The sequence below is a fragment of the Cricetulus griseus genome, chromosome 2 (assembly GCF_003668045.3).
Source record: "Cricetulus griseus strain 17A/GY chromosome 2, alternate assembly CriGri-PICRH-1.0, whole genome shotgun sequence".
Lineage (NCBI taxonomy): Eukaryota > Metazoa > Chordata > Mammalia > Rodentia > Cricetidae > Cricetulus > Cricetulus griseus.
Genome location: NC_048595.1, coordinates 20,023,500 through 20,142,780, shown reverse-complemented (window position 1 = coordinate 20,142,780; position 119,281 = coordinate 20,023,500). Strand labels below are relative to the sequence as shown.

Here is a 119,281-nt window from a genome sequence, read left to right as displayed (position 1 = left end):
CCTGCCTGGGCCTAGTGCCTCTATTTTGTAGAACAAAGTGAGAACTAGGTAGGCTGGAGTTGTCTGAAGTCGGGGAGTGAAGTGACACGTGACAGTGGCCTCTCAGAACTAGCTCCCAATTCCAGGACCCAAGCTCCAACTGGATACCTGTCCTTTAGGGTGAGCTGAAGCCTATGACTCACACTCCCCACCCGACTTTCGGTCCGGCCTGGGACAAGGCGTGAAGGGACATAACTATTTGCAACTCGAGGGGTGTCCACAGAAAGTTCATAGGCTCGGCCCGTTCCTTCCACCAAAAATACTGACTTTTCGGACTCCGATAAAAAGAAACTATCTTTCAACACAAGTTGGACGAGGTCTTGCACTTTCTTAGCTAATATTTTTCTACTCGAACTTGGGCGTCGATTTACCATCATTTCTACCTCCACTCCACTTGGTTTGCCCTAGCCTCTGTTTACTCCGATTGCGGAAGTCCTTCGGGTGGAGCTCCCGGGACACTATCTTTCAATACGTCTTTTGCGTACTTATTTAATTGGCATTGGATCCGGACCAATGGCATAGCTGGAAGCCCGGGGCGGGTGGGGCGGGGAGCCAATCAGAACGGTTGGCGGGGTGTGGCTGCGTCCCGGGGCGGGGAAACACGTAATGGCGGAGTCGGGCCGGTGGAGTGCGGCTGGGGGTGTAGCGCGCTGAGGTGGGCTCCGGCTGTGTGGCGGCGCGCGAGGCGGTGGGCTGGGGCGCACTCCGCGGGGACACGGGCCGGCCGGCCAGCCCTTCATGCCGCTGAGGGCGACTGCTCGAGGTCAGGTGAGCAACAAGTCCCCGCTGGGCGCGTCCGGCTGGGAGGCGCGAGCGCCGGCCGGGCGGCCCCTCAGGGTCCCGGGGCGGGGGCTGGGGGGGCACCGGTGCCCGCTCCGGCTGCCGCTGCCACGGTCCCCGTGCTGTCAGTGCTGTGGCGACACCTCGGGGGGGGGGGCGGCCCAGAGTGCCCTTCGGAGACTTGGGAGGGCCGGCGAAAAGTGACGACCTGTGGCCCTGTCACCAACTCGCCGGGTGCTCTTGAGCAAGTCACTTCCGTCTTTGGGCCTCAGTTTACCACTTGTAAAGAGACTTCGCAGAGGTACGTGAATTGGGTCTCAGCAGTTTCCCGAGGGCTTGGGCAAGTTCTTCTCCAGGCTGAGCCTCAGTTTCCATATTTGGACCACGAAGGGATTGAGGTATCTTTGAGGTCCCTGGCCCGCTAAGCTGGGGAGTGGGTAGAGCACTCTGTGTGTGTGCGCGCGCACGTGTGCACAGAATGAGCCGCAGAGAGAGGATCCTTGGCTGACGGGACCACTTGTGCCAAAGCATGGGTGCCACCCAGATCGTGACGGGCCAGGTTCCTTTGGTCCTTTGAGATGAGGAAGTTTTATACACAGTCGTTCATAGATTCAGAGATGACGAGGACGCCCTTGGAGCCTTTGGGGCTACTATTGTCATTTAAACCAAGCGCGGAAGAGGAAAAAAGCCAAAAAAAAAAAAAAAAAAGAAAAAAAAAGTTTATGGTTGTTCTACTATGCGTCAAACCTTCGGAATACATTCTTGTTAAGATTTTTTCTGTTGTCCTTAGGAGTTTACAGGTGAGGAAGCCAAGTTTCAGAGAAGTTAAGTAACTTGTTCAGGGCCATACAGTAATGCGTGGCAACGTGAGGGTGTTTCCTCTGGGAAGCACCGGGGGGCAGGGGTAAGTCACTGCTGGCTTAAAAGGGAAGTTTGCTTTGTCAGAAGTGGAGGAGGGCTGTAGCCCAGAGATTTGATTTCACTTCTGCTGTGGGGACAGGCGAGGTCTTGAGCTCAGGGTTATTAATTATAAGTCCATCCCCTTTTTTCACTCTGTGACTTAGAAAGATCCATTTCCAACTGTTAAATGTCACTTCGAAGTGTGTCAGAACAGCAGAGAATTCAGTTTGAGTTCATGCAGGGGTCCTGGAGCAGAAAAGTTCAGCTTTTGGTGTACAGACTTCTGGTTCAGGCTGGTACCATTCCAGTGTCTTGTCTCTCCTCTGTAGGAAGGCTATATTGTATTGGGAGGAAGAAACTACCCATCTGTTCGTTTAAATTTCTTTGGGTTCCTCAGGGTTAAAGTTTCAGTAGCCTACCTGTGTTTAAGCGCAGCATTTCTTTCTTTGTACTTCCCTTATCTTTCAGGTGAATGAAGACAGTGGACTTTGGGTAGGAGGAGGCTGGGTACCATAGCCCTTAAGCTTTATAACCCTCAGGAGGCTTGGGTTAATCAAAATAGTAGTTCAGCTGTGAGTATTGTTCTCATCTGTCAATGGTAGGGAGGAAGAGGAAGTTGCCGAGAAAGAGGGCGTTTCTTAGCTGTGGAGCCACTATGTATTTTCTTTGTTTGAAATTCTAAAAGCAGAAAAGCAGCAGCTAAAGGAGGAAGGAAGGGGAGAACTTCTAAATTCTGCTTCCTGTCAGAGAGTTTTGAGGACTGTCCTGGGCTGTGTGGGAGACACTGCTTGCCCAGGAAAAGGCAATTGGCTGGACTTTGAGGATGATATTCTAGATTCTGGAATCTAGAATGAAATAACTTTTAAGTCCTAAATCCTCTCAGGTAAATGTTTGAAGAACATTTTAGTGAGTTCTCATTGTTGATTCATTGTTCCCACCATACTTTCCAGTCTCTGGCCAAATTTTAACCAAGATTTAACTCTGGGTTTTTTTGGCATGATCTGACTCTGCTATTAGAGGACGAAGAGCCACCATCACTTGAAAAATATGTGTTTGGACATTTGTTTATATCTGTTGTTATTTTCTTCCCTCCCCCGCCCCAGACAGGGTTTCTCTGTGGCTTTGGAGGCTGGTCTGAAACTCACAGAGATCTGCCTGCCTCTGCCTCCCGTGTGCTGGGACTAAAGGCGTGCACCACCACATCCCGGCTATTATTTTCTTTTTAATGTTATTTATTTTTCTGTCCTTGAACTGGTATCTTTTTGTGTCTGACTCTCAAATGTTGAGATTACAGACATTGGGCACTACCATTGGATTTTGACATTTAAATTGTTTTATTATTATTTTTTAATGGCTATGAATCACCATATGGGTGTTAGTAACTTGGGTCCCCCGAAAGAGTAACAAGTGCTCTTAACTGCTGAGCAATCTCTTCATCCCCTTAGCACCCCACCTTCTTTTAAATTACCTGCATGTGTGTGAGTATGTGTAACTCCAGTTCCAAAGGATCCAATTCCCACTTGTGATCTCAGACAGCAGGCATGCTCATGGTGCACATGCATACATGTAAGCAAAATACTCGTACAGTAAACACTGTATAGTGGAGTTGATTCTGAGTGTTATGTGGAAAACTTTTTCTTTTCTGTGACATAAAACTTTTTTTTTTTTTCAAGACAGGGTTTCTCTGTATTGCTTTGGAGTCTGTCCTGTAGACCAGGCTGACCTCGAACTCACAGAGGTCTGCCTGTCTCTGCCTCCTGAGTGCTGTGATTAAAGGTGTGAGCCACCAATGCCTGGCTTGACATAAAACTTTTACTTTAGTTAAAATCTGTCTGATGTGCATTTTCTCTTAGGTACCAGAATATATCTTTTAGTACTCTCTCTGTACTAGCTTTTAGATGCTAAAATGACCCTCTCTCCCTTGTCTTTATTTGTGGTGCTGATGATGGAACTCCATTGTGTCTGCTAAGCAGGTGTGATTTACCGCTGAGCTACATCGCCAGCCCTTTCTGTCCCCCCTTTTATAAATAATAATTTATAGGTTCTTTGCTCTCTTTGTTTTCTATAGCTATTGAGAGAAATAGTACCTTTTTCTGAACACCCGAGAGAAAGATGATTTGTGCTAGCAGGATTTTAGAGCTGGTTTGTTTTTTGTTTTTTTGTTTTTTTTTTTTTTCTTCTTCAGGGTTGTGCTTAGTGTAATATGGGGTAATCATTAGTAGATGGAATTTGGGTCAATTTTTCCTTTTCTTTTTTTCCTGGTGCTTTCAGACAAGGTCTATTTTCCATAAGCTTGCCTGGAACTAGCTGTGCAGCTGAGGATGGCCTTGAACTCTTGATCCCTGTACCTTCACCTCCCAAGTGCTGGGTCCCGAGGTTTGTGCCACTGTACTCAGTTTTTGTGGTGCTGGGGATTGAACCTAGGATTTCAGTGGATGCTAGGCAAGCACTCTTTCAATTAAACTACATCCTCAGTCATACTGTATGTATCCTAAGCTTTTCTGAGCTACCCCTACTATAGAATGAAGTTCATTGTTTGTCAATGAAGGATTTCTTCTCTTTATAAGAACCCCCACGACAACATAGATTTTAAGAATCTTGTCCTTTAGAAGACACTGTGTTTGAAGACTTCAGTTCACTATTTGAATGGCTCCATAGTGTCTGATAATAATAGCACTTTCACTGGGATGTAGGGAGTGTAGAATGGTGGATTGCAGGTTGCAAGTAGTGGGATTGGACCAGGGAATAGAAGTGATTCTCATCTAGACCACCCTTTCGTAGTGCTGACACTATGGAAAAGTAAGTGCAAAATAGTGAACTAGCACGCTACATTCTACCATAAGCTTGTGACTCTGAGTACATTCTCTAAGTCAGTCAGGAGTAGTGGCAGATACTTTTAATCTCAGTACTCTGGAGGCAGAGGCAGGTAGGTCACTGAGTTCAAGGCTAGTGAGTTCCAGGACAGCTAGAGTGACATAGTGAGACCCTGTCTCAAAAAAATACAAAACAAAACAAAAATCAAGTCGGGTAACCATGTCTTATATTTCTTTTGTGTTTGTAATTCCTAAAGACCAGAACTTGAAACTGGTCATATCAGGATTCTCCATGAAAAATGTGCTTGTTAAGTAGCATAGGAGTTCTGCTGTCAATACATAACCAGGTTAAGAATTGTTTTTTTTTGTTGTTGTTGTTGTTGTTTTGGTTTTTGGTTTTGGAGACAGGGTTTCTCTGTGGCTTTGGAGGCTGTCCTGGAACTAGCTCTTGTAGATCAGGCTGGTCTCGAACTCACAGAGATCCACCTGCCTCTGCCTCCCGAGTGCTGGGATTAAAGGTGTGCACCACCATGGCTGGCAAACTGAAAGTTATGTTTGTTCCTTGAGTATCAGTCTTACTAGGGTTGAGTGGGGTGACAACTGATAGTTTTGGAATAGGTAGAAATGCATAATTTTTTGGGATTTGAGTAAGGGAAACAGACTCCTGGGTACTAGTGATGCCAAAAGAGGGCATAGAAAGTTGTAGTTTGAGGGGCTGGAGAGATGGCTCAGTTGTTAAGAGCAAGTACTGTTCTTTCAGAGGAACTGAGTTCAACTCCTAATACCCACACCAGGTGACTTACAGCCAATTCCAGGGGAATCTGACACCTCTGGTCTCTGGGCACCTGCTCTCTTGTGCAGATAGACACACATAAACATAGTTTTATAAAACAAAATAAAAAATAAAAGAAAGCTGTAGTTTGAATGGGTCTCCAGCATGACATGAGAAACAATTGATGCTCCATTGCTTTTTGTTGGATGGCTCCTTTTTTTGGGAAGAGTATGTATAGGCTGTGAAATAAAATGCTTTTTGCTTACCCTTTAGACCAGATCTAAGACCTCATCTTCTTCTTTGGGAAAGGCTCATTGACTTACCCCCCCCCCCCTTTGTTGAAACACTAATCAGGGAGTCAAAACCAAGTCAGACAACAAAAATTACAGACAACTAAGGAACACTGAGAGCAAGAGAAATAGTTTTCCCAAGGGAGGCAGGGAGAGCACACCAATTGGTTATCCAATACCAAGTGGTCAACTCTAAAAGAAACATACAGAGACAAATAACATTTAGACAGAGCAGGTTGTATTTTTTTTTCTTTTCTTTTTTTTTTTCTTTTTCGAGACAGGGTTTCTCTGTGTAGCTTTGGAGCCTATCCTGGCACTCGCTCTGGAGACCAGGCTGGCCTCAAACTGACAGAGATCCGCCTGCCTCTGCCTCCCGAGTGCTGGGATTAAAGGCGGCAGGCTGTATTTTTATATTTAGGAATACACACACACACACACACACACACACACACACAAAGACAATGGAGAAAAGGGAACAAAGTAGGGGTGGTGGGTACATTGGAGAATTTAGAGAGAAGAAAGGAAGGGGAAATGATGTAATTATATTATAATCTCAAAAATTATTAAAAATCCCACACCAAGTCAGACAAGTTATAAAGTTGCTTTCCCTGACTGTGTGCTGCTCCTTCTGCTTCTCCTCCTCCTCTTTTTTTTTTTTCTTCCTGAGATAGGGTTTCTCTGTAGCCTTGGCTGTCCTGAAACTGAATCTTGGAGATTCAGCTGCCTCTGCCTACCAAGTTCTGTGATTAAAGGCGAGCACCACCATGCCTGGTTTACTGTGTGCTGCTGCTGCTGCTCCTCCTCCTCCTTCTTTTAAATACATTTTTATTTAAATTAGAAACAGTCTTATTTTACATATCAGTTACTGTGTGCTTCTTAAGAACAGGACTTAATGCTGTTCTTTCTAATGGAGATTTAACCCAGGCTTTCATATGTGCTAGGCAAATGCCATACTACTAACTTATATTCCCAGCCTCTTCCCCCACTCCCCCCCTTTGAGACAGGGTCTTACTCTGAAGCTCTGTCTAAATGTCCTGGAACTCACTATGTAAACCAGGCAGGCCTCAAACAAGATTCACCTCCCTCTGCCTCTGCCTCTGCCTCCCAAATGTTGGGACTTAAAGGCATGTGCTACCACACTTGGCATTCCCAGCCCTTTTTTTTGGGGGGGGGGCTCATTTTTGTATATCAGTGTACAACATATCATATAGGCTTAATAAATGCTAACACTGCCTGTGTTTTATTCTGTTCTTAGAGTTTTATTTTGAGCTAAGATCTCATTCTATAGCCCAGGCCAGTCTTGAATTCTTGATCCTCCTGCCTGAGCCCCTTGACGTCCTGAACCACCATGTCTGTCTGTCTTTTCTAGGTTCATTTGTGTTGATTCTCTTAATTACATTTCATAGTCAGATTAGAATTTTAAATAGCTTCCGGTTTGCTACCCATTAGGTGCCAATAGCTTTCTCCCCCAATGTGATACCCAGAAATATCTCTAAACATTGTTACATGGACAGCGGAGCCAGATTACCCCAGTCAAAAACCACTGAGTTAGCAGGGGTAACTCAGTGAAAGGAAGTGCGTGCAGATGTTCTGAGGTGGGTGTTTGGCTTCTGTTCCTTCTTTCTGGTTATAGGTCTCCTGTCTTTGGATGAGAAAAGAAATTGAGGGAAATCAGGAAGTGACAACTTTAAAATAGACACATTATCTTTATTCTGTTCAGATTTTATTTTATCAAGTTAAAATCTATTGGAGCAGTACAGATAGCTGAATTATTTATGCATATCTATGTAAATTCAATTTCTTATCACTGATTAAGACTAGATGGAGTAAAGAGCTAGTAGACTATTACTTTCATGAATGAAAGACTCACAGAAAAGCTTTAGGCCTAAGGATCAACCTTCATTGGTTTTTTGAAGAAGTTGCTACAACCTGTTAGGATTCTTCTAATGGAAGTTTGAGCTTTATGGCTAAGATGTATCTTTGTTGTCCCTGCTTAGATACTTCATAACTAAAAAACAGACATAGGGCCTTCCAGGGGAGAAGCTCTTGCTACCCGGCCTGAAGACCTGATGCAGCCTCTGAATGAAAATGTTTCATTTCTGTTTCACCAAGGAAATAACCCTGACAGAAAGTGATTTAGGGGAGAAAGGGCTTAAATTTTGCTCACAATTCCAGGTCATAATTCATTGAGGCAGGAATTTGAAGCAGCTAGTCACATACACAGCCAAGAGCAGAGAGAGAATGAATGCATGCATGCTTCTATTGCTTAGCTCATAGTCTCTACTTTCTTTACAGTGTGCAGGTCTGAGTCGTTACACATTAATGAATGCACTCAGAACAATCCCTCACAATGTGCCTACAGGCCATCCTAATCTAGATAGTCTTTCTTTGAGATTTTCTTCTGAGACCATTCTACACTGTGTTAAATTGACAATTAAAACTAAACATCACAGGGGCCCACATGGTGGGAGAGAATTAATTCCTGCAAGTTGTCCTCTGACTTCCATACACACAAAATAAATACATGTAATTAGCTCTGTCTGTCCTGGAACTCTCTCTGTAGATCAGGCTGGCCTCAAACTCACAGAGATCTGCCTGCCTTTGCCTCCCAATTGCTGGGACTAAAGGTGAATTCCAGGGGTTATGAAGAGAAACCCTGTTAGGGGGTCGGGGGAGAGTGCTCATTGCTCTTCCAGAGGACAGGGTACCCCAGTTTAATTCTCAGGTGTCTTTGGGTATTTGCACATACATGCACATACATACATGTGAATAAAAATTAAAAATTTTAATGAAAAAACTTGCAAAATTGAGTAACAACAGCAAATGACACACACACAACACATACACATACCCTGCTGTTTTAAGTATGTTTATGATTTTGTGTTGAGCTGCTTCCATGTTTATCCTGGGGCTATAGATAGGACTCCTTGCTCTATAGTAGTATAACATTAGCGTCACTCACATCCTTAGTCACCATTAATGTAAAGTTGAATGAATGTTTTTTTTTTTTTTCCTGTTTCATTTGAAGTTATGAATGGTACTCTAGAGAATTCAAATGTATAGTCATGAATAGTATCTCAGAATAGTTACCATTTATGCAAATGAAACACACTTCTTAACTTAGAAACCAAACAGAATTGAATTAGAAAAGAGAAGAATAGAAACAAGGATTGTACAGAGGGAATGCTGTTCGGATACAGACGTATCTTAGAACAAATCTGCTTTTCATCATGATTTCTAGATACCTAAAAATAAACAGTTTGAGATTGATGGCCAAGGCTATGAAGCTTTACTTATGATATTTATTTTTGAGCTCTGGTTTTCCTTCTCTGTTAAAATATAGGAAAATCTGAAGTGTATTCTCTTAGTTGTAAGATTAATTCCAGTCGAATAAAATTAAGTTTCTTATTTTAGGATATTGATGCCTTTTTTCAGAGAGAGTTATGGTTCATTTTAGTTTCAATTTGAGTGTATGCACACCTGTTTATTACATACATATATCTCGTATAACTTAAACTAATTTAAACTCAGTAGTTGACACAATTGAATAACAAGAGCAATTCTTTTGCTCTGCAGTATTTAGAATTATCCCCTCTCCCCATGATACCTTTGTTCTAGCAAGTATCAAAACCCTTTCTCAAAACAGATTTTTTTCTTCTTCTCCCTCATCTTGTGGTACTGGGATTGACCTAGAACCTCATTCATGCTAGGTAAAAGCTTCATTTCTGAACTACATCCTCATCTCTCTTTTTGGTTTTTCATTTTGAGACAGAGACTCACCGAGTATCCTAGGCTGGCCTTGAATTTACTCTGTAACCCAGCTGGGCCTTGAACGTGCAGTTCCCCTGTCTCAGCTTTCCAGGGAGTTAGGATTAAGGCCTATTCCATCAGGCCTGGCTTCAAAACAGATCTTGAGAAATTGTTTGACTGTGTAGAATATTCCCTTCCACTTACATTGGAAACTGTAGATTCCTAAAATCAAAATTGGATTTTTATTAGAGGACCAACTTTGCCCCTTTCTAGCTCAGGTTCACTGAGCTCCTACTTTGATATATTCTGTTATGTTCAGTCCCCAGCATTTGAGATAAATTATGTTAGTAGCTATCTTTTATATTTTATAAATAAAGTACATTGGTTCAGAGATAAACCTTTTTTTTGGGGGGGGGGAGTGTTGGTTTTGAGACAGGGTTTCTCTTGTGTAAAAGTCCTATCTATCCTAGAACTAACTCTGTAGACCTGGTTGGCCTTGAAGTCATAGATCTGCCTGCCTCTGAGTGCTGGAACTAAAGGTGTGAGCCACCACCACCTGGACTTAGAGATTAACTTTTTGGTGTTTTTCTTTTCTTTTCTTCTTCTTCTTTTTCTTTTTTAATTTTTGTTTCATGTGCATTGGTGTTTTGCCTGCATGTATAACTGTGTGAGGGTGTTGGATCTTCTGGAACTGGAGTTACAGACAGGTGTGAGCAGCCACATGGGTTCTGGGAATTGAACCTGGGTCCTCTGAAAGAGCAGCCAGGGCTCCTAACCATGGAACCATCTTTCCAGGCACAAGATACATTTAAAAAAATCACTCTATGCCGGGCGGTGGTGGCACACTCCTTTAATCCCAGCACTCGAGAGGCAGAGGCAGGTGGATCTCTGTGAATTCGAGACCAGCCTGGTCTATAAAGAGCTAGTTCCAGGACAGCCTCCAAAGCCACAGAGAAACCCTATCTCGGAAGAAACAAAACAAAACAAAACACCACTCTACTCATGAATAGTAAACTTCAGGCTGAAATGCCCCCCCCCCCCTTTTTTTTCTTTGCGATTGTATCTTGTGTAACCAGGCTGGTTTAGAACTCACTATGTAGCTGAGTGCTGTCCTGGAGCTTGTTCTGTAGCTGAGGGTCTCCAACTCAACAGAGATCCATCTGCTTCTGCCTCCCTAGTGATGGGATCAAAGGTGTGCACCACTGCCACCTGGTATTTGAAACAGTTTTATGCAGCCTAGTCTGATCTATACTTAAGTGTAACAAAAGATGTCCTTGAATTCTTGATCCTCTAGCCTCACCTCTATCTGCGAAAGTGCTAGGATTGTAGGTGTATGTCATACCCTAAGACTACCCACCTTATTTTTATGTATCTACTACTCAACATTTGCCATTGGTAGGAGGGAGTGTTGCTATATGATTAAGAATTTAAATTCTGAAGCCAGACATGGTGCATGGTGGTTCGCATCTTTAATCCTAATATACAAACAAGTGGATCTCTGAGTTAGAGGCCAGCTTGATCTTCAGAGTAAATTCTAAGTCAGCTACAGAGTGAGGTTCTGTCTTAAAAAAAAAAAAAAAAAAAAAAAAAGAGCAAAACAATATAGATATTGACCCAAGTGTGGTAGGGTATGCCTATAACCATAACCCTGGGACGCAGGTAGGAGGATTGCTATGTGTATCAGGCCAGCCTGGGCTGTAGAATGAGATCTCCAGAGCCCCCCAAAATGTCCACTTAGATTCATATGTAATTTTCTCTGTCAGGAGCCTTGGGCAAGTGATGCGGCCTCTCTTAGCCTGTTTTCTCATCTGTAAACTACAAAGTATATTTCAGAGAAATATTGGGAGGATTAAATGATGCTACTCTTTAGTCCAGTGCTTAGTAACTATTAACAGTTCTTTCCATAAATTAAGGAATGGCATACTTTGCCAGGTACATCATCTGTCTAGTCCAGGATTATACTTTTTTTTTTCTTATTTTTGGTTTTTCAAGACAGAGTTTCTCTGTGTAGCCCCGGAACTTGATCTATACACCAAGCTGGCCTTGAACTCAGAGATCCACTTGCTTCTGTCTTCCAAGGGCTGGGATCAAAGGCCGGTGCCATCACCACCACCACACTTTGCACCCTGGGTTTTTTGTTTGTTTGTTTAACCATACAAAAAGTATAGTTAGCCAGTTTCACTCAATCTAGACTATCCTAGTTTTGCTGGTAACATTCAGAGTGCTGTAGTCAGGAATTCACTGACTGTACCTTCTTTCTCCATCAGGCCTGATAAGGGTGTTGATCTTGGCTGCTTCAATGACATTTTGTTTCTTTAGAGCCTTCTTGGTCTGGTGCTTGTGGACCTTGACATCCTTGTGTTACTCTCTTCTGTCTGTCCTGTAGAAGACTGTATGGTTGGAGTGGACTTGGTGGTGTAAGTTGTCAAGCTTTTTCTCCTGAGTTTGCTTTTCTGCAGCTATTTGGAGCCACATGCCTTGGGTTGCTGGAAGTAGGTGGTATCCAACTCTTAAATGTGGGTGTGGTATTCAGTGCCTTTCAATAATACCTTCCTTGCATTTTTTTCTTTGCCTTGGCTTTGACTTGTGGGTGAGGGTTGGGGTGGCAGAAGCTTCTTTTCTTTCCTTTGGCACTATTTTGTTGAGAAGGAAGATGTCTGCTTAAAGCTTGCTCTAGGACTTTGTAGGAAGGCATGAAAATGCTAATTTCAAAAATTAAGGCTTTGTTGCCTAAAATTTATAATTTCTCTTGGAATTTCTTCTGGAAATGTTACCTATGGATTTATGCCACTTTTGAGTTGAATTTTTATTACATTCTATATTCCCTACTTCACCAGTGAATTTGATTATTTTAAATTCTGAATTGGGAAGTAAACAATTGGGTCTAATAAAAACAATAGCTACTAACTAAATACTGAAACATTATATTAGAATTTTTCTATTCTCACAGCAGTCCTTTAGATTATCATAGATAAGGGTCAAAAGCCAGGCTTTTAGTTGGGTGTGGTGGCTCAAACCTTTAATCCTAGCACTGGAGGCCAGCCTAGTCTACATAGTGAGTTCTTGGCCAGCCAAAGCTAAGAAAAAGACCCTGTCTCAAAAGATAAAAAAAGGCACTTGGGGGTGGAGACAGAACCATGAGACCAGGAGTTCTAGGCCATCCTTGGCTACATAGTGAGTTCAAGGCTAGTTTTGACTGTGTGGATAGCATCCTGCTTCATACACATAGAAAGAGAGGGAGAGAGGGAGAAAAGGAAAGAAGAGTTTAAAAAAATTGGTTGCCTTATGGTTATATGGCCAAGCCTACTAAGAACAGAATTTGGAAATTCTGGATTACCAAGCATGATGGTGCATTCCGCCCCCCTCTCCCCCAGACGAGGTTTCTCTGTATTGTTTTGGAGCCTGTCCTGGAACTCGCTCTGTAGACAGGCTGGCTTCAAACTCACAAAGATCTACCTGCCTCTGCCTCCCAAGTGCTGTGATTAAAGGCGTGCGCCATCAACACCGGTATTGGTGGTACATTCTTGTATCCTGCTTATTCCAGTACTTAAGAAGTCTGAAGCCACAGGATTGTAAATGCAAGGAAAGGCTGAGCTACATAGCAAGACTTTACCTCAAAAACCTATTGGGTTTTGGGTTTAAATAGCAATGGTAACAAAGTAAAAACATTGTTTCTTGACTTCTGTTTTGTAACTTTTAAGATTTGATATAGAGGTGGGCAGTGTTGATGCATGCCTTAAATCCCAGCGCTTGGGAGGTCGTGGGAGGATCCTGAGAGTCTTAGGGCTTGAGGCCAGCCTGGATTACAGAGGGAGTTCCAGCACAGCAAGACTACACTGAAGAAACGCTCTCTCTCTCAAAAAAAAAAAAAAATTATCTATAAGTTACTGAATCTACTGTTTGGAATCTACAGGACCAGAGAGAAATATGAAAGTCCAAGGTTGGATGTGTCTGAAATTATGGGAAATAGCCTCCATGTAGATAAAAATAAGGTAATGTAGTAATGGGAAAAATAGTCTAAAGTGTAATTATCAGAAGATGAGCTCTGAAGTTAGCTGGTGAACATAGGAGGAGGTTTCAAAGTCGCCGGTCTCTACCCTGAATGCAGCTACAAAAAGCCAGCAAAATGCTGGATGTTACTATGGAAGCCTAGGAAATACAGGACACATTATTCTTCCTGTACAAACCACAGTGTGTCAGTACCTAGAATAGAATGTGCAGTTGTGGTTGCCACACAGAAAAGGTAAAATAGACACAGTCTAGAAAGATAACTGAAAATAACAAAGGTCAGAGCACCTCTGTAGAAAGGCAGATTTAAAAAAAAATACAGACACATCTGCAAGCAACTTTAATGTGAAGTAAAGTGGTAAAATGGAAGATATTTCTACATCAAATCTTTTTTTAATGGTTTATTTGTTTTTATTTTATATGCATTGGTGTTTTGTTTGCATGTATGTCTGTGTGAGGGTGTCAGATTCCCCAGAACTGGAGTTGCAGACAGTTGTGAGCTGCCATGTGAGTGCTGGGAATTAAACTCCGGTCCTCTGGAAGAGCAGCCAGTGCTCTTAACTCCCACCACCCCCCCTTTTTTTTTTTTCTTTCAAGACAGGGTGTGTAGCCCTGGCTGTCCTAGAACTTGCTCTATAGACCAGGCTGGCCTCAAACTCAATAGAGATATGCCTGCCTTTTCGTCCCAAGAGTTCTGGGATTAAAGTTTACAAGTGCTGCCATGCTTGTTCTTCTATGGTCAAGGACTGAATGTAGGGCCTAACACTTGACTTTCTTTTTTTAACCCTTAATTTATTTATTTAATTTTTTTTATGTGTGTTGACATCTTTGCCCGCATGTATGTCTGTACAAGGTTGCCAGATCACAGACAGTTGTGAGCTCCCATTGGGTGCTGGGAATTGAACCCGGGTCCTCTGGAAGAGTAGCTGGTGCTCTTAACCACTGAGCCATCTCTCCAGCCCCTCCTTTTTTTTGTTTTGTTTTGTTTTGGTTTTTCGAGACAGGGTTTCTCTTCTATTGTTTTGGAGGCTGTCCTCGAACTCACTCTGGAGACCAGGCTGGCCTCCAACTCACAGAGATCCGCCTGCCTCTGCCTCCTGAGTGCTGTGATTAAAGACATGCTCCACCAACGCCCGGCCCCCGCCTTTTTAAAAAGATTTATTTATGTGTATGTATGTGTGTCTGGATGACTATGTGTTCTGTATGTGTTCAAGTGCTGAGGAGGCCATAGGAGGGTGTTGGATACATACACTGGAACTGGAGTTAGCAGAGGTTGTGAGCTGTCTTCTGTCAGCGCTGGGGACCAAGTCCTGGCCTGCTAGAAGAGTAATTAATATATACTCTTAACCATTGAGCCATTTCTCCAGCCCCTAATTTTTTGTTTTTGAGTTTGCCTACTAGCCTGGCTCTTGCCATGTAGACCAGGCTGGCTTAGACTTGTAGTGATCCTCCTATGTCTGCCTCCCAAGTGTGAGAATTACAGACATATACCAGCACCCCTAGCCTAGGGGTGTGTGTGTGTGTGTGTGTGTGTGTGTGTGTTGGGTGGTGGTGTTGAGGTAGGGTCTCATGTAGCCCAGGTTGGTCTTGAACTTGCTGTGTTACTGACTTGCCAGCCTTGAATTCTTGATCATCCTGCTTCTACCCCCAAACACTAAATTTGTAAGCCCAGGCCTGACTTTAGGTAATAGCATGTATGTGTGATATATGCATGTGTGTGTGTATACCTTTAGATGTATGTGGAGGCCAGAAGTTGATGTCAAATGTCTTTTCAGGGGCTGGAGAGATGGCTTGGCAGTTAAGAGCACTGGCTGCTCTTCCAGAGGATCTGGGTTCAATTCCCAGTACCCACATGGCAGCTCACAACTGTCTGTAATTCCAGTTCCAGGGAATCTGACATCTTCACACCAATGCACATAAATGAAAGTTAAATAATTTTTAAAAAAATTATTTTCAGTCATCTCAACTTTTTTTTTTTTTTTTCTCCCCTGAGATAGAGTTTCTCTGTGTAGCCCTGGCTGTCCTGTAATTAGCTTTGTAGACTAGGCTGGTCCCGAACTCACAGAGATCCAACTGCCTCTGTTGACAGATTGCTGGGATCAAAGGCGTGCACCACCACCACCTGGCTTCACCTCTAGTTTTGAGATAGGGCTGGGGTTATAGATATCTTCTCCCACACCCAGCATTTATGTGGGGGCTGGTGATCTGAATTCAGGTCCTCATTCTTGCACAGTAAGCACTTTACTCAATAAGCCATCTCTCCAAGCCCTTTTTTTCCTTTTTTAATGTTAATTATATTAGGTCAGTCTCAATACCTTGGGGACCATTTGTTTACACATCTTTAGAGAAGTCACTGTATCAAAACTCATTTCTAACAGATGGAGGCAGATGCAGAGCTCCACAACTAACCATTAGGCCGAGCTCCCAGCGTACAGTTGAAGTGATGGAGAATAGATAAAATGAACAAAGGAGTCAAAGACCATGGGGTAAACCCACAGAATCAGCTGACCCGAACTAGTGAGAGGTCACTGACTCTGGACTGACAACTGGGGTACCTGCATAGGAATACAGGTGACAGTGGTGTGGCTTGGGCAGTATAAGAGGCCAGTGGCACTGGGACCAAGACCTATCTCTAATGTATAAACTGACTTTCCCATTCTCTATGGAGAGACACTCTAATCAGCCTAGGCACAGGGAAGGGACTTGGTCCTGCCTCAACTAGGTGATGGGACAGGCTTAGTTGACTTCCTAGGGGAGGCCTTACCCTCTCTGAGGAGTGGATGGGAAGTGGGGTGGGGAGAAGCAGGACAAGAGGAGGGAACCATGGGGAACTGGGATTGGAATGCAATAAATAGACAAACAAACAAAAAACACCAAAAAAAAAAAGCCCTCTCATTTTTTATTTTCTGATTAAAAAAAAATCTATTTGCTATTTTCAGTACATAAGAGTTTGATTCTTAGTACTGCAACAACAAAAATAAAAAATCTTCCCAAATGAAAACAAACAAACAAAAAAACCCATCTTACTTTGCTGAGGTATGGCTCTGTAGTAGTAGAATGCTTTCCTGGCATGCCTGACATCATGGGTTAGATCTGCTGGAACTAAAAAGCAAACAACCATCCCATTTCTCTGTCTCAGTGTCTCGGTGTACATTGATTGATTCGATTGATTGATGCTTGTGGCAGCATGCATGTGGAGGTTAGGATAACTCTTGGGAGTCATTTCTCTCTCTCTGCCATGTGGCTTCCACGTCTTGGACCAATGAGTAGCTAGCTCTTCAAATTGAGCCTCTGGGGGAAGGGTGGCCCAGCCCCTGGGCTGGAGAATTCAGGGTAGAGGACAGGGTTTGCCAGTCATACCCTGTGACAGGTGGGACTGAGGGATGCTGGGAGAACCTAGAGGCCAGGTCCAATTTGATATGTTAAATAGGTACCTCAGCCATTTGTCTCAGTTCGAAACTTTACACAAGTTTGATGTTGGTGGCACACGCCTTTAGTCCCAGTACTCTGGAGGCAGAGGCAGGCAGATCTCTGTGAGTTCCAAGCCAGCCTGGTCTACGAGAAACCGTGTCTCAAAAAATATAACAGGGCTGGAGAGATGGCTCAGAGGTTAAGAGCACTGACTGCTCTTCCAGAGGTCCTGAGTTCAATTCCCAGCAACCACATTGTGGCTCACAACCATCCCTTATGAGATCTGGTGCCCTCTTCTGGTGTGCAGATATACATGGAAGCAGAATGTTGTATACATAATAAATAAAATCTTTAAAAAAAAAAACCAAAAAATTTAAATACTCATTGATTGATTGATTGATTGATTACTTTATTTTGTGTGTGTGTGTGTGTGTGTGTGTGTGTGTGTGCATGATATACATATAGAGATCAGAAGACGACTTGTAGGAGTTAGGCTTTTCCTTTTACCATTTTGATCCTGGGGATGGGTGTGGCAGCAAGTGTCTTTGCCTAATGACCCAATTCTCTAGTTCCCAGACTGGTTCACTTTAAAATTTTTTATTTAAGCCTGTTGGTGGTGGCACATGACTTTAATCCCAGCACTTAGGAGGCAGAGACAGATAGATCTCTGTGAGCTCAAGGCCAGCCTGGTCTACAGAGCTAGTACCAGGACAGGCTCCAAAACAGAGAAACCCTGTCTCAAAAAAAAAAAAAAATTAAATTTATTTCTATTTTATATTTATGGGCATTTTGCTTACATGTATGTTTGTGCAACAGTAGGTATACCCGGTGCCTGCCTGCAGAGGTCAGAAGAGTCCTTGGGATCCCCTGGAAGTGGAGGTACATACAGATGATTGTTAACTATCATGTGGGTGCTGGAAATTGAACCCAAGTCCTCTGGAAGAGCAACAAATATTCTTAGCTGCTGAGTGTCTCTCCAGCCCGTGGCTCACTTTTTTTTTTTTTTTTGGTTTTTTGAGACAGGGTTTCTCTGTGTAGCTTTGGCACTTGCTCTGTAGACCAGGCTGGCCTCGAATTCACAGAGATCCGCCTGCCTCTGCCTCCCGAGTGCTGGGATTAAAGGCGTGTGCCACCAACGCCCGGCCCATGACTCACTTTTATGAGCAAGAAAGAAGGGGGCTGGAAAGATGCCTCAGCTGTAAGAGCACTAGTTGCTTTAGCAGAGGACCTATTTTTGTTTCCCAGTACCACATGGTGGATAAAATGTCTTCTTTTGACCTCCTCAGGCCACAGGTACACCCATGGTATACATGAATACATACATGAAAAACACTCATACAATAAAATAAATCTAAAACAGTTTATTTATTTATTTATATATATATTTTTTCAAGACAGTGTTTCTCTGCATAGCCTGGCTGTCCTGGAACTCACTCTGTAGACCAGGCTGGCCTTGAGCTCACAGAGATAATCTGACTGTCTAACCACTGTCTAGCAAAACACTTCTTTAAAAAAAAAAAAAAAAAAAAAAAAGCAAGAGAAAATACTATTAGTAATCCTACTGGAACCATTGATATTAACCAAGATGAATGAATAACTTAAGAGGATACTTTTTGGCAAAGTTCAGTTTTAATGTATTTGACAAGACATGGTAGTTTTTAATTGTAATTGAATTTTGTTTGCCATAGCTTCTTACTAATACAGTACAGATGCTTTTGTTTTTCTCCTGCCAATAGAAGTCAGGCCTTTACCTGATACAATTCATATTTTCTTTTCTCGATTTTGTTAATTCGTTTGCTGCCTACCAGACCACTTGGGAAATATTCTTTGTCAAACTCTATTTCCTCCAGGTCTGAAAAATACCAGCAGGAATTTTTGTAACACTTGTCCTGTTTTTTAAAATATTGGCATTTAAAACAATAAATCCCCAAACATCTTTATTAACATGATTTCTACAAAGAATGGAGCTGGGGAAGCCGTCTGTATTACTAGATTGTTAGAGAATTAGTACTGTTGTTAACTTCTCATAGATATTTGGAAATAGCCTTATTGTATAGTCCTGAGGCTGTGTTATTGTTTGTTAAAAAGGATTATACCAGTCTGAAATCTGGGATATGAGTGCTGTCTCATTGATCTGTCAGCCTAGTAGTGTCCATCGCTATCCTTGTAATCATAGTTATTTGTAATAGTACTCTGATAAAGTACTATTAAAATTAGATGTTGACTCTCACTCAGAGAGGAGTAACTTGGTCAATCACTAAACAAGCTTTCAACATTACTCCAGTACAAAGTACACTGAATTAATATTGTTTTAGGTGTATGAGTGTGTTTCCTTGCATGTATGTATGTGCATATGGTACCAGAGGAAGCCACAAGAGGATATCTGATTCCCTCAACCTGTTGTTACAGATGAACCCAGGTCCTCTGCAAGGGAAATAAATACATACTATTAACTGCTGAGCCATCTCTCCAACCTGTTTTTGTTTTTTTAAAGAAAAGGTCTTATCACCCAGAGACCTGGCTGGCCTGGAACTTTATATGTAGAAGAAGAGGCTTGTCCTCGAACAAGAAATCTGCCTGGCATTGCTTCCAGGATTGGGATTAAGTCCTTGTGTCACCATGATTGGTTTCTGTATTTTGAGCCGGGGTCTCGGCTGGCTTCTAAGTCTAAATGTAGTTGAGGGTGTCCTTGAGCTCTCCTGCCTCCTTTATACGAAGCATATGCACCTGTAACTGTGAGTGTTCTCTCTCAGTTCTTCAAAATCCTGACCCACCACAGATTAACATTTCTAAATTTGCCCTTTTGTTGGGTTCAATAGGGCTTAGATTTGGTCATGTGATTTTCTGATACAGTTGAGAGAGACCAGTTTTTTGGCTAATTTTTGGGAGGCAGCTGTTGCTACATTGTTGCAGTTCATGACTTCCCAGGTTTTCAGAGGTGCTTGCATTTTGTAAAACGTAAGTCATTTATTGAAAAAGAATTGGTCCCCCCCCCCTCCAGCCCCCACAGGGTTTCTCTGTGGCTTTGGAGGCTGTCCTGGAACTTGATCTGTGGACCAGGCTGGTCTCAACTCACAGAGATCCTCCTGCCTCTGCCTCCAGTGCTGGGACTAAAGGCACTGACCGGCAAGAATTGGGAATTTTAAGCCTCATTAGTTACTAAGGAGGTACAGATTAAAAATATTGTAATATTGGTCAATCATTGGCAAAGAATAAAAACAAAAATTGTCATCAAAAAAGTGGGCATGGTAGCATATCCCTGTAATCCCAGTACTCAGGCAGTCAACCCAGGAGGATTGAAAATTCAAAATCACCCTCAGGTATATAGTGAATTCAAGGCCAACTTTGACTATTTATGATTCTGTCTGAAAAAAAAGAAAGGAAGGAAGGAAGGAAGGAAAAGCTGGCAAAGAATCTAGAACCTTACAAACAGGAGTGTGCTGGTTAGATATGTAGCTGAGTGTTAGGACACCTGCTTAGTGTGTGCAGCACACTGGGTTTGCATATGGCATTCCATTCTTGAGTGTCTACTTTAAGGAACTCTCTTTTTTTTTTTTAAACTTATTTCGTGTGTGTGTTTATGAGTGTGGGTATGAGCATGCCACAGTGTGTGTTTGGAGGTCTGAGGATAGCTCTTAGGAATAGGTTTTCTTCTGTCATATGGGTACTGGAGATTGAATGCAGTTCATCAGGCTAGGCAGCAGGTGTCTTTACTTACTGAGCCATCTTGCCAGCCTTGCCTTAAAGAATTCTTTTATTAGCCAGGTGGGGGCAGGTGGATCTCTGTAAGTTCGAGGCCAGCCTGGTCTAGAGAGTGAGTTCCAGGACAGCTAGGGCTGTTAGAAAGAGAAACTCTGTCTCAAAAAAAAAAAAAAAAATTCTTATATTATGCAAGTATACTAGGACATATTTACAAAAGTGTCCATAGCAACACTCTATTGGTAGTAAACTAAGAAAAATAATAAAAATTGGGAAAAAAAACTGCATTATTTTGAGGTTGGCTAAGTAAATCATCGTATGTTCATATAGTGGGATACTATTTACCAGTAGAAACAAATTATAAATTATAGCAGTATTATCTAAAGAAAAATGACAGAATGAAAAAGTTACCAAGAATGTACTCATTTAGGATTAGGGCTGTGGCTCAGCAGGCAGGACACTGGATTTGATTCCCACTACTACACAAACTGAGTGTCATAGTGCGTACCAGAAATCCCTGCACGCAGGAGGATCCGAAGTTCAAGGTCATCCTTGACTTCACAGAGAGTTAGAGGCCAGTCTGTGACCCTGTGGAAAAGAAAAGAAAAAGGGAAAACACACACACACACACACACACACACACACACACACACGCACGCACGCACGCACGCACGCACACACACACACACACACACACACACACACGACACACACACACACACACACACACACACACACGACACACGCACCTTGGTGTGCAGAGGTCAGACGACAGCTTGGAGGATCATTTCTCTCCTTCCACTGTGGATTGAACTCAGGTCATCATGTTGGCAGTTAGTGTATTTTACCCACTGAAACATCTCACTGTCCCCTGTCGCTTTTTTATTTTTGTTGTTTTTGAGACAGAGTTTCATTGTACAGCTCTGGCATGGAATTATTTATAGTTGCCTTAAACTCAAAGAGATCTGCCTACCTATTCCTTCTGTGTGCTGGGATTATAGGTATATGCCATCAGGCCCATATTTTCTTTGTTTGTTTGTTTATTTTGTTTTTGAGACAGGGTCTCTCTGTATATCCCAGGTTGTCCTGGAACTCTGTAGACTAGACTGGTCTAAAACTCAGACACCTTCCTGCCTCTGCCTCCAATGCATTGGAATTAAAGGTGTGTACCATCATGATGGTTTCTGGCCCCTTTTAAAACGTTTATATTAATAAATAATTGCAAATCATTAAAATGAGCGGAATTTGCCAGGCAGTATTGGTGAACACCTTTAATTTCAGCATTTGGGAGACAGAGGCAGGACCAGGCAGTTTTCTGTGAGTTTGAGGCCAGCCTAGTCTACATACAGAGTGAGTTCTGGGACAGCCAAGGATAGATAAAGCTACACAGAAAAACCCTGTCTCTAAAAAAAGGAAAGAAAGAGCCATGACATTTGACAATAGTCAATATTCTCTCTGCTTCTGCATTCATACATAAGCAGGTTTTTCAGAATATAAAAATTGATGCCTGGGGCTGGTGATGTAGTTCAGTTGGTAGAGCACTTGCCTAGGTTACATAAATACCTGGGTTTGAATCCCAGCACTGGGTAAAAAAATGGGCATAGTGGCACTGGCCTGCAATTCAGTATGTGGGTAGACAGAGTCAAGAGGATTAGAAATTCAGGTTCTCTTCCACTATGCCACTACACTAAGAGTTTGAGGCCAGCCTGGCAGTGTGAGAACATATCTCAAGAAACCACCACCACAACAAAAAACCTAAAAAGCAAAAAAAAAAAAAAAAAAAAGAAAGAAAGAAAAGAAAACAACCCACCACCAACAAAAACACCTAAAAGTTACTACTCAGGGCAGTGTGATTTAAATGTTACAGGAAGACACTTATCAGTGGCAGAAGCTGGCGTCTACTAACCATGGAGCACTTTGGTCATCTTATGCTGTAGTTTTCCTGTTAGGTTTCGTAGATCCTATCGGTCAATTAGAAGTGCTTCTGCCTCAGTCTTTCACCCCTTCATGTAGTACATCCTCCACACTGCTGCCAAAGAGCTTTCTAAATGCAAATCTGATCATGTCTTTCCCTGCTCTCAATTTTAAATGGCTCCCAGTGGCCTTCAGTATACTCTAAGTGCTATAGCCTTGCATGGAAGGTCCCCAAGTCTCCGTTTCCGTCTGCCTTATTAGGCTCATCTCTCATTACTTCTGGTACTTCAGCCCCACCAGCGGTTTGCTGTTCCCAGAACATTGCTTCTGCACTTGGTGCTCTGTCCACCTGAAATTCTCATAGCTAAACTTACATCCCAATAATCTCAGAATTCTAGAGGTTGAGGTGGAAGGTTGAGGAGTTTGAGGTTTATGCTGAGTTTGATGGCACACACCTTTAATCCCAGCATTTGAGGCAGAGGCAGGTGATCTCTGAGTTCGAGGTCAGCTTAGTCTACATATTGAGTTCCAGGACAGGCAGAGCTACATAACAGTCCCTGACTCAAAAACAAACAAACAAACAAACAAACAAACAAAAACAGATAAACGAGAGCGGGGGAAGAGAGAATATAAATATGAAGAATATGAGACTTGTACCAGGCATGATAGTTTGGTAATTGTAACCCTTAGAGTCAGAATCAGGTAGCTCTCTTTTGTACACAGTGAGTCAGGACAGTTGGATACACAGTTGTAAGCTGTTGGGTTTGATCCCTAGAACCACATAAATGGGACCTGTCAACCTGGATGTGAAGGTAGAAAGATTTAAGAGTTCAAGGCCATCCTTGGCTACATAACAAATTCTAGGCCAGCCCTTGGGTTACAGGAGGTTCTTTTCCAACAACATAAATCCCCACAAACAACTGAAACAAATGCTAGGTGTGATGGCACACCCTTTTGTCCCAGCATTTGGGAGGCAGAGGCAGGCAGATCTCAGTGAGTTTGAGGCCAGCCTGATCTACAGAGGGAGTTCCAGGACAGGCTCCAAAACCACATAGAAACTCTGTCTCGAAAAATAGAGAGAGAGGAGAGGGAGAGTTAGAGTGAGAGGGTGTAGTTCAGGGGTAGAGTACTTGCTATGAGCTCACAAGGCCTCTTAGGTTGAATCTCTAGTTATAAGAAAAAGAGAGACCCAGAAGGGCAAGAGAGGCAGAGGACATGAGTGTCTTTGGCAAGGCCTGTGGAGATGCTTCACTTAAGTCCCTAGGCGTTGGTGGGAATCATGAGGGAGGTGGTCAGACTTAAGCACAGGTGTGGAGAACATGGTGCAATGGATAGGCAGGGGAAGGTCTGTATGAGGCAGGAGCAAGACATGAGGCCTGAGCCATGGGGAGCAGCTGTGTTGTGAGTGATCTTTTCTGCTTTCCCAGATAAAGGTGGTGTTAAATTAATAAGTTCTCTCCCCCTGTTAGGTCTCACTACCCAGGCTGTCTGGAACTTGCTGCGTAGATCAGACTAGCCTTGCACTTGGCAAGTGGTGGGATAAAAGGCATAAGACATTTCAGCTAGACTATTGTCTCTTTAGTAACTGAGTTTTATGATGTTTTATTTCCTTGATTTGCTTATTTTATAATTAATATATTTGGAGCACTCTTATTCTTTAGGTTATTCCCTATGAGGACTGTGTCAGATCCTCCTTTCAGGCATTGTAAAATGGATGACGCATAGCTTTTAGGGCTTGGGAAGACTTAAATGACCTTCAAAGGCTGGTGTCAGGCCCCCATGTCAGTGTCACAGCAATTCATGCATGCATGGAGAGTGAAAAAGGGAACTTAATTATGGAGGAGGGGAATTGTAACCCTCTTGAATGGGTAGTTGAAAGTCCTGGGTCCGCCCCTTAGCCTCCAAAAAGGACTTTCTTACATTTTCTGCCAAGAGGTCATAGGGAGAGCCCACATAAATACCACCCTCCCTTAGGGATGTGCAGGCCAGTCTTATTTTACTTCTACAAGTGCAGAATAGGTTCACCAAATAGTATTCTGACCTCCATTGAACAGAATTTGGCATCTTATTGTCCAGCACAGAATCAATTCCTTTAAAGTATAGAACATGGCAATTTTAGGTCAGCAGGCATTTAAAGACACCTTTTTAACTTCCAAGAGCTGCCTAATAAGATATATTTTGAACAGAAATACCACTGTTATCAAGATGAAACTTGAGTCATTGAAGTTTTGAATGGGGCTTAGTTTTAGCTGCTGATGTACCTTTTATCTGTGAAATTACTTTTAGTAGTCTTTTTTTTTTTTCTTCTCTCACCATGTGGGGGTCAGATTACCAGGTTTGGTGACAAGCTATCTTTACCTACTGTCCTATCTCTCCAGCCCTCGAACTTTTTAAAATAGGGTCTCATATAGCTCAGGTTAGCCTCAAAGTCCTGATCACCCCACCTCGGCTTTCTGAGTGCATGGAGTACAGATGTGTTCAAACTTGTTAATTTCTTTTTTGTGTGTTTTTCTCTGTTCTAATTGATGTTCTTTGAAAATATTGGAACCCACTTTCAAAGCAGTTAATAGGAACTTAGCTATACAATATATTTACTGTTGCTTAACAGAAAACAGTAAAAACCGAAGAACCAGATGGCTGCTCAGAGAAAATGTGATAATGGCAAACTCGAGGGGCTAGCGTCCAGAGAATAAGAAGAGTGAGTTCCTGGGAGTAGTCCCAGAAAGCTGATTGGTGAGTTCAGAGTAGAAATCAGGAAACAGAAAGTACAGAGCACCCTGCCATTACATTCTGATCACAGAGTTTGTATTGGATTATCTTTTCAAGTCAAATTTTTGTGATCATTGGAATGCTACAGAATTTATCTTTTGGCTTTTTGTCCCACTTAAGCATTGGAATTTTACACAGGCCTTTTAACATAATTCATGGCAGAGAGGAAATACCAGTTGCGTTTGGGCAGGTAGGATATGATTAGACCTATCTGAGGGATTGTTCTATTCCTTGCAAAAACTGCAACAAAACCCAGTGAAGTATAGCGTTAAACACATACACATGCATTTTAAAAGAGAGACATCATTTTATATTTTTCCAAAGTCAAAGGTTAATTTAAAATATTAATGCTGAAAAGATTAGTTTAAGATACTAAATCTACTAGGCAAGAATACATACTGTGATTACTTCCTCTTTACAATTAAAGTAATTGGATTATATTTAATGAGCTATTTACATTTAATAATTTAAAAAGAATCTTTTCAGTATGTACTATAGGAGATCAGGGAAAACTCATTTCTGATATTAGTGTCTTGAGTTGGGCTAAAATAACTCGATTTTTAGAAAAATTGCAAGAATATTATTTTAAAATATGTAGTTTAAGAATTACCCATAGGAATATGTTTTGATTCATTGTTTTTTTTTTTCTAAAAAAAAACAAAACAATGAGAGATTAGATGCTTTTTAGAAAATGTCCCTGGTGCAAAGATCTGACAGGCTGAGCAGTGAACAGAGACAGAAGCCTAAAGTGACTCTCGGGGACCTGTAGATAAAAGTAACCAGCAGAAGTGACAGAACCCCAAATGCCTAGCTATCTGAAAACAAGAGATTATTATTTTTTATTTTTTTTGAAAAGCAGTACATCTGAACGTGTCATCTGAGGCTGCCACTTTAAATGAGCCAGTGTTTATGTTGTTTAACGTGAAAGATGTGAAGCCCCTGAGCAGCTGGTTAAAATTGGGTGCAGAGAGGGAAAAAGCAGTGTGCTATTCTCATTAACACCACTTTCCTTCTAGGATAAATATGTCAGGAAGCTTTCCTGTGCTAGCATGCAGTCTGACTTTTAAGGGAGAACACACTAGTTTGGGGCTTGGGGCATTGTATTCTGCAATGAGAAACTTGAGCATATTTGTCTAGCTGTTTGTTATATATATTTTGTGAGGAGTTAGCAGTGTGTTAGGGGAAGGACATGGACCTGGGTTTCTTTTCGTTTTTTTATATTTTGGTTTTTCAAGACAAGGTTTCTTTGTGTAGCCCTGGCTGTCCTAGAACTCAATCTGTAGACCAGGCTGCCCCAAACCCAGAAATGGGCCTGCCCCTGCCTCCCAAGTGCTAGGATTAAAGGTGTGTGCCCCCACCACTTGGTGGACCTGGGATTTTTTTTTTTTTTTCTTTCTGTTTTTGTTTTAAGCTCCATATACTCCTGCCTGCAGCTCTCCATTCTGGGATTATAGGCACAAACCATGTGGCTGGCTCTGGACTGGGTATAGTGGTCAGTCCTTCAATGCTAGCACTGGGGGTGGAGGGTAGAGCTGGGCAAATCTGTGAGTTCCAGGCCAGCCAGGACTGCATAGTGAGATCATGTCCAAAACCAAAATGATAAAAAAAAAAAAAACCCCAAAAAAACCTAAAAACCTGTTTTTCCTGGGAGACATGAGTGGCAAATGGGAATAGGCACAGTGATACATATGTATGATTATGTCTTAATGAAGTCTCTTGGCTTGTATACTAAAACTCTTCATCGTAAGAACAAACAGAAAAAGAACCCCAGGTCCACCAGGCAGTGGATGGTGCAGGCCTTTAATCTCAGCATTTGGGAGGCAGAAACAGGCAGATCTTGAAGTTTGAGGCTAGACTGACTAGTCTCCAGAGCAAGTTCCAGGATAGCAAGGGCCACACAGAGAAACCCTGTCTTGAAAAACCAAAAACAATTCAATTAAATTTTTTGTATGATTTTAAATTATAAAACTACTCAGAATTTTAGTTTTCTTATCTATAAGATCTGAAAACTATTTTCCTTGCAGAATTGTTTTTGAGAGTTTGAGATATTCAAGGAAATGTGAACCAGGGTGGTGTTTCATATCTGTCCAAAAAGCAAAAGCAAAAGGATGTATATAAATACATGGCACATTTTATAGATTTAACAAATTTTTATTGATTAAACACTGTATAATGGGCATGTATTCCCTGTAATCCCAGGAGCTAGTGGCTGAGTCAGGAAGATTGTTATGAGTTCATAGCTAGCCTGGGCTATAAAGCAAAACCCCTTTCTTAAACAAACAAAGACAACCAAAAAACCAAAACCCAAGCCTAATAGAAACAAACACTTTAGAGTGTAAACATTCTGAGAACCTACCTTCTGCTGGGTTTAGTGTGAATAACTACCTGTAAGCCCAGTACTAAATATGCTGAGGCTTTTGGGTCATGGGCTCCAGGTCAGACTGGACTAAATAGAGAGACTTTGTCTAAAAATGGAGGGGAGATTCCATTCTTGCCTCTAGTTAGCTGTTAAGTTTAGGATGTTTTGTTTTTCATTTGCAGTATTCAAAATTACAATGCACAGATATATATGCATGAGTATATTACACTCCTAAATTCTCTTTAACAGTACCTCTTTATGATTGGAGTATTTCAGAACTAGAGTAGAAGTCATTCTTGGTTTAAGCAGGAAGCACAGGTCTGTGCTGAGAAAAGGGAAATAAAGATGAACCCTGATTATTCTGTAGTGCTTCAGATGTGTTTTCTGTGCGGTGGAGCAGGGTGAGAGATCTGAAGCAAAATAAGGTTTGTTTTCTTTGTTTTTAAAGATTTATTTGTTTATTTTGCATATATATGTTCTGGCTGCATGCATGCCTGCGTGCCAGAAGAGGGCACCAGATCTCATTACAGATGGTTGTGAGCCACCATGTGGTTGCTGGGAATTGAACTCAGGTCCTCTGGAAGAGCAGCCAGTGCTCTTAACCTCTGAGCCATCTCTCCAGACCCCTCCCCACCTTTTAAACGGGGTTTTGTTGTACTAAAGAGACAGTGACTGCAGTTTAAGGGAAGTTAGGGTAATTGGGAGCCATTCTCAAAAACTCTTAGAACAATCTTTTTTGTTTCTTTATGTTTTTCAAGACAGGGTTGGCTAGAACTAGATCTGTAGATCAGACTGGGCTCAAACCCAGAGATCCGGCTACCTCTGCCTCTCAAGTGCTGGGATTAAAGGAGTGCACCACCACTGCCCAGCTAGAATAATCTTTGTAGGGTTCACTTGAGACTTTGCTGACCACATATGGTTATGTAAGGTCAGTTGGTAAAATAGTGACCAGGAAGCTATGAACTAAATTGTTCCCAGACATTGAGGAATTCTATTAGCCAGTGTACAGTCTAAGTGACCTACTTGGGGGCATGAAGTAGAGCTCCAAGAAGGGTTATATCTTGGCATTGTGGGTAAAATGTCTTGAGAAACTACTCTAGTCCTATCCTAACCAAGTTTAAAGACAGTCTTCAGAATAAAAACTTAGTTGACTAACAGGGTAAAGGCCAACAATCTGAAAAGGGAGACTGCCATGTTGGGTTTTGGCATTGAAAAATCACAATGTCCAGTATCCAACCAACGTTATACAGGGGCTGAAGCTATGGCTCTGTGGTTAAGAGCCACTGGCTATTCCTCCAGAGATTCCAGGTTCAATGCCCGGGACCCACATGATGACTCCAGCCACCTGTAACTCCAGCTCCAGGATATCTGACACCCTCTTTTGGCCTCCTTGGGCACCAGACACACAAATGTGATGCGCAGACACACATTGCAAGCACTCAAAATTAAAAAAAAAGTATACAAAATAAGCAAATATGCTTTAAAAAGAAGTTGTGATGTGCAATTGTGGAAAATGGGACAAAATGTAGGTTCTTATGTTAAACAAATCAATTCAGAAAGACATCATATTTTCTCTCATGTAGAATCTAGATTTAAATGTGTGTGTGTGTGTGTGTGTGTGTGTGTGTGTGTGTGTGTGTGTGTGTGTGTGTAGCATAGTTCAATTGGTAGAGAGTTTGCCTAGCATACATGAGAGCCCTAGTTTCAATTCTTAGCCCTAAACATTATAAGCATTCTTAAACTATTCAAGTTTAGTGTCAGCCTGGGATCAGTGAGACAAAAAATAAGTTAAATTAAAAAAAATGAATGAGATGTCAAAATACAAGGAGACCAGAAGATGGGGGAAAAGGGAAGGATTATGGCACATGATAGATATTCATGAATATATTATAAAGAAACCCATTCTTTTATAAAATGGATACATGCCACTTAAAAATCATATGACATTCAAGAAGATACCATCTATAACTAGAAGAAGTAAAAAAAAAAAAAAAATCAGCTAGTAGAGCTGTGTGTGGTGGCATATAACTTTTAATCCCAGTCTGGGCTACAGAGTGAGTTCCAGAACATCCAGGGCTACACAGAGAAACCCTGTCTCAAAATAAGAAAGAAATAGACTTAGACAGAGATGGTTTAGGATGATGACACATGACTGAAATCCCAGCTACACAGGAAGCTGAGACAGTAGGATGGGAAGTCCAGAGCCTACCTAGGTTTCAGAGTAAATCCAAGGCCAGTCTGAGCAACTCAGTAAGACCGTTTCAGAATAAAAAGTAAGCTGAGCAGATGGTACACACCTTTAAGTCCAGCACTTAAGGGAGGCAGAGACTGGCATATTTCTATGAGTTTGAGGCCAGGCTTGGCTACATAGGGAATTTTCTAGGACAGTCAGGGCTACTAAACAAGACCCTGTGTCAAAACAAACAAAAATCAAAATAAAAGCTAACAAGAAAGCTAGATACATAATTCAGCGGTAGTACTCTTGCCTAGTGTGTAAATGCTCCTAGGGCCAGTCCTCAGTACCACCAAAAGAAAAAAAAAAACAGGAAAAATGTTAAATTAGCGAATAACAAACAATGTTAAGACAGCTACTATTAATCCCAACACTTGGGAGGTATAGGCAGGAAGATGAAGAGTTTAAAGTCGTCTATAGTTACAATAGGGACTCTGCTTCCTGATTATGAGGATCAAAGGCGCACACCTGTCTGGCACAGGCACACTCAAGTATTTATAGTCATTTTGTAAGATACATGTGTACTTGTGTGCATGTAGAGACCAAGGACAACCTCAAGGATGCTGCCCTTCTCCTTTAAGACATGATCTCTCTTTGCTTGGAGCTCACCAAGCTAGACCGGCTGGCCAGTTAGCCTCAGGGATCCTCCTGTGTCCACCTTCCTTTCACTGGGATTGCACTGGGATATCACTGGGATGCAGGCTTCTCTGTCATACCTGGCTTATAAGTGAGTGCTGGGAACTGAGCTCTCTCCCCAGCCCAGCCCTGGATCATGTGTTGTATATCTCTATTTTATTTTTCCTCACAATAATCTTAGAGAATACTAATTTATCACGTTAGGAAACAGACTAAGAGGTTAGGCCAACTTGCCGTTTTAGCCAAAGCTAAAATGTGGTAGTGGAGTGAACCCTCCCCCATCTGTCTCTTAAGGTTCATGTTCTTGCAGCTTTGCTCCAGTGCTTATTGGTTACTCCTAGTAAACGGAGGGCAGAAAGGTATTTATTCTTTTCCTCTGCTCAGGATATTTTCCTTATAACTCTTATGTTTCGAGTGGTGACTAGACCTTATGAGGGAAAGTAGATGTGCAGCTGCCCTTTGCTGACTCTCAGTCAGTTGCTGGCAGCTTAGCTGTTTGTGACAGATGAGTATGTGACAATTTTTCAGGAATGAATTCTTGTTGCTGGCAGAATAGAATCATTGATACGGACTTGCATGGCAGTTTGCTCCATAATTCTGCTCCCTGTTGCTCAGCTGTAGCTGAGATTGCTAGGTCTCTCCCCTCTCTCCTGGTGTACAGTCACATCTTGAGATTGCCACATCTGCTTGCTCCATGACCACACGGTGTGTTTGTGTATTGCCCTGAGCTGTCAGCAAAACATTTTGCTGAATTTCCTTTTTTGTTGTTGCGCTGCAACCTTCTTTTCTGTGGCCTTTCTCAGTTGTGTAAAGTCAGTTACTTTTTTGGCTGTTCATTTCCAGAGAGGGAGCAGTTACTGCATAGAGAAGCTGGAAATACGAAGTGAGACAGATTAAAATGAGTGGCTAGACAGCTGGTAAGATGAAATGAGACTCGGTGCCTGATGGGCAGCTCAGCTCTGATTGTCTCCTTCCCTCTGTTCTTACACGCCTCTACATCTGAGCCTCCAGTGGGCAGAAGGGCCTTGTCTGTTGGGAGTTTGGCCCCATACCATACACATTGCTACTTCATGAGCCAAGGCAGAAAGGTTATATTTTAGAGCCATCCTATCTACCCCTGAAGAAGGGGACGTGAAATGGAGTAAGAGTCCTGTAAAAACACCAGTTGTGAGCTGGAGATGTAACGAGGTTGGTTGCTTAATATGCACAAGACCCTGGGTTTGATCCCCAGCACCGCATAAACCAGACATGGTGGCACATGCTTGTAATCCTGGAATTTGGAGGTGGAGGCAAGAAGATTAGAAATTCAAGGTTGTCTTCAGTCCTGTCTCCCCAGTGATGAGATCACAAGAGCTTCTCTCCCCACCTAGCTTTTTATGTGGCTGTGGGGAACTCAGATCCTTATGCTCAAACTTCATAACTAAGCTGTCTCCCAGTGCATCACACGCGTGGGGTGTGTTTTGCTCGCTCACATTCACCTCTCTGTACCCTTTCTTACTCCCCCCCCCCCCCCCCGCTTGAATTGATTGCCTTCCTATTTCTAATTAGTCCTCCTTCTACTTCAATGTCTTACTTAAAAAACAAAAAACAAAAAACAAAAAACAAAAAAAAAAAAACTGAGGCATGATGTTGAATCCCTTTAACCCCAGCACACAGAAGGAAGAGACAGGAGGATCTCTGTGAGTTTGAGGCCAGCCTGGTCTACATAGTGAGCTACAGGCCAGCCAGGACTATGTAGAGAGAAACCCTATCTCAAAGAAAAAAAAAATTACATTTATTTATCTTGGGTGAGTGAGTGGGTGGGAGCTTGTGTGTGCCCTGGCACACGTGTGGAAGTGTCTGAGGGTTTAGCCTCCATCCAGCTCAGATAGTAAATGTGCAAGTTCAATTCCAGTTGCTATGAATTCAAGACAGTACTTGACAGGTTATTCCTGGAACTCAGTGTTCTATACCACTTGCTGCTTCCTCTGGAAGCCTTCTTTCTTTTTTCCATTTTTTGAAAATGTATTTCTTTGGGACAGGGTTTCTCTGTGTAACAGCTCTGGCTATCCTAGAACTCGGGAGGCAGAGGCAGGTGGATCTTTGTGAGTTCAAGGCCAGCCTTGTCTACAGAGTGAGTTCTAGGACAGTCAAGGCTACACAAAGAAACCATGTCTTAGAAACCAAAAATGAATGAATGAATGATGAGAGAAATAAATCTTTTCCCCCCAGAGCTGAGAATACAAGTCTCCATTCCATATAGCATCTCTTGAGCATTTTTATTTATTTTTTTTCCTAGTGTATATTACAGCTAAACTAAGCAGAAAAACTAAAATTTTATTTCTAATTTCCAGTTGTCATTAGAGTAAGAACTGGGATCCAGGTTTCTAACTCACAATTTAAATGCTTTATCTTTTGGGAGACCAGGTGGATCATACTCTCCTAAAAATAAAGCCTAATTTTGGTCACTTACGGAGAAAATTTCTAGAAGAAATTAATTTTGAGGAAGGTGATCCCCCAATTTTAGTTTTAAGAACAAGGCTGTGACTAAAGCTCGACGAGTAAGTAATAAAGGTAAATATGAGAGGTGGAGTCACCCCCCCCAAGCATTAATAGGAAGTTTTGGAATTACCAAAGATGATCTTCGATGGATTTACAGTGTGCTCAGGAATATGATACTGAAATTTAGAAGGAAGCTTCTTAACATTGACCAAATATAAGCCAGAGGCCATTCCTTTATCAAGTTGGAAATTTCTCTTGCTTGGTTTTCATGGTTGTGTTTTCTCTGTCCACTTCAGGGCATTTCTGTCCTGCCATCTCTATTGGACATTGTTTTAGTGACCTAACCTGATTTGTCAGTAATGTCTTGTGTTTGGAAAGAGTGGTTATATTTGTCAGTTCAGCCCCACCCTGTGTTTCACCAGGAAGTGGGTGTGTGCTTAAGCCTTTGAGGAAGCTTTCTTCCTTGTCCTTGCTGCATGGTAGTGAGGACTGCTGTATTCAACAGTTGTGCTTTTAAGGGGTGTGTGTGTGTGTGTGTGTGTGTGTGTGTGTGTGTGTGTGTGTGTGTGCTCGCATGCGCACATATATGTGTGCAGTTACAAGCAGTTGGAATCACCTTATGGGGGTGCTGGGAATCAAATTTGGGTCTTTTGGAAGAGCAGCAAATGCTCCTAACCACTAAGCCATGTCTCCAGCCCACTGTCTGTACTGTATGTTTTATTGTACCAGCTTGGACTATGGTAAGACTGTTGTCTTCCAGCTTAATTCAGATGGTTATTTGACTTTTCAATGAACATTAGTTTTTGGAGGGGAAGGTGTTGAAGTGGGTATTGAGACAGGGTCTCGGTGGTCAAGGATGACCTTGAATTCTTACCTCCACCTTCTGAGTGCTGAGAGTACAGGCCTGTGCCCACACTAAGCTAATAAAACATATTAAATCTGATTGAAAATATTTAAACATTTTAAACAAATTTGCCTTTTGCAAGAGGAAACTACAAAATAAACTTTCAAAGCATTGTTAACTGTAGACAGTGGGAAAAGTGGAAATGAAAGCAGAAGTCTCAGTGGCCTCCACACGACATCCCCACATGTCCTGTCCCACTGCTGATCAGTGCTAAGGACTGTTTCAAAGAGGAACTTTCTTGAGAAGCATTTCCTTTTGATGGTTATGGTTGTGGCTTGTGGATACTTGCCTTTTGGATGTGACCTTAGAAGTCTGTAGGTGCTATCAGGGACCTTTGGCTTTCAGTGCAGCATTATTTGTTTGTTTATCATAGCAGCTCAAAATGACCGTTGTTGCCATATATCGTTTGTCCTGGTAATTAACAGGAGTTGAGAGTATGGAATACAGACTATTGCTTCCTCTTCCTCTTACATGAACATTCATTCTTCCACCCTTAACCTCTGCATCTCCCCACAACTACCCAACGGTGTCGATAGCAGAATTGTGGAAGTTCAGAAGGCAGAGCTAGACTTTTCCTGACCAAATGTGGTATGTAAATATTCCCAGGTAATCTCTGCTGGACACTTGAAGGTCTCATCATTTGAAGGAGATCTGGAAGATCCTCTCATCCAGCTTCACTTTCAAAATATAAATCTCGTCATGGTGTCAATGTCCAGGCGGCTTGATACACTACCAACCCAGGGAGGGATGCATGTGTGAGATTTTTTTTATTTGTGTTTGGACATATCTCCCTAGGCTGAAACTTGCTGGGGGTAAATATGGGGATAACTTCTGGATCTGTTCTGTATATCTGGAACTGGTCCAGAGCTACCTTTTCTTTTGGACTTCTTCAGAAATTGTATTACTCTCTCAGATTGTTTTGAGACCCTCCTAGAGTATAAATAACTTAACCCCAGTATTTTCTTCTAGAATATTCTTTGGGCCAATTGTATATCTCATAGGTCCTGGTAACTGGCAATCTAACTGTTTTTACTTGTGTTTAGAACACAAGTGGATGTTGACCAGGTAAGGTGGTTGTAACAGCTTAGAAGCAAATCCAGAAATTCTAGAAGTCAGATAGATACCTGTGGGGAGCAGGAATTGGTGAGACGGGGTCTTGCTATATAGCTCTGGCTCTGTACTATATAGCTAGTACTACTCATTTTGTTGCCCAGGCTGGCCATGAGCTCTCAGTGGTCCTTGCTGTCTCAGTCTGCCCTGGAAACAGGCAAGTCTGACCTTGAAACTTTCTCAAAGATCATTTAGCTAAATTAGTTCCTTTATTTTGTATTTGAAGAGGAGTCCGAAGCCTACAGAATCACAATTTTTTTTGGTGGTGGTGATGGTGGTGATTAAACCTAGGCCCTTAGGTACAAGCCAGGCAAGTGCTTTACCACTGAGCTATATCTCAAGCCCACATCTTTGAGCAGGGGACGGCAGCTAAAACAGTGCTGGTGCTAGCTATGGGGTAGGAGGGAGCCTACAGCTTGGGAAGGGTCATGAATGAGGCTGTGAAGGAGTAAGAGGACACCTGCCTAGCCAGCCTGATCAGCCAGATCACCCTGGCAACCAGTGGGGGAGACAGACAGACGTCTCAGCCAGACCCCCCTTACAGCCTGCATCCTGGATTTAGATGCATTGGGCCTTAGGTATATTCTTTTTTTTTAACTGAAAAAATTGATGTGTATGGGGGTTTTGCCTGAATGTATGCCTGTGCACCCCATGCATGCCAGGTGCCTTTAGAGGACAGAAGAGAGTACCAGATCCCTTGGAACTGGAATTGCAGATGGTTAGGAGCCACCATGTGGGTGCTGGGAATTCAAGTCAAGTTCTCTGGAAGAGCAGCTAGTGTGCTCTTAACTGCTGAACCATCTCTCCAGCCCCTAAGTTTTTATTTTTAATTATGTAGACGTGTAGGTGACTATGTTCGTATGTGTATGTGTATGTGTGCATACAGATGCCCACAAAGTCTAGAAAAGGGCGTTAGATCTCCTGGATCTGGAGTTGCAGGTGGTTGTGAGCTGCCTGATGTGGATGCTGGGAGCAATTCAAATCCCCTGAAAGAGCAGTGCATGCTGTCAACCTCTGAGCCATCTCCAGCCTAGCCTTGTACATATTATCCCAAGCCCCTCCCAGTTCCTTCTCATAGTCTAGGAATTCCTCCCTCAGCATGCCTGACAGCTGGTGATCCGAAGGCTGGGAAGATCATAATTTTTATCTAAAGAGAACCCACTCTGCTATAGAGCAGCTGTAGTTATAAAGAACTGGATAAATTGAAATTTACTTCTCTGTAACTTTTATATTTTTGACAGTTCTAATTCATTTTCTTTGTAACAGCTCTTAAGATAAGACTGTCTCAAACCCCCAGATTAGCAAACATTGTTATATAATTTCCCTAATCAAAAGTAATAATGACTGAAGGGCTAGAGAGAGGGCTCAGTGGGTAAGAGCTCTTGCTGTGCGGACATAAGTTCCAAGTTCAAATCTCCAGCACCCATGTATAAAAGCTAGGCTTTAGTCATGCATGCCTGTAATCGCAGCAATGTGGGGTGGAAACAGGATCCCCGTGTACTTACTGGCCAGTCAGTCAGTCTAGTCACAACTTTAGGTTCAGTGAAACACTGTCTCCAGGGAACAAGTAATAGGGAAGGGTACCTGATGCCCTCCTTTAGCATCTGTGTGTATACCTGCACACTCACTCATGCATCGCACAAACACCTCCCCAGTAAAGAAAAATTAATACACGACTGGAAAAAACATTGACTGAAAAAGACATTTGCTGATTTCATAAACACGGGGCATTTCACTCGTTTCCTGTATTTAGAACTGTAACTTTTTTTTTTTTTGTAATGATGTTGGGATTCAAACCCAGGGTCTAGTGTACGCTAGCCAAGTGTTCCACCTCCCAGCCCTCACATCATTTTCTTGACGAAGAACTACTTTTTTGGTTCTCCTTCCTTTGTTTATATTTCTCTAGCCCTAGCATGTAAGGTTTTAATGACACCTTTTACTAAAGGAGCATACATAGTATCACGGTTACTATAACTGTCCCGCAGAGCATGGAAGAGCAACAGGTAGGGCTAATAGGCTAGGACTCACTCTGGTTTCTCAGTCCCTAAGTGCTAGCTGGGATCTGATGGGTCTCTGAGTCTGCTCTCTCCTGAATCTGTGAAGTTTCTCAGTTTATCTTCTACCTCCAGCTTCTGCCCCATGTAACCTTTGTCCTTGTATTAGAATGATCTGTCTAAAATGCAGATTAGAACGTCTGTTTCAGTGGTTCTTCAACATCCAGTGTTTTCCCCATTTCCCGGTGAAGTAGTCCTCCTGATGGTGGAGGAGCCTTCTTAACTAGAGTTCATGAGAGCAAAAGCCTGATGCCGTTGGGTACCTGTGTGTGTGCAATACTAACTTCTCCCGGGGCATCTACAGTGGCACTCCTTATGTACAGTCTTGAGGAAAATTGAGAAAACAGTCACTCTAATCATTTCCTTTGTTCTGTGGTTCAGATGGGGGAGCACAGTTGGGAAAGACGGGAGGAGAGAGTGTTGTATTTCAGGAGGTCTGAGAGTATAGCTAGGGGCAACTTCAGGGGAAAACCCATCAAATTCATTGAAGTCTAGGGTTTCATCTTTAAATTTTTTATGTGAATGCTGCATTCAACTATGTAATATGTCCATGGTTTAAAGTGTTTTTAAATATTTATCAATGAATAGAACTCATTCAGTGGGAAGATTTGCCTAGGATCTGTGGAACTACAAATAACTATCCCCTTGCTTTAAGCTCTGTAGAGGGAATTTTAGATATATTTTTCAGTGTCTATAGGAAAATTGTTGAAGATCACAATTATGAGATATCAGAGTCAGGAGACCAACCCATGTATGTCCTAACTCCAAGACCCATTATTTTCTAAAGGCTCTGTTTACCATTTCTAAGTTTATCGTCATTCAAAATGTAGGATTTTTTTTCTTTTATCAAATTACTAGTGTGGTTCAGGTTATGCATAATTTCACACTTCTTGTATAGAAGATAACCAATCCTTGAGTATCTAAAAGAAAAATGAGCAGTTGGTACAGGTCATTCCATATAGCAGAGAATCTTGTCTCTTTTTGATGTCTTTGAAAAATGCACCCTCCCACCAGATGTGTTTTACCTGCATGTGTGTCCGTGCACTATGTGAATACCATGCCTTCAAAGGCCAGAAGAGAGAGTCAGATCCCCTGGAACTAGAGTTACAGATGGTTGTGTGGGTGCCGGGATTAGAACCCATGTCCTCTGGAAGAGCAGCCAGTGCTCTTAACTGCTGGGTCTTATTGCCAGCACACACACACACACACACACACAAAATGTATTTTGTTTGTTTTGTTTGTTTTGAAACAGTCTTTCTATGTAACCTTGCCTGTCCTGGAACTTGTTTATAGATCAGGCAGGCCCCCAACTCAGAGGCCTTGCCTCCGAAGTGCTGAGATTAAAGGCATGGGCCACCAAACCCAGGCAAAAGACCCATCTTTTTAAAAGAAATAGCAGATCTGCTCTTCTGATGTTTTGTCTTGATGGATATTGGCATTATTTTTCTCTCACTCTGACTTTTTTATATTTATTTGTTTGTTTATTTTTTTTTTGGATTTTTCAAGACAGGGCTTCTCTGTATATCCCTGGTTGTCTTTAGATTCAGAGATCTGCTTCCCGAGTGCTGGGACTAAAGGTAAGCACCACCACCGCTCAGCTTTGTCTTTTTTATTTTTAAGGATTTATTTTACAGTCAGGTGTTGGTGGTGCATGCTTTTAATCCCATCACTGGGGGCGGGGGGGGGGGGCGGGGGGGGGGGCAGAGGCAGGTGAATGTCTGTGAGTTCGAGGCCAGCATGGTCTACAGAGTGAGTGCCAGGATAGGCTCCAAAGTTACACAGAGAAACCCTGTCTCAAAAAACAATAAATAGATGGCTAGATAGAAGATTTATTTTATATGTATAACTTTTTACTCTGTGTGTCTATGTATTGTGCTGTATTGTACTGCACACATGTGTGAAGGTGTCAGAGAACAACTTGATTATGTGTGTGTTTTGCCTGCATACATCTCGATGTACTTTCTGAATGTCTGGTACCCGTGGAGGTCAGAAGAAGGCATCAGATCCCCTGAAACTGGAGTTACAGATGTGAGCCATTATATAGGTGTTGAGAACCAAAACCAGGTTCTCTGCAAAAGCACTGTTTGTTGTGTAGCCCTGGCTGTCTTGGAACTATCTCTGTAGACCAAGCTGGCCTTGAACTCACAGAGATTCACCTGCCTCTTCCTCCTGAGTGCTGGGATTAAAGGTGTATGCCATCACTGCATAAATGCGGTTAGCCACAGTACCACCATCTCTCCAGCCTCCAAAGCTGGTTCTTTGCAGCATGTGGATACTGGGGACTGGATTTTTAGGTTATCATGTTTGGCAGCAACATGTTTACTCACTAAGCCATCTCACTGGCCCAGCATTCTTCTACTTTTTAACCTCCTTTGTCCTTTCCTGTTCTAGATTTTTTTTTTACCATGATCTAGATTCACTAACCACCATGTGTTATTAAGTGTAAGTGTGCATCTTTGTATCTGATACCATTTGCTTTTAGTAAAAGACAAAAAGAGTTAAACTGGAAAGTCTGGAGTTCAGGTTAAAAACCTGTTAGGTCAAAGGAGGATCTTAATAGAGACATGGAATGGAAGTCATTTCCTAAGACAGTGGACAAGTATTCAGGAAACACCTCTGCACCCCAAAGATAGGCACAGCTGCCACACAGTGACCGTTAGGGAGGTTCAAAGTTAGAAGCAAACAGCTGGTTCTTTTAGTTCCTAGGCCGTTGCTGTTGGTGACAGGAAATCTTGTCCCCCAGGCTGCTGGCTTCCTGTTTTATTTTTACTTGCAGCAGATCAGAGTGTCCATAACAAGGAGCAGTCTGTTCCACAGGGTCCCACTGCCTCTCTGTGTGTTTGTTAGTTTGGGGGCTTTGTTTTGTTTTGGTGAAACAATATGTTGGTTTGCTTTTAAGCTTTGCAGTGTGATTAGCTTGCCCTAAGCATTTTGTATTCGCAAGCAACTGTCTGATGATGAACTGGTGTTTTAGGATTTGATGTGAGTAAACCTGATTCTTCCTCTTCTTCTTTCTCCTTCTTCTCCTCTTCTTCTTCTTCTTCTTCTTCTTAGGAATTTATAGTGAGGAGTTTCTGTAGTTATCTCTGTGCGTTTTCATTTGACATGAATTTGCCATTTCCCATAGCACAAAAGCTGTTAAGACATTTTAGATTTCTTTATACTTTCCTAAGATATGAAAACAAGACCTGTCCACCTTGACTTGACTACTCCAATCATAACCACTTTCTTGAGAGCAACACCTTCTCCTAAATTAGTAACGTAGGAATTTGGTAATCTAAATCTAAAATGATAGCTCTATGTGAGTCTGAAGTGCTGGCATGGTGGGTGAAATTCCTGGGGAAAGGCTCAGCCCCTAGGATGAGAAACAGTAATGGGAAGGTTTCTGCATCTCTTCCACGCCCACACACTACAGGTCTTGGTGCAGGTGTTTAGAAATCAGTAGAGGAGCATTGGGTGGAAGAGAGGGCCAGGGAGTCTGAAAACACAGTTGGCTCAGCATCCCCTTTGACATATTGAATGTGTGAATTTTTCCTTGATTTCCCTTCATCCTGTCAATTTACAGACTATTTTTTGGTGGTATTACTAGATCCTGGCCACTAGTGTTTAGCTGTGCATTATTAACAGTCATCATCCAGGAAGACCTAGAGAAGTTGTGTACAGAGGCTTGTCCGTGGGATCACTGTTGGCAGCTGGTTTCATTGTGGAGATTATCAGATGAAGACAAGGCTGCCTTTTTTTTTTTTTTTTTAATTTTTCCTTGAAAAAAGGAACTCATTTAGTTCAGTATGGCCTTGGACTCTGTTTAGCTTAGAATGCCTGTGAACTTTTCATACTTATGTCACCCAAATGCTGGGGTTACAGGTGTACACAACCATGTCCAGTTTATGCCATGTTGGGGTGAGAGGGTTCAAGTCTAGGGAATGCTAGGAAAGTACCATACCAGCTAGATTTCATCCCTAGCTACAAAGGGATGTTTTTGAACCTTGTAACTGGTGGCCTGAATCTGATCTGTATTGATTATGGATACCCCAAGGATAAGATCTGTATTATCTGCGCTGTGCCTGCTATTTTCTGACCATGCCTCCTTACCTGGAGTGCTCTTATTTGTTAGAACAGTAATTGCTACTAAAGGTTTTCACTGACTCCATGACGTCACCAGTTCAGAATTTAGCAAGATTCTTTAGTAAACCTTGAAAAGAAGGTGAGCTTAAACTAGAAGGTAGGGGGATAAAGTGGTTTTTTGTTTTTTGTTGTTTTTAGTTTGGGGGGTTCTTTTCTTTTCTTTCTTTCTTTTTCTTATTTTATTTTATTTTATTTTTTTTTGATTTTTTGAGACAGGGTTTCTCTGTGTAGCTTTGGAGGCTGTCCTGGAACTAGCTTTTGTAGGCCAGGCTGGTTTTGAACTCACAGAGATCCACCTGCCTCTGACTCCCAAGTGCTGGGATTAAAGGTGTGCATCACCACTGCCCGGTTTAGGAGTAAAGATTTAAAAACAAAACAAAACAAAAAACTGTTTCAGATCAGAGCAATACCAAAAAGGACAAGAAGAATCATGTAGCCCAGTGTGCCTGGAATCTGTGGTTGAACACTGCTTTCCTGTTATTTCTTTTTTAGGTTGTTTTTCATCATTGAGAGCATTGCCTGAAGCAGGTCCACCATGCCGTTAGTAACCAGGAACATCGAGCCAAGGCACCTGTGCCGTCAGACGTTGCCTAGCGATACAAGCGAGCTGGAATGCAGGACCAACATCACCCTGGCAAATGTCATCCGACAGCTGGGCAGCCTGAGTGAGTGCCTTGGAGAGCCTGTGCTTTGCCCTCAGGGGTCGTTGGTGCTCTTTATTTAGTTTCCCTCTCCTCCCTGTTCCTATTTCTCCTCCATCTGCCTTCCCTAGGTAATGTGAAAATATATCCCCTGCTCTTCCTCAAAGGAGGCTCTGTTTTTGGTTCATCTTCTTCCACTCTACCCTCTCTTCATCTACTGCCACCCTCAGGTTCCAGCTTCCCTTCCACCTGCTTCAAAAAGAATCTGAAGGAAGGGCTGCAGCAAAAACTGCAGATGCAGTGACAGAGCAGAATTCTGTGTGTAAAATGGGAGGTTCAGAGAAGTGTCTTGGGTCAAGGAATGCTCCTGTAATTAAACGATCTGTTCCATGTAGCCTGACTTTGTTGAAGCCTCACGTGTGCCAATAGTCTATCTACCCACCACCCCACCGTGATCTTCCCAAAGGGAAGTAAAGCAAGCATGCACTCATAGAGATTCTGGCTGACGTGTCTACCCTGGTACACATTTAATTGTGCTGCAAGCCCCCAGGTCCAAGTTCAGGGTACAAATTACTTCTGCAGTCTCTGGAGTATTAGGAGTTTTGCAAGCTGTGTGAACACATAGTGACACCAATGGTAGCTGAAGCCATTCTTCTCTAGAGGAAGACAGGAGTTAGCCCAGTCTCTTTTGGAGTTGAGGGAAATCCAGATAGATATATAATTCTTTAATTGGCTAAATTAATGAGCCTGCCTTGGGTGGGGTATTTGCATGTGGCTTGGATTCCATTCTGAATCAAGCTGACGTTTGCTTGAAGCTGAGGTATACGGGAAAGGCAGATGCTTGGACTAGCTCTGCATTTGTCTAGTGCTGCCCCAGCTCCCATAAGCACCTCTGCCGAAATGCCACTTTAGTGATCTTCCTTAGCAAAGACATTTCATGTGAATTATTTCCAACACTCACGGCTCTTAGTGAAGGCAGAGAAATATCAGGAAGCCTGTATTCCCCTAGATAGTGATAGGCCCTGCCTTTAAAGTAGGAACCAGAGGAGACAGAGCTCTGTGACCAGATGATATGTGGAGTCTGAGACTCAGAGCCTGTCTCAGTTGATCCAGGGCTTAGTGACCCCAGGATGGGGCATCATGGAGACTGAACCCGATGCCAACAGCAGCAGGGCAGCTGACAGTGAAGTACATGAAAGCTGCAGAGCTGCCCTGTTTCTGCCTCATCGCCCTGAGAAGGCCAAATGTGTAGAAGTCAGCCATACACTGCTTCCTTCTCCATAGGAAAAAGAGCACCCAGCTGCTGCTGCTGCTCACTCAGCAGGAGTCCTGCCCCCTCTTGGATGTTTTTCCAGCATTGATGGAGGCTGTTGTGGTCTTTCCCACTTGTGATCAAACCACTCCTATCTTGAAGCTGATCTGAGGGGCAGGGGCAGCTTTTACCTAAGGAAACAGTAGTACATCACATTAGGGCACTAACTGACCCTTTATTCATCCAGTGAATGTGGATTGAATATATTTTATATGCTGGATGCTGTGAATACAGAAACAAGAGGAAATGGCCCTTGACTTCCAGGAGCTCATAATCTACCAAAAGAGATAGGAAGAATAAGTTTTGAGGGAACAGTAGAGAGAGGGTGAGAGGGGAACTCATATTTGTTGCCAGTTTTCAATGAGATATTGATATAATTTCATTTAATATCTTCAGATACTTCTATAAGACTAGGAAGTTGTATTCCCATTTTTCAGATGATCCTAAAGAAAAGCCAGTGAAACTCAAGGCACTCTTTTATTACTTATTTTTGTATTTACTTACCCTAAGCCTCAAACTCAGACTTATGCATGCTAAGCACATGCTCTACCACAGAGTTACATCCCCAGCCCCTAAAGTGAATATTTAAACTTACCTAAGAGTTATTTGCTTTGTCACTAATTCTATCCTTACCAATAGTGTCCTGGTTTGATTCTAAATTTTTTTTTGGTTTTTCAAGACAGTGTTTCTCTGTATTGCTTTGGAGTCTGTCCTGTAGATCAGGCAGGCCTCAAACTCATAGAGAACCACCTGCCTCTGCCTCCTGAATGCCTCCTGGGATTAAAGACGTGCGCCACCAACGCCCACCCTCCAAAATATTTTTAATTAAGTTGAATCAATTAACTAACTTATTTTTTTGAGACTGGCTTCAGATTTGTGACCTGCCTGCCTCAGCTCCCATGTGCTAACATTACAGCCTCAATGTGAAGTCTCAGGTGAACTACAGCCCAAGCCTCCTTTCCTTCTGTGTCTGCTTAGATCTGTCCTCAGTGTGTCCCCATGTAGCTCTAGCTGTCTTGGAACTCACTGGGTAGCCCAGGCTGGCCTTGAGCTTCCCGAAGGCGGCAGCACCATTTCTGGCTCTAGTTTGGGATTTGTTTGTTACTGAGGCAGGGTTTCTTGTACTTTAGGCTGTCCCTTATCAAGATGTGTAGCCAAGGATACCCTTGTACTCCAGATCCTTCTACCTTCACCTCCTAAATGCCAAGACTACAAGCATACCACTGTGTCTAGCCTAGCCTGGGAATTTTTAAAAAGTTGTCATTAATTTATAAGCAAATTTCTTCCTGCTCATCTTCAGCCTCCTCCTCTTCCCCTCCTACTACCACCAAGCTGTATCCATACAAGCTCTTTTATTTTTATCTTAATTTATCTGATTTTTTTCAAGGCAGGGTTTCTCTGTGTAACTTTCTTTGTAGACCAGGCTGGCCTTGAACTCACAGCGATCCACCTGCCTCTGCCTCCCAAGTGCTGGAATTAAAGGCGTGCGCCACCACTGTACCTTTTTTATTTTGAGACAGGATCTTGCTAAATTGCCCAAACTGAACTTTACCTTCTTCTCCTAAATAACTTGGATTATAGGTGTGTGCCACTGTCCCACCTTAATAAATATTTGAAAAGTACATTTTGTTTTAAATCTCCTTTTGCTCCTTACTATGGAATAATGTAAATTCTTTGGCCTGGTGTAAACGTCTCTTCAAGTCCCATCTTCCTTTCCACTATTCTGTATTCATCTTCTCCCATTTTACAATACTCAAATAAAAGTTCCTTTAAAGTAGAGAAGGAAGGACAAGTGAGATGACTCTATAGGAAAGGTGGTTGCTGTCAAGCCCAGCAGCCCAAGTCTAGCCCCTGGAGCCCTCATGGTAGGATTATTGAACATGCTTATTACATACCTGTATTATTGCATACCTCATAATACAAATGATCTGTGTTTCTTTTACTAAATTACACTTTTGGGGGGGGGTTTCGAGACCGGGTTTCTCCATGTAGCTTTGGAGCCTATCCTGGCAAGCTTCCTCTGTAGACCAGGCTGGCCTGGAACTCACAGAGACCCGCCTGCCTCTGCCTCCTGAGTGCTGGGATTAAAGGTGTGTGCCACCAACACCCGGCCCTAAGTTACATTTTACTAACAAAATGTCTTTTGTTTATTCTTTTACAATTTCATATATATAAACAGTGTATCTTGATCATATCAACCATGCCCCAGATTCTCCCTCTCATACTCCCAGGAACTCCCAACATATCCCACAGACCAAGCTGGCCTCAGACTCATAGGTATTCCCCTGTCTTTACCTCCCAGAGGCTTGGATTAGAGGCATTCGCCACCATGCCCAGCCCCAGCCAGCCCTGTTGATCAGTATTGTGTGTGACTAGGAAATTGTGCTGTATTGGAGTTTCCAGCACTGAGTAGAAGGGTGTCACTGCCTTTAGAGCACTCTGACCCTCACTCAGGTTTCAACAAGAGCAGATGTACCTTCTGAAAAATGAGCCTGACCATTTATGCTTCCACATAACATTTCACCTGAAGAATTTTGCTAAGAGGCAGTTGGGGAAACCACCTGAAAACCATTCTGAAATTTTCGGCAAAACATGGTGTTTGTTAATGAATAGCCTGATGGATACTGGGTCTGTCTAGGTAATATCTGGATAAGTGAAATTCACCTTTGGTTACTTAACTTTATTTAATTTTATTTTATGTGTATCATCGGTATTTTGCCTGTGTTTATATGGTGTGTTTATGTGTGTGCAGTGCCAATAGAGGCCAGCAGAGGACATCAGATCCTTTGGAACTGGAACTACAGAAGGTTGTTATCATCCATGTGGGTGATGGGGATTAAAGCAGGGTTTTCTAGAAGAGCAACCAGGGCTTTAATCACTGATCATCTCTCCAGCCCTTATATATTTACATAGAGGCAGCCTAATGTAGCTCTGGCTGGCCTCAAACTCACCATATAGCCCAAGGATGATCTTGAAATTTCCAATCCTCCCATCTTCACCTCCCATTTGAAGGAATGCCAGCATATACCATTATGATGCAGTGTTGGAAATCAAACTCAGGGCTCTGCATTCGAGACAAGCACTCTTCCAACAGAACTAAGTCTCTGGCTCTGACTTGATCTTATCTAAGTATAACACTTCCGTTTCCAGAAATGATGTAGTTTTTCTTTACAATTGAATAATAGAAATCATCAAATTGGGGCTGGAGAAATGGCTCAGAGGTTAAGAGCACTGACTGCTCTTCCAGGGGTCCTTGAGTTCAATTCCCAGCAACCACATGGTGGCTCACAATCATCTATAATGAGATCTGGTGCCCTCTTCTGGCATTCAGGCATACATGCAGACGGAACACTGTATACATAATAAATAAATCTTTAAAAAAGAAAGGAAGAAAGAAAGAAAGGAAGGAAGGAAGGAAGAAAAGAAACCATCAAATCATTGAATTCATTGAATTCAAATCATTGGAATTCTAGTTAAAAGTTCCTCTAAGGAGACCTGGAGAAATGGCTCAGTGTCAAGAGCACTGACTATTCTTCTAGAGGACCCAGGTTCAATTCCCAGCACCCACATCGGAACTAACAACTGTCTGTAACTCCAAGATCTGACACCCTCACACAGACACATGCAGGCAGAACACAAGTGATTATGACAGTCAGTTTAAGCCCAAGTCTTCCATTGTCCTTTACTGCTGGTGATGTCATACAGCTGGTGAGGAAGCTGTTCTTTGAGATCATTCTGAATTTGGGTGGAGGGTTCCCCTCAGCCTAGAACTTAGGGTTTTTTTGTTGTTGTTTTGTTTTTTTCCAAGACAGGGTCTCTCTACAGAGTCCTGGCTGTCCTGGAACTAGTACTGCAAACCAGGCTGGCCTCCAACTCACAGACATTCACCTGCCTCTGCCTCCCGGGTGCTGGGATTAAAGGTGTGTGCCACTACCACCTGGTGAATTTAGGATATTTAATAGTTGTACTTTGGTTTGGTTTTGTGACAAGGTATTGCTGTTTCCTGGGCTTCACTAGAACTCATGGGCTCTTACCACCTCAGCCTTGCAGCCTCCTGAGTGGCTCAGGGAGGACTCCATGGCTGGTTTAGATAGGTCAACTCTTTTTTTTTTTTTTTAATAATCTTTTGTTTTTTAAGAATTATTTATTTATTTATTATGTATACAGTGTTCTGCCTGCATGTATCCCTGCAGTCCAGAAGAGGGCACAAGACTACATTACAGATGGTTGTGAGCCACCATGTGGTTGCTGGGAATTGAACTCAGGACCTCTGGAAAAATGGGCCTGAGCCATCTCTCGAGCCCAATAGGTGAACTCTTAAAAATTGTCTCTGTGGCTGAGCAATATAAGAAAGAAGTTCATTGTAACAGTTTATTTAATTTTTCTAGTAATTTGGTGAGGAGGATGCAGTCACAGTCCCCAGTTTACAGGTGAGACCAAATTTGAGAGATTGTGTCTTCCTGAAGCATACACAGGGCTGGAGAAATGGCGTGGCTGTTAGGAGTATTTGTTACATCCAGATCTGCTGGTGCATTCCTTTAATCCCAGTGCCCCCAAAGCAGATGGGTCTTTGTGAGTTTGAGGCCAGCCAAGGATACATAGTGAGACCCTATTTCAAAAAAAGCAAAAGAGTAAACAAAATAATACTTGCAGTCCCCCCCTCCAGACAGGATTTATCTGTGAAGCTGTGCTGGAACTTGCTCTATAGACTAGGCTGTGCACCCACGTAGTGGCTCACAACCTCCTGTAGCTCCGGTTCCAAGGGATCTGGCACCCTGACCTGGCTTCTGTGGGCACCCACACGCACGTGGACGTGCTAACATGCAGAGGCGCATACACAGGAATGAAGATAAATATTAAAGAAGTGCTCTGCCATGACAGAAATAGCCGAGGCATAGGCCCAGTATGGTGGTGTGTACCAGTAATCTCGGCACTGAGGAAGAAAAGGATGAGATCTTGGCAAGTTTGAGGCCAGTCTGGTCTACTAACTTAATTTGAAACCAGCCAGGGGACCACAGTGCCACTGTCTAAAGATAAAAATCTGAGACATAACAATCCAGGACTCCTGACTGAGGCCCACTACTCTTTCCATTTCCCATAGCGTGATTCTGAATCTGCCCAGGGCCTGACCTGATGTTACAGTAGGAAAGCCTTCAACCTGCCTACCTTATTCACTCTTTAAAAATGGGAGTGGTGGTGGCGCACTCCTTTAATCTGAGCACTCAAGAGGTAGAGGCAGGCAGATCTCTGTGAGTTCCAGACTAGCCTGGTCTACAGAGCGAGTACCAGGATAGGCTCCAGAGCTACACAGAGAAACCCTGTCGCAAACAATAAATAAATAAATAAATATTTTTAAAAAAGAAATTACATAGTAGAATTTCAAACCAAGATAGTCTGTCTCTATGGGGCCTGAATTTATCCTTTTCCGACACAGAGAGGCAGAGCTTCTAATGGTGGAAAGGCCACTTTATGTTCTCTAACTCAGGCTTTCAAAGTTCTGGTCTACGCAGCAAGTTCTGGGCCAGCCAGGGCTACATAGTGAGACCCTGTCTCGAAGAGAGAAAAAACAAAGTTATCAATTTTGTATATTGAGGTCCTTTTAGAGATTTTATCTGATGCCAAACTGTTACCATCCCCCTCTACTAAGGAACAGAAAATATGAGCGTGTTTTTTTCTTTTCTGCCAGAGCAGTTGAATTTTTGCTTTTGTTTTGTTTTGAGACAGGGTCTCACTATGTAGCCCCATCTAGCCTTGAACTAACAGCAATCCTCCTTGGCCTCTCAAGCACTCAGATTACAGGTATAATAAGCCACTATTGATGTGTATTTTTAAGGATGGTCTATTTACCATGCATAATGTTGTATACCTCTTTGCTTTTTTTTTTCCAAATGCAATTTTCATACTTGGTGGAGCAGGAACACTGCCACACCAAAAACAGAGATCAAATAGGATCATCTTCATGTAGAGCAGAAATGCAGCTTGTTGGCCATTTTGAGTCCTTTGAGCTCAGGAATTCTCCTTCCTTGTTCTGTATGGGACCATGTAGTATGCAGGGTTAAAAACTCTTTATTGACTTAAATTTACCACTAGTTAGTTCACAGTACACTTGTTCTCTGGGTTCCACTGAAAAGATTAGCTGTAGTTCACCTTGAGGGTGTGGTTTTGGCCTTTCAGACTGGGTTAGCCTAATTCCCCTTCAAAGAAGGGGAAGCTTTTTTAAAAAAAATGAGAACTTACTTTACATAGGTCTCAAAATATCTTTAGGTTGGGCAGTCACTTGCATGTGCCTTTGCTTTGTGAGTAAAGGTCTGGGATGATAATTTATCCATTCCTACCTCTATCCATCCCTGGTGAGAAAGAAAGTACCTTGTGGCTCAGAATAATGATGCGGAGGTAGTGCCAAATTGCTGCTTCTCTGGCTGCAAATTCTCCTTGCATTCAGGGTTGAAAGTACAAAACTCTTTTCTTGTTTTAAAAAGCAAGACATTGTGGGAAAAGACCAGTGGTATGTTGTTTTTTAGGGAGGTCTTGAACGCTTCAGCTTTTCACTGGTTCCCTGGGGTGTAGATTTGAAGGATTGTAACCTAGAGCAAAGACTTTGAAAGTTGTGGGTTAGAGGACGTAAGGTGACCTTTGCACCCTTAGAAGCAGCTCTGCATCTGTGTGGGGTGCGGATAAGTTCAGGCTCCTTAGAGATACCCTCATCTTGGTTTTCAGTGGACTTTTGAAATTCTACTGAGGAAGTAATTTCTTATCTAGTGTATTAATCATGGATGTCTGGTAGCTTCTCTTACTCTCAGTCTGCTCTCCACAGCCATTTTATAAGGCACTTTACAGAATAGCAGGTGCTAAGAGCCATGGACAAATGTTTGCATATACTGTCTGCTCTTCCAGGACTAATTTGTTGACATTACACCTTTTGATTTTGTTCAACCTGCTTTGAATTTCGTGTTTGTTCAGAATTTGTCAAGAAGGTTCTATTAGTATGGACTATATACACACAGACTGCCCAGGCTATGTCGAATAGCTTTCTCCAAGGGCATGCATGTGTGTGTGTGTGTGTTTGGTGGACGATACACTCTTTAGTCACTGGGTTTGTGTTTCTGTCATTCCTATGCACTAGTGACTTGGTCTCTTTGCTCTTTCTAGGCAAATATGCAGAGGACATTTTCGGAGAGATTTGTACTCAGGCAAGTGCCTTTGCCTCCCGGGTAAACTCCCTTGCCGAGCGGGTTGACCGAGTACAAGTTAAAGTTACTCAGCTGGATCCCAAGGAAGAAGAAGGTAAAGGGGCTGAGCCAGAGCTGCAGGCTTTACTGAGCAGTTTCTGAGAATTCTGCCCCAGTTTGTTAAAAAGCAAGGGGAGAAACCAGAGAGACTGGTGCAGTTATTCTTTGAAGCGATGTAAACCTAGGTGGTGTAAAGAAACCTTTTTAGTTCTGCCACACCCCCACAGTCCCTTTCTCCCACTCCTCAGCTCCCTTGTTCTCAAATCTTTCCCTCAATACTGTTTTGCTACCATAAAAGTACGTGGAAGATTCATTTCACCTAAAGCGAGGCCTGTGAGATCTGGCCACATAGTGAACCTTTGTGTTGCTTCATTCTGTTCAGTCATGAAATGGCTGGGCTGCTGACAGCCTGTGGGGCTTCCCCAGAGGGGGAGGGAAAAAAAAAAAAAACCTGCCTGCAGATGGCCGAAGCCAAGAAACACAGCAGCTGAGGCCTCACCAACTAATGTGACTCAGGGTTTGCTCAAATAGCCTGTCGTCCATTTTCTAACGCCTTCCATCTTCTCTTAGTGTCACTACAAGGAATCAACACTCGAAAGGCCTTCAGAAGCTCTACCATCCAAGACCAGAAGCTTTTTGACAGAAATTCTCTCCCAGTACCTGTCTTAGAAACCTATAACAGCTGTGACGCTCCCCCTCCACTCAACAATCTAAGTCCTTACAGGTAACAGCTCTCCCTTGGGGGGGGGTGTATGGGGGTGTGTGATTAAAAACACTACATTGTCTATAGTATCTAAACTATATTGAGTTTACTGTCTACCCCAGAGGTACCTATGGCAACAAAGACAGTTCATTCTTGTTTGGAATCTGAAAGAGACCATCTGCATCTACTATATATTGAGTTTGCTGTAACATAGCATCCTGCAGAGTTTACTTTGGTGAAAGCAAGTCCATCTGGATTCCATCCAAGGAATTTAGTTAATACAGAAGCAAAAGGACTTGTTAGCAGGCAGTCCTGCAGCATGGATTCCCAAGGGCTGCATTCTAGCAGGGCTTCCACTTACTGGGAAAACTCTAGATTCCCAGATGTTTGGGCAAGTTAGTGGGACCAGTGTTAGATGGCTGCTCTAGACTCAGAGGGGGCCTTCCAGAGCATGGGGAGTAATTGGCATCCTTCCATGTGAGTGTCAGTCACTTCATTTTGAGCACCCTTTGGATATTTTCTTCTGCAAGGACCTTTCTCGCTGTAGTTAGACATGGAAAAGGAAGATAACCTTACAGACGACTTAGAGTCCTCCCCTCTGGTGGTTTGGTAATGTTGTCATCATGCACAGACAAACTGAACAGAAGTAGAAAGTGATTATTTATTTTGCTTGTATCTATAAATAACTTTGGAACAGGTAAAAAGTCATTACAAGAAGCTGGAGGTGGATGCTGTCTATCAGATGGGTACACTACCAAGCAGTGCCTCTGTGTGTGTGCCCTGTAAATGCAAAGACACTGGCCTATTAGCCTCAGATAGGAACTTGGAATCTTTTCACACAGATAGAGAAGAGGCTCAGAGTATCTGCCCTTTGTTACTAGTGTTTGAAGTCATGCTTGCCCCTGTGGCTGTCATGCGTTAGTCTGATTGAGTTTGGATAGAGCTGTATGACAGAAAGGGCAGGCATACCTCATAATACTGAAAGGGATAAGATACAGCATTTATGGGCTGGAGAGATGGCTCAGAGGTTAAGAGCACCGACTGCTCTTCCAGAGGTCCTGAGTTCAATTCCCAGCAACCACATGGTGGCTCACAACCATCCGTTATGAGATCTGGTGCCCTCTTCTGGTGTGCAGATATACATGGAAGCAGAATGTTGTATACATAATAAATAAATAAAATCTTAAAAAAAAAAAAAAAAAGATACAGCATTTATATGGTGGGACAGGATAAGCAAATAATATTGAGATATTTCACCTTTCTAGAAATGTTATTTTATATTTTAGACACAAAATACCAGAACTAGTATCTCCTCTCAGTTATCTAGACTTGGCCTAAGTGGTATCTCTAACTCAGAGCAAGATTTAGTTAATATAGAAATTATTAGTGTCAGAGCCTGGAGAGATATTTCAGCAATTAAGAAACACTTGCTGCTCTTGCAGAAGACCCAAGTTCAGTTTCCAGCACTCACAACTGCCTGTAACTTTAGCTTCAGGGATCTGACACACCCTTCTGGCTTTTGTGGGCACCTACACACATGTGCATGCATACACAGAGACACATATATACACAAATGAAAATAAATGTAAGACTTTCTTTTCTTTCTTTCTTTTTTTTTTTTTTTTTTTTTTTTTGGTTTTTCGAGACAGGGTTTCTCTGTGTAGCTTTGGAGTCTGTCCTGGCACTGGCTCTGGAGACCAGGCTGGCCTTGAACTCACAGAGATCTGCCTGCCTCTGCCTCCCGAGTGCTGGGATTAAAGGCCTGCGCCAGCAACGCCCGGCTAATCTAAGGCATTTTTAAAAGAAAATATTAGTGTTTGATTTAGAAGTATATTCTGTGTGTTTTGAAAGACAAGTAGAATTTCTTTTCAGAATTAGGATTTGTTTGCATTTATTTATTTATTTTTGAGAGGTAGCTTCTCTCCATATAGTTCTGGCTGTCCTGGAACTTGTTATGTACACCAGGCTGGCCTCAGACTCGGCCTTTTACTTTTTTTTTTTTTTTTTTTAAACATGTATGGTTCCCTTTGTGACAGGTCCTCTGTACATAGTCTAGACTGGACTTGAACTGATGCTTCTCTCCCTGCCTCCCGAGTGCCAGGGTTATAGACATGCATCACCAGTCCTGGCTTGCAGTTTTGTTGTTGGTATTTTTTGTTTGTTTGTTTGTTTTGTTTTTTTGAAGACTCTGTGTAGCCCTGGCTGTCCTGAACTCACTCTGTAGTCCAGGCTGGCTTCAAATTCAGAGATCCACCTGCCTCTACCTCCCTATAGACCTTGTGGTTTTAAAAGAGTTGGTCATTGTGTTCAATGGGTCCCCTTGGATTGGTATTGGACACTGAGCTGTTCCAAAAGGGAGCAAGAAGTAGCGGTGTGCTTGGTTCCTTATCTGAGTATAGAAGAGCAGCTGTACACAGAAACACACGAGTACACAGGTTTCAGATAGGAGGGAAAGACCTCAGTGCTTCCTGCTGAGTCCTGGGGAACAGGCAGGAAGGGGAACCAGTGGTGGAAATCTCCTTAGAGGTGCACAGTATCCAGATCTCTTTAGGGAGCTGTCTGTGACCCTGCAGATGATTAGAAACAATCAGAATTCCTGCTGATCTAGCCTGTTCTTGCCCTGACCATGCAAATTCCTGTAGGGGAATTGAAGGTATGGCAGAGGTTTGTTTGGGGCCATTATGGGAGAGGAAATATGCGATCGATTTGAATGACTTCCTGAATCCTTAGTGTAAAAACTGCTAACTGGTTGGTGTTTGGAATATTGGATTTGGTTGGGAGCTCATCTGTCTACTGACAGCTACTTGTCTTCATTTCTATCCCAGGGATGATGGAAAAGAGGCACTCAAATTCTACACCAACCCTTCATACTTCTTTGATCTTTGGAAGGAGAAGATGCTGCAGGACACGAAGGATATCATGAAAGAGAAGAGAAAGCACAGGGTGAGGGGAAGGGGCCTCTGTTCTACACATCAGTAGGCACGATTGTGGAGTGGGGATAAAAAGGAAGCCAGTCTTATGTGAAGTAATTCCAAGTGGCTGCTTGCTTGGATGCCAGGTAAAATTCTTTAAAAAAAAAAAAAAAAAAAAAAGAATGTGTCCATACCAAATACCACCAAGATGAGAAAGTAAAAATCACACCAAAAATGTGCTTGTTCCCCTGGCACTATTAACAATTGAGTATATTTGAGCTGAGTTTTAGAAATTGACTTTTCTATTCACCATTTATTTTTCTTGCAATTTGCACCTGACTCTGCTGGACACTCTGCTAGCCTGGTCCCATCCCTGCCGGTTTTGCAGCTCATTTCTCAGAGACAAGCACCAGGTTCTGCAATATTTGGTTTACAACAGAAGGTTAACCCCTTCACTACTGGGTGGGTGGGGCCAGGGGCTGCCTGGTTTGTAGAGATGCCTCTCTCTTTAGGCTCCTGGTGCTGTGTGACCTGCCAGCTTTGACCTCACAATCCCATTAGCATGGCTGTCAGCAGGCCCAAGAGAGTGCCACAGGCTAGTGCAGCTGCATGAGCTGGAAAATCCTTCATTGGTTTTTGTTTTATTTTGTTTTTTAACTGTTTCCTTTATCTGCCCCAGATCTCTAGAGCTGCCAGTCCTCATCCCCTGACTGACCTTTGTGGCACAGCAAATAACAAATAAGTGTTTACTAACTTCCTAACAATTAAAATGCTTAAAGATGTGAAACAGTTACCCAGAAAGGTAGCTGAGGCTCCTTCTTGCTAGAGGTGCTTGTGTGTGAGACTGAGCAAATGCTTTGCCCGGGAGGTGGTTTGAATTGAATGGCCTCTAGGTCACCGCAAACCTGGTAGTTCTGTAAATTCTGCTGTTATCATGTGTTGTCTAGGCAAATCATCTCATGAGTGTGTGTCCATGAAGAATTTTAATGAAGCACTTGGGAAAATGTTTTACAAAGGCTTTTCTGTTCCCTTTCATTATAGAAAGAAAAGAAAGATAATCCGAATAGAGGGAATGTAAACCCACGTAAAATCAAGACGCGTAAGGAAGAGTGGGAGAAAATGAAGATGGGGCAAGAATTCGTAGAGTCCAAAGAAAAGCTGGGGCCTTCTGGGTAGGTGACGTTTTATAGCATTCTTTGAAGGGGTTGGAACCTCAGGACAATAGGCTCTGGAGTGATACCTTCCACACCCTCTGAAATCTAGCTGTAGGGTTTATTTAGGTCAATACAACTGTTAGTCCACTACAGTTTAAGTGCATCCATCTGGTGATTAAAAATTTTAAATAAGTCAAGAGACTCAGTAGCAGTTTCAGTGAGATGACTGGAGTGGTCTGGAAGGGAAGGCGCATGGCTTCCAGTGCTGTTCCTCTGCCAGAATTCAGTATACCTAAGGTCTCAGAGGAAAGACGGAAAGAGCAAGGAAAATGGTCTTGGGAGGCCTTTGCCTCCCAAGTGCACAAGAAGGTTGTACTGAAGGGCTGAGCCAGGGAGGAGGGGAGGGTGGGCAGCACGCAAGCCTTGTACTTTACCAGAACAAATTTTCAGCCAGTCTTTGTCAGTCTTGGGAGAGAGGTTAGTTAGCCAAAGGGACTGAATGCAGACCTCAGAGTAAGTGTGGGAAAGGCTGCTGGACCACTGTGGAGGCTGTATATCTCTGTGGGAGTGGGGGATGTCATCTTGACCCATTTCCCAGGACCAAATCACACTGGAGGTTAAAGGGGGAGAATGGATTTAAAGCTTGGTTTGATGCTTATCCTGATGTCTGACCCCTGTGACATTCAAAGCCAAGTCACCATGACTGCTTGGCATGAGTGTCACCCTGGCTTTTCCTCTAAAGTCATTGCATTCTGGCTGTCAAAGAACCATGCCAGCCCATACTGGGTGTTGACGAGTGATAAAAGGAAAGAGTTGAGTTGTTCTTACTTTTAGGAATAACTCTACCATGAAAATCTTGACTTTTAAAAATCTTGACACTTGTGACACTTGTTCTTCCTGGATTCAGAGGCTTGTTTTATAAGCATGATGAAGACAGAGAGAGGAGAAAATGACCCTTCTACAGAGAAACCGGTACTAAGGGTGCCTTCACTGATCTCACTACCCAGTAAGGGGCCATTTTGTTCCACAGACCCATCCCATTCTGATAGGCACACGGCATAGGATTAGTGACTCTGAGGCCATAATGCCAGCTGTCAAAAATGTATGTCTCTCAACCTGGTCAGCAGAGCTAGTTCCAAGACAGCCAAGGATATACAAAGAAATGCATGTCTTATTTTGAACTTGGGTAGTGAAGATGAGGAGTGGTACCCTGCCCCTCATTTTCCTATTTTCCAGGAGGTTTAGAATTGGCTGTGTAGCTGGTCTATAGGAGCATGCTTCTGGGTGAAGCTGTCAAAGAGATGTGCCAGGTTTTGGGGGTTTCTCACAGGAGCGCATCATCTGACTTGATTACTTGCCTACAACTCTGTGCCTGGGACCTGCTTGATGAGCTCTGGAGAACCCCGCAGTGGTATAAAGAGGAAGAGAAGGCAGAGCAGGCCAGCTTTGCTAGCTGGTGCCCAGTGTACTTATGCTAATATGTAGACTTACTGCTTGGTGTGTTGATGCTTGTATGAAGTTTTGATGTTCATCCAGAGTCAATTCTCCCAGGGCCCAGTTCTCAGAGGAATGGGTTTTCATGCAACTAGCTCTAGCACCCTGCTTTAAGCAGCTGCTGTGATAGAGGACATGGCAGAGAAGCCACACTTACTACCACATGGAAGCCTACATTCATCTTTGGCTTGATTTTGCAATCAAATGCATCCTTAGCCTTTGAACACTCCAGGGATTTGCCTACCTCAAAATCAGGCTGTATGCTAGTCACATGTTTGCAACTAACCTGTGGGAATTGGCTTCATTCTTTGCTGTAAGGTTTTGGTATTCAGGTTTAGTTGCACCTAATATTTGGGAGAGCATTTAAAAGAACTGCTGGGTTTGATTTTAAACAGACAGGCAGGCACACACTCGAGTGCACACACAAACACACATACACACACAGTCTCACTGTGTGACCCTGACTAGCATGGAACTTGGTATGTATACCACATAGTCATGGAGATCACCTGTCTTTGAAGGCACCTGCTACCATACCTAGCCTAAAGTATAATTTTGGTGTAATGTGGGGAATCTCCTTGTTTTGTATTGATGTGGTATCTTTTAGTAAGAAAAGAGAGAGCCATTCAAGCTCTGTGTGTTTCTACATGTTTTGGATGCTTTGGATGAAAATGGACTCTCTAAATGACCACTTTGGGTATGTTATCAGATTCTCATCCGCTTTGGTGTACCAGAATGGCAGCATTGGCTCTGTTGAGAACGTGGATGCAGGCAGCTACCCACCACCACCACAGTCAGACTCCACCTCCTCACCTTCTCCTTCCTTCTCTGAAGACAACTTGCCTCCCCCACCAGCAGAATTCAGGTAAATGGCAGAACCTCTCCATCCATCCTGGGTAGTAAAGCACTCAAGAACAAAGTAAGAGTTCAAAATCTAGATCAGGACCACTAAAATGACTTCAGGCAAGAGTGTGTAGATAACAGGAATAACATCTATCTTGTGTTGGCAGTGTTGTTACTCCCGTGTTACAGGTGAGTGATCTATTGAGCACACAAAGGTCAGTGAACTGACCTAAGGTGAGCATCAGCTTTCATGAACTAGTAGATGGCCATCTCCTGCTGCTCAGCTCACTTCTCTGTCCCGTTTATCCCTCAGAAAGCATGAGCTGAGTGTAGTGATTGACACAAGTAATCCCAGCGAAGTTTAAGGCTAGCCTGGACTACATGCACGTTCTAGGCCATCAGCACTACATAGCAGCGGGGAGGGGAAACAAGACTTCCAATCTGTCCCTTTAGATGTTTTTTTGTTGTTGTCTTTGGCTGATGTGTACAAAGGCTTGTCCATGATGGCTGGATATCCCTATTGGCTGGATATGTTGAAGGACTCAGGTGGAGACCTAAAGTAGTGCTGTCCTCTTCCTCTCTCCCATTCTCAGCCCTTCAAATCACTACATCCAAATCTTCTCCTCCAAATCACAATTTTTTTGTTGTTGTAGTTTTGGTTTTTAGAGACAGGGTTTCTCTGTGTAGCCTTGGCTGTTCTGGTACTCCTTCCTTCTATAGACTAGGCTGACCTCAAACTCACAGAGATCTGACTGCCTCAGCCTCCCGAGTGCTGGGATTAAAGGCACAAGCCACCACCACCCGGCCCCAAATCGATTCTTGCTGATGCCCTGTCAAGATGTAGCTGAGTTTTGAAGGTCTGTGGAAATTTCCCAGATGGGTGTTTCTTTATTTTTGGTTTTGGTTTTTAAGACAGGTTTTCTGTATGTGTCCCTAGCTCTCCTGGGACTCTCTGTGTAGACCAAGCTAGCCCCAAACTCAAATAGATCCTCCTGCCTCTGTCTCTGGATGCTGGTATTAAAGGCGTGCACCAGCATTCCTGGTAGGGTGCTTTTCTAAGCAGTAGCTCTTAGTGCAGGGCAGGTGAAAGTTACAGGAAGAAAACCTTTGTCTTCGAAGTGGTGTGAGACCTTGAAGTTGCAGCCTCTTAGAGATCTGATCTGTGAAGTGAGCTTTCATCCTCTTTCAAACTTGAGCCAGAGTTATCTGGGAGCTGAGTAAGGTGGCGCATGCCTTTAATCCCAGCACTCAGGAGGCAGAGGCAGGCAGATCTCTGTGAGTTCAAGGCCAGCCAGAGATACATAGTGAGATCCTGTCTCAAATAAAGCCAGTCATGGTGACTCAGGCCATAATTTTAGCAGGTGGTTGGCCAAGACAGGAGATTGTCATGTGTTCTAGGCCAGCCTAGACTACTTAAGCTCCTGTTTCCTTTTGGCCAACTCCAAGTAGATTTTTGCCCCCACCAAATCCAATGATTATTCAGAGCCTAAGAAACAGAACCCACTAGACAGATAGGGCTTGAATTTTTTTGTTTATTTGTTTGGGGTTTTTTGTTGTTGTGTTGTTGTTGTTGTTGTTGTTGTTGTTGTTGTTTTTGTTCTTGTAGACAAGGTTTCTCACTCTGCAGACCGGGCTGGCCTCGAACTCAGGGATACTCTGCCTCCCAAGTGCTTGGATTAAAGATGTGCACTCCCACCACCTGGCTTTGAATTTTTGTTCTAGCTCTTCTCTGTATGTATTTAGATCTAGCTCTAGGCTTAAAATGACAGCTACCCATGGGCCACTCTCTCCAAGAGGGTTCAGGAAGGAGCTGTCTCCTGGAAAGCTAAGGTTAAAGGGACCTAAGAGATGTCTCTGCAGCCTTGCCTGCCAGAGCAACCCTCAGATATTTTCTTCATTTTCTGGCTGGACCCCTCCTGTGCTGGGAAGTTCTTTCCCCACAGTGCTGCTCATTTCCATCTGTCGGAGCCACAGTGAAATGAGAATCAACTAAGAAGGGCCTGAGCTTATAGATAAGCCTGCCTCTGGGCAAGTTGGCATTATGAAAATGATGGTGACTCTAGTCTCCTTGGCCTTTTAGCTACCCTGCAGACAACCAAAGAGGATCTGTCTTGGCTGGACCCAAAAGAACCAGTGTGGTCAGCCCAAGCCATCCGCCTCCAGCTCCTCCTCTGGGCTCTCCACCAGGCCCCAAACCTGGCTTTGCCCCACCGCCTGCCCCCCCACCTCCACCTCCAATGGGCATGCCGCCTCCACTACCACCTGTAGGATTTGGGTCTCCTGGGACCCCTCCCCCACCATCACCTCCATCTTTTCCACCTCACCCTGATTTTGCTGCCCCTCCCCCACCTCCCCCACCGCCAGCAACTGACTACCCAATGCCTCCACCTCCCTTGTCCCAACCATCTGGAGGTGCTCCTCCCCCTCCCCCACCTCCTCCCCCTCCAGGGCCCCCGCCTCTCCCCTTCAGTAGTGCTGATGCCCAGCCTGCTGCACCACTGCCACCTCCTTCTGATGCCACCAAGCCCAAGTCCTCGTTGCCGGCTGTGAGTGATGCACGTAGTGACCTGCTTTCTGCCATCCGCCAAGGTAAGCCCCAGTGGGGTTGAGGACACGCACCCTTTCTGAAGCTGGGATGGATCTTCACCCTTTCTGGGGAACAGCTTTCCTGGATAACTGAGAGATTAGGACCTCAGAAGTAGGGGTGGGGCTTCCCTAAGGATACTGAGATTGAGAGTTCTTTGTACATTTGTTAAACGAGAATTATTTTTAGGCTGGGATCTTGAAATTCCCTGAAATGAGCATGTTGTGTATGTTTACATATATACTTTTTCTTGGGGAAAGATCCCCAGAAGAAATTGAATCACTGTCCCAGTGGCAACTTTTCAGCCGGACTTGTTGCAACTGTCTTCTCTACTCTCCCATCTCCCCTTCCCCTCTCTCCCAGCCATCAACTCCCCCTCCTCTACCAACTCACTCTCTGTCTGTCTGTCTGTCTGTCTGTCTGTCTGTCTGTCTCTGTCTCTGTCTCTGTCTCTGTCTCTCTCTCATTGGTCCCAAGGGTTTGGTGTAGTTTGTCCTGTTGGTGACCTTCTGAGCCCTACAGTAGCTATGGACTTTGAGCAGTCTGAGCGATTGCCTGACGAGGTGTGGTGGTAGTCCACCTCCAGAAGCCTGGTGAGAAAAGGGCCACAGAGATGCCCATAACACAGGGATGTGGATTCCATAAGATCTGACTTTCCTTCCTTCTGCAAGAGTCCTTTCTGTCCTTTACAACCCTGTCCTCGTCATCAGCTATTACTCATACTCATTCTTGAGGACTCCTAGGCTAAGGCTGTGCTTCTCAACTCTGCTCCCTCTCCCATCAGGGTTTCAGCTTCGAAGGGTTGAAGAGCAACGGGAGCAAGAGAAGCGTGATGTAGTGGGCAATGATGTGGCCACCATCCTGTCACGTCGAATTGCTGTTGAGTACAGCGACTCCGAAGATGATTCCTCTGAATTTGATGAGGACGACTGGTCGGATTAACTTCTGCCTGCTGCCCACATTCCTTTTCCTGTCCTTCCCACAGACCTTCCTTGATACCAACTGTAACAGTCTCATGGGGGGAAGAAAGGGAGGACAGGTGATTGCAAGGGCCAAAGCCTTCATGGAGCAACCAAAGATCTAGCCACGTCTTCCTCCAAATTACCTTGTACTTCTCTCCCTTTCCCTGGCTGTGGACTCTTGAGAGTCCATAGCTGAGCTGATCCCTCTTCCCCTCAAGTGACTGTTAACTATTGAAAGGAAGGAAAAACCAACCCTACAGCAGACCCCTTTGGTTGGGTTTCAACTGGAGATAGTGCCTTCCCCTAATAATCCTTTTAACACATGGCCTTCCTCAAAACCCTTGCTTCAGCTACTTCAAATAATGCTATCTGTCTCCTGACCTTAAAGCAATGGGCATGGCATGTGTGGACAAAACTGGCCCTTTTTCTATACCCTGAGAGTATAGGGTAGGCCAAGTGCCCTGGCAACCAGATTGCCACACCTCTGATCCACACTCGCCCTCTGCAGCAGGAAAGGCTGCTTCTGTTCAGCCCTGTCTGGATGTCTTTGTTCCAGAAGGCATTAGGCCCCTAAAGAATGTCTCACTCCTTTGCCTAGAAGTGATGCAGGGGCTGTTGCCTCCCTCCCATGCTCCCTCTTTGTGAGTGTGGTGTTCAGGTGTCCTTTGTATGTCCCTCCCTCACTCCATGTGCCTTTAGACTGCACAGCCCAGATTTAACCTCTGATATTCATGACCAAACTAGCCCTGACATACAGGGACCTGGGCCTCTGTTAACTTGTCAGGAGCAAAACTTGAAGGCGTGGCACGGCAGGACTGGAAGAGAATGGAATACCTTGGGTCCTGCACTTTCAGGATGCTAAGGCCAAGATGAGAAGTGACTCTCTCAAGGTCACACAGATAGTGATAGAGCAAGAGCCCAGGCTTCCTGTTTCCAAGTCACCTGTGTTTCCTGGGACCAAATAATGAGCACCTGCTGGAGTCTGGGCAAAGCAGCCCTGGCTCTGTTCTACCCCAGACCTCCCGAATGCAGGGGTCTCATTTGGAGGGCTAGCATTCTGCCAGCCCTGCTAGTACAGCTTTGACACTCACAGCCTGTCTTGTAACCGTTTATTTCCCCTTTCTATCTCCAGCCAGTCGTGTGGCATGGGAGCTGTGCTGGGGAACCAGAGTAGAGAGGAGGACTGAGGCAGCCAGCCTTGGCAGGTGCAGTTTTCAGTTCACTGCAGCTCCCTCCCCCTTTTGTTCCCCCAGTTTAAGCATAGGTTCTGCCAGCTGTAGAAACTTCAGTCCCTCAGGCTGGCAGCCGCAGCAGGTACCTGCCTGGGGGGGCCTGGCAGCCATGAAGAAGGCTGAAAGGCAGGAGAACATGGGGTCTTCTTCCTGGATCCCTGAGTCACTGAGCATGGTGATGTAGACCCCTTTACCCTCCCTTCCCAGAACTAGTACACAGGTGCTATTATTCAGGAAAAAAAACTGGTCAGCTCTGGCCAACAGCAAGGTTTCTTCTCTCTGTCCAACTATTGTGTGGCCTCTTGTGCTGAAATCGGCTTCTCTGGCTTCAGAGCCTGAAACAAAGAGAAACAGGATCTGTCTCTACCCAGCACAGCACATGGTTGTAGTAATTGCCAAAGCCCTCATAAAGCCTCCGGCTTGAGGAGAATGCAGTCATGGGCACTGCTGCCGCACTGGCTCAGCACCTCCCCTCTGCCTCCTTTCTTGAACTGGAGGTAGTGAGCTCGCAGGTGCCAGCAGGCCCTCCTGCTGTGGCTACTCCAGAGTGCACTGCTGTCCCGTCCCCTCCCCCACCCCATGTCTGGCACAGGGCTTGGCACTCCATGCTGTGCCTGTTTCCCACCCTGTGTCTTAGAAGCCGAAGGTGCTTTCATCAGAACCTTAAAATGGCTGTTGACCCCGACTGCAGCCCGGCAGGGGCTGGAGAAGCAGGGGAGGGCAGTGGTCCTTCCAAATAGAAGTCCTGGGGCCTGGCCAGGACAGGGTTTGTGCCTAATGTTTTTGACTAAATTACTCCCCTCCTCCTGCTCTCTGAGAAAGGGGAGCCAGAGCCACTCACTGTGGATCAGTTCCGACCTTGAAGGGGCGGTATTGGCCTGGCTTCTGGGATGGACAGAGTCCACCAGGAAAGACTGGGGGCGGGAGGAGATGGGGAGGGGCCCTGTCTGTGGAAGGTAGGATTAGATCATTAGCTCAGTGACCTCCTAGGGTTTCGGTGTGCTGTGTTCTCATCCTACAGCTGGTTTGGTAATGATCTGCAAGTCCCGGAGAGCAACAGCACAGCTCTGCCTGACGCTCTCATTAAAATCCATGCAGCCAAGCTCTGCACTGCTTTGTAGCAGCCGGCCTTGTGGAGCCTCCTCAGCTTGGGGGGCTGGGGACCCAGTTAGCTGAGAGGTCCTCTATGCTCTATTTAGACGTATGTGTACAGAAAAATTAAAACATGCTTCTTTAAACCCAGAGCCCTTTAAAATAAGAAAGGACCCAGTGCAGATAGGTGTGTTTATAGAATCCTGTAATTGTAGAATACAAAGTTTAGTGATTATTTAAACTGGGCTAAGGCTGGTAAGAGTATAAAGCAGTGTCCCATAAGGACTCTTAAGTGCAGAAGCCAAGGAGCCACCTCCCTTCCTGGTCTGCCTGGCCCAGGGGGCCTGCCCCCATTCCTGTGGCCCAGGGGCCCAGCTTGCAGTCGGTAGTGTCAGAAGTGACTTGTGGCTTTGCCTTGGTCGTGAGATGATTTCATTCCAAGGGTGGGGGTAGGGGGGGATCCCTTGGAGGCTCAAAGCAGCTGGCCCAAGCTCCAGCTCTCCTCCAGTGGAAGCTCGAGCGCCCTCAGAAACGACCCTGGCCAATGTCACGGCAGAGCTGAGGCAGTGTTGTCAGGGCTAATGTGAAATCTCTTCCCGTGGCGCCGATCCTCCGACTCCACAGCGCCAGCTTGGACAGATTGAGGTCTCTGTGGCTTTGGTGACCCTGCTTAAGCATTCCCACCGTGTCCCTGCTCTGCACTAGGGCTGCCGCTGCTGCAGCCCCTTACTTGACCTCAGGGCCTGGGGAGGGAGGCAGTGTACCAGGGCCAGGAGCTCCGATTCAGGAGATATGTCAGCCTTCTTGGGGGGCATCAAGCTTTGAACTTGGCTGGTGCCCATCCGACCTGGGACCAGGTGTTGCAGAGAGAAGCATCTCCTGCGCTTCCTGCCACATGGGCTTTAATAGTGAAGGCCGGGAGCAATTCTGTTACCGTATTAACTTTATTCAGTTAATTCATTTGAGAAACTAACCAAGTTTTACTTTCTGCCTAGAATATTGTACACATAGGAGAGACAGCTATCATGTTCCCAAAGTGCCTTGTTTTCTCTGATATAAATATATTTATAAGGACATATTCCAGTAGGTTCTTGGGTGTGTTTCCCACATCAAGATTTTGTGAGCTAATATATAGTGGGGTTACTGTCTAAAAATAGACCCCTTTCTCCTAAAGGTTGGGAAGGGGCATCTGAGTAGTGAAATGAAGCCACCCTCACAGTGACCCTTTTTTCTGCCCCTTCCATTCCAGTAAAAACACCCACAGGCTGGGTGGTATTGTCTACTCTCCTTTAATCCCAGCCCCTGGGAAGCCGAGGCAGGCGGGTCTGTGAGTTCGAGGCCAGCCTGGCCTACAAAGCAAGTTCCAGGACAGCCAGGACAGGGAAACCCTGTCTCCTTACATATAAAAATAACACACACACACCGTTTTTGTTTTTTTGTTTTTTTTTTTTTTTTTTTTTGAGAGTGTTTGAAGTAGACCAGGCTGGCCTTGAACTTGTGATATAGTTGAAACTCCTGATCCCCCTGCCTTAGCCTCCTGAGTGCAGGAATTATAGGCATTTTGCACCTGGCTAGGACAACCGCCCCCCCAAAAAAATTTTTTTTTTTTTAAGTTTCAAGACTGGTTTATTTGCTTCTCTGTCGGGCTCATTGTATGTACCATATTTGTACTCCAGTGACCTGAAGATTCCATGTAACTTGTATGTATACACATGAATAGGTTAAATGCCAACATTTTCAATAATTTGATAAAGTCTTTATAGCCACTCAGTCACCTCTGGTACATGTTTGTGTGTTTTGTGGAAGGAGGGGTCAGAAGACGCAGCCCTGAGGGCCGCAGGTGGGTGAGGGAGCTCCGGAGCTCCACCAGGGGTCCGGTGAGGGTGGGGGTTCCAAGAGCAGGAAGCTTCTAGCTGGTTCGTAGGCACAGGGCCCTTGTGAGGACAGCCCTGGAGCTGGCTGCCCACAGCTCCTTGCACCAGGCAGGAGAGGTGCACACTGAATGCTGATGCTGCCTCCCAACATCTGGCGGGCATCTTGTCTGCCTCTCAGACCCAAGCAACTTACCTTAAATAGAACGGTTTACAAAGGAATCCGATAAAAAGGTTTAGGCTGTTCCACGCCCTCTCTTGCTTGCCTGAGGAAGAATGAGGGGGCTGGGTTTGCGTTCTGACCTCCCCAAATGACCTGCCCAGGAAGCAAGGGTTGTTTGGAGCACAGCTGCTGTACGTTACTGTCCCTGGGGGCAATTTGTGAGCAGATACCCAGTTCCCCGGGCCCAGCAGACACAGTGGGGTGGCCCCGGGGAGATTGGAGGGACCAGGATCTGAGGCACAGTGGGTCACCACGCCTGCTGTTCGCGGAGAGTCACCCACGGGCGTCCCGGGAGAGGGGGCAGAAGTTTTGAGTTGTCAGCAAGTGCTGCGCCAGGCGCTCTGAGCTCATCGCTGGAGGTGGGGTGCCGGAGAGGGGGCGCGGAGCCCCTCGCTCCCCTCCCGTGCGGCCTGTGTTTAGTCAGCACTTGGCTGCTGGAGCTGGTGACTGACAGGCAGCCAGCCGCCTGCCCTGGCAGAAGACAAAATGGTGTCGGAGCCGCCCTTGGAGGGACGGGAGGGAAGGAGTGTTCTGGGAAGCTGAAGGCCCTCGCCTGGATGCCGGCTCCGCGGCTGCCACTTGGAAGCCTTGACCCTGTGCGGATCGTCCCACCTCCTGGAATTATTCATCTTAGGGAAAATGGGCATTTACTGGGCGCCCACCACCTGCTATAGGCAGCATATGCTTAGTTTTGAAGGCATGAGCCCCCCATTTGACAAGAGGTGAAGCAGCGAGTTGCCTACACCCTGCCCGCGGTGCCATTTATTTACCCCGGGGAGTGCCGGTGTCTAAGGTCTCAGCTCTTATCGGCCTCACCCACTCCTCCCATGCTCAGTTTTACAGGTGCAATAGCAGGTGAGGGTTATTTTTGCTCTTTGAAGTCAAGCAAGCTTGACTGAGGGCGCAGCTGTCTTCGACCTTTGGAGGGGAAGTAGCCTGTGCCCTTGGCTACTGAGAACAACGAGGGTTCCCCTCGGTGTGGGTTCCACGTGGGCGGACCCTGCCCTGTTCACACGTGCACATGTTCATTCACACACATTTTCCGTGAGCTAGCACACAGTCCGGGCCCAGGAATACATGTACACGTTGTGTGCAGAGCTCTGCTCTTGTGCAAAACAAGGACACAAGTCAGCACACAGCTACAGGAGCTGGCATAATTGCAGGCACATCTCACAGCCCTCCAGAGCCTCGGTGCTGGCTGGCTGCCTCGGCCAGTAGCTCACTGCCCCCTCCTGGCCACCTTTTCACCCGGGCAACCTGGCACCATTTCCTGAAGTTCTGCTCAGGGTGACTGGCAACCTGTTCCCACCTAGACTGTGGGTCAAGAGCAATTTCTGCCCACCCATCCCCCAAGGCCTGGGGGGACACCAGAGGAGGCTCTTGAAGCTTAAGGACACAAACAGCCTGAATATCCTGAGGAACCAAAAGTAGAATTGCAGTCCTGTGCAACAGGAGGGCAGATACCCTCCCAGGCAGGCACCCCGCCCTGCCCTAGGGAACTGCACACATGCTCTCACAGGCGGTGCAGAGGTGCAGCTTCCTTGCTGACCATGCAGAGCTCCTCCAGCTCAAAGCTCTGTTTTCTGTCTGGGCCTGCACTTCCTCTACTCAGCAAGGAGTTGAACCTGATACTGGGCTCAGCGGCTCCTCTATGGTGTTTCTCCGGCTCTGCAAACAGTAACATTCCCAGATGTGTGCCTGAGGAGAGCACATCCGTAAAGGATTCAGGCGAGCCGACTCTTCCGGACAGACCTGACAGGACTGCCCACATAAAGTCTTTGATTCCTAGTGTGCAGATGTGGAAAGGCACAGAAAGGTGTAGCAACTTGCGCAGAGTCACACAGCAAACTGGCATCAGATGTTGGGATGGAAACCTTGCCAATGCTTCAGAGAACACAGCACCTTGTGAGCTTGGGCCCAGAGCTAAGGAGACTGGAGCCGAGGGGTCAAGTGGGAAAACACTGGCAGGTCCCTATGGCTCTCTGAAGACTTAGGGGAAGCCCAGAGGAAGTTCTGCACTTGGGCATCCAGCAGGGAGGTTGGGAACATGCAACTTGGAATGTGTGGGTTCCACTGTTTGCTACTGCATGGCGTCAACCCCTGGCTTCCGTTTATGCAGAGGCAGGAAACAAGCATAGGGAACCAGCCTCTCCCTAGCTCATGGCTGCTTGCTTTGTGCCTACAGGCTTGGAATATAGTGTTCACACTCCCCTGAGTTAGTTTATACATGCCAATAAGTAGTGCATATAAATTTACACACACATTACACATGACAGTGTTGAGTTGTGTTTATGGGGCTAGTTATTTATTTGTGTTGAGGCAGGGTTTTCAGGTTCACTCTGAGGCCCGGGCTGGCCTCAAACTCATTGGGGAATCTTTCTGCCTCAGCTTCCTGAGTGTTAAAATTCTAGGTATGAGCCACTGTTGCACAATGCCTGGCACCTTTTTTTTTTTTTTTTTTTTTTACTGGGGATTGAACCCAGGGCCTTGCTGTAGCCTCAGGCCCTGTGTATTGAGTTTGCATATACAAGTGCCTGTGGGCTGGAAGGGTGGCTCAGCAGGAAAGAACATTTGCTGCTCTTACAAAGAGGACCAGATTCCTAGCACCCAGGAATTTGTGAGTTTGGGCAGCTCACACTCACCTGTAATTCCAGCTGCAGGGAGTCTTTGGGCACCTGCACTCTAGTAAGTGCTTGCCCAGAGGGCACCCATCTGTGAGTTCAATCCCTAGAACCATTTCAAACAAGGTTTGGTGATACACGCCTGAGATTCCAGCCCTTGGTAAATGGAGGCAAGAGAATCATAGGTTCCATGTCATCCTTGGCTGCATAGTGAGTTCAAGGCCAACTTGGGCTACCTGAAACCCTGTCTAAAATAAAATAGATCCTTAATAAGTGATTTCTGCCTGTCTGTTAGGTAGCTTTGTGCACAGGTAAGATAATGCTTGGGTTTGTGCTCAGTAGGTGCACTGAATACACTTGAGCATATATGCAAGTGTTCACCTCACCTGCCTTGATGTGTAGAGCTGGGTGGAACATGCCTACATACACTTGCCAGTGGGCTCTGTGTGTGTGTGTGTGTGTGTGTGTGTGTGTGTGTGTGTGTGTGTGTGTGCAGGAATAGCTTTGTGGATGACAAAGGAGAGTCCATGTAAAATACATATACCCTTGTAAATACTCACCCCCCCCCAGCCCTGGTATATAGGGTGCCGTGATGGGCTGCAGCCAGATTCCTGGCTCTTAGCTCCCTCCCCACAGCGTGCACACAATTCCCTGGACCTATCCTGCTCAGCCAATTTGCAGCCTTGCTCTCAGCTCCCAAGAAGGCCCTGCAGCAAAGTCAAGGGGCTGGTGGCCAATTAGTGAGGGGGTTAATCAAGGATCTGGGGACCCCTAGGGGGGTGGGAAGCTGAAGGCAGCCATGGGGTTGACAGGAGCAGGAGCTGCCTGTCATAAGGCCGGGGGAGGGGAAGAAGAGGAAGGGGAGGCCTGTAGGTGCCGCAGAACCAGAGGTGGGACCATGGGTTCCTGACTGCTGAGCACTAACAGCAGGGAGCTGTGTGAAGTAGCATGCAGAAGCATTCAAGACCTTGAATGTGGTCCCGCCTGCACTTGTGTTTACATAACTGTGAATGCTATCTGTATACACTTGTGTGGCTTTTTATATGTGTATTTATAACTGCAGTGGTGTACAATTGGGTTTGCTTATACAAACATATCTAGAGCTACATATATGCATGTACATACAAGGTTAAGTCTGTGGACACATGTGTGAAAGAATATGTACATGCTGAGGGTTGGTGGTGCACACCTTTAGTCCCCAGCACCAGGAGGCAGAGACAGGTGGATCCCTGTGAGTTCAAGGCCAGCCTGGTCTACCAAGCGAGTTTCAGGACAGGCTCCAAAATAATACAGAGAAGCCCTGTCTTGAAAAACAAAACAAAAAAAGAATATATACATTTGGTAGGTGTTCCAGCATGTATCCATGTACATAAAGCTCATGTATAAAATGATGTATGCAGATCAAATGTGCCTGCTCGGGTGTGCAGATGCATCCAGGGATGCATGCATGCATGCATGCTTGCATGTATCTCTGAACAGTAAAGTGCCTGATCACAAGTGTGGGCGTGTGTGTGTGTGTGTGTGTGTGTGTGTGTGTGTGTCTGTGTGTGTCTGTGTCTGTCTGTCTGTCTGTCTATCTGTGTCTGTGTCTGTGTGTCTGTGTGTGTGTGTGTGTGTGTGTGTGTCTGTGTCTGTGTCTGTGTCTGTGTCTGTGTCTGTGTCTGTGTCTGTGTCTGTGTCTGTGTATGCAGAGATCCTGGCATGGAAAGAGCTGGGGGATGGTGGGCTCCAGGCTGCAGAAGGGAATCTGACAGACGAGCCTTGCTGCAGCCCCCGGCCCTGGGAGCCTGTTTCCAGCCTGCGGAAGCTGTGAGCCCGTGAACTCATCTTATATTAATAGCTGCTGTCTCTTCACTTATTGCAGGGAGAGACGGTCATGGCCCCTGCAGGGTGCAGCACTCAGGGCTGCCCCACCTCCCACAAGGACCAGGGCTCAGTCCAGCAAGAAGAGAGCCCCTGACTCCTCCTTCAGTTCAGGGAGCCCACTGCCCAGCACCCTCTCCTGGCTTGTATGGTGGTAGACTCAGGCATGGGGGTAGGAAAGGTGGTCAAGACAGAGTGGCTGGGAGGTTTACTACCCCTCCCCAGACACACAGGCTGAGCAGTGCAGGGCTGAGAGAGACAGGAGGCTCAATATATGAAGGGGGAGACTCAGCTCCGCTCTCAAGGGCTCTTAGAGGCCCTCTGCCTAAGGGGAGGCTCAGCTTGCTGAGTTCCTGGTCTGACCTTGTCTTCAGGAGCCTCTAGCTCTGAGGAGACAAAGAAATCTCTGATGAGCTTTCTCATTTGAGGGAACATGTCCCTTCTTTCATGGACCCTCAATTGGAGACTGGATATAGTGCTGCCTTCAGGAGCCCAAATCTGACTTTTACCTTTCTGCACATTGTGGCTCAGGGGAGGAGGAGGGTTTGTTGTATAAACCTTCTTCTAAGCCCAGCAATACTCAGCAAGGGGTTCCCTGGAGAAGAATTGCTAGGCTTCGGGGGGACTGACCTGTCTCTGCAAAAGATTAAAAAAAAAAAATCACAGAAAAGAAGACCCTGCTAGCCCAGACACACACAGGCTCCAAATGCCTCAGAGCACTGCACACTGCCCAGACAGCAAGAACCTCGGCTGAGGTCCAACACAGACGCTTAGACACAGCATGGCAGTTGGTAGGCTCCTGTGTGGACCCCAGAGCAGGAAGCTGGAATGAGGATGAAAGGATCCAGCCACACCCAGTTAGAATAGGAAACTACTTGGGTCGGGGCTCCCTAGGGATGCTCAGGAGTACGCAAGGAAGGGCCCGCTTCCCCACCGTGCCTCTTCAGAGGGTGAGTTATAACCTAGATACCCAAGCTTCACCACAGTATGGGCACAGGCCTTCCTGCCCTACTTTCCTGGCCAGGTTCATTTGACCTGTTCCCAAACTTACTCCCTAAACCAGTGGGAAAAAAAACTGACAGATTTGGAGGCAAATATGACCTGGGTTCAAATCCCAGCTCAACTGACAATAAATGTGACCATTCTGGGAGGCCATCCTTTTCTTTTTTAAAAATTGTTTGAGAGAGTTTCATATAGCTCAGGCTGGCCTCAAACTCCCCTTGTAGCTTCGATGACTTGGTGGTCCCCTCTGAGCTCCATTACTGTTACAGGTGTGTGCCACCACACCATTTAGTGTGATGACAGATAAGCATGAGGTAAGAAAGCTGGCAGAGGCAGCTTAGCGAGGAAGCATATTGCCCCTCTCCAGACACACACAGGCATGAACACACACACTGGGGATCGAACCCAGGGCTTCTTTGTGCATGCTGGGCAAGCACTCTACCAACTGAAATGTATCCAAGTCTCCAGGAAAGCCTTTCTTCTGTCCACTTTCATCTTACAATTACTCATCTATTCTCTATCTCTCCCTATTTTATTTTTATTTGAGGATGTGATAATTAACACTGCAGGGTTTTTTTTGTAACTGTTACTTTATATTTTAAAATATTTTATATTATTTGTATTTGTATGGATGTGTATCTGTGTATGGGTGTGTGTGTATATGAGTGCAGGTGTCTATGGAGGCCGGAGGAGGGCATTGGATCCTAGGGAGCTCGTTATAGGCACTTGAGAGCTGCCCATCGTGGGTCCTGAGAACTCAGTTCCTTTTGTTTGTTGGTTGAGGCAGTCCTGGGATTAAAGGTGTGCACGGCCATGCCCAGGTAGCTCAGTTCCTTTGTAAGAGCAGCATGTGTGCTTAGATGCTTAGATCATCCCTTCAGCCCTAACTGTAATTACTGAAAACCTTTTCTGTTATTGCTATTTCCCCTACTGGTCATTAAGCTATCTGCAGTGACTAGTGATGGCCCATTACTCTCAGAGTTTCTGTAGCCCAGGGAAGCCTTGAACTTGCAATCCTCCGGCCTCAGTAACAGGGATTACATAGCACTTTGGGATTTACACATATGTGCCACCAGGCTCAATTTACTCTTTTTGAGGGGTGGGGGTTGTTTTGTTTTTTCAAGACAGGGTTTCTCTGTGTTACTGCTCAGGCTGTCCTGGAACTCGCTCTGTAGACCAGGCTGGCCTTGAAACTCAGATGTCCTCCTGCCTCTGCCTCCTGAGTGCTGGGACTAAAAGTTTGCACCCACACCCAGCTTGGGGCCTGTTTTTTTATCTGTGTGATGGAGAAATGTAGAGTGGTGCCGAAATGCTCTGGCAGCTCCTTCTGGCTTTGGCCAACAGTACAGCCTGCCAGACTGAACTAGTCAAAGCGTCCTTGTTTATGTATTTAGTTTTTTTGAAATAGGGCCTTATGTAGCTGGCCTCAAACTTGTTATGAGCTGAGGATGGCATTAACTCCTGATTTGCCTGCCCTCTCTCCCCAGGTGTTGGGATTGCAGACATGTACTGCCACACTTGGCTGCTGTTTGTTTGTTTTTCCATTTTATGTGAATGGGTGCTTTGTCTGCACGTGTATCTGGGCCTCGTGCCTGTGGAGGCCGGTAGAGGGAGCCATGTTCCCTGGAACTGGAGTTACAGATGATTGAAAGCCACTGTGTGGGTGTTGGGAATTGAACCCAGGCCCTCTGTAGAAGTCGCTAATGCTCTTAGCCACTGAGCTGTCTCTCTAGCCTTCCCTTTATTTGTGTGTGTGTTGTTAGGGATTAAATCCAGAATCTTTTAATCCAGAGCCTTGACTGCACTGTACCCCTGAGCTATAGCTCCAGCCCTTAGTGTTTTAAGACAGGGTCTCACTACACAACTCAAGCTGGTGTTGAACTCAGTGTGTAGCTGAGGCTAGCCTAGTATTCACAATCCTCCGGCCTCTGCATCTCCAACACAGAGATTATAGGTATGTGCCACACCAGCCCCGAGCTTCCCCTTAAACTGCCTCTGCCCTTGTGGTGAGCACAGGTCTTCCTCCCTTCCAAGTTCAAGTCTCCAGTTGCACACACTGTTACATGGAAAAGCTTTACCAGCTCCACAGTGACCAGACCCCATGTGATCACCTCCCAAATGTGGGCTACTGGCCCCTAAAGATATAAGGCAAGGTCCAGAACGTTCTAAGCCCCATGGTCAGAAGAAAAGAAAAAAAAAAAAAAGGAAATAAGAAGTCATTGCCCAGGGGACTGAACACAGATTTGGGAAACAGATGTTCCAGGTTTGAATATTGGTCTTATATTTCCTAGCTATGTGACCTCAGCCTCAGTATTCTCATGAAGGTCAAATGGAAAGAGTATTATCTGTGCCGGGATGTTGGTTAGGCATAGGCACAGTGCCTAGCTGGAAGGAAACACTGTTGGAAGGAAGCCACTACTGTGAAGAGAACTTGCATGCTAGAAACATGTTCTTCATGCCTGAGCCCTGAACTAGCTACTGTGGACAGACTCTGGGTATCCTCAATCTAAGAGGAGTCTAATATCCTGGTCCCTGAGGCTCGAAAGTTGGTATCCAGCGTCTGGTCCGAGGGGCACTGATATCTTGCAGTGTCAGCCACACTCTACTCTGGGTCGCCAGTTTCCCAGATTCCTTAGGGAGTCCTGCTATCCTGGCTCAATGCCACACCATGCATATGCACAAACAAATATTAATCAAAAAATCGTTTTTTATTGAGTAGGGTTTTGGGGACTGGACAGGAATGCACTAGGGACCGTACCCCTATTGGCAGAGGGGTGGGGTATTGGCTCTTGTCCCGCCTCCTCTAGGGCACCTCAGGGTAAGGCCTGGCCCCCAGGCCATGGCTGTGGCGCTGAAATCCAGGCTGGAGAAGGGGGGGGGGGGTGCATTTTACAGTCCCGACTACCTCGCCGGTTGCAATTCCCCCAAATGGCCACCAGAGGGAAGCCGGGCCTCAGCGCAGAGGAATTCTCGGTTATTCAGGTGATGGCTTCTTAAAAAAATAAAAAAACCAGAGGCTGGTGTGTTCCTCCTGCAAACCCGAGCAATGCGGGCCTGGGGAGGAGGCTCTGGTTTCTATGATCTCTCTGATAAAAAATAAGCAAAAATAACAAAATACATTGTTTTTCTTTCTCCATCCCCACTCCGGGAACTGAGGTCAGAAATGGGGACAAGGGGGCTGGGGACAGACACCCTGGTACAGACTAGATTTCAAAGTGTGGGTCTCTTTTTTTTTCCCTTATCACCCTTAAGTAAATTTATAAATAAATACATAATAAATAAATAAATATACTTTCTTTGTATGTTCATATATAGAGTGAGAAATCTTTTCTGTAGGCAACTAAGTGATTAACCTCTCTGTACTCTGGACTTTCAAAATTCAAAACTAAAGTGACATGGTCAAGGTCAAGTTTCAGGGAAGGAAGATCAAGGACTTGGACTGGTGCTGTAAAATTCCCAGCATTCTGGAATTGCAAACCACTTGGAACCACCATCTGGAACATTCTAGAACCATGCAGCCAGCTGGGCTGGGCCCCTGAAAGAATCTTGAACAAGATCCTAAAACACCCAATGTCTTAGAACTCCAGAACCAGCTGGGTCTTAAGGGTGTGGAGCTGGGGGTTTGGAACTAAGCCCTGGTGGGCCTAACATTCTGAAATTCTGTAGTAGTCAAAGCCACACAACCACCAGGATGAAACTAGACATCACTAGGGGACCGGGACCGGAACGGGATCTTGGAAGTCGAGCAGCAGCAGCAAATGGCCCACAGCACCTTCTGCACGTCTTGGTTGCGGAAGGCGTAGATGACTGGGTTGATCATGGAGTTGTAGGTGGCAGGGAGCAGGGTGAGATAGGTGTAGAGATATGGAGAGTTGGCATCTCCCAGGAGGCAGTAGACAGTGAAGGGCAACCAGCAGGCAGCAAAGGCGCCAAGCACCACGGCCAATGTGGCGATGCCCTTGCGGGTGGCCACGTAGTGAGAGGCAGGCAGCAGGTGTCGTTGGAGGGCAATCTGCTGGGCATGGCGGCAGACAATGCGGCAGATCTGGGCATAGAGCTGCAGCATGATGCCAAACACCATGAAGAAGGCTACGGCCAGGACCACCAGATGGTTCTTGGAGAGGGGATATACCACACCACAGGTGGTCAGGCCATCCCGGCAGTTCCAGGCCAGCACAGGAACCAGCCCCAGACCCAGGGCCCCCACCCACACCAAGGCCAGCATCAGATAGGTCCGCGTTACTGTTGTCTCTGAGTAATAGGTGAGGGCGTTGTACAGGGAAAGGTAGCGGTCAACAGTGATGGCCAGCAGGCTGCCAATGCTGGCAGTAAAGGCCATTGCTAGCACACCAACCAGCACCAGGCTCATCTCTTGTGAGCCAATGCAGAAGACAGCCGCAAAGTACAGGACCAGGCCCAGGCCCGCCAGCAGGTCTGCTATGGCCAAGCTACCCACCAGCAGGAACATGGGGGCACGGAAGGCAGGAGTGCCCACGATGATGGCCACCACCAGTGCGTTCTCGCAGGACACCAGGGTGCCTGAGATGCACAACACCACATCCCAGGCCTTGGGAGAGGGCAGCAGTGTAGCTGGGCCTGTGGGTTCCTCTCCTGGGTCCACACCGCTCACATTGACGCTGCCTGAGCCAGCTGAGAGCCAGGCCATGGAGCTGCCTGTACCCCACAACATGGTACCTGTAGAAGAAAGGCCCTATGAGATACTGGCAGGCCCGTATTCTGACAGGAGGCCCTTGGGGGAGAGATACCTCTCAGGATAACAGGTAGGGCACCAATGCCCTGTCCCCCAATTCATGTCCTGAGGCTCTTGCCCCATGTTTTGTCCTCTGATACCTCCAGGCCTCTAAACAGGGGCCTCTTTTCCTGCCCATCTCTTCCCTGTGTCTCTTCACTCTCCTTTCCTTTCCTATTAGTCTTAAAGACCTCTTTGCCACGTGTGGTCAGAGAAGTGGATTAAGCTTACCATAAGTGAGTGGGGAACCACAGGATTCAAGGTGAGCCTTAAAAGGGCTCATGACTAGGGGAGGGAAACATGTCAAGAAGGAGGGCAGTCAGCTCCCTCCCATCAGAGAGGATGACTCGGTTCCTGAAGCTCCCAGACCCCTCACGATTCTCAGCACTGCGAGCCTCAGGCTCCGCCCCCGGGCAAAGCCGGTGCAGCTTTTTGCCAGCCCCCAATCGACATTCCTAGGGTAACACCTGGGAACTCATTTCCCCTGTACTCGCTTCCGGAATTCTGTCTCCGGACAGACCCCCTTTCTCCACCTAACCTCTGGGTCTCCGTAGCAGACACCCCCTGGTGGAAGCCTGGATTCCTGAGTCAGACCCCTCCTTCTGCTGGGACACCTGGGTCTTGGGCCTGACTCCGCCTCCTGCCTCGGATAACTGAATCCCTAAATAAGACACCTCCCGCTGCTCGGACGCCCAAGTGCCCGCCCCAGATGCCTCCTGCTCTTTCAACCTCAGATAACTGCTGGTCCCTCCAGGGCCTCGGGTCCCGCAGGAATGCTCGCCCTTTGCCGGGTCACCCCATCACACCGCTCGAGCATCCTGACGCTTGGGGAGCCGCGTGCTGATGCAGAATCTGCTCGTCCAGACTCCCAGCTACGACCTCCGGACCCCGAGCAGCGGCCCGCAGCCTTCCGCCGGCCCAGCGCCCCTGCACCCTACGTGTCCTCCCAGACCCTGGGTGGCCGCGGCAGGGCCCACTACTCACCGCTCAGGACCGGGCGCGGCCGGGCCGCGGGGAGCCTCCACTCAGGTCCTGGCAGAGCAAGGTGTGCGCGGACCCCAAGAAGCCCCCGCGGCCGCGGGAGACGCGGCGTGAGTCACCCCGCCCCGCCCCGCCCCCGGCCACCGGTTTGGTGACGTCAGAAGCCCAGTGGGCCAATGGGCGCGGCGCGCTGGAGCGCAGCGCGCGATGCGCGGCATAGTAATGAGGCCTCGCGCCGCCCGCTCCCCCATTCATAAAAAGTGACCGTGGCCGCGGCCCCGCCCCCTCCGGAGTCGGCCCGAGCTGTCCTTGACGCGGCGCCCTCTGCGGGTCGGGGGCTTTGGGGGCGCTAGTGGGAGAGCCTCAGAAAAGACTCAGGGAGGCCACAGAGGATGTAGGAAGAGGACAAGGGACCGGGATAGTCCGCGGGGGTGACGAGCACCCTCGGGTGTCAGAAATGAGCTGACACAAGACAGGTGATGGGGCTGAATGGGCGTCCCCGGTGAGGATGACAGGCTCTGCTTCTGATAGGGCCCTGGGGTGACAGTGACAGGAGCACGAGGGAGTAGGGAGGTGGGTGGCTGTGACGATGGGAGCGTGGTGGCAGGATCTTGGAGGACGGTGGCTGTGGGACGTTGACGGTGGGGGAAGGGGTAGGGCTCCTAGGGCAGCTAGAGCCCTGTCAGAGTGACTGCAGCATGATGAAGCTCGGGGACCCCAGGGTCTCAGAGGTGGTGACAAGGCTTTGGAGATGAGTATTCTGGTGAAGGAACTTGAGGTCACTGTGACCCTGTCAAGTGATAAAGGATGAAGGCGACAAAGCTAAGTGAGGACTGTGGGGTCCCGGGATGCAGATCAAATGACTTGTGGTGGGCCCCAGAGTGAGGGAACAGGGTGGGAGGTCTGACTGGACAGTGACCCAGCAGGTAAGTTGCTGCCAGGACAGGTCCCGTGATGCTGGGGTTGGGATAAGGAGCTGGGTGACGTCACTTATGTGGGTCCAATAGCGTCCTCGCAGCACGGGAGGGTGTGCCTGGCTAGATTTCAAAACCTGAATTATTTATTCAAGGATCTGGAAAGCCAGCGCAGGGAGGTTGAGGAGGTGGGGGGGGGTCACTTCCCCGAAGCAGCGGGAGATAGGGAGCCGGGAAGAACTTGGAAACAGAAGGACAGGGCAGCTCCATGCTCAGAGCAGCCTCACAGAGCTCCCAGCCTAGGTACCCCAGGGGTGGGGCAGGGGGAAAACTTCTTCCCCAACTATGCCTGCCCCATGCCTAGGGAAACGCCCCATCAGTGACTCTTGTGACCCCAGTACCAGTCCTGCCCCCTCTCTCTTTGATCCTCTCTGGAACACTCAAGACTGGAAGAGGGTGATAGGAGTCAGATTAGGGTATGAGGCTGAGGAAAGGAAGGCCAAGAGGCAGGCAATAACATCACACCCTTACAGAACCAGGGCTGAAGAGAAAGGCACATTTTGGGTCAAATGTGGTGAGTTCAGCTGGTAGGAATAGACAGACCAGCTTCGAACCCTAATCCCTCCATTTCCTAGCTGTGTGACTGAGAAGTGAGTCTCTCAGGCTCTCTGAGCCCATGTTTTTTCACTTCTAAACTAGTGACATTAGTGCCTACTAGGGACTGTTAGGAGGCCCTGGGCCCATTATCAACACAAGCTATGTATTGGCTGTCAGTGGCGTATTTGGCCAGTGGAGGACACCAGGGAAGCATAGATGGGCAATAAGAAAATGGAAACTGTTAAAAAATTAATTAATTTTTTAAAAAAAGGAAGAAAGAAAATGAAGAGTGGTGACAGGAAGCTCTGCCTTTGAGGGACCAACTAGACTCTCCTGTTGCAGGCTCTTTGCATGGCCTGTTCCTTCATAAAACCCTTTGCTTCCTCCAGAAGCTTTTTAGCTTCCCAAACAGGCTTCCTGACCCCTGTCACAGATAGCCAGCTAAACCTGTCACTGCCCCTTCCCTCCTCTGTTTGTTAGGCTTTAGGGTATTCAGGACTGTTAAAACAAAATACTCAGAGTCAGGCAAGGTGGTGCACACCTTTGATCCCAGCACTTGGAAGGCAGAGGCTGGTGGATCTCTGTGAGTTCAAGGCCAACCTGGTCTACAGATCGAGTTCTAGCATAGCCAAGGCTACACAGAGAAACTCTGTCTGGAAAAAAGCCAAAAACAAACAAACACCCACTCATATATAGATAAAATAATATCTAAAAAAGTTACAAAGAATGGGGTGGGGTTAGGTTGGGGGTGAGGGAGGAGGGATGAGGGTGAGGGGAGGGAGAAGGGACTTACATGTGAAACAAGCTTGTTCCCTAACTTGAACTAATGAATAATAAAAAAAAAAAAGTTACAAAGAAACAGAGATGGGCTGGAGGTTAAGAGCACTGACTGCTCTTCCAGAGGTCCTGAGTTCAATTCCCAGCAACCACATGGTGGCTCACAACCATCCTTTATGAGATCTGGTGCCCTCTTCTGGTGTGCAGATATACATGGAAGCAGAATATTGTATACATAATAAATAAAATCTTTAAAAAAATAAAAGAAAAAGAAACAGAGACAAGGGGAGAGTGATAGTCCTGGTGGGGTTGTGTCCAGAGAGAAGAGAGAACCCCAAGATTTGGATATCCATTTCTCCCCATTTTGAGCCAAGTCCCCAACAGAGCTCTGGTCTCAGAAGGGGGCAGGAACAAGGTGCTAGGGCAGCATCGGGATGAGAGTGGCATGTGAGCGATGCCTGCCCTTCTGAACAGCTGTTTCCAAGTTCACTGATGCGCTGGTGAGAACGAGTTACCAGGTACGGGGCACACACCCATAATCTCAGCACCTGGGAGGCAAAGGATCAAGAGTTTGAGGCCATTCTGAGCTACAAAGCCAGTCTGGACTACTTGATACCCCAAAACAAAATAAAAACAAACTTTTCTATCACTGCAGGTCAAGTCTTCAAAGATGCTCCTGTTGTCACTCCAACACTGGCTTTTGACTTCTCATTCTGTCCATTTGTCCCTACAGCTATTTTCTTTCTTTTTTAATAAACATTTTAAAAAATTTTAACTTTTATTTCATGCACATTGGTGTTTTGCTTGCATGTATGTCTGTGTGAGGCTGTCAGATCCTTTGGAACTGGAATTATAGACAATTGTGAGCTGCCATGTGGGTGCTGGGAATTGATCCCACATCCTCTGGAAGAGCAGCCAGTGCTTTTTTTTTTTCTTTTAAGATTTTATTATGTATACAACATTCTGCTTCCATGTATATTCTAACACCAGAAGAGGGCACCAGATCTCATAAAGGATGGTTGTGAACCACCATGTGGTTGCTGGGAATTGAACTCAGGATCTCTGGAAGAGCAGCCAGTGTGCTTAACCCCTGAGCCATCTCTCCAGCCCCAGATGGTTGGTTGTGTGTATGTGTGTGTGCACATGTGTTTCTAGTTGAGTGTATGAGTAGGTAATCAAAGAGACCAGCAGATAGTATCACCTCCCGGGATACTATCTGATACTATCTGAGCGGGAGTCAGGTGGCTGTGAGCTGCCCAGAGTGGGCGGTGGGTCCCATAGAAGAACAGCCAGTGCTTATTTACAATGGCTGAGCGGTTTCTCCAGGGCTTCTCTCCCGCATCCCCATCCAATCCGTGCCCCCACCCCCCACCCCGACCCCAGCTGTTTTCTTGAGATCTTCGGTTCATACAGGCCATATCCCGAATCTGTGTTTGAATTAATCTTTCTTTATAGAATAATCATGACCTTCACCCACGCAAGCTGTGTCCCCCCCCACTGTCCCCAAAATCCCACTACCAAAATCGGTTCTGAAATCTGAATATGAAGATGACATACTGTGTGGTCTTGGACATTTGGGCTAGTTTTCTTCAAATTTCTGTCTTAGTGACAGTTATCCCAGGGTGAAGACATTAACGACCTTTTGTTTCTGCTGAAGAAGGCAGATGGTCATGAAGTTCCTCATTTGCATGTCACTGTGTACTTTATGGTGAAAGCTGCCTTTCTGGCTGCCAGGGAGGGAGAGTGTGAGGGTATTTCTAACTTGAGAACACTTGGAGACTCAAAGATTGAGTGATGCAATTGATTTCCACATGTGTGCTCTCTCAGGCACCAAAGTGTGTGTGTGGAGAGAGAGAGAGAGAGAGAGAGAGAGAGAGAGAGAGAGAGAGAGAGAGAGAGAACAGTGTGTCTCATTCTGGAGAGGCAGCATGTGTGTGTGTGTGTACATGCTCATGCAAGTGTGCACATGGGTGTTCCTGTGTGTGTGTTGGTGTGTGTGTGTGTGTGTGTGTGTGTGTGTGTGTGTGTGTGATCCTGTAGGGCAGACTGGCCTCAGACTTGTGGAAATCCTCCTTAGGTGGAGTTACTGCTGAGCCAGCATACCCAGCTGAGGTCTCTCTTAAGTGCTCTCTCATCTCTGAGACCTCTCCAGGAGCCTGAGACCTCTCCAGGGGAAGGGCCTTCTTCTTCTTCTTTTTTTTAAAGATTTTATTTATTATGTATACAACATTCTGTTTCCATATATCTGCACACCAGAAGAGGGCACCAGATCTCATTACAGATGGTTGTGAGCCACCATGTGGTTGCTGGGAATTGAACTCAGGACCTCTGGAAGAGCAGTCGGTGCTCTTAACCTCTGAGCCGTCTCTCCAGGGGAAGGGCAGCCCTTCTTGCTCCTATGTCCCTACTTCTTCCCCACCACCAACTCATGTGCCCATGTTTCCAACCAACAACCCTAAAAAGTTAAGGGACAGATCCTATATTTCATAGAAACGAATAAACTCACCCAAAATCGCAATGTGAATGGTAGAACTGGGCTGTGAAGCCGTTACCAAGCCCAGGGTGCTTCCCACTCACCCTCTCAAAAAGGGGCTGAGTGAAGTCATCTCACTGACAAACCTGCAGTTCCTCAGGTGGCCACCAGATGGCTATGAGCTTTCCTGTCCAGGTGAAACTGTTCTGTTTTATTCTATTTTGTTTTTTTTGAGACAAGGTCTCAAACAGCTAAGGCTGACCTCAGACTTGAACTTTTAATCTTCCTTCTTCACTTCCAGAGTTCTGGTATTACAGGCAGGCACCGCAATACATGGTTTTATGTGGTGCAGGGGACCAAACCCAGGCTGCTTACATGGTAAACACTCCACTATGTGAGCTAACACCTGCAGACCCCAGGTAAAACTTTCCTTACTTCTGTCTTCTCTACCAGCCTGGGAAGCTTTGACTTAAATCCAAAGAGAGGGACATGTGTGTCTGCCCATGTATGTATGAGAAGCACATACAGTCAGTCAGTCTCCATTCTGATTTTGTCCAAAATTCAGAGACTGGACAGTTAGCGTGTGTGCACTCGAGCACGCGCGCGCGAGCGCGCGCGCGCGCGCGCACACACACACACACACACACACACACACACACACACACACACACACAGAGTCTGGTACCCTCTGAGGCATTAAGAGGGTGTCAGATCCTTTGGAACTGGAGCTATTGAAGGCTGTGAGCTGTATGTGTTAGGAATTGAACCCGGGTCCTCTGACAAAGCAACACATGCACTTAACTTCTGAATCATCTCTCCAGCCCCTTTTCGACCAATTTCCATTAACAGTGCTCTGGTCTGGAGTGGGGTGGGGGACAGAGCAATTCCCAGGCCACACTCCTGCGGTTTCCACCTTCATTTACAGTGCGTATCTGCTATTTGCCACGCACAGTGAACAAAGACCATTGCCTTCTCCCAAGAATTCCTATCTTAACAGAGAGAACCGTGTGCAAAGAGAGGCCGAAAATGCTATCAAGTACGTGAGGATTCCTTGAGGATCTCACAGCACAGTGGGCGGGGCACACAGGCACACAAACAATGGGACAGGAGGGCTTCTAAGCACCAGCTTCCTCCTGTGTGCAGGGGGTTCACCCGGGAAGAGGAAAGCCGGAGCTCTGTCATTGTGGAGCATGTAGACCAGGAGACAAATGGGCTGTTAATTATGCATTGGATACGCGCTCCAAAGCAAAGCAGGTGCTGGCACGTAGAATAATTAGGAGAGGTCTTTCCAGTAGAGAGGTTAGGAAATGAGTCACTTGAAGAGGGAACAGATGAGGTTGACTTTCCACAACGGGGCACAGCAAGTGGCCAGTCCCCCAAGAGGGGAAGAGTATGAGGACCAGAGAGGAAGCTGGATGAACAGAGGAGCCAAGTGAGTACAGGGCTGAGCCCAGAAGGCATCAGGAGAGACTCCAGTGGGTGATGGAGAGCCATGAGCTGGAAGGTGCTGGTGGGCTTGAGAGGGCTGTAGGACCATTCTCAGTGGTGGCTTATTCAGCTAGACAGATGGAACCAACAGCAGAGAGCTGGGATAAAGGCAAGAAGAATGTGTTGCTGTCAAGGAATGGAAACCTGATGGGGAAAGCTTGAGACAAGCAAGATACACCAAGTCAGGAGTTCAAGGGTTCCCTATGGAGGACAAGTCATGCTGACAAGTGGCTAAGAGAGATGTGGACATGTGTGTGAGGGCCAGCTCAGGGAGGAACCATACGGCAGGGCCCAGGAGACATGGAGTCTAAGGATTTCAACTGGGGGCAGGGTGGGGTAAAGCAGTGGTGAGATCCAGATGGGTGACTGGAGACAGCAAGAAGGGCAGAGAACATAGGGCTCTCCTGTGTGGAGGACAAGACACAGAGGTCTAATGACACTCAGGTGGAGGTGCACAGGAAAAGGGATACCCTCCCCCCAGGAGGCCCCGCAGAGTTGTAAATTCTCTCCAGAAGCTATCAACTGAAGATGACACGGCTCAGGCCATGGGGTATTAGCTGAGTTCCTCTGGTTAGAATATATTTTACATCTTGTTGGTAAGAAAGGCTTATCGGGCCGGGTGTTGGTGGCACACGCCTTTAATCCCAGCACTCGGGAGGCAGAGGCAGGTGGATCTCTGTGAGTTCGAGGCCAGCCTGGTCTCCAGAGCGAGTGCCAGGATAGGCTCCAAAGCTACACAGAGAAACTGTCTCGAAAACAAAACAAAAAAACAAAACAAAACAAAAAACAAACAACAAAAAAAGGCTTACCGGGGCTGGAGAGATGGCTAGTGGTTTAGAGCTGTGGTTGTCCTTCCTGAGGAGGACCGAGGTTTGATCCCCAGCACCCTCATGGACGCCCACAACCTTTTATTAAGTCTTTTTGTTGTTTTGTTTTGAGCAGCGTCTCTCTATGTGACCCTGGCTGTCCTGGAACTCAAGCTATAGACCAGGCTGGCCTCAAATTCCCAGAGCTCCACTTGTCTCTTCCTTCCAAGTGCTGGTATTAAAGGTGTGACCACCTGGCCTGGTTAACCTTTTATAGCTCTAGTTCCACCTGCCTCTGCCTCTCAAGTGCTGGGATTAAGGAGTGCACCACAACAGCTGAGCATCTGTATTCCTTTCTCTTGTTTTTTTGTTGTTGTTTTGTTTTGTTTTTCGAGATAGGGTTTCTCTGTGTGGCTTTGGAGCCTGTCCTGAACTCCCTCTGTAGACAAAGCTGGCTTCCAACTCAAGAGATCTGCCTGCCTCTGCCTCCCAAGTGCTGGGGAATTAAATTCGTGTACCACCATCGCTCGGCTGCCCTCCGTGACCCGGCGGAGCCCCACCCCTTTTGTCCAGCCCCGCCCCAAATCGCCGAACACAACCAGGCTTGCTTCTGGTCCCCTCTTCTCTGGCTGGTCCTCTCTGACTCTGCTGGCAGAGCCAAGCTCTCCCTGGTCCCTCCTACGGGTCACACTCACTAGCCACGCCCCGCTCTGACCACGCCCCCGTTGCCCAGGTCTCACTCTGGCAAGCTCGGCGGGCGAGCGGAGTCAAGAAAGGACGCGCCACACCAGCTGTCCCGGCCCCCGCGCCCATGGCCGCACCCGGACCCCGCGCCTTGCGTGCTGCTCTCTGCGGCGGTTGTTGTTGCCTCCTCCTGTGTGCCCAGCTGGTTTTAGCTGGTAACGCTGGGCAGGATCTGATTAGGGGGCAAGGCAGGGGCAGGTGGGACATGCACTTCGCTTTAGCTTCCTGTTCCTGCACGTATATAGGCTTGGAGGAGGGAACTTTTTCAAAAGAGTCTGCAGGGCTCCAGGAGTCTGTTAAGACCACAGCGCCTATTTATAGGTTCTGGGAGACTTAGGTGGATGTTTGGAGGTGACTCCAAATGCTCCTGGGAACTTCGGGAGGAAGTAAAGGAAGTTCTGGGGGTAGAGAGGGGATAAGGCTAGGGACGCTGCAGGCCTAGAGGGGTGGGAGCCGCTGTAGTGGGGGAGGTGCTGCAGCTTGGTGTCTGGCACTCTGCTGTTTCCTTTCCATTCCCGCCCCCTCTCCCAGGTAAAGGAGCGCGAGGCTTTGGGAGGGGAGCCTTGATCCGCCTGAACATCTGGCCTACTGCCCAAGGGGCCTGCAAACACCTAGCACACTGTGAACGCTGTGTGGACAGGGCCCACAATCTCTCCATCTGCGTCTGGCAACAATGTGGGCTAGAGGAGCCAGGTTTGTAGTTGGGCCCTCCCAGAGTCTGTCCTCCAGTCTATACCACCCCCCAGCCTTCTCCTCAGACTTCTTCCCTGCTCCTTCTCCCACCAGGACACTGTGTGGCCCAAGCTGAGGTGCTCAAGGAGGGTTGCTCTCTCTACAACCGTTCAGAGTCATGCCCAGGTAAGGGAGATCACTCTAAGCCATCATGAAGGGAGGGGAGTGAGATGTCCCCAGCCACAGCCTGTTTCCAGGAGGTACTAACTTCTCTCAGGGAGTGGACTGCACCCACGATCAGCTGGGTCCTTGTCCACGAACAGTTGTGCCTTGCCTTGGCTGGTGTCCTAGCCTGTAAATTGGTTCAGATGTGTCCAGGAGCTGGGGGAGCCAGCACTGTGTGAAGTAAGGCACGGCAAGGTCTTTGGAATGGAGGGGGGGTCTTCCTGAAGCAAGTGACATCAGACAGAGATGAGCATGGGATGGGGGCTGCGTGACTAGGCGTGAGTGGGGTAGGGGTGGGTGCTCCGTGCGGGAGGTGGGTCCAGCTACTGACCCAGGCTAGGGTTCCTGACAGGAGAGAGCTGTTTCATCTTGGATTTCTGTCTCCTCAGCTTTCCACCACCATCCCACCCATGAACCAGAGATGAGCACAACAGGTAGGGTCCTCCCCCGGGAACGGCGGTGGGACAGTGGCAGGAGAGAAAGGCAGCCTGGGCACAGGCCCTGGCATGCTCTGTGACCTCAGTCCTCTGAGTTCTCCACACCTGTAGGATGGGTTGGACAGACCCTTGCCTCACAGTGCCACGGGGATTTATGAGGCTGTGGAGGCCCACTCCACTGTCTGATGCATCAGCATCCACGGCAGTCAGGAAATGGCAGCTGTGTCACGGGTTCTGGGAACTCAGGGGGACCCCTCCAGATCTGTGCTCGGAGCTGAGGAGGTGTGGCCCCAGTTGCTAAGAGATGCCCTGGTGACCACCTGCTGCAAGCTGAGGGCCCCAAAGTTGGTTCCCAGCAAAGCAGGAGAGGAACCCCATCTGCCTCTAGGTCCCCACTCCCGCTCTGAGGCCTAGAGGTCACTAAACTTAGCCAGGATGGCTGAAGAGGCTCTTGGTTAATTAAAGCCAGAAACTGATCTTAAAGAATAAATTATTGATGGCTCGGCTCCCTCGACTTGAGCCCCAGATCTGTGGTGCCCAGCTCAGTTCTTCCCTTTCTATCCTCTTCCCCGGTGTCCTCTGCAGTTCCCTGCTGCAGCCATAGCAGAGCTGTCCTTCCCACTTTGTGTCCTTAGACTCTGCACTGTCCATGTCCTCTGGGAAGGAGACCCTGTTCCCAGTTTGGCCCCTTGTACAGTGTCCCAGAATGATCTTCCACTTAGTGTTTTCCTGCCCTGGGCACCTGGCCCAGGGCCTGAAATCAAATCCCTGGCTGGAATTGACAGGTAATGTGGTCCAGCTGGTTGCTAGCAAAGCCTGGACTAGTAACTCAGTGCTAAGGCCTTCCTTGCAAAGGGGGAAGGGCAGAGGAGGGGGTCAGGGGAACCTGGGAGGAGACAGGCCAGGTCTGCCCCATTGTTTAGCTTCACTTGCCCCCTCTGTAGGGTGCTGGTCCTGGGCCTCCACCTCTCCTCTGTTCCTTCCTCTCTTGGTGGGGACTCTAGGCTAGGAGTCCTGAAGGACTGTGTGCCATTTTATCTGTGCTCCAAGCCTGGTGCCCTTAGTTGAAAGGAGGTCTGGTGGCTGAGTTCCAGGCCCATCCTTCCTCTATTGGGCTAGAGAGGGACAGGAAGGGTACAGGGGCACTTGGTCACTGTTAGTTCCATGTGACCAGGAGGCCTGGAGAGGGTGTGTGTGACATAAAGCTATGGAGCAACTCAGGAACAGGGCTGGACAAGGTCCACCCTCCCCAGCCTCAACTATCCCTTTCACTAGCTTGCAGGGTTTGAAGAGCCTGAGATAGACTGACAGCCCCCCCCCCCCCGTGTCTGTGTGTGTGTGTGTGTGTGTGTGTGTGTGTGTGTGTGTGTGTGTGTGTAACCCAAAGCCTCACTAGACAAGCTAGGCAAGGGACCCACCACTGAGGTGCACCCCAATCCATCAACTGGACTTCAGAGCCTGGTAGTAAGGGCCCCTTCTTGGGGCCTGAAGGAAGCCTCAAGGTGTTAGCTGTGGGATCTAGATCCATGGTGGCCTGTTGTAACCTCTACCCTGCCTCACCCTACAGGAAGTCCCCCAGTCCCTGAAACCCACAGCTCAGGCTTTGATGGAGCCAGCTTCATCGGGGGCATTGTGCTGGTGCTGAGCCTGCAAGCAACTGCCTTCTTTGTGATGCGTTTCCTCAAGGCCAAGGACAGCACTTACCAGACATTGTGAGTACATGACCAGCAGCAGCAAGGTCCAGCTGTCTTCCCTACTCCCTCCTGCCTGGCAACGTGGCAATGTTTCTCTATGGGGTGGTCCTAAAGACGACGACTGCCCTCCCAGCATCCCCCATGGGGTACAATACCCCTTCTTTCTCTAGTTGAGGTTACCCCTGCCAGATGTTGGGTGGGACCTGGACTCAGCCTTCAGAGTTCAGCATCTGAGGGTCCAGCTGAGTCTTTGTGTCTTTGTCTCCTCATGCTGCCAGCAGGGAAGAGAACCAGTAGGTGACAGCCCCAGGCCAGTTCTCAGCCCACTGCAGCCATGGGCAGCTGCCGGGGCCGTGTGTACAGTGTGGTTTTCTCTGAGGAAGGGCTGGGCGAGGTTTCTGTGTGTTGTGGGGCCAGTTGTGCAGCCTGCATTAAAGTGTTTCTTCTCCCAGCTGTGCCTGCTCTCTGGGAAGTGGGGTGGGGGTGGGGTCCTCACCCCTGAGTGTTCTCTCTGTCTGGCCTCCACAGAATCTGACCCCAGTGGTCCTGACTCCACCTTGAAAGGACAGAGGACTCAGAGGCCACCCTCTTGATTGCCTTACAGGCAAGCACTGGGGGTGGGATATACTTTGGCCACCAGTTTTTGATCCCTGTAGGCACAGGGCACTGAGCAGGCTTAGCGCTGATGGCTGACATTCTTTCCTGTCCTGGGACTGGCACCTGTAGTTGGGAGCATCCTACAACCACATCATGACTCATGCAGTCAGCTGGGTGCCCAGCCTGGCGCTTGGTGTCTGCTGCTGCTTCTCACCAGCCCAGGCTGGGGTCCACCCCCAAATAAAGGACCTGCTTCCACCCATGATTCCTGGCCATGTCTTAGGCTGTATGTGATTGGGGTGGGGTGAGGGAGGGATTTCTGTCTTAGTACTGTTGTCTCCCTTTAAGATGTTTTCAAACTGTGGGAGGGCAACAAGATGGCCCAGTGGGTAAAGGGGCTATGTAATCCTAACAGCCTGAGTTCCGTCCCTGGAGCCCACATAATAGAAGCAGAGAACTGACCTTCACAAGTACTGTGCCATGTGCCTGCCCCCCAAATAGATATTAAAAATATTTAAATTAAGCTGGGCGTTGGTGGCGCATGCCTTTAATCCCAGCACTCGGGTGGCAGAGGCAGGCAGATCTCTGTGAGTTCAAGGCCAGCCTGGTCTCCAGAGCGAGTGCCAGGATAGGCTCCAAAGCTACACAGAGAAAAGAAACCCTGTCTCGGAAAACCAAAAAAAAAAAAAAAAAAACAAAAAACAAAAAACCCCCCACAAACTCAAAGTCATCACAACAACAAAGAACTGCATCTGGGATAGCTTTTCTCAGGTTAATTTTATTTTTATACGTGTGTGTTCGTGGTGTGTGTGTGTGTGTGTGTATGTGTGTCTAGTGTAACTATGTGTGGTGTTTATGTAGCAGAGTATCTGTGTGCTGTGTGTGTATCGTAACTTTGTATGTATGTGTGTGTGTGTAGCATATGTGTGTGTGGTGTGTGTGTTGCATATGTGTGTTTGGTTGTGTGTTGTATAACTGTGTGTGGTGTGTGTGTAGTGTATCTGTGGTGTGTGTGTGTGTTGTGTAACTGTGTGTGGTGTGTGTGTATAGCGTATGTGCTGTGTGTGTTGCATATGTGTGTTTGGTTGTGTGTTGTATAACTGTGTGTGGTGTGTGTGTGTGTGGTATAACTGTGTGTTGTGTAGCGTATGTGGTGTGTGTGTAGTGTGTCTGTGTAGTCCATGTGAGCACACAGAGCATTCACCCTTGTGTGAGTTCAGAAGCCAGGGAAGGAGGTTGGTGTCTCCCTTTGTTGTTTTCCCTCTTACTGCTATGAGGCAGGGTGTCTCACTGAACTGGAAGTTTGACATTTTGGCTAGCTGGTCAGACCAACAGCCGGAACCTACCTATCTCTGTCTGCATGCCCCTGCCCTAGTGCTGGGCTAACCCAGCCATTCCTGCTTTCTTACATGGGTGCTGGGGTTCAAATTCAGGAGTTCATATTTACACACTGAGTACCTCCCCAGCCCTCTGTGGTTTCTCTGACCCTCTTCTAGAAAGAGTATGGACACCAGTCAGGAAAGTGCTCATTCATGACGACACCGCTGGAGAGGCTAGGCTGGGTTTGGAGTCTCAGCTTTCTGACTCTAGGGTGAACAGAACACCAGGATTCCTTTCTGGAAGCTTCTGCTACTCTCTCAGTCCCTAAAATTAAGCGTCTGCCCCAAAGCCAGGGGTGGGGTGGGGGTGGCGACCAGCGAGACTCTTAGAACTCTCTGGCAAAGACTGACAGTCCTGGTACTGTTCTTGCTGCCAGGCCTGTATTTGGGACTGACTTAGAACATTCTGTCCCAGCTGTGCTAGGAGCTTGCAAGCTCAGCTAGTGCTGTCATGGCTCCGGCCTCAGTTCCTGATCTGTAAAGTGGGGTGACACCTTGGTTGAATGTGGAAAGGCTCAGAGTAGACGGATATGACCCATTCCTCTCCAGAACACCCAATACCCTTCAGGAATGCAGCCTGCAGTCTTTATCCTGCCCACCCACCCCCCATGCTCCCTCGGGGGAGTCTCTGACTGCAGCTAAAGAGCCTCATCTCTCCAAGCTGCCATGATGACACATTTGAATGCCCTGGCTGGTGTTCTAAGGTCACCCACAAGGCTGAAGACCCTTTTCTGGTCTCTAACTGTGGTAATGAAGCATGGCTACCTTGGCAAATTTGAAATCACTGATGATCACAGAGCTGGGAACAGTGCTGCCAATCATACAGGTAGGGTAAGCAAGGAGGAGGTGTGAGTCCCAGACTTGATACAACTTGTAGATAACGGGAAGAATGGTCTGCTTCCATCCATCATCCTTCCCGTTCCATTGTACCCACAACTTCAGCTGTTGCCATGGACCATGGAGAAGCAAGACGGGAAACACACAGTGAGGATAATCCCAAACAACACACCCTGGTGGGCAGTAGGGCTGGGTGGTGTTGTCTGCATCTGTAATACAGGCTGAAGATCAGGAGTTCAACTCCAGCCAGGGCTACATGAGACCTTGTCTCATGCATAGGTAAAAATAATAGTAGTAGTAAGTAAATAGGGACCAGTAAGATGGATTAGAAGGTAACAGCCTGGAGCTGGAGAGATGGCTCAGCGGTTAAGAGCACTGACTGTTCTTCCAGAGGTCCTGAGTTCAATTCCCGGCACCCACATGGTGGCTCACAACCACCTTGAATGAGATCTGGTGCCCTCTGCTGGCATGCAGGCAGAAGACTGTATACATAATAAATAAATAATAAAAATCATTAAAAAAAAACAAAAAAAGAAGGTAACAGCCTGAGTTCAATTCCTACACGGCTACCCTCTGACTTCCACAAATGTCGCATGGCACACACACACCCAAATAAAGAAATGTAAAAATAAAGCCAGGTGTGTTGCATATCTGTAATCAGTTCTCAGGAGGCTGGGGAAGAAGATACTGAGAGTTTAAGGCCAGCCCAAGTTACAGAGTGATACTGTCTCAAAAACAATAGTGAACAAGGAGGTTTGAACAAAAAAAGTTCCCTAGAGCTGGGTGGTGGTGGTGCACGTCTGTCTTTAATCTTAGCACTCAGGAGGCAGAGGCAGGAGAATCTCTGTGAGTTTGAGACCAACCTGATCTACAAAGCAAGTTCCAGGACAGGCTCCAAAGTTACAGAGAAACCCTGTCTCAAAAAAAAAAAAAAAAAAAAAAAAGGTCCCCCTAGGCTCATATACTTGAAAGCTTGGTCTGTTGTTGGAACTGTTTGGAGGTGTGGCCTTGTTGGAGGAGGCGAGTCACTGGGAGTGGGCTTTGAGGTTGCAAAATCCCAAGCCATTCTCAGTTAACTCCTGCTGTCTGTCTCCTGCCAGAGGCTCAGATATGAGCTCTCGGCTGCTGCTGCAGCACACCTGTGTGCTTGCTGCCATACACCCTGCTATGGTGATCATGGGTTCTGCAGCCAGGAACCCCCAAATTAAATGTTTTATAAGTTTCCCTGGTCACGGTATTTATCACAGCAATTGAAAAGGAAGACCAAGAGTGACAACCACTCCTTCCCTTGGCCCCTCCCTGGACATAACTGCAGTTACCAGTGTATTTTAGACAGTTCTCTGTGAATTTACAACCTATGTACACATGTTTAGCTTTTTTATAGCACAAAGTGGGTCCATGCTGTTCTGTAGTCATTGCTTCCTTTCAGATTGGATGCATCCTGTGGCTTGTCCAGATGGTCATAATTTATTTGCCTGGATCCCATCAATGACTGCTGGCGTCATTTCCATATTGACTCATAAGTAGCCAGGTACAGGCCGGTGTGCAAAACCTGGCCTGCTGTAGGAAGGCTTGGACAAGACTAGAGGTGGGTTATTAGAATCTCAGGGCATCCTTCTCAGGGATTCTTCCATCCCATTGGCAAAGAGCCTCAGCCTTTCCTGACACCTCAGCCATCCCAACTCCACCCACGCTGGGCCTGCCATAGGACAGGTCCTCAGAGGATTTGCTGAGTGAGTGACCTCATTCCCTCCCTTAGCCCCCAAAGCTTCATGCTCTTCTTCAGCTCCATCCTTACCTCTCACAGCTGGCCCAGGCCCACTGCCTCTAGGCACCTGATCACTGATTTGCCTACACTAACAGCTGTTTCCAAGGCTCCAGGGGATTAAAAATGCGTCAAGCAGTCACTTCCCTAAGGGTGATTCTTTCTCTGGATGGGTGTGTGTGGGGGGGTATTGTTGCACAGGGACTGGCTGGAAGCTCTGTGGCTTTGGGGCCTGTAAGGGTGGTACAACAAAATCATGGCTCATCTCTGAGCTTTGTGGTTTTTGTTTTGTTTTGTTTTTGAGACAGGGTTTCTCTATGTAGCTATGGCTGGCATTGGCCTGGAACTCACTTGGTAAACCAGGCTGGCTTCAAATTCACAGAGGTCTGCCAGCCTCTGCCTCACTGGTGCTGCCAATAAAGGCTTACACCAGCGTGCCTGATCTGAGCCTCTCTTTATTTCTCTCCTGTTCATGTATATGTACACACGAGTGTGTTTGTAAATGCTGGGATTAAACCCTAGGACTCATGAATGCCAAGCTTTTCCTCTATAATAAATCATATCCCTGCCCATTTGTCCAGGGTTTACTAAGTGCCCTCTTTGTGGCAGGATCAGTGATGAGGAGTATGAGAGTCTGGGGGATGAGTAAGTCAGCAAAGTGCTGTGCTGTGTGACCGTGAAGACTGAAGTTTAGATCCTCTGCTTCCACATAAAAGGCAAGCATGCCCTGGCCCTGGTATAGTGCACACACCTTTACTTCCAGCACTCAGGAGGCATAGGTGGGCAAATCTCTGTGAGTTCAAGGCCAGCCTGGTCTACAGAGAGAGAGTTCCAGGATAGCCGGGGCTGCATAGTAGAGACCCTGTCTCAAATAAATTAATAAACAAGATGAGTAAAAATATTTTTAAAGATTTATGTATTTATTTTTATGTCCATGAGTGTCCTATCTGCATGTGAAACTTTGGGAGGGCGCCAGATCTCATTACAGATGGTTGGGAGCCACCATGTGGTTGCTGCGATTGGACCCAGGACCTCTGGAAGTGCAAGCAGCCCTTTTGACCTCAGAGCCAACCCCTGTAAAGGATTTTTTAGGTAAGGTAGAAAGTGACTGAGGAAGACATTCAACACTGACCTCTAGCCTCCACATTCATGAGTGAACACCGTCCCACCCCCAGGTGACTAAGAGTGACACAGGTATAACAGGTAACCCATGCATGGTGGCAATGCCACTATTAATATTGTTGACAAGGGCCAGGTGGTGGAGACAGCAACAGGACTGGACCATCACAGAGAGGCAGAGCTGGACAGGTAGAGAATAAAGGAGAAAATTTGAGCTAGGAAATGTGAATGAGTTTAACAACTGGAGGAAAATCCACAGGAATCAGTGAGAAGATCTGGAGAGATGGCTGCTGAGCCCTGGATGTGAGCATAGACAGGGAGAGGCAATGCCAATCCTCTGGGGCCTGGAGGGAGGGAACCCTGCTAGCTCCAGTCTGGGTGGGGAACCCTGGGGGCAATAGGAAGAAGTCTTTGAGTTACCACCCTCGTAGCCTGCGCCTTATAAGCTGGTACCCTCCCACTGATGGCGTCAACAACAAGGACCTACTGTTCTTGCTCTCCTGTTTGAAGGGCTGCCTGCCTGAGGACCTGAGGTCACCCCAGCTGCTCAGGTGCCCTTCACATCAGCCCCCCCCCCCCCAGTTCATTCTCTCCTCATTCCAAGAAGGGCAAGAGTTTGATAATCTGGACTTTCATGCAAATGTATGTAAATAGGGCATAAATACTTCAAATCCTTATTCTCTCAGGAAGCAGATACCCTGACATCTAGAGTCTGGGAGGTGGAAGGAATTGCAGAGGAGTCTGGAGGAGACATGTTTACCCTGTACCCACTGCAGAACCCAGGAAATCTTGGGAGAAGGGAACTCCAGGTACCGAAGGTAAGGGATGTTAAGGACTTGTCAGGGAAGGTCCTTGGTGTAACCTGTGGCTGGGGTGGTGGTTTGAGTAAGAGGGCCCCCATAGGCTCATATATTTAAATGCTTAGTCATCAGGAAGTGGCACTATTTGAGAAGGATTAGGAGGTGTGGTCTTGTTGGAAGAAGTGTGCCACTGGTGGCAGGCTTTAAGGTTTCAAAAGTCCATGCCAGCCAGGCTCAGTCTTTCTCTGTCTGTCTGTCTGTCTGTCTGTCTGTCTGTCTGTCTCTCTACTTGCAGATCAGGAAATAACTTTCAACTACTTCTTCAGCACCATGCCTGTCTGTGTGCCACCATCCTCTCCACTATGGTGATAATGGACTAAACGTCTGAAATTGTAAGCCAGGCCCTCGTTAAATGCTTTCCCGATAAGAGTTGCCATGGTCATGATGTCTCCTCACAACAGTAGGTCATGACTAAGACACTGAGGTACAGCAGTTGCTGTCTGTATTGAGCAGCCACAACAGAGAAGCAGGAACCTCCTCTGTGCCAGGTTCCAAATTGGTGTGTGCCCAGTATCCTGGTGTGTGCCAGGCAGATCACACTGTCCATGTTTTACTGCGGAGGACAGTGAAGTTCAGAGAGGACCATTTCTTGTCCCTAGTTGGAGACCCAGAAAAGGGCAACGATTTGATTGGGGCACCAAATCCTGTTTCTTTTTCCTTTGTTTTTTTGAGACAGGGTTTCTCTGTGGCTTTGGAGGCTGTCCTGGAACTAGCTCTTGTAGACCAGGCTGGTCTTGAACTCACATTCTTTTTTTTTTTTCTTTAATTTTTTTTGTCCTGACCATGGGGCATAGTACATCTGCTTCTGGGATTTTGGGGCCACCTGGACCACCAGTCAGGGTGCATCCCAAGGGGGAGCCTGGGGATTGTGAGGATACCCCCTAACTTCACTTTGTTCACAGACTAGGGCTGGGCCCTCTCTTATTCTTAGGGCTGCAAGTGTCCTGGGAGGGGTGAGGGTTGGAAGGAATGGTGAGGATTTGGAGTAGGGCTGGGTCTGCCCCACTGTGGGCTCACAGAGTCTCAGGGTGCTCAGACCTCGGAGTGGACACCTGGTTCTTTTTCTCTGGGCAGGACTTCAGCAAGCCTGCTCCAGTGCCAGGAGGTGAAGAAGCCTTCATAGGAGCAAGAAACTTGGCATCAGGTATTGGGAAGGCTCCGGGCATGGCAGAGCCTCTCCTCAAAGTTCTTCATAGCACCCCTCTTCAGTAGTTCCCAGGATTGGAGGGGGCTGCTGGGTCCCTTACTTGTTCCAGAATCTGGCTGAAGTTGTTCGGGAAGTAGCTTGGGGCCTTTCTCAATCTACCTCCCTTTTTCCAGGACTCAAGAGCTGCCAGGAACTACTGAGTTCCAGTGTCATCTTGAGTGGTTGCTACCATTTGTGTCTACCAGAGGGCAGAGCTCTCCCAGTCTTCTGAGAGTGGACACATCGGGGAGCAGTAGCTGGTTGGAAAGAAAAACAAGAACACAGAAAAATAAATAAAAGAAAAAAAGGACATAGGCAAAGCCCAGTGGTCACTTCTCTCCCTATCTCCCTAGGGGGAGCCAAAGTCCATTAAAGCAAGGCATGTCTCACATGGACAGGTGCTTGCCCAGCTCCTGCAGGGCCTGAAGACTGTGAAGGCTTCATGGAGGAGGTGTCATTTAGAAGGACCTTAAAGGCTCTGTGGAAGTTCTGTAGGCACATGAGGTGCAGGACTTTGCAGGTAGAAACAAGACAAGCTCAGGGAAGCTGCAGAATGGAAGGGTTAAGGAATTACGGGAGTAAGTGGATGGCGGTGGGGGGGTGGTGCTGTTCAACACAGCAGACAAACATGTGCCCAGGACCTTTGCAAAGGCCAGTTCATAGAAGACATTGCATTGCTGATATGGAGGGCAAGGGGGGAGTCATGTAAGAATTTTAGGTCAGGCCAGACTTAGTTTTAGAAAAATAAGTCAGGGCCCAGTGGCAGTGGCGCACACCTTTAATCCCAGCACTCAGGAGGCAGCGGCAGGTGGATCTCTGTGAGTTCAAACTTAGCTTGGTCTATAAAGTGAGTACTAGGATAGCCAGGGCTGCATAAAGAAAGCCTGTCTCAAAGAAAGAGAGAAAGAAAGGAAGGAAGAAAGGAAGAAAGAGGAAGGGAGAAAGAAAAAGGAAGGAAGAAGGAAGGAAGGAGGGAGGGAGGAAGAGGAAGGAGGAAGGAAGGTCAGATGTAGGTAGGTAGTGCATGCCTGTAATCCTAACACTTGGGGTATCTGGAGTTAGAGGCCCATGGTGGGTACAGTGAGACGCTGTCTCAATAACAGGCATCCTGGGGCTGGAGAGATGACTCCATGGTTAAAAGAGAGCACCCACCATACAGAGGACCCACACTGGGCATCAGCCTGTAACTCCAGCTCCAGGGCATCTGACATGCTCTTCTGGATTCCTTGGGCACCTGCACTCACACGTATACATATGCTGCACATACTGTCTCTCCCCTAAGCACATTACAACCGAACTCACACTTACACAGATACCACACACACACACACACACACACACACACACACACACGCTTTCTCTCGGCATACACATAAATTTTCAATCTAAAGACAAAACAAAAAGCCAGGCTGTGCCATAGAAGACACAATGGACAAGGCAGAAGACAGTGGAAAGTGGCAGCAATGGAACTGGACACAGTATCCCACAGGTATTTTAGAGGAAAAGTCTAAGGGCTGCAGAGCTGAGTGGCTTGGGGGAGAAAGAAACAGCAAAGGAGAAGGCCAGGAATCCAGCTTAGGCGTCAGTGGTGACATCTATGCTTTAAATACCCCCGTTCTTATCACAGCAAATTAAACAGGTTATTTGGCCTGTCTTCCTGCAGGACTGGCCGTCTCCCAGGGATAAGGACAGCATTTTTATCATTTCAATCTCCCCAGGGGCTTACAAGATTTTGTCATGGGTTGAGTGTCAACAAAAGTTACTGAAGGAATTGAATTTATCACTATTCACAGGGCAAGCTCACTCGGAGGAGACACCTTTGAGTCATAAGGCCCCAATCCAGAGACCAGAGAAGTATCCATCCTGCTCTCACATCCACCCAGCCTCAGCTGCCACCTCCCCTTATTTCCCCTGCCCCAGGCCAGTTTGGAGCCATAGCAGGAGCACAGGCGTTCCAGAAGCAGCAGGACGGGTCTGTGCATTTCTCCCGTTCTTGGTCCTCCTACAAAGCAGGTTTAGGGAGACAGAAGTCTGAGTTCTGGCTGGAGACTGAGAGTTTACACTAGCTTACTCTAGAGAGTGAGTTCCCAGCAAGAGGGCAGGGCAAGCCCAAATCCCTACTGCCCTGCCCTTCTCTTTCTCCCAGGTACCCAAGAAGGGCAGACAGAGCTGGAAGACTTGAGTGGCAAAGGTAGAGGATAACTACTAGTAGGCACCGGCAAGTTCTTAGAGGGCACTGCAGGTGAGTGGCCTACAGGGGCCCGGGAGTGGGGAGCAGGGAGACTGGCTGTTTCTCGACATTATCCCTACATACATCAATAAAGGCTAGGTGACCTCTTCCCTTCTGTGCGCCTCAGTTTTCTCATCTGGGAAGTGGCAATCTTGAAACAAGATGGTGCTGGAGGGAAAGAATTAGGAATTCTTCCTCTAGGGAGAAAAAAAAAAAAACCATCAGAGTGCTTCCCATGGGACTCTGAGCAAGTCCTTTTCCAGTCACAGCCTCAGTTTCCCCCTGTATGAAATGAGTGGGGACACAGTGTGAGGGTAGGGCTTCTATCTGAGGTTTGCGGGCATTAACGCTCTGTGCTCCAGGAACCAGAGAGACTTTCAGAGAACCAGTGTGTGCTGGGAGATGTCCGAAAGAGGGAAGTGGTTATGGGAGGTGCCTCTAGGGAGCCCCCTTTCCTGCCCAGGCCCAAGAGGTTCCTCCCAGCTCTCCCTGGCACATGGCTGCCCAGGCTGCTAACTGGAGCTAAGAGTAGACAAAGAGGCTGGAGAGAAATTGGGAACTCTGGAGGGGATAAGACTTGGAGCAAACTGATGGCTTGGGCTTGGAACAAGAGAGTCCTGAGTTCAAGTCCCACTTGAACTAGCTATTTTAAATGACCATAGGCAAACAGACAAATAAAACTGGGTCCCTGGTGCTGTCTGGGCTCGTATGGGAACTGAGAATATCTACCTCATCGCTGGTGGGAGGCTGCCTTGGGGTAATATCTCTAAGGGTACCAGGCATATTGTAGGGTGCCTTCCTCTCCTCCCTGCAGGGGACTCTGAGCTTCCACAATGGGAAGCCTTTTGCCCCCTATGAAACAGACCATGATTCAAGTTAGGGCAACTGTGCGTTGCCTGGTGGTACAGATCCTGCTACTGGGCACTAAGCTGCATCTATGGATACTGCCTGTAAGCATCAGGCAAAGGCATGGGTCAGCCCTACAGTGGGGTTCACTAGATGTCTCCAATTATCAGTGCCCTTATCACTCCTTACAGCTTCCTCCCTCAGCCACCTCGCTGCCAACCGCCTCTGCTTCCTGGTCCACACTGTAACCCTTTCCTGGCTTTCAGTCTTTTTCTTACTAGGGAAAAAACCCATAGAAAACAGAGCAGGGGCATTAGCTTCATGCTATGCAATGAAGAACTTTTGCTGTTGTTTTGTTTTGCTTTTCATTTTCAAGACAGGGTTTCTTTGTGTATCTCTGGCTGTCCTGGAACACACTCTATAGATCATGGTGGCCTCAGATAAATGCCTGCCTCTGCTTCCCAAGTGCCTGGTTTAAAGGCATGCGCCACCACTGGGTTAGCTGGAAGAACTTCTAATAAGGAGGCTGGGAGGACAGAAGGGGCACCTAGCACCAACACTGTGGATTCAGTCATCAGCTGACACTCCTCCTGGCCCTCAAGCAAGCCCTACCTGGGAATGGACCTGTGGATGGGAATTGCACAGCTTCCCACCCTTTCTCTGGCTCCTGTTTGCTTGGTTGGTGTTTTGATTCAGGGTTTCTCTGTGTGGCTCTGGTTGTCCTGGAACTCACTTTGTAGACCAGGCTGGCCTCGAACTCAGAGATCCCCCTGCCTCTGCCTCCCTGAGTGCTGGGATTAAAGGAATACGCCACCAACGCCCGGCTCCTATTTGTTTCTTGTAAAGTGTGTTTTCTGCCCTAACCTCTGTAATAGGCCAAGTTCTCTCTCTATTGCTTCTTGCCCATTGTCAAACCAAGGAAGGCATGTTTTTCTTTCATGAGGCAACAGAGCTGTGAAACAGAGGCTTCTTATTATTCGTTGAACAATTTGTCCAAAGCCATTGTTTTTTTTTAAATGTTTTTTAGATTTATTTATTTTCCATATACGAGTGTTTTGCCTGCAAGCATGTATTGCATCGGGTGTGTGTGTACAGTGCCTGTTCAGGTCAGGAGAGGGCATGGGATCCCCTGGAACTACAGTTACAGATAAGGTTGTGAGCCACCTTGTGGGTGCTGGGGACCAAACTAGAGTTCTCTGAAAGAGCAACTGGATGCTTTGAACAGCTCTCTCCAGCCCCAAATATCACCATAAAAAATGATGGCAGCAACATGGTTCTAAGAATCTGACACTTAGTCCTAAATTTGGATGCAACCTCAGATTCTCAAAGTTCCCAGTTCCTAAGTTCAGGGTCCAGGAAGGTTTATACCAACTCATTCCTTGGTCACTTATTCATACTAGGAAGTTAAAGGTTCTTGGTGAATTTGAAGCAGAGATGCTCTTGTAACCCCCAAAGATGGATCTTCAAAGAGTAGCTAGGAAGTTTACAGTGGAAGTGGTCAAGTTTGGGGTAGGCATGGCTTCTCACCAAGTGAGGCTCTGGGGAAAGCAGCCTGTCAAAGTTCAGGACGTCAACCCCCTACCTACCAGCATGAACATTACATGGCACACCTACTAGTCACAGTGTTTGCCCCCCACCCCCGCGGTGTTCCGAGATCCATTCATTCAACAGATCCCTGCAGGGCGGGGTCCCTCTTGTTCCCTCCCCCTGGCCAGGTCCCACATCTTAGGAGCGCCTGCAGGGAGCACTCCACAGTGTTTGGCCCGAATAGGGGCACAGGCTGTTCCGGAAGTGGACAGTGTCAGAGGTTCTAGCGGGAGAGGAGGGAGGGAGAGTCGCTGGGGAGCCTCATTGCCCCAGGGCCGAGGGTGGAGCTTTCCCAGTCGGGAAAGGGCTGGGCCCAGCCTACATGTGAGGGCAGAACAGTGACTGCCAGCACTCCCTTGAGAAGTCTGGGTGTCGCACACTGCCGGGAGAATTCCCAGGATCCTGCGTGACCTGTGAGCTGAGGATTACTGGGTACCCCAGATTCCCAGAACTCAGTCCTGTATTGCAGATCTGAAAGGACCGTGAAAGTTCCAGCAAAGATTTCTCTCTGGATTTCAGATTTCCGGAACAGGACGTCCAGCTCATCTCCGGATCCCGGCTGGATCCACATCCCCAGCCTCGTGCCCTGTCCCGGGTCCCCCGCGCCCGGCGCCCGGCGCCCGAGCGCCCTCGCATGGCGGGGCCGTGTCCCGGGGCCGGGGTTCTAGAACGCGCGGGCAGCTGCTGGCAGGACCCTCTGGCGGAGGCGCTGAGCCGGGGCCGCTCGTCCCCCGCGGTCGCGGGTCGGGGCTGCGCGCGGAGCCGGCCGCTCAGTGTGGTCTACGTGCTGACCCGGGAGCCCGGGCCCGGCGTGGAGGCCGGCGCGGGAACCGAGGCAGAGCCGCTGCCGCTGCGATGCCTGCGCGAGGCCTGCGCTCAGCTCCAGGGCACGCGGCCACCCCCGCAGCTGCGCAGCCTGCCCTTCGCGACGCTGGCTCTAGGTGACACCGCGGCGCTCGACTCCTTCTACAACGCGGGTGAGCCCCTGGGGGCGGGGCTTGGGATTGGGCGGGGCAAGAGGCGGAGCTCAGCGACCCCCGATGGGGTGGGCGTGGGTATCAGATCTACGGCGTCTACGGTAAGCTAAAGCAGGACTTGAGACGGGGCTGTGACAACAGGGGAAACTAATGGATTATGGATGTGGCGGGGCTCGGGGGTCCAGGCCAGGCTCCTCCTTGGCGGGAGTTTAAGTATTCTATGGTGAGCGTGGTGCCTAGCAGGTGGGGCGGGGCAGGCGAGCTCTAGGGGCGGGGCTGACGGAGGGCAGAGCTGTGGTTCGCTGTGTGGGCGGGAGAGCGCGTTTTCAGGATGATCTCACGTGGTTCTCTTAAGTGACTCCTGAGAGGGTGCTTGGCCTAGGACAAGGGGCCCTCTCTACAAGGTTGAGGTTGTGAAGTCCCAGCATTATTCCATCCAAGAATCCAGCTAAAGAGGCGGGAAAGGAAGCTCTGAGACAACCTGTCGGGGCTGGATTGAGTGAGAGTGTGATTGTCTTTGGAGACTTGGGCCGGGCAGTGATGGTTCTGGGGAAAGGACAGGGCGGCTACAGGTGAGGTCAAAAGAAGGCTATTCCTCTCTTTCCTACCTACCCGATGCTTCAGCCCATCCCTATTTGTTAATCCCGGATCCAGGGAACCGTGTTTCCTGGACATCTGTGAAATTGCAGTTTTAAAATGAAGCCTGGCCGGAGCAGACCACAGATACAGTCATGGGCTCATCCGTGTTGACTCCTACAGTCCCTCCCTTATAAACATTGTCAGTTAAAGATGGCTGGATTCAGTAAGCTACACGAACACACATAAAAACACAGTATTGTCTTCACATACCCTGGCTTCAAGGCTGGAGAGATGGCTCTTCAGTTAAGAGCACAAGCTCTTCCGGAAGGCATGGGGTCCCTAGTGCACAAGTGGGGTGGCTCATAACACCTGTAACTTCATCTCCAGAGGATCCAATGCCCTCTTCTTCTATCATACATTCACACTGACTCACACATATACATGCAAATGAAATAAACCACAGACAGACAGACAGACAGACAGACAGACAGAGACTAGTTGAGGAGCCAGAGAATGGGACTTCTGCTTGCAAAGTTCCCGTGTCCTACATAACCTGGAACTGCCTAGCTGGAGCACCCTCATATGCCTCCTGGGCTTCCAGGCTCTCCATGGGATGAGAGTCCTTGGGCATCTTCTGTAACACCAGAAATACAAGTATTGTGAAAGCCCTGGGAAGCTCCCTAGAGCAGAACCGAACCTGGCAGGAGGTGCGGGCAAGGCAATTGAAGAGGCTCCTTCCCCTGGGGCTGTGCATCAACACTCGGGCCTACACCTCTGTCCACAGATGTGGTAGTGTTGGAGGTGAGCAACTCCCTGGCACAACCCTCTTTATTCTACCACCTCGGAGTGCGGGAGAGCTTCAGCATGACCAACAATGTGCTCCTCTGTTCCCAAGCGGAGCTTCCTGACCTGCAAGCCCTGCGTGTAAGTGGCCAGATGGGTGGTGGGGACAGGTGTAGGGCTGGGGTATGGCCTTCCTAGAATGCCAGCATCTGATTGTCTGCCTCCTGCAGGAGGATGTTTTCCAGAAGAACTCGGTGAGCAGAATGTACCATTCTTGCTTTGTTGTGACCTCTGACCTCCACTAATCTCCCCGCCTCTTCATTTATCTCTGACATCAGTGTGACCCTGTGTTCCATGTTACCTCCTCTTGTAAAGTGTGGCCCTTTGCTGCTATTCCTACCTTCATCGGTACTAACTGCTGGTCATTCTCTAACCCTCTGCTGACCTGTGAGTGATCTCCACTGATTGCTCCCTTCTTCCCACCAGGATTGCGTTGGCAGCTACACACTGATCCCTTATGTGGTGACAGCCACTGGCCGGGTCTTATGTGGTGATGCAGGCCTCCTGAGGGGCATAGCTGATGGGCTAGTACAGGCTGGGGCGGGCACTGAGGCCCTGCTCACTCCTCTGGTGGGCCGGCTTGCCCGCCTGTTGGAGTCCACACCCACAGACTCTTGGTAATGGGGCTCACAAGGAGGGGGCACCAGGAAGAGGCTGATGAGGGTAAAGTGGGCTAGGGCTGAGGGACAAGCTTATTATTCTCTCACCCTTCCTTCCCTGGCCTTGGGCATCAGTGGCTATTTCCGGGAAACCATTCGGCAGAATATCCGGCAGGCTCGAGAGCGGTTCAGTGGGCAGCAGTTGAGGCAGGAGCTGGCTCGTCTGCAGAGGAGGCTGGACAGTGTAGAGCTGTTGACCCCTGATATCATCATGAATCTGTTGCTGTCATATCGAGATGTACAGGTGTGTGGCAACCTGCAAGGCCGTGGTGGCATAGGATATAACTCCAGCACTCAAATGGTAGAGCAGTAGTTTGAGGTCATCCTATTTACAAGAAAATTTGAGACCACCCTGAGCTACAGGGATCCTATGTCAAACCCTAAATAGGAAAGAGAGAGATCGTTGTATAACAGGCATTTATTGCCAGACAAATCCAAGTTCAACTTCTGGCTAAGCCTTGATGATGACTTTAAGTAAATTGCCAAAGCTTTCTGAGCCTCCATTTCCTTATTTGTTTTAGTATTATTTTTTAAAACATAGTCTGACTGTGTATCCCTGGCTGGCATGGAACTTGATATGTAAATCATGCTGGCCTATATATCCACCTGCTTCTGCCTCCTGAGTACTAGAATGAAGCATGTGCCACCGTACTTGGCTTTATTATTTTGTTAAAGATGTATTTTATTAGTTATTATTGTTTTGAGACAGGGTTTCTCTGTGTAGCTTTGGGGCCTGTCCTGGAACTCGCTCTATAGACCAGGCTGGCCTTGAACTCAACAGAGATCTGCCTGTCTCTGCCTCCGAAGAGCTGAGACTAAAGGCGTGTGCCACACCATTTCCCTGGCTGTTTTTTTATTTTTTAATTGTGTGTGTGTGTGTGTGTGTGTGTGTTGTGTGTGTGTGTGTGTGTGTACTGAACTCTGGTCCTCTGGAAGAGCAGCAAGCAGTCTTAATTCTACTGAGCCATTTCTTCAGCCTACATTTCCTTATTTTTGAGGGACGATGATGTCACTGCCTTCCAAGGTATTCGTGAGGTTAGAAATGCCCATCTTGGGGTGTGCAGTGGGTTCCCCATGGGAGGTATGGTCTGTGAATTTCCCTGGCTTGAGAGAGGTCTGCAAAGTCTTCAGAGTATGGGGAGGAGAGTATCAGGAATGTGACGGGCTCAGACGAAAGATTTTCCTCTGCCAGGAGTAGTTAGTTACACACGCCTTTAATCCCAGCACTCTGGACAGAGACAGACAGATCTCTATGAGTTTGAGGCCAGCCTGGTCTACAGAGCAAGTTTCAGGACATCCAGGGCTACACAGAGAAATCCTGTCTTCAAAAACAACAACAAAAAAGATTTTCCTCCTTGCTGAGGGCTCGTCATGTCGATGCCTGTTCCCTCCTGCAGGACTACTCCGCCATCATTGAGCTGGTGGAGACACTGCAGGCCTTGCCCACCTATGATGTGACTGAGCAACACAACGTCTGCTTCCATTACACATTTGCCCTCAACAGGTGAGAGGCGGGGCACGGCATGAGGCAGAATTGTGGGGTCTCTGAGGCCTGTTCTCTGCCCAGCGAGAACATTGCTATTTGGAACCACCGCTCCTCAGGGATTTGCTGACGTGGGCTCTAATGTCAAGAGGCTCCTGTTGGTCTGGGTGAATGCCCCATGGTGGGGACAGAAGAGGAGGCATCCCCTTGATAGGGTCATAGCTGCTCAAGGTCCTTTCTCCTTTCAGTTATTTGCAACTGGAAATCACTTCCACCTGGGGTCCCTATCTCTGGAGATCAATGCTAGCCAGGATCAGTGCCATTTGAGGCTTATGAATACTAAGCCCCTAGAAGGGTCCCTCCTGTTTATGGTCTGGGGGGGGGGTCCCCGAACTGGGTAGGTCAGAGCCATCAGACATCTTGAGCCCATTTTCCACTGCCTTAGGAGGAACAGGCCTGGGGACCGGGAGAAAGCCCTGGCTGTGTTGTTGCCACTGGTGCAGCATGAATGTCCCGTGGCACCAGATCTGTACTGCATGTGTGGCCGAGTCTACAAGGACATGTTCTTCAGCTCTGGCTTCCAAACTGCCAGGCACCTGGAGCAGGCCTATTACTGGTAATACACACAGAGAGTGGGTAGAGGGCTTAGCTAGGGGGATGAGGGATGGGGCTGTGGGCATCCAGCCAGCCCTGCATCCCCTGCCCAACCTGACTCCAGGTACCGCAAGGCTTTCGATGTGGAGCCCAGCCTGCACTCTGGCATCAATGCAGCAGTACTCCTCATTGCAGCTGGGCAGCAGTTTGAAGACTCTGAGGAGCTGCAGCTGATTGGTAAACCCTGCTGCTAGACCACTGTATCCAGAACAGGGTCCAGGGTGGCTTATGGTGAAGGCAAGGAGAGAACCCTGGGCAGCAAGAAGCACTGCTCATTGGCTTTATGGCTGATGTGCTCAGAACCACACGGGAGGCCTCGGGAGCCTTTGAATCCCACATTCTTCCCAAACCCACACTGAATTCCACATCTGCCTGTGCTAAAGACCTTCCTACCCAAGATCTTGCCACACCTACCTTTTGGTCCATATCTCCATTCATGTCCATACTCTGGTCCTTGTAGGCTACAGTGTGACCCACCTTACCCATGCCTGCACCTACACTCACTGGAGCCCCTGCCCCCCTTCCTCAGGCATGAAGCTGGGCTGCCTGCTAGCCCGAAAAGGCTGTGTGGAGAAGATGCAGTATTACTGGGATGTAGGATTCTACCTGGGAGCCCAGATCCTTGCCAATGACCCCATCCAGGTGGTACTGGCTGCAGAGCAGCTGTACAAGCTCAACGCCCCCATATGGTATGTGGTCTTCTTCATCCCTGCACCTATAGCCATTAGGCCCCCCCCAGTCATGACCCCAAAACATTGATACCACTGCTCACGGTACCCAATGCCCATGCTCTGACTATATGCAGCGGGTGGCATCAGCTGGAGCCTGGGCTGAGTTGAGGCCAAGGCTGTGTGCTTTCAGGTACTTGGTGTCAGTGATGGAAACCTTCCTGCTGTATCAGCACTTCAGACCCACGCCAGAGCCCTCGGGGGGACCCCTGCTGCGAGCTCACTTCTGGCTCCACTTCTTGCTGCAATCCTGCCAGCCTTTCAAGACAGCCTCTCCTGGGGCGGACCAGTGTCTGGTGAGGCCAGTGGAAGCCAGGGACCCAGAGAAGAGCCATGGGAGCTCTGACAAGTCCCTTCCCCTGCTTCCTAAAGGTCCTGGTGCTGGAGATAAACAAAGTCCTGCTGCCTGCCAAGCTCACCATTCAGGGGACAGACCCAGTGAGCGCAGTGACCCTAAGCTTGCTGGAGCCTCAGGTGAACTCCCTTCGAGTCCCCTCATTCCTTTCTCCTACCCTCTCCACACACACCCCCACCCACACACCTTTTCTTCTCACAGGAGGGGTCTGCCAGCTGGACCCTCCCTGTGACCTCCATCTGTGGGATCAGGTGAGAGACATGAACCTTCCCACAAGCGCCCCCGCTCCCCGCCAAGCCTGGCGTTCACTGGCCTCTCTCCTTCTCTAGTGCTTCCAAGCTGGACCAGCGCTGCTGCTTCCTCTACGTACTTCCTCCGGCCCAGGATGTCCAGTTGTGTTTCCCCAGCGTAGAGCGATGCCAGTGGTGCGCTCAGCCTTTTGGAGTTAGGACTGGGATGCCCAGGGGACCGGGGGGGGGGGCGGGAAGGAAGCAGGAGGTCAGCCTGGGGCTTTCTGGCAGATGGGCTCCTATCCACATCACTGCTTCCGCTCGTTTGCCTTCTTCAGGTTCTGTGGCCTAATTCAGGTCTTGGTGATGAATCCAGATTCCTCAGCACCCACGGAGGAGACAGGGGGCGCAAGGGAGGTGCTGGAGGTGAGGCTGTAGAACTGGGGGCTGGAGGAGAGCGAAGAGTGAAGAGCCCAGCTGAGCCGGGTACTTACTCTGCGCCCCTCAGTTTGATTATGAATACTTGGAAACGGGTGAGCGGCTCGTGCTAGGCAAAGGCACTTATGGAGTGGTGTACGCCGGCCGTGATAGGCACACGAGGGTGCGAATCGCCATCAAGGAGATTCCCGAGCGGGATAGCAGGTGGGGTGCATCGGTTCACTCAGGTCCCAGGGCTCTGGAGGGTGGGCATGAGCAAGTCAGGTGTGGGGAGGGGGGGCAGGGGGAGACATGAGAACTGAGCGGTTGTAGGCATGGAAAGATGGCTGGTTGGTGTTTGGACTGGGGACGGTGACCCTTACTTTAGGGCAGATAAAAGAGGCCTGTGGGCTGGGTGATAGAACTGTGGAAAGTTGATTCTGGGAGCATGGTCTCATGGTACAGGACTGTAGGGGATTATCTCTGCTCATGCCTTGCTCATTGCTCTCCCCTCTACACTCCCAGGTTTTCCCAGCCCCTGCATGAAGAGATCGCTCTTCACAAACGACTACGCCACAAGAATATAGTGCGCTATCTGGGCTCTGCCAGCCAGGGTGGCTACCTCAAGATCTTCATGGAGGAAGTGCCTGGAGGTACCGGGCCTGCGTGGGAGGGGAGTGAAGCCTGAGGTGTGGGGCATGGGAATGGAGCCAGACAGGGGTGGTAAACCCTAAGGGGAAATGAACTCCAGCGTGGGTGTGTGTCGGCTATAATTAGCCGACGGAGTGCTTTGGTGATGGGAGTCTGGGTCATGGGAATGGGTGTGCTTGAGCGGAGTAAGTGGGTATCAATTTAACTTGGGTTGTCTCTGCCCAGGCAGCCTATCCTCCTTGCTTAGGTCAGTGTGGGGACCCCTAAAGGACAACGAGAGTACTATTAGTTTCTACACACGTCAGATCCTGCAGGGACTCAGCTATCTCCATGAGAACCGCATCGTGCACCGCGACATCAAGGTGAGTCCTGTGGCTGGTCCACTTGGCTTCCTGGGTGTGGGGAGACACTGTGTGTGCCAGACTGAAGCTGGCCGCTGGCCGTGTGGAGTGAAAAGCACACTTTTGCAAAGTGTGGGGAGCTATCAGAGAGGTCTCTTAAAGGAGGAAAAGTCATCTCTGAAGCCAGAGCAGACACCAGCTCCGAGAAGGGCACATACATGGGATGGCCGGGGGAGGACACAATAGAGGATGACTCAGGATGTAATCCCCAGGAAATTTGGGCCTCAGGATGGTGGGGAGTCTAATTCGTCTCAGAGGCCAATCCCAGTGTCCACTTCAATCAGGGGGACAATGTATTGATCAACACCTTCAGTGGGTTGCTTAAGATTTCTGACTTTGGCACCTCCAAGCGGCTGGCAGGAATCACACCTTGCACAGAGACTTTCACAGGTAACGGGGCGGGGTGGGGGAATATGTGGGTGGGTGCCTAACTCTTGGAGACTTCTGGGGAATGGAGTTTCTTCTGGGCACAGAGATCTAATGGTGAATGGAATCTGGGGACAGGCGACTAGTTCCAGGGAGAGATGATAAAATCAAGACTCCGGGGCTGGAGAACTGATGAAAATGCATTTGGCACCTAAAATGGTTGTAAGGCAGTGTGTGTTGGGGTGGGGGTAAAGGGGTTGTAGAGTTGGGGGGAGGGAGAATGGCACATGAAAGCCGGAACTGTCCTTTGGCTGATGGAGTCTTTGGCTGCTATACAGCCTAAAGAATGGAGGATGAAGGCAGGTGATGGAGCCTAGGTGGGTGATGACACTCCAGACAAGATCTGATACCCACTACTTGAGATGATGGGTTCACCATGGGTGCGGGTGGCCAGAGCATGGTGGAGACAGTGAAGCCTGGGTTGCCATTGTTGTCTCTATTCATGCTCTAGGGACTCTGCAGTATATGGCCCCAGAAATCATTGACCAGGGCCCACGAGGCTATGGAAAGGCAGCTGACATCTGGTCTCTGGGCTGCACTGTGATTGAGATGGCCACTGGTCGACCGCCCTTCCATGAACTAGGGAGCCCGCAGGCTGCTATGTTTCAGGTGAGTCTCTCTTGAGGTGTTGCCTGTAGAGGGAAGGTGGAGCCAGACAGGGCTTTGAACGAGTCTAATGTTGGGTTTACTCTACTGCCCCACCTCCACAGGTGGGCATGTACAAGGTGCATCCACCAGTGCCCAGTTCCCTGTCAGCTGAGGCCCAAGCCTTCCTCCTCCGAACCTTTGAACCGGACCCCCACCTCCGAGCCAGTGCCCAAGAGCTGCTGGGTGACCCCTTCCTGCAGCCAGGGAAGAGGAGCCGAAGCCCCAGCTCTCCTCGTCATACACCCCAGCCCCCAGGTGCCATGAGGGTGGAGGGTGTGAACACGGATGGAGGGCAGAGGTGCTGAGGTGGTGAGAAGATTGATGGCTGGTTCCTCCCTCAGACACTCCTTCCGCTGGTTCCAGTCCTTCAGCTGACTCAGCCACCCAGTCTCAGACATTCCCAAGACCCCAGGCACCCTCCCAGCACCCACCCAGCCCCCCAAAGCGCTGCCTTAGTTATGGGGACACCAGGCAGCTCCGGTGAGTGCCAAGGGCCCTGGAGTGGGTTCCCTTCATCTGGTTTTGCCTTCCCATTATTCATTTCCCCCAGAAAAGGCCTCCCCGCAACCCAAACTCACTGACCACTTAGAAGGACAGCATCTATTGCCTCCTGCACTCTCCCAGAGGCACGCTGTATTCACTCTGCCTACCCCCAGTCGGGCTTGATTTCTATTATCCCCGTGAAGTAGGCATAAAAGTAAAAAAATAAAATAAAAATAAAAAGAGAGACAGAGCGAGCCAGGATTCAAACCCTGCAGCAGAGATGGCTGCGTGGCGTTGCCCACCCTCCATCCGATGCTCCTCATTTTGCCCAGTGTGCCTGAGGAGCCCGCCGCCGAGGAACCCGCGTCCCCCGAGGAGAGTTCGGGGTTGAGTCTGCTGCATCAGGAGAGCAAGCGCCGGGCCATGCTGGCCGCGGTGCTGGAACAGGAGCTGCCCACACTGGCAGAGAATCTACTGGAGCAGGAACAGGTGGGCGGCTCGCCCCAGCGCCCCCTGGTGGTCAGGCTGGGGAATAGGGACTGACGGCCCACCAGCGAGCATCTAGGTTGACTGCGGATGGAAACACCCACGGACGCCCCCTCTCTTCTTAGGATTCTCGGCTCAGCAGGAATCATGTGGAGCAGCTGCTTCGCTGCCTCGGGGCACAAATCCACACTCCTAACCGCCGGCAGCTGGCTCAAGAGCTGCGGGCCCTGCAAGCTCAGCTGCGGGCCCAGGCCCTGGGGCCTGCACTTTTGAATGGGCCGCTCTTCGCATTTCCAGAAGCGGTGAGAAAAGCTTCCTAGCAGTCAGGGCTGTGCAATAACAGGACGTGAGTTCCCTGCCAAGACTTGATGTTCCAGGATTCTATGACTTCCGGGAAGAAGCACGTCTGTCCAGTCCTGCTTTCCCAGTCCCGCCCTTGACCCCAAGTCCTCCCACCTTTCTGCAGTAGACTTTCTAGGGCTTTGCAACTCTAGCCCCACCTCTGTTTGAGGTTCAAACTATCTCAGCCGCGCCCTCCCTGCCTCCCCAGGTGAAGCGGATCCTCCGCAGACGCCAGATCCGCCCACACTGGATGTTCGTGCTGGACTCGCTGCTCAGCCGCGCAGTCCGGGCGGCTCTGGCAGTGCTGGATGCGGGTAGGCGGGGTCGGGACCCCACAGCTGGCCGGTGGGGGTGTGGCTATGGTGGGTGTGGCCCTCGGGGCGTGGCGGACATAAAATTGGATGGTCGGAGGCTGGGTTTCTTAAGTCGGGAAGGACCCTGTTTTGTATTGTTTGATCACTACCCCCTTCCAACTCCCGGGCCGTCTGGGGTCCTAAACGGGCGTCGTGCCCACCTTGAGCTCAACCCACTGGAATTGGCAGAGGTGGAGAAGAAAGCGGTCCCACCGAAGTCAGAGGAGTGCAGTAAAGCAGAGTCCCAGCAGAAACCGCAGGAGAGCCAGCAGCTACAGAGCCAGCTCCCGTCGGAACAGGGGCCTCCGCCGCTGACCGTGCAGCTGGGCCTCTTGCGAGCCGAGACCGATAGGTGAAACCTCTTGAAATCACCCGAACAAGCTGCACAGGCTTCACAAGCAGGTCATTCCATTCTCCCCACTTTGCCCTCCCACAGGCTTCGAGATGTCCTGGCTGAGAAGGAACGGGAGTGCCAGACCCTGATGCACCAGGCCATACATGGGTTTCATGCAGAGGCCAGGACGTATGCCCGGGCTTCAGAGCCCGCAGGTGAGCAGACCTGACTGGGTTAGTGCAAGGCCACTTCTAGCAGAGGACACCTTTGGACTCATCACCTGACTTTTTGACAGCCACTCTCTCAAAGGACCAGAGCCTGGTACAATGGCTACAGGAACTGAGTGTAGACCCAGCCACTATCCAAACGGTGAGCGGTGAGCAAGTGTGAGCTGGCTGTCCCTGACCCCCACCAACCAAAGGTGGCCGTCAGTTAGTCTTCCAGCTCTTCAAAGGTTTTTCCCTGCTGCAAAGACATACCATACTGGAAGAGCTCATAGTATGCTCCTCTCATTATACAGACGGGGAAACTGAGGCCATAAAGGGGAAGTAACCTGCCTGAGAATTTTAGTAGGAAGAAGCAGGAACCCGAGTTTCTGGCTGTATCTTTTTGTAACTATCTTTCCCAGCTCCTGAGCCATAGCTTCACCCTTCAGACCCTGCTCACCTGTGCCACCCAAGATGACCTTGTCTACACCAAAATCAGGTACATCTTGGGCCTTCTAGGGGTGAAACATGCACACCTGGTAGCAATACGCTCACACACACACACACACACACACACACACACACACACACACACACTCACTCTCACAGCTGTGAGCCTACCTTGATTGCTCCCTGCAAACCACAGGGGAACCAAGGTCTCCTGTGCATAGTGGTTCCTGAAGAGAGAGAGAGCACAGGCCTTCTTCTGAATGAATTACATTGATCCCTGATGTCCCCAGGGGGGGGATGGTATGCCGAATTTGGAGAGCCATCTTGGCACAGCGAGCAAGAGCCACACCAGTTACCCCTGGTCCCCGGGAAGCCGAATGATGGCATTAAAGGTCACAGCCATGGATGGACGAACAGAGAAGACACAGAGACCTTCTGACACACATGTCCCAGCACCCAGCAGCAACTGCAGGACCCGGGCCCAACTGAAGTGGGTGTCACTAAGGAGGGAGACACCCAGGGATGCCGCACACAGTCAAAGACTATTAAACAGAGCACCCACTACCGTGTTTGTCTTGGCAACTTCAGAAGTGTGTACGTGGGGGTGGGGCGTGTCCAAGGAGCAGCCCCTTGCGGTCTGCATGTCTGACTGACCCTTTTTCACTTCTGGGCTGTTTCATGCTTGTGCCTTAGCTCTAGGACCTCATCCCCTGCTGAATAGGCAGTAGCTCTGTAAACAGACTTTATTGACTCCAGCCACGGCTGTGCTTTGTGTGGGGGTACACAAAGGGGTTTGACAGGGCTATGCCCTGGGGACCAGGTTGGTTCTGAGGGGCAGAAGGCCATCCACCCACTCACATGGCCGCTCTAGAAGTGTCTGCCACAGCTGCTTCTCCTCAGGTGTGGAATCCATCCAGGGCACTTGGAGGCCATAGCTGCTGCCTAGATATGGATGAACCAAAGTGGAGGGTACCGTTACCTTGGATATCTCAGGTCCCTAAAAGAACATTCTGGTCCCAGATTATGCACCATACCCAATCACCCCAGCTCTTTGAAGGCAGTTTAAGAAAGGGAAACAAAGCCAGGTGTGGTGGTGTATGCCTTTAATCCCAGTACCTGAGAGGCAGAGGCAGGCAGATCTATGAGTTCGAGGCCAACCTGGCCTACAAAATGAGTTCCAGGACAGCCAGGGCTGTTACACACACACACACACACACACACACACACACACACACACACACACACGGAAGTGTTCAAGGCCACCCATGGCGCCCATGCCTCCCCGCTTGGCTCCCCTCAGGGCCCTGCTCTGCTCACCTGTACCAAGGCTGAGGCGTGTGCCCCCCAGCTGGCGACTAGCCAGGGTCCCGTGGTCCCACAGGGAGAGCTCAGCACAGGCTTGGCGTAGGTCGGCAGGCCCAAAGCCATCATAAACCATGGTGTGGTTGAACACGGGGCTGAGGCTTCTTCGAATCACTCTTGTACGCTGGCGACTGGCTCGACTGTCATCAGGTAGCACTGAGCTGTGACAGGTTAAAAAATGAGGGCTGCTATTAAGTGACCCTCTCCTTGAAGACTCCCTCGCTAAGCCAGCCAGTCACCATGTCCTGTCTTTTCATATGTCCATCTTCCCCTAGTCCCTGCCTGAGACCAGGTCACCAGCCCTCTCTGTTTTGGGACATTTACACCTATTTTTTCTTAGTCATCTCTCTTGAAACTGGTAACTGTTCATGGGATCCCAGAGAGAAGCGTCTGAAATGCAATTCTATTTCCTGGCCCGATGGCCTTCATTATCCCCTGCCCGCTCCACACCCCCTTGGTTTCCAAAGTCGGAACCATTTAACAATGTTACTCTGATGTATAGTAACAGAAAGCCTGTACAGGAACCCAAAATCAGAGTGGCCGCCTCTGTCCTTCTCCAGGGTGAGGTAACACCCAGAAATGCTTAGAGTTTCTTCAAAGCGAGCTTTGAAGACCACAGGGCTGAGGGTGTAGCTCAGTGGTAGAATACTTGGTTAGTGTCCATCGGAAGCCATTCAGTCCCCAGCATGTTGAAAGACAACTACAATCACCAGCCATTGAATCACAAGCTCAGGGCCAAGCTACATAGCTCATCCCTCCAAGATTTCCAAGAAGGGGCCCTTGTGGCCTTTCCATCATAGCAAGAGCTGTGGGTGTACAGCCTCCACAGAATGAGGGCTGTACTGGCTGATTTTATGTCAGCCTGACACAGGCTAGAACATGGTTCTCAACCTTCCTAATGCTGTGACCCTTTAATACAGTTCCTCGTGTTGTGGTGACTCCCAACCATAAAGTTACTTCATTGCTACTTCATAGCTGTAATTTTGCTACTGTTGTGAAACAAAATATAAATATCTGATATTTTGACCCTCAAAGGGGTTGTGACCCACAGGTTGAGAACCGCTGGGCTAGAGTCATCTGAGAGGGAATCCCAATTCGGAAAAATGCCTCCATGCCAGGTGGTGGTAGCACACGTCTTTAATCCCAGCAATTGGGAGCCAGAGGCAAGTAGATCTCTAGGAGTTTGAAGCCAGCCTGTTCTACAAACTGAGTTCCAGGACAGCCAGAGCTGTTATACAGAAAAACCCTGTCTCAAAAACAAAACAAAACAGAAAAAAGAAAAAAAAAAATGCTTCCTTAAGATCAAGCTATGAGCAAGCCTGCAGAGCAGTTTCTTAGTTACTGATTGATGGGAGAGGGCCCATTCTATTTGGGCGGAGCCACCCTGGCAGGTGGTCCTGGGTTCTATGAGAGAGCAGGGTGAGCAAGCCATGAGGAGTAAGCCAGTAAACAGCTCCCCTCCATGGCCTCTGTATTAGCTCCTGCCTCCAGGTTCCTGCCCTGCTTGATTTCCATGTCCTGGATTTCTTCAGTGATGGACTACAACATGGAAGTGAAGCCAAACAAACCCTTTCCTCCCCAACTTGCTTTTTGCTCATGGTGTTTCATCACAGCAATAGACCCCTAACTAAGACCCAGCTCCTCAATTCCCCTGACCTTTTCTTTTTTTCTTTTTTTTTTTGTAAGACAGGGTCTTATTCTGTGGTCTTGGCTGACCTGGAACTGGCTCTGCAAACCAGGCTGGCATGGAACTCATAGAGATGCCCCTGCCTCTGGCTCCCAAGTGCTGGTGGCCGCCATGCAGAGCCTAAACTTTTATTTTAAGACAGGGTTTATATATCATGTGCAGCCATGGATGACCTTGAACTGATCCCTGCGTGTACTCCTAGCTCATGCAGTTAGTGGGGTTCTACCCCAGGACCCCATGCATGCTAAGCAAGCTCCCCACCAACTGACGCACAGCCCCAGCTCCTAACTCCAGCGCTTTTGCCCAGCTGCTCACTTCCACCCCTGCTCAGGTTGACCCATCATGGTTGGAGGGACATGTTGGTCAGAGGTTGGGAGCAGAAGGAAGAATCTCACACTGCCTCTCACCATTGTATGTAAGTGTCCAGCGATCCTGGCCGCAGTGGCACAAGGCTCTGAGCTTCCTTTACCCAGAAGTGAAGCTCCCCACTCAGAGGCTGTCCTCCTCCTGTGGGGACACCCCAGTTCAGGCCTCCACCTCATGGAACAGGTCTCACCTCCCAGGGGCCTGTCCAGGTTGGCTCTCACAGGGCAGTCGCTTACCCTCTGAGCCAGCAGGGACATACTTGAGGGACAGAGAGAGGAATCCTCGGCTGGGGAGTTCATCTGGAGACGGGGGGACCTGAAAAGGCCGAGAGTGGGCCTGTCGGTGAAACAGGCCTCAGGGTAGCGTCTGCAGAGGCAGTTGGGATATGGTGGCTGGGAGGAGAAAGATGTTGGGGACAGGGCCTCCACTGAGGAGCTGGATGGGCAATGCTCCCCAGGAAGGGACACCCTGGCTGGCAAGCCTTGCCTAATGGTAACAGCCAATATGAGGCTGAGTGAGGCTCTGTGGAACAGTCTGCAGGTGCTTGGTGGCCTGTGGAGTAAAGGGGGATGTCTGTGACTGCATACCAGTCCTTACCCGGGGCTGCAGGGGGAGCCAGGTAGCCTCAGAGTCCCAGTTCCATGTGTCTAGGGGTACTTCGACCTCTCCCAGAAAGATGTTCCGACCCAGACTTTCCCGGTGCCACACGGACAGGTTCAGCACCCGGCCTGGGAGATCAGCCTGCTGTACAGAGTGCTGGGGACAGGAGGTGAGTTTCAGCGGAGACACTGGAGACCCTGGCATGGCTGTGGCGTGCCTGTTGACTAGCGCTGGTTTCGCTATGTTCCTTTCCAGGATGACTCTGGGTTAACTGGGGTCTCACTATCACCAACCAGGCAGATTGCCAGGCTTTGGATTGCACTAACCAGAGGCGGCCCTGTCATTCCCTCAGAGAACAAGGCCCAGAGCCACCAGCAACATTAACCAGGCAGACCCTGCCATTCACTCCCCTGCAAAGAGCACACAGTTCTTTTGCGGGGGGGGGGGACACCCTTGTCGCCTTACCCGCAGAGTCTCGTTGAAGATCGGGTTCAGATTCCGTTTCTTCACCGATGTCTTGCGCTTATTCTGCTTATCCGGGAGGAGGTAGGTTTTCACGTAGCTGGGCGAGAGAGATGAAGGCTGGAGGTAAGGAGGGGGGCCCTTCCAGAGCCTTCGTCCAATTTTGGGGACATCCCCCACCACCATCCAGAACACACCCGGCGTGGAGGCCTGGTGCTAATCAATTAACAGGCATCCAATTTATCAGGCCTCCCAATAACATCATCGTACCCATTTTGAAGTGGAGGAAACTGAGGCCAAGGCCAAGGCAAGGCCCCCAGCCCCGCTGCAGCCCACCTGTAGGGTAGGCACTCACGGGTCGGAGCGGCGACGCCGGGCGGCGGCCAGCCCCTGGCACTGGATCACCTGGACTCTCAGCTCTGCAGCGCCCGGCTCGTAGCGCAGCGCGAAGTGCACGGAGCCTCGCACCTGTACCGTGCCAGCCTCAGCTTCCCCAGACAGGCTCATCAGGCTGCCACTCAGCTGCGGGCGGGGCGGGGCGGGGCGGGGTAGGAGGTCAGGGTCCCAGGCAGGCTTCCCACTGCGGGACTTGCCTGCGCACCCCGCCCAGCCCCTCCCTAGTCCTTCACCGTGGAGGAGTTGAGGCTGGACACAGAGGAGCTGCTGCTGAGCATGCGGTCGAGGGAAGGGCCGAGCCCCGGGGCCTCTTCCCCATTCTCCTGGATCTCGGAGGTCGCCTGGATCTGGAGAGGGAGAGGTGACAGGGGCACCCCCTGCTTCTCTGGACCTCCCTGGACCGTGCAGGTGTCACCCACGGTTCCCATCCCCGGGGCAGGCCCACTCTCGGTCTGGAATCCGCTCCTGGTGTTGAGAACAGCCACTGGCTACTCCGCCTACCGCCTACCTGGGCTGCCGAGGGCCCGGGCTCCTGCTCCGCCCTCTGCTCAGGATCCAGCGCTGTGTTGGTCTCTGCCACCTGCACACCCCCTGGGCCAGGGTCTGGAGTGGGGCACAAGCTGCTGAGAGAGCCCCTCAGCTGTGTGTGTCCCTAAGTAAACCTGGGAGGACTTGTTCACACCTCTAGTCACCTGGTAGCTTCAGGCTCCATGGTGACCTGGGGTCGCCCATTTCGGTGGGGGTAGGAGAAGAGGAAGGTAATCGTGGGGGTGGGGGTCATAAAAAACTGCCTGTGCTCGCCTCAACATCTTTTGCTCCTCAGCACACCCTCCTACTCACCTTCCCCGGCCTGGGGCTCATCCTCATGACCTGAAGCCACTGAGGCTACATAGGCTGAGGGGAAATCAGGTCCCTGAAGAAAGCAAAGGATAGAGACCATGATGGGGGTTCATGAGGAAGGGGTCAAGGGTTATGCTGGGGTCAGAGGTCAGAGACTCCAGCCTGCTTACTTCAGTGTTGGAGTAGGGCTGCCCTCAGGGCAGGGCTGGCTACCAGTTGCAGGACCAGTCAGGCCTGTACTTCACACCCTGGCATCTCAAGGCCTGTGCCTCCTGATGTGCCAGCCTGACTCGTAGGTTCATGTGGTAGGGGCTGTAACATCTGAGTCCCTGGCCTCAGCCTCACCCTCCTCATCCCAACCCCAATCTTTTTGAAGCCAGACATGAGACTGGCTTCATGTCTCATGTATAGTTGAGGAGGACCTTGAACTCCTGGTCCTCCTGTTTCTACCTCCTGAGAGTCAGGATCACAGGTATTCACCACCATGTCTGGTTTATGTGGTACTAGGGGTCAAACACAGGACTTCATGCATGCTAGGCAAGCCTCTACCAGCTGAGCTACAGCCTTATTCTTCTTTTCTGGAGGGGGAGAGGTATCTCTGTAGCTTTGGAGCCGATTCTGGAACTCTTTGTAGACCAGGCTAGCCTTGAACTCACAGAGATCCACCTGTCTCTACCTGGGATTAAAGGTGTGTGTCACCCCCACCACCACCCTTAGCTTTAGCCTTATTATTTTTTTTAAGATTTATTTATTTGGCCAGGCAGTGGTGGTGCACGCCTTTAGTCCCAGCACTCAGGAGGCAGAGGCAGAGGCAGAGGCAGAGGCAGAGGCAGAGGCTGGGATTAAAGACATACGCCACCACCTCCAGCCTTTTTCTTACTAGCTGGATTCACAATTGCCTTAGAGGCTTGGTCCAGGCCACAGGTTGATCAAGGTGGTGAAGAGAAGAGACTTGTCCAAGTCCCCTGACTCCCAGTAATGGGGGTTCCTTCCCTAGCACATTGACCCCAATTTGGAACCACCGTGTACTTGCTTTGAGCTCACCCAGTCACTGGTACTCACTTGGGTCTTACTGTACCTCTCTGGAACAGCCATCTCTATGGAGACCCTAGAAGGAGGGAGTCGTGGTTTTCAGGGCTGGGCAGCTGGCAGTCCCCTCTCCTCTCCATGCTGCCTCCTCACCTGGGCTCTGGCTCTTCTTCAGTGGTGTCTTTCCCAGCAGCCTCTGCCTCACCATCACTTCCCAGAGCCTGGTCCCCTGGGCTCAGGAGAGAAATTCTGTGACCCTCCATCCTCCAGAAGCCCCATACTGGCCATGGCCCACGGGAGATGCCCATCCATCTCCTATAGCCCTCAGAGGAGCAAGGCTACTCGGACACTCAGTATGGGGACAGCCAGGACTAGAACCCAAATCCTAGTCCTGCCCGTTTTCAGTATCTACTCTTGGTTTCTCAAAGCTCCCCCTCCCTGCCTTGGGGTCTCCCCTTACCCCTGGAGCTCTTCTTCCTTCGGATAGAAGCTCTGACAAGGTCAGACCCAAAATGGGCATGATGATGCCGCTGGGAGCGTGCTTCTTGGAACCAGTCCCCCGTCAGGGTCTTCAGCTGCCCCGGGTCTGCCAGGGAGGCTCGGAGCTTGCTGGAGGATAGCAGAGGACACAGCTGTCACTACTCACCCAACCAACATTCCTGACACCCACTCTGGACCAGGGACCAGGGGCTCAACCGCAAATCACACTTGATCCTGGCCCTGGAGTCACTCAGGCTACTAAGGAGACAGAATCCGGAATAGGTAAGTGTAGCGATGGAGTAAGAGGGCCTTCTGTGGGAATCACTTCTTTAAAGGATGAATTGGAATTCTCCATGTTGAGAAGCATAATAATCATTACTCAGGAATAATACAGTTATTGTGGGCCATGCCCGACCCTTTACTTATTGCACACGTACACGCAAAGTGTAAGTGGTGTGCATGGGTATGCATGTGTCCTCATGTTTGTGGTCACATGCATATGTTTGTGTTCTCATGTTTGTGGTCACATGCATGTATGTGTGTGTGTGTTCCCATGTTTGTGGTCTCATGCATGCATATGTGTGTGTTCCCATGTTTGTGGTCTC

General features: G+C 47.8%; 5 protein-coding genes across 13 annotated transcripts in view; 3 read left to right on the top strand and 2 right to left on the bottom strand.

Moving 5' to 3' along the window:
* The first annotated feature begins 621 nt into the window (after positions 1-621).
* On the top strand, positions 622-62,380 carry Wasf2 (WASP family member 2). 5 transcript variants are annotated; one of them, XM_027399553.2, is made up of 10 exons: positions 622-807; positions 17,580-17,642; positions 41,540-41,712; positions 50,150-50,284; positions 50,800-50,953; positions 53,758-53,875; positions 54,886-55,016; positions 57,202-57,357; positions 59,416-59,924; positions 60,704-62,380. In XM_027399553.2, exons 3-10 carry the CDS (start codon positions 41,583-41,585, stop codon positions 60,859-60,861), a joined length of 1,491 nt encoding a protein of 496 aa, XP_027255354.1. In that variant the 5' UTR covers positions 622-807; positions 17,580-17,642; positions 41,540-41,582; the 3' UTR covers positions 60,862-62,380. The 5 variants fall into 5 exon arrangements, with proteins under 5 accessions (XP_027255354.1, XP_027255355.1, XP_027255353.1 ...); XM_027399554.2 differs by lacking the exon at positions 17,580-17,642 and having other exon boundaries at positions 622-802; XM_027399552.2 differs by lacking the exon at positions 17,580-17,642.
* Positions 62,381-73,472: 11,092 nt separating this feature from the next.
* Positions 73,473-76,649, bottom strand: Gpr3 (G protein-coupled receptor 3). Its single transcript, XM_027399555.2, has 2 exons — positions 76,520-76,649; positions 73,473-75,480 (listed from the first exon to the last, which is right to left on the bottom strand). The coding sequence occupies exon 2, from the start codon at positions 75,473-75,475 to the stop codon at positions 74,483-74,485; it is 993 nt and encodes a 330-aa protein (XP_027255356.1). The 5' UTR covers positions 75,476-75,480; positions 76,520-76,649; the 3' UTR covers positions 73,473-74,482.
* A 7,733-nt stretch (positions 76,650-84,382) lies between these two features.
* Positions 84,383-87,365, top strand: Cd164l2 (CD164 molecule like 2). Its single transcript, XM_027399557.2, has 5 exons — positions 84,383-84,470; positions 84,847-85,008; positions 85,102-85,173; positions 85,602-85,646; positions 87,217-87,365. The coding sequence occupies exons 1-5, from the start codon at positions 84,383-84,385 to the stop codon at positions 87,363-87,365; spliced, it is 516 nt and encodes a 171-aa protein (XP_027255358.1).
* A 12,635-nt stretch (positions 87,366-100,000) lies between these two features.
* On the top strand, positions 100,001-112,019 carry Map3k6 (mitogen-activated protein kinase kinase kinase 6). Of its 5 annotated transcripts, none has more exons than XM_027399558.2 (30): positions 100,001-100,162; positions 100,269-100,726; positions 102,090-102,229; positions 102,319-102,342; positions 102,575-102,765; positions 102,883-103,051; positions 104,205-104,311; positions 104,736-104,906; positions 105,009-105,121; positions 105,474-105,633; positions 105,806-105,968; positions 106,045-106,146; positions 106,229-106,278; positions 106,357-106,452; positions 106,596-106,683; positions 106,766-106,899; positions 107,200-107,327; positions 107,551-107,687; positions 108,011-108,116; positions 108,604-108,761; positions 108,863-109,055; positions 109,142-109,280; positions 109,616-109,772; positions 109,895-110,071; positions 110,320-110,425; positions 110,654-110,816; positions 110,901-111,013; positions 111,094-111,167; positions 111,427-111,503; positions 111,745-112,019. In XM_027399558.2, exons 2-30 carry the CDS (start codon positions 100,384-100,386, stop codon positions 111,833-111,835), a joined length of 3,870 nt encoding a protein of 1,289 aa, XP_027255359.1. In that variant the 5' UTR covers positions 100,001-100,162; positions 100,269-100,383; the 3' UTR covers positions 111,836-112,019. The 5 variants fall into 5 exon arrangements, with proteins under 5 accessions (XP_027255359.1, XP_027255363.1, XP_027255360.1 ...); XM_027399562.2 differs by having other exon boundaries at positions 111,651-111,792; XM_027399559.2 differs by having other exon boundaries at positions 100,006-100,181.
* Positions 112,020-112,189: 170 nt separating this feature from the next.
* The window catches only part of Sytl1 (synaptotagmin like 1), an 8,992-nt gene continuing 1,900 nt past the window's right edge, over positions 112,190-119,281 (bottom strand). The window contains exons 2-14 of the mRNA XM_035439544.1: positions 118,657-118,805; positions 118,350-118,425; positions 118,230-118,275; positions 117,168-117,240; positions 116,836-116,930; positions 116,561-116,674; positions 116,287-116,453; positions 115,935-116,031; positions 115,467-115,625; positions 115,106-115,184; positions 114,911-115,010; positions 112,772-112,977; positions 112,190-112,396 (exon numbers count right to left, since the gene is read on the bottom strand). Of these exons, the coding sequence (XP_035295435.1) occupies positions 112,257-112,396; positions 112,772-112,977; positions 114,911-115,010; positions 115,106-115,184; positions 115,467-115,625; positions 115,935-116,031; positions 116,287-116,453; positions 116,561-116,674; positions 116,836-116,930; positions 117,168-117,240; positions 118,230-118,275; positions 118,350-118,425; positions 118,657-118,805 (1,501 nt within the window). The 3' untranslated portion in view covers positions 112,190-112,256. The remainder of the gene's footprint in view (positions 112,397-112,771; positions 112,978-114,910; positions 115,011-115,105; positions 115,185-115,466; positions 115,626-115,934; positions 116,032-116,286; positions 116,454-116,560; positions 116,675-116,835; positions 116,931-117,167; positions 117,241-118,229; positions 118,276-118,349; positions 118,426-118,656; positions 118,806-119,281) is intronic.

Bases quoted from the DNA above. Each gene is read 5' to 3' on its own strand.
- Wasf2 (XM_027399554.2), top strand. From the start codon at position 41,583: ATGCCGTTAGTAACCAGGAACATCGAGCCAAGGCACCTGTGCCGTCAG. The intron at 41,713-50,149 runs GTGAGTGCCTTG...TGCTCTTTCTAG, and splicing joins CCGACAGCTGGGCAGCCTGA to GCAAATATGCAGAGGACATT. The intron at 53,876-54,885 runs GTGAGGGGAAGG...CTTTCATTATAG, and splicing joins AAGAGAAGAGAAAGCACAGG to AAAGAAAAGAAAGATAATCC.
- Cd164l2 (XM_027399557.2), top strand. From the start codon at position 84,383: ATGGCCGCACCCGGACCCCGCGCCTTGCGTGCTGCTCTCTGCGGCGGT. The intron at 85,009-85,101 runs GTTTGTAGTTGG...TTCTCCCACCAG, and splicing joins ATGTGGGCTAGAGGAGCCAG to GACACTGTGTGGCCCAAGCT. The intron at 85,174-85,601 runs GTAAGGGAGATC...CTGTCTCCTCAG, and splicing joins CCGTTCAGAGTCATGCCCAG to CTTTCCACCACCATCCCACC.
- Gpr3 (XM_027399555.2), bottom strand. From the start codon at position 75,475: ATGTTGTGGGGTACAGGCAGCTCCATGGCCTGGCTCTCAGCTGGCTCA.
- Map3k6 (XM_027399558.2), top strand. From the start codon at position 100,384: ATGGCGGGGCCGTGTCCCGGGGCCGGGGTTCTAGAACGCGCGGGCAGC. The intron at 102,766-102,882 runs GTAATGGGGCTC...CTTGGGCATCAG, and splicing joins TCCACACCCACAGACTCTTG to TGGCTATTTCCGGGAAACCA. The intron at 107,688-108,010 runs GTGAGTCCTGTG...CACTTCAATCAG, and splicing joins TCGTGCACCGCGACATCAAG to GGGGACAATGTATTGATCAA.